General features: G+C 41.3%; 1 protein-coding gene across 10 annotated transcripts; it reads right to left on the bottom strand.

The window, feature by feature from the left end:
- Positions 1-33,529: 33,529 nt before the first annotated feature.
- Positions 33,530-112,701, bottom strand: col5a1 (procollagen, type V, alpha 1). Of its 10 annotated transcripts, XM_034239037.1 has the most exons (68): positions 112,273-112,700; positions 94,215-94,382; positions 88,525-88,738; positions 87,763-87,925; positions 76,340-76,471; positions 75,151-75,255; positions 74,154-74,606; positions 73,301-73,487; positions 73,184-73,243; positions 72,768-73,141; positions 72,090-72,146; positions 70,005-70,046; positions 69,006-69,068; positions 68,842-68,916; positions 66,801-66,893; positions 66,347-66,403; positions 66,169-66,222; positions 65,690-65,743; positions 65,506-65,559; positions 65,349-65,402; positions 65,177-65,230; positions 64,894-64,938; positions 64,179-64,232; positions 63,610-63,654; positions 62,453-62,506; positions 62,322-62,366; positions 61,594-61,647; positions 60,676-60,720; positions 60,439-60,492; positions 59,453-59,497; positions 59,050-59,103; positions 56,792-56,899; positions 55,584-55,637; positions 55,102-55,155; positions 54,333-54,377; positions 53,590-53,643; positions 53,464-53,508; positions 52,890-52,943; positions 52,729-52,782; positions 52,586-52,639; positions 51,706-51,813; positions 51,178-51,267; positions 50,603-50,656; positions 49,993-50,100; positions 49,517-49,624; positions 48,448-48,501; positions 48,255-48,308; positions 47,724-47,831; positions 47,582-47,635; positions 47,380-47,487; positions 45,434-45,487; positions 44,837-44,944; positions 44,646-44,699; positions 44,500-44,553; positions 44,345-44,398; positions 44,202-44,255; positions 43,988-44,095; positions 43,775-43,828; positions 43,630-43,683; positions 43,297-43,404; positions 42,821-42,874; positions 42,686-42,721; positions 42,085-42,138; positions 41,672-41,939; positions 40,769-40,881; positions 39,212-39,280; positions 35,954-36,187; positions 33,530-35,799 (listed from the first exon to the last, which is right to left on the bottom strand). In XM_034239037.1, the coding sequence occupies exons 1-68, from the start codon at positions 112,370-112,372 to the stop codon at positions 35,653-35,655; spliced, it is 6,153 nt and encodes a 2,050-aa protein (XP_034094928.1). In that variant the 5' UTR covers positions 112,373-112,700; the 3' UTR covers positions 33,530-35,652. The 10 variants fall into 10 exon arrangements, with proteins under 10 accessions (XP_034094928.1, XP_034094925.1, XP_034094924.1 ...); XM_034239034.1 differs by having other exon boundaries at positions 72,768-73,063; positions 73,112-73,487; XM_034239033.1 differs by having other exon boundaries at positions 73,184-73,487.
- Between the last annotated feature and the right edge of the window lie 27,063 nt (positions 112,702-139,764).

Here is a 139,764-nt window from a genome sequence, read left to right as displayed (position 1 = left end):
ATCACATTGGCCATCATTAGCAGCCTTTACTGATCTGTGAGTGTCTTTTTCTTCTGATGAGACAAATTCTGCCTTTTCTTTCCAAATCTGCAGGCAGGAAAAGATCCAATAACTTCCAGGACAAATAAGGATGGCTTTTCTCAAGATTGTGTCATTATAGATGTTAAATAGATGAAAGTAGAAATAGACTATGGGGTTCAAGTGGCACCAATTACCTGTATTCACCCGAAGCCCAACCCCTCTTAACTCGTGTTGCTACACTTGTAAAGCTTTCCCCACTAAAATGGCAAGTTTAGTTTACAATAGCAGATTTAACCCTCTTCATATATAGTAATTATTACAAGAATAGTTCCTTAGCTAACTCGCAAGCTAGTGGGTAGCAGGGGCTGTCCTCCAACAGGAAAAGGATATTGAACATTCTGTCTGCTTCTTTTAATTGTCACTAGCTTTAATTATTCAGATTGACACCAAGGATGATCTTATTAGTGTGAGTGTTTGTTGGGCCATGGTTTCTAGTTTATCCCATTACTACGGATAATAACCCTTTACTTGTGCTTGTCTAGCATGCAGAATGATAACCAGATGTATGCATTGATCACTTTCTCTTCAGCCATAGACCTACAACACAATAACTAACAGTTGGGGGAAAAGAGATGTCCGCCACACTTCGTCACTTTCGACATTTTGCTTTGACATTGAGGGATTGGCCTCACCTGCTTGGAAGCCCTCACACCCTGAATGGTAGCTGTCTCCTGTGTATTTCCTCTGGTTTGCCACCACTAAGATGGTAGTGTGAGACTTCATATTATTGTGTTATTCCCACCGTAATGGTTGATTAAAGCCAAAAAAGGCCGGAGCCTCATTTATCTCACTATGCAGCAGGATGTAAACATAAAATCATTGTTTGATTGCATTTTTTGAATGTGGAATTGCAAATAAATTGTCAAGAATGTCAAAGTTGGACACTCCTGCTGAGCCTACTGCAGTTATTTTGAATAAGCTGTGATTGCAAATCACTGTTTATGGAGGGGGTTGCAATCATTTACACACATCATGCATGCAAACAAAGATATGCATATTCAAAACACAAAGAATGTGTCCATGCTTCTCGGTCTTCGCCCTAGCTTACAACACTTCTCCCATCACAGTCCAAACATGTTCTTTAGCCAGACAGCGGGGTGCTGGGTGAGGGGGAGCGAGGGGAGAAGATGAGATTTGCCTGCAGTGAGGGTGAGGCGGCTCCTCTGCCTCGAGGTAACTTGAGCTCTCCCTCTGTTAGAAGCTGCAGCTTCCATCCAAGTCGTCTACGTTTCCCCAGGCTGCCTTCATTAAGCCCAGCATTGTCTGCTAATGCTGCTCTCAGCTGGCTAACACAGGCACATTACACTAAAGAGTTCACAGCATCCTGCCTGGGACTCATATAACTGGGATCTAGAAGGTAATAGAAACATGGAGGGTCTTTCTCTTCTGTCCAATGGGGCTACATTTTTATAATCCTGAGATGTATCAACCCCAAAAACAATATGCATTACATTAATGCACATTATGTGAACAACATATTGTTCTTTTTATAATACTTTGAGCTAGGGCTGTGCAATTAATCGTATTTTAATCGCGATTACGATTATGGTTTGCGACGATTATGAAAACAGCATAATTGACAAAATACGATTATTTAGCTGGGTGCGCTTTCGCCCCTCCCTAAAAGCCCACTCGGCCACGTGGGAGTGACATGTGTTGTGAGTGTTCAGCGCGAGCGAAGATGTCAGAACAAGAGCAGCAACTCGTTAAAAAGAAGGGTACAACTATTTCCACTATTTGGAAGTACTTTGGCTTTCAGGAGTCCGACGTGGAGCAAAACAAAGTACAGTGCAGGATTTGTTACCAGGTTGTGTTGGCACCACACGCTAACACAACCAATCTCTTTAATCATCTGAAATACAACCACAAAGTGCAATACGACCGGGCGATAATACAACAAAAAGCAGACCAAAAAGCAGATGCCGCTCGACTTCATCCACAACATCATCACAGTCATCGATTCAGGACGCATTGTACAGAGCAACGGCCTACGCGACGAGCTCGCAGAGACACAGAGATATTACAGGTGCCATTACATTTCACATCGCTAAAGATATGTGCCCAGTTAGCACTGTTAGCAACGAGGGCTTTAAGCAACTTGTCAACACGTTGGACAAGCGTTACGCGATGCCGTCTCGGTATTATTTCATTCGGTATTATTTGACAAATGCCGTGGGGAAGTTGAGAGAGATGTGGCTTCAGCTGACTACTTTGCTACCACAACGGACCTATGGTCAAGCCCAGAGCCGTATAATAGAAGAGTTATGACATCTCCGTTCACTCCAATGGACCACTTTTTTACAGCAATGGCGGATCGTGGAGCCTCTCATTCGTTCCCCGGAAGTTAGCGCCAAGGCTAGCAGAGCGGTAGAGTTGCAGCATAATAACCGTTCGTGACGGACTTTTAAAGGTAAGAAGAAGTTTAAAGATTTATATTGCGGATATTATCAATACATCTGATTCAAATGAACATGTGTATTAAAGGATGTCAGTGGATTATCCCTAAATCAGTAGATTTAGGGAACGTTTACAGATAACAGATCAAGCTAGGATACCGAAGCAAGTTAGCAACAGACGTTGAACAACCTTTTAATTGTAAATTCCGTTCTCTTAATGTCATTTGGTCCAACGTTGTTGAATTAGAGAAGAGGAGCTTCTAAACGGGATTGTATGCGGGGGTGGAGGGAGTTAAATACTAGATAAATATAACTTTGGTGCGTGTAAGAGTGAGTGTTTTTAGCAGAGCCATATTGTGTCCTTGTGATTATGTTGATTATTACCTGCCTGTATAATGTTGCAGCTCAGCTGATTTTGGATTGATGGCAAAGGGAGAGGGACTTAAGTGAGTGTGAAAACACAAGGTAAGTTTAATACTACTGTTTTATATAAGTAAGCATACTAAACATGTATTATATCACTGTATTATATAAGTAATCTTGTTAGTAACCTACTGTATGGCAGGTGGAGGGGCAGTGATGTTACAGGTGGAGGAGCAAAACTGCAAGACTGCAAACTCACAAGACAGAGAAATCAAAGTTTGTTCTCCAGAGAAGAGGTTGATTTCACTTCAATTTTTTATTTCATATTTTCTAAAGATGTGGAAATGGCAACAAAAAAACACGTGAGAGCTGTAACCAAGACAACTGTAACAACAGGAGTAGAGAGCCACCAAGGTTTTTCAAGTCCCTCTCTTACTCCATTTTGCCAACCCAAACTTCCAGGTACATGACGGGACACCTTGCTTGTTTTTGTTGTTTGCTCTCCTCTGGCTGGGTGCTGGCAGGTGGAGGGCAGTGATGTTGGCAGGTGGAGGGGCAGTGATGTTACGGGTGGAGGGGCAGTGATGTTAGCTGGGTGCTGGCAGGTGGAAGAGAAATGTTTAGTCCAAATATTTCCATTGCAACGGCTAATGGAAAGAATTGCAGCTGTGGATCTGTTTGGGGGTTACTGGATGTGGTAGCTTGGCTGCTGTTGTTCCTTTTCACCTTTTTGGATTGGCTCTTGCTTCCAAAATGGCCATCTTTTAATTTTATTTTTTTCCTGTCATTTCTGATTTGTTTTGCCTCAATTCTCAGCCTCAGCCGTATAAATCTTTTTACGAGTTTTTGTTGTACTCCACAGCATGACGGAAGCCTGCTGGAGAGGGCCTGAGCTTCTTTCTCCAAGACACCCACTGCGTTGGGGAGCTGCATGAGGGAGGAACCAGTCTTGGTCCTAAATAGTTCCTCAATTTGGTGAATGAAGTCAAAGGCTTCTTGGGAGGGACGACAAAGAGCACCTGCCTTGAAGTCTTTCAAGTCCACTCACAAGCTGTTGTCACCAGAAGGACCCTCATCATGGTGCTCTGTTGCAATTTTGCATTTTTCACAGATGCTGGCAAACTTGATGATTTTGTGGACGATGTAGCCTGCAAGATGGAAGAGAATACATTTCTCAGTTTTTGTGAGGTCAGGTGCTGCTGCTCTGTTCACCGCCATCAGCTGTTCCACTCTGACTGATGGAGTGATTTTTGGCTCCCCTGTGTCCAGGAAGTCTGCCAAAAAGCTACTGTGGTCTTCCTGGTAGCTCCCAGAGCTGATGGTGGTGAGGAACTGCCCCACAGATATGATTCTCAGTGCATGATGGAATTCCACTGGAGTTGGGACAGGATTTTTAGACCTCACATAGCTGAATGTATTTTCAAGGCAGTCTTGTGTGAACCTTGACGTTAACACAAACCTGTGTCCTTGTGTAAGCATCTCCTCTTGTATGGCCAAAATTGATGTTGTTGCCATTATCACCCCTGTTTGAACAGGCTTCCAACCTCCCTTTTGACCTATCTTTATCCCACGAAACAGATGGACGATGTTCTGGAGGAAGGTGATGGCCTTTTGGTACTCCTCCATCTTGAGCCTGCTCAGGGCTGTAATTGGATGGCGAGATGACATCAGATCAAACCAACGATCAACCTGCTCCATGAACCACGCTGTCGTCAGGTATGACAGAGGGCGGTTTTCTTGCTGCACCATGTATTTCAGCCCAGCACTTGTAGCCTTACTGAACACATTTAGAGCAAGACCAACCTTCATCTTATCAAAGTGACTTGGCTCGATGGCTGCAGCTGAAAGATGGGGAGCTATTTTTAAGGCCATCCCTTCCTGAAAGGTCAATAAGTCCTTAATGGGGACCACAGAAACCTCGTTAGAGGGGAGGATCTCTCTGTTAACAACATCCTCAGGAATTATGAAGACCTGCCCACGGACAAGGGCACTTTTTAAATTTGTTACCAGATGTGGGACATCGGGCATGAAATAGAGCTGCCTGTCTGGTTTTGCTGGATGTGGCACCGATGTTTTATTTTGGTCCACCCCAAAGGATTTCCACATGGCTCGGTTAGGGCTACCCATGTCGGTGGTGACATCAAGCACATGTAGCCCTATGGATGCTGCCCTCTGTATTATCTCAATAATGATTGGCCTGTACTCTGCTCCATTGGTAGAATTGCCAGTGTAATGATATGCCACTACTTGCTTCCACCGTGTTGTGTTTCCAGCCAACATAAACACACAAGCATGTGTTGCCACCCCTGTGTGACCTGGTAAAGTCACATCACCGTACAGTTTGCCTGTATTCATGTCTAACTCCACACTTGGTGTGATTGCCATTTCATCCAAGTTCAACACACACTCCCTTTCAAGGTCTGTCAATGTATCTGCCTTCAATTTTAGGAAATCAAAGACCTCTGTCAACACACCAGGCTCAAACTTAACACATTGCATCCTTCTTTGCAGTGTCCTTATTCCTGGAAGGGGAATCTTCAATTCCTGCAGAGTTTTGTAACCCGTTGGTCTGCTCGCAAAGCGAATTTTTAAAGCCTTCTTAATTGTCTCATTGCTCCATTTCATCCCCTTTGTGGTGAGTCTGCCTAATGCCTTCAGTTGGTCTTTTGAAAACGTTTTCTTATATTTCTTGTCCCTAATTTTCATTGTTTTCTTGAGAGCTGCATTTTCCTTCCTGATTTTTCTTAGTGCAGCCTTTGCTTTTTTGGTGATAACTTCTTGGCTCTTTAATTTTCTCTTTAATTGTTGTAATAGATCTGTTTGACTGGCTGCTGGTTCCCTCGTATGCTGACTGGCTGCTGGTTCCCTCGTATGCTGACTGGCTGCTGGCTGAGTGGGTGGTGTCCGCCCTCCCTGTCTCTCCTCACTAGCCATGTCCTCTCTTTCTTCACCCTCACTTTCCTTTCTCTCAGTCTCCTCATCCCTTCTTCCCTCAATCTTTGAGACTAATGTAAGTAGAAGACATGGCACTGTAAATGTTTGAACATTTAAAATATTATACCACTTAAAAATAAGAAATATTACTTTTGTTACTAAGAGTTCATACTTATTATACCTGTGTCACCTTTCACACTATAGCTGTGATCATGAGCTATGGGCTTTGTAGATACAGGTCCCGGGGTGAATCGTGGTGCAGGGGCCCTTCTCTTTTTGACCACAGGGCGATTCACGAAGATGGTGGGTATAGCCTCTGCTCTCAGCCTAGTCTTGCCCTTTTTTGTCTTGACAAACTGGTCTGCATCAAAATGTGCCTGCGGAGTGACTTGAGGTTACTTCACACACAGAACAACTGTGTCTGAATCTTGTCTGCCCACATACATATTCCATAGTGGTTGAATACACAGTATTAGGAAACACTTTATACTTACTGGACATGTTATACTCATTACATACTGTATATAAAATATGACCAAGAATGTGAGACAACTTTATAGAAATTCATATCACATCTGTTACTGATGCCATTTGTCATACTTTATTAAATTCACAAATAATAAAGTTCCATAACTTCAGTTGGGAACAAAGACCACACCTTATCTCCCCAAGGCAATTTCCCATCCAATAGGTGTGCTATATAGGTGTGTATAACCCTTTCTCCTGTCTGTTTATCCCTCTTTCAGCACAAGAACCAGAGGGGGATTCAATGGAGCCTGAATACCTGCACTGAGACCCTCACCCTGCACCCTGAGTCTCAACTCTCAGTGTTTTTCAAGCCTTTCCCTGTTTTTTTGTATTAAACAAAACATTAAGCTTTCCCAATGGTGTGGTTTTCGTTTTGTGAAAAAGTGCAAATGCAGTGTTTGTATATAATTACCTCACATATTTTGTTGCTGTTGGTCGTGAAATTGCTCCTGCTGACTTGAGCCAGCCATTTTTTCCTCCGCTCTGTGTCAGTGGGGAAGCCGTACATTCGTACTCCTTTCTCTGAGCGATTGGAGCATCCCCAGGCAGCACAGCAAACCATGGTGGCGACTAGGAGGCAGCACAGCAAACCAGGACAACACGGAGGAAAAGGCACAGACAAACTGCATGATATGCTATTCAATGTTTATTGAATTCCATGTATTTGCAATGGATGTTCCTAAAACAACACATTTATCATCATCATCATGCTGCTGCTGCTAGTCCTTTGATAGTCACCTGTCGGTCTCCTGTCCTTTCTGAAAGCCATAAAGATGACATTAGTCATTTAGATAACTTGTGTCCTCAATTACCATGGGATTACTGAAACTACCATGAATTTAAGAAAATGGTAGACATTAATCTAATCTCAATTTTAAAGCATTACTTTAGATCCCCTCCCTCTAAATATATCAATAAACATTAGAAAGAGATGCTCCTGACTACCATACAAGTTTAAGAAGATAATATTGGTTTTAAAGAATTCAAAGCTATAAATAAACAGCAACAGGCTCTTTAACCAAGGCACTGTTAGCCTACCATGTAAACTAGTTGTTCACACTAATCCTAATATTATCACTTAATATTAGCAAATTCTATTTTATTTTTTAAAACATATTGATGTAAATACATACACATATCGATTTGTTGTATAAATATTGCAAATCAAAACCTTTATTCACTAATAATTACCAAAAATCGTAGTTCTATCTCCTGTTATCAGTGCATTCACATTGCCCGCCATGAACTTCCGGGGAACGATCCTCGTCTACATGAACCACGTGACGATAACCGTTTTTGGACTTCCGTTGTCGTAACTCTTCTATTATACGGCTCTGGTCTAGCCCAGGGGTGCCCAACCAGTCGATCGCGAGATGTGTCTAAAAATAAAACAACAATATTCTGTTTTATCGTTAATGTCCTGTAACATAATCTTCCTGTGCCAGAATAATGCACTTGAACGCATCAAAGCTTTGTGATTGGCCGGCGTCACCGCTGTGTCGGGGCGTGGCTGAGGGTCTTCAGTACAGGTGGCAATATTGTCACCTGCCTGCGCTCATCTCTGAAACCAGACCATGTAAACAGCCTGGTGTTTCTTGCAAAAAATCTTTAAGAGATGACATGAGCAGCCCTACCAGCATTTGCCATGGTGGCCTAAACATTTTTATTTGGTCTTAAATTGTAGTTCAACATTTATTTCCTGTTACTTCTGGACCATGACGGTTGGCCAGCCTTCAACGTTTAACTGAGTGGAATATGTTGAATATGTTTTACCAAAATGTTGGCTATATGTTAAGGAGTTTTCAGTAGGTTGTGACAGTTTGCAACATGTTTGATTTAATTTATTTTGGTCTAATTTATTTTTATTTATCATATTAATAATATATGTTTAGTATGGTTTTGGAAGTGCGCTCCAACATATTTGTTGATCTTGTTTATTGGTAAAATATTATTTGTTTTAAAGTTCAATAAATGGTCAATGAATAATCGTCAAAATAATCGTGATATCAATTATTGACCCAAATAATCGTGATTATGATTTTTGCCATAATCGCACAGCCCTACTTTGAGCCCTTTTCATGTTTACTGTATCTGTCTGAATATATTTAGCACATTTCTGCACAAACCTCCACTTCAAAATATAATACACCGCAGTTTGTCATGTCATATATTACTATACTATGTTTGATAGTTTCTTTCGCATATTTAAATATGGTGTAAATACTTGTCCTTATTCTATTTTAATGCTAAATATAGCCTATGTATATTTTTTATATTTTCGTTTTATAATGGTTGTATTTTTTAACTACTCTTACAACTTAGTTTCTTGTGTTGTTTATGTTTGCACCACCATATGCCAAAACAAAGTCCTTGTATGTGTAAAGGTAACTGGCAATAAAGTGGATTCTGAATCCTCACTTGTTACTTTCGGTCTGACAGCACCACTCTCTGAGCCTCTCTGGCTTTCACGCTGAATCCATCAGCGGGAAAACATAATAAACAAATGGCCAGGATATGGGGGAAGAGATCAACAGTGATGATACGAAAAAACCCATTCTGGTTTATTGGATAAGGTCTTAAGTGCACCTCTTTGCCTGCCAGACTTTTACCTTTTGACATCTCTGATCAGTGTTTCCTGTTACTGTTCATGAGTCATAACAGCAACTGGCAAGGCTTTTACTGCAAAGCATGCTGAGCCAATTAGAGATCAGTCTCTTCATTGCTCAATACAACTTTTATAACTCTTGACACTGGGCATCAGCCAGGGTTTGAGGAAGGATTTTGTCCAGAGGTATACATGCTTCCTTTTTGTCCCGTGGAGAGAATGGACACATCATGCTCAAACAGAGAGAGATGCTAAAGTAACACCAACAAAGGCTGAAGTCGAATAGTCCATTTAGCTTAGGAACCTTCCTAACGGAGTGAAATGACCCGGAAGTCCGTCAGTGGCAGCCATGATAAGTGCCGTTCGAATTCTCTAGATGATAGGAAAGGAGGTTTCAAACTTCCTTTATAACCTCCTTTAGCCTAGGAACCACTGGACCTCCCTTGACGAAAGGAGAGGAGAAAATGCTGCCCCACAATGCCTTGCGGCCGCAGCATTTGCCGTCACACAACAGTCGGCCGTGCACGGAAACAACAGATTATGACCGAGAAATTATATCATGAAAGTTACGGTGCTTATTAAGCATTTTAAACGTATATGGTAAGTTGCCAAAGTGCTTTGTTTTGAACTTTCATCAGTATTATAATATTATTATCAAAGAGAAATATGAACGTTAGTTTTGACTGAATTGATCAAATAAAGTCAACATCTCACAGTCTTTACTGAGCTGTGTGGGGTTTGTTCAACTTTTAAAAGATGTTTGAATGGTGATATACACAGTGATAGATGTTAAGGACTAACGTTTATAATAAATACATTTGTATTTATTTTAAGATATTTTAATAGTTCATACAATCATACGTATTGGGATCATTTGTATTAATGTGGACCGGAGGGAGAGGGTGACGAGCATAAGTTTCACTTAACTTTTTTATTTCAATTCCAACTTTGGTCATGAAGAATATGTTTCTCTGTTGTCCACGTTCATAAAGCATAAAGCAACAGCATCAGAGCACGGTGCAGAGTCTCCAGATGAGTCCCTCGTTCTTATTAAACATCCATGTTGTAGTCCGCTGTATAGAAAACTGTAGTTTCCATAGTTTCCACACATCAGCAGACGCACATTTATGACGTCCGCTGTCGCATCATAAATACGTCGGATAGTGAAAGTGCATTCGGATTCTCTAAAGTACCGCAGTCTCTTCTCCTAAATCCTTTTGAATTCTCCTATCCACTATCCCTTAACCCCGTGACGTTTCACTCAGAGGTCAAGGAATAGACGATAGGGTTAGAATTTAGGAGCTGATTTTTGGATTATCGGAACGCAACCAAAGCCTCTTTGAGACCACTTGCTATCCCCTGTCTATTCACTAAGATCAGCAAAGTACCTTCACAACATTTTGAGAAAGCGAACTTGTGAAAATCTTAAAAAGTAGCTTATTTTATAAATGTAGCTGCCACGCCTTTCCAGGTCACACAAATACAAATGTAGGTTAGTTGATTTATATAGCACATGTCAGACACCAACAAATCAAAGTGCTTTACATATGGCAATAACCAATAACACATAAAACAATTACAAACTAAATAAGCTGAACAAAAAGACCATTCATAAAAGAGATGTTTAAAATAAACATTGTTAATACACATAATGCTGCAAGAAGTGCAATGTTAAAAGACCTCTTGAAAAGCAGCATTAACCCTCCTGTTGTGTTCGGGTCAAATCTTTCATCAATCATAACTTTTTTGTTTTACATTCGATTGCATTGTTTATGATATCCTTCACAGAGTAGACATTTGAACATATGAAATTGCTGATCACCACTTTCATTGAATTTTGGATGATTTAGTCAACTTTGTAACACCATGGTGTTCCCGGTCAAAAATGACCGCCATAAAGAAAAGGAAATAGTAACCATCCGGATCAGATAAAACACACACACACACACACACACACACACACACACACACACACACACACCACACACACACACACACACACACACACACACACACACACACACACACACACACACACACACACACACACACGCACACACACACACACATGCACACACACACACACACACACACACACACACACACCACACACACACACACACACACACACACATACTCTAGATGTGTCCCCCCCCTTATGTGCCCAATCCCCCCATGTGAATCACACCTGACACACACACGCACACACACACACACACACGCGCGCACGCACACATACTCTAGATGTATCCCCCCCCTTATGTGCCCAATCCCCCCATGTGAATCACACCTGACACACACACACACACACACACACACACACACACACACACACACACACACACACACACACAGCACATTTCCTGCTCTTATGTGCCCATCCCCCCACATGGATCACACCTGGCACACGCAATACATGTTCAGTGTCTGTTCTTTGTATATTTACTGCAGTGTTTCATGTGTACCAGTAGTCTGATACAATGTTTACAGTTTGAAAGGGTGTTAAATGAAATGTGGTGCTGATTAATGGTTTTTGTGTTAATGTAATAGCAGTTAAAACAGGACCGCTCAAATTTGACCGCAAACACCAAAGTAAGGGGGGGGGGGAACGAAGACAATAGGAGGGTTAAAGAGTCATTACCATGTTGGTCTCCTGATACATAAACAAACCTTCCTCAGATTGCTTTCCTATCTAAAGGAAGAGGAAAGGAAGACAATGATGGCCAAGCAAACACAAACAAGGGATGAGAAGCAGCAAGAAATCACAAAGAGCAATTAGATATAAACAGGAAGGAAAGAAATATGATTGTTGGTGAATAACACAAATACTAAAGATAGGGAAGGTAAACAAAGGGTCAGAGGGAGGCGGAGAGTACGCAGTGAAAGAGAAGAAGGGCGGATTTAAATTCAGCAGAGCAATACATGTTCAGTGGAAGACAAAATAATGGAGCCAGAGAAAGTGGAGGAGGATGACTGGCACTGTGGGGAGATAATGGGGGAGAGAGGAGAGGTGAGTGACAGGAGGACAGGTGTCACCGAGTTCATCTTCCTACCTTCCTCAGAAAGTGACAGATACACACACACACACACACACACACACACACACACACACACACACACACACACACACACACAGTGATTCAGTCAAGTGGGAAACAGTGAGAGTTAAAACACAAACAGCCTATTTCGCTCACAGACAGATTTATAAACTAATTATAAAGGTGACTCAAAAACGTTTAGTCAACGTCAATTATTTTAATTTGAAGGAAGCTCTGGGATTGAACATCGGAAATGCAGGTATTATAAATAGTTCCCATTGCAAATAAATAAAAGTATCCGTAGATGCAGTTTGTTTGCTTAGCTTTCATAAACCAGAGCTTTTGCAGATAACTGATCACATAACAAAGAAAGTTAAAATCTACATTCACTGTGATAGATGATCTTCTAAGCCTTTTTTAATTAATCTCTAAGTTAATAAGGTTTTCTGAAGGGCTGAAATGAATCCAATATCTTGAAACAAATTGCTGCCTGGAAGGGATGACATCTATCTTTAGACACATTAATTACACATCACACACAACAGCATGTAATTAATGATTTTAAACATACAAATCCGCCGGTATGGACCTTTATTTGAACAGTTTGTACAATAAATACAACTCATTGAGTGTCTGGCACTGTCTCATCCCATTGTTCCTTGTGTTGTTGTTGTTTTTTCTTGGTCTAAATCAGCATCTCTAATTAGAAGGGGGATTAGATGGCGGGGATAATGTGTTATCACCAGCTTCTGTCTGCCCGGGCCTTTATTAGCTCATCATCATGGATCATGGAAGAGTGGGGAGACAGATCTAAGTATGGATGGATTAACACTGCCCCTCAGAAACCGTGGAGATTAAGCCGGGTACAGCTAATTCCGTCACAAAGAATTATTATGAAAGCACTTACGATTCTTAAACAGTAACCATCAGAACATAAAGTTCGACGGCTCAGAGGTCTATGACGTTTGCGTGGAGGAGGATTTGGAACATGGTAGGCTGCGCGTGATCGGCGCTGCATTGGAAATCATTTTCACATCCTTGTGTCATGACAAAATAAGTGGCCTGTGTGGACAGGAAGTGTGACTCACTGCCGGCACCGTGACTTGCCCCTGACAGCTTTTTTGGCATCGCTTTTTATCCAACGTCTCATGTTCAATCACAGGTTTCATACAGGGGTTTAATCATTATGAAACATTCAGTTTCTTGGCCACACGCCTAAGCGAACACTGAGACATGGATGTGTGTGTGAGTGTGTGTGTGTGGTGTTCCGCCTCTTCCTCGGTGCATGTTTGTGCCATCGTGCTGCAATTCTGCCATCTGTCCTAGCTGAGAATCAGGTGCTGAATGCTTTGTGACTTGGCTTCCAGCTAATTCCTTGTTCCTTATCCTCATTCCCTCTCTGAGGCTAGTTTATGCCGCAACGAGCCCAATTGAAATTACAAGGACACTGGCACTAAGCTGCACAGGTCCAATTTGCATCCTGAAACTTCTAATGTTACTACTGAACCAAAACTACAATCTTTTATATTCCATTTTCTTCTCTTTCCTTGAGAAACGAGACAACCAATTAAGGAACACGTAATTAATGTAAGGTGGTGCTAATTGAGGACCCAAACAGCTGTTCTGCTAATGAAGAATGAACACAATAATATCAGTATTAAGCTGAAATCGTAAAAGTGCTTGCTTGATGCCAAATATACAGTATTTTTCCTTTTGTGTCCTATCCAATTCTACACGGGACACTTTCAGTGTTATCGCAGCACAACATCATTAATAATGCACCGACTGGGAGAACCATGTGGGCCGCAGAACAACATCTATGTTCACGTCAAAGCAAATACACTGATTTGTCTTTTATTTACAGCAGAAAATGGCAAACCGAGAAGCCATTATAAGCCTCCGTCGTTTTGTTTGCATACTGCAGCGGCTCTCGCAGGGATATGCGAGATGATAAATAACCCAAACTAAAACCCTCCGCAGATGAAACGCACAGAGAATACAGATATTGACAACAATATGTAGACTGTCTTGTCTTTTTACAAGCATGTATCTTCATTGCAGATCCATGGTTCTCGCAGTGAATCACACCCCCACAGAACGCTGCTCAGTTAGTTACTGCCACCTACATATTAGACCCTGCTGGAGTTTATGGCTCCTGCAGCCGGTTGTCGTGTTGCACAGCAGCTCAGCTGTTCAATGCACTCTGTAATGAGTGATACCCCACCTCTCTGCACTGATCTATCGTTATATATGACATCACCCGGCCCACTCCCATTCCCCCCAGATCCAATTTCCTTCCTATGTAACCCCAGGGTATCTGACAGCCGTGCAAGCAACTCCCATAGTCCTGTGCAAATCATTCCGCCCCCTCAGTTGTGCCATTGACTTTGGCGTTAATGAGTAAATGCCTGCAGATTGCATCAGGTGCTGTGGACATTATCCAGGAGAAATAGTCATTTGGAGAAAATGGAGAAAAGATGGAAAGGGATATGAGGGAGAAATGAAACAACACACCAAAGATAGCTTTTCTACGCACAGGTCACACACACGTGTACAATTGAATATTTCCATGTTTACACACAAAACAGAATATTTTGTAAAACTCACTTGAGCACACAAGAAGTAGCCTTATCAGCCTTTTTGACTATATATTTTTTTAATGAATACAACCACTACGCACATATATCGCCACATATCCAAGGTCTACATTGATTTAGACATTAATGGCAAATATGTTTACATTAAAAAGGATATTCAGCTTATGAATATCTGATCATTTCACTTTTTATCAGAGAACTTCAGTTTTTTTAATCAGGGCTTAAAGCTTTGACACATTAACGAATGGTGACATACAGTAGATTTTTCACGACAATTATACTTACTTTATCTCAGTTTCTCTGAAGGCAGCATATCTCGAATCCTATATTAAAAAGATTGAGGTTTATTAGATTTGCATTGAAGAAGATTGAATCTGCGGCGGAATTGATGAAGCAAAAACTTTTGCATTTGCCATAAATAAAGAAAGCATTATCCAAAAGATGGCAATGCTTGAGGTGTTTTCTGCACATTTTGAAGTTTTCCAAAAACTGGCAAAAACAAGGTTATAGTGAGCTGCACTCTCTCGACTGTTTTTTGTTCACACAAGTAGTTTTTTGCAAGGGTGTTTTTTTAAAGAAATAGTTTGACAATTTGAAAAGTAAAAAAAAGTATGTCTGCGATGCAATACACGTCTTACATTAAAGGTCCCATGTCATGCTTTTCTGGTTGTTACCTGTCCCCTTGTGTGTTATGAAGGTTTTTCTGCATGTAAACGGTCTGCAGAGTCACAACCCTCAAAGTAAACCCTGTAGTGAGTAAAACTCTAACACAGAAAATACCTGTCTATGCTGCCCCAGAACGCCTCGTTGGAGATTTTCTTTTTCCATTGTTTACTTCCTGGGTACTCTGACGTGGGGATACCCAGAGGCCACACCCTCTGCCAGCCTTTCACGAAACAAAGCTTCCCATTACCTTTCAGCGATTCATGCCGGATATGCACAGCGTAGGGCACTGAAGAACGATGCTGTTCCTACTTTGTTTGAACCAGCGGGAGATTCGGGCACACAACCTGTAAGTATTCATTGTTGTTTGTGTATTTATGATGTTTAAAACAAACAAGGTATCTACCACGACTGTTTAAATGGGTAAACGTTTTTCGGGCTGCTAAATTGGGATCGCGGAGAAATGCTCTCCGCAGCAGACCCATTCTCACAGCGTTATAAACCTTTTTCTTACTCAATATCATCCATCCATCCATCTTCTCCCGCTTATCCGTGGTCGGGTCGCGGGGGTAGCAGTTCCAGCAGAGAGCCCCAAACTTTCTTTTCCCTGGCGACATCAACCAGCTCTGACTGGGGGATCCCAAGGCACTCCCAGGCCAGCGAAGAGATATAATCCCTCCACCTGGTCCTAGGTCTACCCCTTGGTCTCTTCCCAGCTGGACGTGCCTGGAACACCTCCCTAGGGAGGCGCCCAGGTGGCATCCTAACTAGGTGCCCGAACCACCTCAACTGGCTCCTTTCGACGCGAAGGAGGAGCGGCTCAACTCCGAGTCCCTCCCTGATGACCGAACTTCTCACCTTATCCCTAAGGGAGACACCAGCCACCCTGCGGAGAAAACCCATCTCGGCCGCTTGTATCCGCAATCTCGTTCTTTCGGTCATGACCCATCCTTCATGACCATAGGTGAGGGTAGGAACGAAAATGGCCCGGTAGACAGAGAGCTTTGCCTTCTGGCTCAGCTCTCTTTTCGTCACAACGGTGCGGTAAAGCGACTGCAGTACCGCTCCCGCTGCTCCGATTCTCCGGCCCATCTCACGCTCCATTGTTCCCTCACTCGAGAACAAGACCCCGAGATACTTGAACTCCTTCACTTGGGGTAAGGACTCATTCCCTACTTGGAGTGGACAGTCCATCGGTTTCCTGCTGAGAACCATGGCCTCAGATTTGGAGGTGCTGATCCTCATCCCAGCCGCTTCACACTCGGTTGCGAACCGATCCAGTGAGTGCTGAAGGTCGCAGACCGATGAAGCCATTATAACCACATCATCTGCAAAAAGCAGTGGTGCAATCCTTAGTCCACCGAACTGCAGACCCCCTCCCCCACGACTACGCCTCAAAATCCGATCCATGTATATTACAAACAGGATTGGTGACAAAGCGCAGCCCTGGCGGAGGCCAACCCTCACCGGAAATGGGTCCGACTTACTGCCGAGGACCCGGACACAGCTCTCGCTTTGGGAGTACAGAGATTGGATGGCCCTGAGTAGAGACCCCCTCACCCCATACTCCCGCAGCACCTCCCACAGTAACTCCCTGGGAACTCGGTCATACGCCTTCTCCAAGTCTACAAAACACATGTAGACCGGATAAGCGTACTCCCAGGCCCCCTCCAGGATCCTTGCGAGAGTAAAAAGCTGATCCGTCGTTCCACGATCAGGACGGAATCCGCATTGTTCCTCCTCAATCTGAGGTTCGACAATCGGCCTGACCCTCCTTTCGAGTACCTTAGAGTAAACTTTCCCGGGGAGGCTGAGTAGTGTGATGTCTCTGTAATTGGCACACACCCTCTGATCCCCCTTTTTAAAAAGGGGAACCACCAACCCGGTCTGCCACTCCTTCGGTACTGTTTCCGACTTCCACGCAACGTTGATGAGACGTGTCAACCATGACAGTCCCTCAACACCCAGAGCCTTCAGCATTTCCGGGCGGATCTCATCCACCCCCGGGGCTTTGCCACTGTGGAGTTGTACTCAATATCAAGCCACACTTATTGTTTTTACTTCGGCTGTGAGTGTTTGTGTGTGCTCAGGATGAGTTTCGCTTGTTCTAGCTGTATCGCCGACATGGAAGCCTGTCTGCTCACGAGCAGCAACGACCTCTCAACGTCGCGACCAATCAGAGCACACAGGGAGGGGGGGGGGGGCAGGAGCTCCAACAAGCCGTTTAGGACAGAGAGTGAATACACATACTATACAGAGATGCTGTATGAGAAACCAATGTGAGTTTGGGCAATTGCACAGTATAAATCTATTCTAGTAGACCTCAACAATGGAATTATGATCAGTAGAAATGGCCATGACATGTGACCTTTAAGCAAAAACAATTCTTTAGAACCCAAAACGTCCTCAAAAGACTGGCTGAGATTGAGGTACTCACCAGTACTGCTTTACATGTACATGCATGCAAAAAGGCAATACATGTTCTCATTTTACTGAGCACATTTCACACATAGATGTTCTGCAATCCTTCCACAAGTCTTGCAACTCTCCTGCTCCTTTGACAGTTGATGCAAAGCTGGACGCTTTGCTGAGTCCGGCGCTCATAATAGACCACTGTGATTTCTGAGAGCCCGGCGTAAAAAAATTCCCACGGTCACGGCCTTCACTTTCGGAGCTCAAACCGGGTTTAATTCCGTCCCGTCTGCTAGCAGCCTCTGCAGGAGACATGGCATCCCATAATGATCCCTCCCGACTGCTGCAGGGTTTCACTCTCCTCATAACTAATACCTCTGCTGAAGATGGACTCAGGATGCAAAGAGGCCTGACAGCTGTGAATAAACATGCCAAGCTATGTGTCCAGACTGTTTGCAAAACCCAGAAACAAGCAATTCTTAGACAGGTGGAATCCCACAAATGGTCCTCAGATGCCCTACATCACATTATATCCTCAATAGAACTGCTTACCCTTAGCTTGCATAATGGCCCTTTAGATATTATCTAGCTTATTTTGCATCTCTATTAAATGCACTGGAATGATGCCTGTGTTTTGAAGTGGTTAGTGAGATATCACAGCCGGCTGTCAGAGCTGTTTCTTCGGTGCAGGCACTGAGCAGCATCTCCATGTCAGACAGGCACGGCTGCACCTTCTCTGAAAAAACACCTGATCTGAACGCTTAGTCACAACAACAAATGGTAAGGAGGAGTTTAGAGGCGTGGAGAAGCGTCTGGATTTTGGTGCAACTTTATGACTAACGAGTCGCCAACTGGATTCCTAATTTAGTTTTGCAAAAGCATATGCTTGTGAGACTTTTATCCTTTTATCTCATAAAGAATTGACACTCCAACAACTCGAAGAAGTGCATGTGTGTGTATTTGCAATAATGCAGAAATCTATCTTCTTGATTTATATTTTAGAATATCTTTTTACCAAGACCTGAAATGATAGATATTCATATCTGTGCGAGCAAGTGAGTCAGAGAGAGAGAAATAAATTGAGAAAGGCAATTATTTGTGAAAAGAAGACATGCCTTAATGAATAAAGCAGGATTCAGAGGGTTGTAGATTCAGGTAGATTTAATAGAACAGAAGGAGATGGAACTGGAAGAAAAATGAACATGGAAAAAGAAAATCAATTTAGCACAAAAAAGAATCTGAAGCTGATTTCTGAGGTGCTTTTATCTTATTTCTCTCTAAACTCAGTAGATTGATATTATCTGGTATCTGACAGCTAATGGAAAAATGTGCCCTACCTCAAAGAGTGTTTCTTATCACCGTTAATACCTGTAAAGAGTTTAACTCAAACACTGTCTGTTGTAGGTGTGCCTTACCTCCTTAAATTCATAAATGAAACAGCTTGTCCCAGCATAATGTTTCCTTTATTAATGTAATGCGTCATGTTGTACAGCATGTGTGCTTCTGCTTTGGGCCATAATGTCTTTTTTTAAAACAGCTGTTGACTGTGTTCTTTGTATACTTGAGCCAATGTTGTTGTTGGACGCCTGATATTTGTTTTTCCCGTCAATTACTGAGTACATTTACATGACATGACACTCCCTGAGCCACAAGGCCAGACTAACCTGCTGGCGGATTACATTTGAGTTAAGATTGTGTAAAGATCTACTAATGCACACAAAACTGAAATATGCACCAAAAGCAAAGTCTACTGTGACACTCTACAATCCTCTTTAAGACCGAGTCTCAATGGACATCATCTGGCGTCACCAACAATCAATGTTTGTGTCTCTAGAATCAGCAGGACTGCAAGTATGTTATCAGTGGGGGGTTTGGTTCTTCAAAGATGGAGGCGGTTGTGATTTGTAGGGACACAGAATCTCAGGGTGCAGGAGGAGGCAGATCATTTCAGGACCTGAGAATTGTATCTCTTTGCAGAAGATGTGTTTCTTCTGGCTCCATCGACCTGTGACCTCCAGGAACAGTTTGTGAGGTGTTTGGGGTTGGAGTCAGCAGCTCTGAGGCAATAATACGACTTTTGATTGGGAGTACGTTTGTTGCCCTTAACAAGGGTGAGATGGGGCATGAGATCGACAGGTTGATTGGTGTATTTCCATTGGAAATGCCTGAATGTTGTGGTGAGGGGTGATCCTGAAGGAAAATCTGAAGGTACCACTTCTTGTTCTACTTGAGTCTCACCCTTGGTCTCCTTTGGGTGGTGCGCCTTAGAGACAGGGTAAAGAGGTCAGACTTCCAAGGGGAACTGGAAGAAGGAACGCTCCTCTTTTTCATTGACATCAATTGTCTACTGGACTACCTTTCTTTAGAGGTGCAGAGGTTTTCCACACATGTCCAACTGCAATGAAGCCCTGGCATCTGGCTTGAGGATATCTTGGTTTCCCTCAGGAGGAGCTGGAGAACGTAGCTAGCTAGTCAGACATCTTCCTGTTTAACCTGCTCCCTCGTTGACCTTGATAAAGTGGATGAATGGACTCAAACATGCAATAAGGACCAGTAGAGACACGATTTATTTGTATATATTGATTGTTGTGTTTTTATTTAGGTTAATGTGTGCACATGTAAAAATGTGTCTTTGACTGTGTATATATATACATATTTGCACACATATTTTTATGTTTTATATACATTGGTTTTCTATTCAGGATTGTGGGAAACAGTATTTCGATCTCTCTGTCTGTACACACAAACTGGAAGATTGACAATAAAGTTGACTTTGACTTATTTTGATGCAGTAGCTACAGAAGACCAGAATATACCCATGCAAGACACATTTCATTTTCGATGCTGATCGTCGGCATTGATAGACACACTAATATGCGTCTACTAATTGGCACGCTTGCTATGTTCTTATGTTCTTTTTCCCACCTTTTGAAAAAGATTATTCTTCTCTAGCGGTTCTCAGAAGCCTCGAGGGGAACAGGAATCACAAACTGAGTAGATTTCCGAGGTGGTTGAGGTAAAGTGGTTGCACCTTTAGAAGCACCCTACAAACACTCATCACAGAGGTGTCACAGATAGATGCTAACTAACACTGTAAGAATACCTGAGGGTGGATTATTCCTTAACAACCTCATTCATCCTGATCCCTGCCTCGGCGCCATTAAAGATGCATCAGCCAAGTGATTTGATCCAGCTCAGATTTGATGATGAAACATCTTTGTTGTACTTCTAGCAGCGTGCGCTTGGCATTTCCTGATCCAGCTGTCATTCTATGTAATGGTTTGTGACACCTTGCACAGACAAAAGTAATGCGGAGTCAGCCCTGAGACAGAATCAATTTGACTTAATCAGGGGGGGTCAGAGACATGCTGCTGGAGAACTACAGGTAGAAAGGAGACCATTGAGTTCCAACATTTTAGACTAAAGAGAGCTTGTATTTTTGTTGAGGACCATTTACAGCTTATTTTAATATTTGTCATATTGTAGGAAATATTTTGAGTTTAATAGATTCACTCTTGGATGGCGACACTGTGAGACAAGTAGTGAAGATGATTGGGAGTAAGAGGGATAACGGTCCGAGATGTAGGGCACTTCACGGGGTGTGTGTGTGTGTGTGTGTGTGTGTGTGTGTGTGTGTGTGTGTGTGTGTGTGTGTGTGTGTGTGTGTGTGTGTGTGTGTGTGTGTGTGTGTGTGTGTGTGTGTGTGTGTGTGTGTGTGTGTGTGTGTGTGTGTGTGTGTGTGTGTGTGTGTGTGTGCCTGCTGGTACCAGGGGAGTCGCCTGGTGACAGCAGTGAGCAGTGTCAACCTAATAGCATTAAATTAGTTATTCTCCACATCTCTGGACAGAGAGAGCAACTTTATTTATACAGCACATCTCAGCACCAAGGCCATTCGCAGAACTTTCCATAAGATATTGACACCATTGAGACAAAGTGCAAGAGAAACACATTATAAAAAGCATTACAACTGTCTTTAAGAATAGAAAATAAAAACAAGCTAACATAAAATAAGACAGGTATAAATTACAAGATTGAAAGTTACAGTGTAGTCCAATCTAATACATGGAGAAAAAGAACAGTGACTTAATGTATTTGAAATATATTTTGGTGTTTTTCACCATGCCCATGAGTGATGGTTTGCCAGTTTCACAAGTTATAGGCCTTTTTCAGGTATTTTTGACATATCGCAGCATGAAAAGCAAAGATACAATTAATAATGGCCAGGTCACACCAGAATTTTAGATAAACATAAATGTATGATATTTGGTCAATTTGAATGTTTTAGGAACAGGCATATGCATGTGGATCACACATGATAAAGCATAATCATACATATATGTTGAGATAGAGGTGTTCATTTAACTGAACTATTTCTATATACTATATTAAGTTAATAATAGACCAATGGATAAAGAAAAAAATAGAAAGGAATGAAGACAAAACTAAATTATTCACAAGGTTGTAGGCTTCTTTTTTTGGAGGGAGAATTCATTCCGAAAAAGGATGTGAAATTGCTGCGAGCGATATAACCTCATTATAATTAAATGTTTCTCATAGGACTGGTTAGAGATCTGTCTTGCTTAGCAGGCTGCAAAAATAGTTCCCTGCAGGCCAGAGACGCCTCCCTGGTTCGACTCTCCTTGGCATCAGAGTCTCCACTTGAAGTTTAATCAGAGGAAGCTTTTTGACCTGATGGGGAGGTGTTGATGTTGAAATGACAGTGATGAATTACCTCCATGTGCTGTGACCTCAGGTGGTACATTCGCACTTCCATAATTTAATATTCCCTTTTTTGAAATTCTATCTTTTTTGGCAGGATGCAGCGAAGGTGGATGATTCCAGGGGACTCTAATCAATACAAAATCAAATTTTGGAGAGCAGGCTCCCTGGTGCTCTCAAAATGTAAACAGCAACAAAAATAAGGTATTAGAAGTCATTACAAGGGCTCAGGGGCAACAAACAAGAACAATATAGAAAGGGCAAACTTCAGACACACACTGCATTATAGAAACAGGATTACAAATCATTTAAAAAGCCATTTGAATGACACAGAGTGAAGTATCTCAGGCAGTGAATGTGGTCAAGGACAGTCCAAGGAGCCAACCAGTGGCTATTTTAGTGGCTATTAAGGTCAGTGTCTCAGTCTGCTGCAGAGAGCTGCAGGGAAGGGCCTTGGACTCCTGTTTGTAGACCATAAAACAAAATACGTCACATTATAATATATAAAGCCAGCGTTTGTAATCAGTATGCAGAGGTATGCATGTACAAGTCTTTCTATGCTAATTCATGCATATGTTTTAGAGGCTGAATTTGCATTGGCAAATGACCGAGCCTGGAATCTATTTTGCCATTTCACAATGATTTAATGGCAAATAAAAGCACAGGAGAGGACGGCGGGACCCTGCTGCCGATAGCTTTTGCCTTGAAATTATGTTATCACCTGATTCTGTTAGGCATAAGCTGAACGAGAGCTGAGAGATGTGGTCTCTCAGAACTGATGACTGAATCAAACTGACATATATTCATAATAATATCTTGTCACATTTTTTAAAAGGGCTAACAATTCAAAAAATACTATTTTGACTTGAATCTATTGCACAATGCATTAGAGTTTGAGCAAACTCATAACTAAGACCATGTGTATAGTTCATTTCTTAAAGTAATGTCTAATTCATATTCTGCTTAAACTAAGTAAATATAACCATTATTCAATACTGATTGGTCTAATACATTGCAGATCATTATGCACAATTAAGATTTAAAATAATAGATCCATAATGAGTCCAACTTGTTTTTATTGTTCCTACAAACTTTGGCTTAATCCTTGAGCTGCATCACAGCACCGTGCACTCATTCCATGAGGAACAATTTTGCAAGGTTGAAGCTGTCCATGTGGGCTTTCCACCTCTAAAATCCATTAAAGTGGCATCAATCAGTGTCCACACCTAACATTACTCAAGTTGTCTATCATTCCAGTTGGGTATATTCCTAAGGACTAATTGGCTTCAGCTATAGTCTAACGTAAGTAAGGCAATCTTTATCTAAAAAAATACAGCAAAAAGAGCCTTTTGAAAACATTAGCATTAGCAGCTGACATGAGTAGCTAATGGATGCTAACAGTGCTTTTTCATTTGAGTAGGAATAAATTACATTTAAATGTGTAAATAATAAGAATATTAATAATAGGTTTGCCAAACTACAATGTTGGGTGCCCACTAGCGAGAGTAGCAATGTCTAATCAACTAAAGAGCGAATTGCGCACAGCCTTAGCTAGCGCAAGTTATTTTGTTGTGTTGCTTCCCAGTGCTCTCCGGTAGGCAGTGATCTGTCTGCCTGGAGCTTTGTGTGACAGTTAAGAACGGATAGCTGTTATTCGCTGCTGTTGACAGTGTGGGAGCAATAACGAGTTTGCAGTCTTGATTCAGACTATTGAGCCTCTGTGTTATTATTTTATCACCTTCATAAGTATGGACAGAACTCGAGGGCTCACCCTCGCCTCCTTTGTGTGCCATAAATGAAGCCTTCATTTTCTAGGGAGGCTTATAGGAACCAATCTAAATCTCAATGTTGTCATTATTCTAAAGCTATTACATTGTGCAATCACCATTTACTTTATAATAAGTTAATGCAAATAACAACTGCCCATGTCATAAACTTATCATCAGCAAAGATGTGTGAGGAGAGGAGAAAATGTGGAAGAACCACAACAACACTCAGAGAAATATCATAACAAATGGTTTGTTGACAGCTAACAGAACTTTCCAACTCTCCAAGAATTCCTCAATTGAACCTGAGAGCAAACAATATTGTTTGTGTGTGTTCATCGACCTAGTAAGACCTCTTCAGTATATTACTTTTTCTTTTTGTCTCCAAATGTCAAACCATAAAATACCTCCATCTCCTCTTTCCACTCCACAAGCAAACCTTGCTCTGTGATCACGGGGATTGCAACTCAATATCATGATCCAAGTTCATGTCCTTCAAGCATTATCAGCAGGCAAGTACTGTCTCTTCTGCCCAGATAAATGAAGACGTGCTGTGCTGGTGTAAAAAGTTATGCGAGTTTGCCTGTTGACTTGTAAATGCTTTGTTCTTATGTGGTTTTATTAGAAAGAGGTAATTTAAAAATCCTGAAAAACAATTTCCTCAATGTTCTTCTTTCTGTCAAAGAGGATTTTTACCTTCGTTTGCCTTTTTTTACCTCGCTGGTTTAAAGAATCAACCATAACAGTGACGTCAACCATCAATCAGCGGAGTTTTGATACCTTAAGTTTGGCGCTGTGGTTGTCATCCTCTTGTTTTTTTCCAACCAGTATTGACAAAAGAGGATCGAGGCAAATACAACCAAACACTAAAAGATACGTTTTCAGACGACCAAATCGTTACAATTAGCTCTAAACTAACACAAGGATCATTTACAAAATGAAGAAAATATTGAAGAAGACTTGAAAATAGCGATTGAGACTAAAATCTAACTTGTAAATTGTTATTTGAATTTAAGTGAGAACCAGGGTCATTTTCTCTCTTTGTTTGCAACCAAAATATGTGCCCCCTGCTGGACATTAGAGATTGTCATTAGTCCACGATAGCTTCCCCTTTTAGACACAGCAGGTCGGACGTAAGGTCATGTCTTTTTGTGCACCAAAACCATTTACAATATTCAATCAAAATGTGATATCCATTGTTGGGTTTTTGCGCATGTTGTCAGGGCGTGCAATCAAGTTTTTCAATGTTAAACCCTTGATAAATAACTAATATTTTTCCCAGACACCGATTGATGCACCTTATCACACATTTAGAAGGCTCAATTTTAGAATTGCAGCATTGCACACACACTTCTAGCGCAGAAGTAAGGATGAACAATAATTTAAATAAACAAACCATTATCAGAAGTGAGCTCAGGGTAAATTAAGTGCATGATTTACCTTTTCCTTGTTTGGGGAAAAAGCTGTGGTCACACTGAGTCTAGTGGAAGTAATTAACGCTGTTAATATGGGCCCGTCCTTGGCTCCTGCACCAGGTCTGTGTGACCCCCCCTCTCTACAGGGGACCACCAAAGTGAAGAGGAGAGGACCGTGGCTTCAAAGCGGATACTCCGGCATCCTGAAAATAGAACAGAGCTACTGTATGCGAGTGAAGGGGGGGAGGAAAGTGCAGGACCATATGCTCTTCCTTCTGGCCATGAAACAAGATGATCTAATTAAATCAAGTGCTAAGTTCTACATGAGCTGGACAAAGCTTCTCCCGCTGAGAGGAGGTTCAAAGTCATATTGTTATATTCCTTCTTGGCACATAATTCATCGATTCAATGCTCAGAGTTATTCCTCAAAGCTATTTTGCAAGTTAAGATCTCATTCACACTGTGTTCTGTATGTTAATATGGTAAACTTGAATCTTTTTAACTTTTTTGTACATTTTGTATTCTGGAGCTATCTGAAAATCTTCTGTGGGACTGCAACAACAATAGTTTGTAACCCTCATGACAATAGCTCGGAGGAATGGCAGCACAACGAGACTAATTCAATCTCTGCATGCTAATAATGTCTGCTGACACTTATTTGAATATTATTCTAAATATGAACCAAACTCATGTGTTATTTACCTGCATTTCTACGGGGAAAACATCACCGGCTGTGAGTGATGTACAGTATTTACACATCAAACATTTCCCTGGCTTCCCCATCACCGCTTTCCCTTTTTCTTCCCCTTCTAGTCTTCCTTTCATTCCTTTCCCTTCTGCTCTTATGTCTCGTATCTACTCCTCCCAAAATAAATTATCTTATGATCTATTCCTTATTAATCTTTTTAATCACATTAAAAAAACAGACATCAGTGTTTAATTAATTACATTTGTTATCCAACGCTTCAAATTGAATGAATGCAAGCTTGTGGAATTACTGAACAGACACAGCTGCGGTTAATAAACGTAATTAATGTTTGAGATGAGATTAAACACTTTACTTTTAATGCATTTCCCCCAAAGAAATCCGAGGACTGTCACTGAGGCCTCGGCACTCCCACACAGGGAGGCCACACATATATGCCAATCAGATGTGTATTTAACAGCTAACTTAAAGGGGACCTATGATGCCAAATGCACATTTGTACGTCTTTTATACATGAATATGTGTCCCCGGTGTGTCAGGGAACTCACCAAGTGTCAGAAAACACAACCCTCTCTCTTTTCCTCCATACCCAAATCTCTAAAAACGGGGCTGCAACGGATCTGATACAGACTGATACAGAATTGAAATATCTCTGACGTCAGAAACGAGGAGCTCCGCCTATATGGGCAACTCTCCACCTATCAGGAGGAGACAGCCACGGCCATTGCCGTTCGAAAGCGTTGGAGACACTGTAGTACCTATGCCAGGCCTGACTTCTCACAGATTCAGACCCTGCAAAATCAGGGCTAAAAAAGAGCAAATAGAGCGAAATGAGGCATGGCTAAAATGCATGATCTGTTTGGTATTTTGAAAAAAAACTTTGCAGACATGTTTTATATAGGTATGGCCCTACAATATATTATTCAAATATAGCATGATAGGTCCACTTTAAAATACCTCTGAGTAATTGTGTATGTAGTGGGCGGGCCCAGGCAGCCCTGATTGACTGCCGGTAATCGGACACCTTTTTAAGATTTTAATGACAGCAAAATGCATTTGGTTTTAAGTGTTTGAGGTTGGTATCTTTACCAAGCATGGGTTCACCATGTAAGAATGAGTTTAATCAGCTTGAAACACTTGTGGAGAGCAGCATGGGGCTTTGGCAAAATGTACTTTTGAAGAAATGCTCATAATAATCAAAGTCTCCTTTTAATCTTGAGATCCAAGAAGCAATTTCCCTACTTGTTTCCTGCAAGTATGCTTTCCATCTCTGAGTGCACTTCTTGGATATTTCCTTGGATTATTCTGTGTTAATCACAGTGTTTGGTTGATTATTTTTCCTCGTCATATTTAAATATGGCTTTCAAATAAACGTTGTCTTTTATTTTAAAGGGTGCTAGTAATTTGATAGCATTGTGTGTTTGCTCATGATGTGGTGTGAGGTTGTGGCAGATTTCTGCCTCTCTTTTTAACTTTGGCATCATCTAATTGGATGAGCTAATGACTGAGGGCCTGCAGCTGTGAGCTGTGGGCGGAGTCCTTCATTACAGCACACTCAACATGGCTTCAGGCTGAAATGTTTCTTTTTTTTAAAAAGGTTTTAAATTAATGTTAATAGTGCAGTCTTGTGTCCAGGGCCGCCCCTCCCTAGAGGCCAATCACGCAGGCTGCATGGGGCCCCGCCTTGCGCAGGGGGCCCCGCCCAGAGGGCCTCAGCTGCTGTGTGCAGTTCTCCGTGCACCCCCTGCGAGAGTGAGAGTGAGAGGTGACAAGGGGAGCACGTCTGTAACCCGACACCGTTGCAATGAATCGACATCTGACCAATCACGGCTTTGATACGGCCACGGAGGTGAAGAGATGTCGGTGAAAAGACAGTTTCAGTCCGGAGCAAGCAAGAGGGAAAAAAAACAAAACATGAAGAAACTAAAGCATCACTCGAAGGTGGGTTATTGTATGAGTCAAATGTACAACTTGTGAATGTTGTACAAGTCAAATTGCCAATTGCCATATTAAAACATCAGCTGCAATTCACGACATGAAGAAGGCAGTCTCTGCATAGCATATAGGCTAATGGTGATGCAGTTATTTCCAGCATTCTTTATTTACCATTCATTCAAGTATGTTATGCCTTTTATCTGCTAATGTACAGGAGGAAGAGTGATACACTGTCTGTCTAGTTGGCTTACATAACAGTTCAAGTTTACAGCCTAAAAAACATGGAGCATTTTTTCCCCTTTTATTCATTTTTATGTCAATTTGCACATTTCATGGTGATGCTCAGCCTCTCCCCTTAACTCCTAACGGCCCGTCCACACAGCGGCGTTGGAAGCTTCTGCCCATTCACTTTTAATGGGGTGACGTCACTTTTCGCCGAACTGCATTGTGGGAAGCAGAGCGGAGCTTTCCTGGCGTTTCAGGCTGCAAAAGTTGAGCAATGTTCAACTTTTGAAGCTTCTGAAGCTTTCGGTGGAAGCGTCAGCCAATCAAATAATATGCCAGTACAAGCTCTAGCCAATCAAACCGCTGCTTGTGTGTCCGGGGCGGGAGATTCATGTGATTGGTTGTTGGTCGAGCTTCAGACACGCCCGCCGGCAAGCTTTTTCCAAAGCCGCTGTGTGGACAGGCCGTAACAGTCATCGTCATGTCAACCACAACACAGAGAAATACTGAGAGAAATGTGTGTGTAGTTGTTGATACATTGCTGACAGAGGGAACTACGTTTGAATACAGATTTAAGAAATATCAGTTTTTGAGCATGTCATAAGCATGTTTTGTCTTATACTATATTACAACTATATTATAATGAAATAATATAGTATTTATATTATTGAATTGATTATGATTATTATTATTAGTAGAAGTAGTTTATTTGCCTTAATTATATTTTAATCTTTTTGAGGCTAGTATTTGGCAGGAAATGCAGACGTATTAACCTGTAAACGCACACTGAACGACATAAATGCACATTTACCATTTACCTCACTGTATACAAAGTAACTGTGTTGATAATAATAATAAACAGGAATTATATTTGCAAAGTAGCCTACTTTGTTTCCAAACAATTTTTTTCACTCCTGTCGGTTGGGGGGGGGGGGGGGGGGGGGGGGGGGGCCTCATCTCACAATGTCGCTTGGGGCCCCAAGTTGGCCAGGGGCGGCCCTGCTTGTGTCTTCAGAGTGTGAGGTTACAGTAGATTCATTTGACTGATTATAGTAGACACAAGGTGGTGGATGGCTGTGATGCTCTACTCTGCATCCATCAGGTGTGTTCAATTACAATCTGCTTCACAAGGTGCGCCTTCACTTCTTGATGGAAATTCAGATGGCAACCTGAGATGATACCTGCTAACAATCTATTTGTTATCTTTTGAGGAATTATAATATAATACAAAACAATAAGATACTTTATTCATATCAAATGTTTCAAACGAGCAGTTTTCAAGTGCTACACAACTAATGATCAAAAGAGTGATAGCACACAGCATGAAAACATTTATAAAAAACACATTATACAGCACAACCCAAACCCCAAGGGACTGCAAGCAACACATCTAAAAATAAAAATGCCAGCCTTGTTAAATGTATGACAATTGCTGTACATAACTAGCTGGCCACAGTGAGGAGATAAAACGTTATCGGTCTGTCCAGCTAACCTCAAATACTATTGGATCCAATAGCCTGATGTATTTTGTTTACATTTGTGATTGTCTAGCCAATGCCCTTATGGTTGCGGTGATTATCAATCTTTTAAAATGCTTTTTTATTGAGTTTTTCATAAGAAATGTACGCCAAATTAGGCTTACTGTGGCAGTAAAAAAACATGATTAAAAAAAACAAGATGGAGTTGACTTAGCATGATACAAAATAAAGTAGAATTGACACAGGAATAAGGCTTAATATATATTTGTTACTTTAATGTTAAATAATGATGATGAAGCTCACACTATCAGCTTAATACAACAGCATGCAAGCCCAGAAGTGTGTAATGCTTGGGTGGCCAGCCCCTAATCACATTAGAGAACCGTACATCTTGAACTACAGCCTCTCTTCAATGTCAGAGTCTATTAGCGAGGAAAAGCCTGGTATTAATATCCAAATATGACAGTCCCTGTGTTATAACACTATCGTGTTCCTCTCAGCTATCTGATTCATATGTAAGTAGGTCAGTGGTGCCGGGCCCGGCTATGAATGGGCTCTGTTAGCTGAAGATCCACGGGCTCAAAGCAATTACACATTAGCACGGGGCTCCGTCCCAAATTTCCATTCTAACGTCTGCAGCTCGACCCTGTAAGCTCTTCCCAGACCACACATTAACAGCACTCCTTAACATTTAATAATTAAACTTGAATGTACTGTATAAACGGTGTCACTGAATACTTAATATATTTTGTAGCTTTAAAAGTAATCAAAGAATGTGAGAACCAAGATTGGTTATTAAATTGAAGTATATAAAAGCAGCTGGGAACAGTTTGCTACCACAATAATGAATCCCACAAAGACATTTTTACTGTCATATTTTTGGATCATCCCATCCTCAAAATGGAATTGACATGACAATAAATCCATGGCACCAATATTCCAAACAATATTCACTTTTATGTTGCAACCAGACGAGCTGCTATTTTAATTTATTTGAGTCCGCTTAAAATATGCTTGATTCATCATTTATTTTAAAAGAACTCTGCTGACTGACTGTGTTACAGAATCTATTAATCGACATTTTCTTTTGTTTAGTCAACGATATCTGATCTTAATTTAACTTCACAAAGCTGTTGTTCTTTGTGAAAGTAATTAACAGTAAAGACTCATTTTGGATGGGCTTTTCAAGTATTTTTTTCTCATTTACCTATATTTGAAAAACATATAAACAATACATAAATGAATGCCCAAAACCAAACTTAAAGAAGGTACACACACGCAACTGTACACACACAAATCTGTACACACACACACAACTGTACACACACACATAACTGTACACACACACACACACACACACACACACACACACACACACACACACACACACACACACACACACACACACACACACACACACACACACACACACCTATATTACCTACAAAGGACCATCACAATATTCCTACCAAGTGGGGACCTCTGTTTTTGGTCATTTAAAAAAACAGAAATAAAATACAAAATGTACTTCAAAGGGGTTTTCAAGCCATTATACTGTAAGCCCACTTTTACATTTATACAAATAAATGGCCAAGAGTTGACTTTATTCCCGTCGTCACACACATATTCAACGCCTTCTGGAAAAGTCTGGAATTTCAGCTTATCCTTAAGTCAAAGACATAAAAGCAAATTGCAACAAATATCATCATATCGAAGCATCGAAAACAGGATTATAAAAGAAAAACGTAATCAATATATAAATACAATTGCAATCAACATTTTTACGAGATTTAGATTTTTCACATTAATGCTAAAATGAAAAGTTAAAAGCTTACAGATCCACCATATAAATAACCATAACAGGCTCATGCAACCAGTTTTTGAATCACAGTGGTGATGGTGTCTTTCAGTCTTTGAGGATGCTTTTCTTGCTAGAACGACGGCCATCAAGCAGCCGGAGAATTGAAGAGTCCTCTGAGCACCCACAGAGAGCCTCGTAGGGTGAAGTCAAAATATAAATTGTTCAATCATTCATTTGCATATCTATAAAACATATTCTAGCACTTAGAGAGAGTGAAGGAAAGTGAAACACGCACCATTGTTTTTATCTAATGCTACTTCATTTAATTTTAGAGAGAAATATTGTGTTAATAGACATAAATGTTCTTAATGTGTTAGTTAAAGAAGGATGTATGATTCTATAATAACACTTTGAAAGGAGCTGTTCTGTAAAACAAGTACTTTTACTTTTGATACTTTGACTAAATGTTGGTGATAATACTTCTGTGCTTTTCCTTAGCTACAGATCTGAGTACCTCCAAGTGTATCCTTGAGGAGCTCAGTTGGAACACTTCAGTGTTCTTTTGATATCTTTCCTCCACTTTATATTTTCCGAAAGCAGTTTTTCTCTTATTACATTTGCATGATGTCCCATGGTGACCTATTCTTCTCACATTTGAATCTGCTCTTGTAACATTTTTTACATACTTATTACACTTGGGTGCTGTTGTAGTCTTTTGACACATCACCTGTTGCCAGGTAGCGAAATCCCCACCATGCTTTTCCTTCTTCCCATCCTCAACCTACTTTGATGCCCCACTTATCACCCCTGCATTGTAAGTAGTTCTGTGCTTAGATAGGGGATTCACTTTTTCGCTTTGGTTTCTCACCCAGGATGCTGCCTCAGTAGAATCCATGCATCAAATCCATCCGGGAAACACGGCATTAAATATTGATCATGGTATCATGTACAACAACTTTTTTTGTTTTGCTGTGCTCGGCTTAATGTGCGCTGTGAGAGGTTGTTCTGCTAATGAGACAGCAGAAGTGCTGCAAGTCATCTTCACCACCAAATAGTTGATCAAAGCCTAAAGATTACAGATTATTGAAATGAGGGGCCAAAAACAGGAATCTCTTTTTAATGATCACCGAGAAAGGTTTGCACAAAATACATAGTGTTACATATATATTTCCTGGATTATTATAATGCAAAGAGTGCAGAAAAATGAGCTTCAAGTGTTAGCTGTCCAAAGACGCAGAGGCAGGGATGTTCTTTGAAGGAGGCATCAGCGGAGAACAATCCTCGATGACAGCGTGTCTGATCATGAGGTGCAGCCTTAGATCTTTTTCCTTTTGGAGCATCTGTGGAGCAAGTTGTTTGACACTTTGGAAACATACATGACAGTGTAATTAATAAGGCCTTACCTGTTATGCATCTTAAAGAGACCAATCATTCATTTAGCATATTCAACTTACATTCTCTCACACCTAAGAGGTTGTTAACATAAATACTATATTTATATATATATATATATATAAATTATGTTTATGTCGCCAAATGCATCCGTAAAGGACCCATTAACATGTTGTGTGTAATAGCATGTAGTATACTTATTTGACAACACTTTAGTTGTCCTGTGTGCATGTAAAAAGCATCTTATGCTATGGTATCATTTAACATTTATTTTAAATAATACAATAAATATACTACAATAGAACATTGGCTTTGGTAGAGTTACAAGTTCATAATTTTCCCTCAACTTCACAATTGTGGACATGACCTTTTATTCATCCGTACCATTAGAAAAGGGATGTTTCATGATGAATCAAATATGGACTAGAGATCATGTCACTACAAAATGATAACAGCAAGAGAAAAAACTTTACAATTTCATGCATACAGAGGTTTTAATGCTTCAAAAGACATACAAGAGTGGATGGCCACAGTAAACTTGAATTTATTGACATAAAAACCAATATAACTTCTATCCTTTTATCCTTACACAGGTTTGACAAAGACTGTGAAAAACAAACAAACAGACAAACGGAAATCTACAAAATGAAAGGAAACAAAAACAATGGCAGCATCACTGCTGGTTCTGGACATTTACAAAAATGTTGTTTCTCCTTTTTCTTTTTGAGAGGAAAGTGTTAAATTTGGGTGTACCGCATCACAATGAAAAATAAAGCCAAAGATCTACAAGCATACTGAGTTATCTTAACAGAAATGGTTCAAGTCACATATTTAAAGATTTTTAAAAAAGAAAACCTATGTATGAAGAGCGGTAACATTCTGTGGTAGATACTAGTGGTCATAAGCATAGAGTGCATAGTTCAAACAAAGAGCATAATTACAATAAGGGCAAAAACAAAAGACCAACAAGCAATCTTTGATGCTGCATGAGCCAACGCTTTCATCTGATGACCTGCTTCTACTGTGAGAAAAAATACTTTTCAAGTTGTTTCCCATTAAAAAAAAAGAATTCAAGCCACCATGGCCCTTAAAGCTATATTAATATACCTGAAAACCTTTGGTGGAAGCGTTTAGGGTTTCATACACCAAACAAAACTCATCCCTTTTTGGATGCTTTGGCCCAATCACAACATGTCCACTTCTCAACTCCATCAGTTTGATGCGGCACAGATGATCCAACACCTAGAGCCATGATGCAGCTTCTTAGAGCAATGATATGCAAAGCCAACAGCACCATCTTTCCTCTCGTAATTCCAACATTTGTACAAGTGTGTGCGGTCCGCTGAAGCAGGAGGCAACACACGCCGGCATGCTGCGCTGATCTGTGAGTGGATGTGTAGAGAAATGGCATGCAAACACCACTGCAGAACATTTGAAGAAAAACAAGTAAATAGATGCAGCAAAGTCGGATGTGGTGGTAAAGAGTCAAGGGGGCTGCTGGCGGGGGGATATTATCACCACACATTTTCTTTCATTCAAACAATACAAATTAGAAAAACACATAGCACCACAGAAGAGAGAAAATAGCACCTAGGATTTGATTTCTTTGTGTTTTCATTTCATGTGACATCACTTCCCATTGCATAGTCAGATAGATGTGTATTTGAAGAAAAGAAAAAATAGAAGCTGTTTATTAAGTTAATAATATTAACCACCAAGCTGTTCAGAGGGCACAAAAGGAGGAATGTATTTTGTGTGGTCGTTCGTTATGCAAATCACATAATATCACAGAGCTTGTTTTCGTCTTTTATTTCCATTCTGTTCTTAAATTACAACAAGCTGTGCTCCACAACCGCAACAAGAGAGGGCTTCCCAATTTGTTTCTTTTGAGGTTTTTTCATTTACAAGTCGAATTTCCTCACTTTTGATATATTGCTACCATTAACCCCTGTATCCATCGTATCCTACCTCACAAGTCAAAGGTCACATGCATGTTTTGAAGCCAGAGGCAATACAAATTACCATGAAAAATATACAGAATGTACTTACAAACATACACATTATTTATATATATTTATATATATATGGTCCATTCCAAGGGAATGGGGAGAGAATTATGCACAAACAAAGCTCCCGTAGAGAATGAGCGAACAAAACAACAAAGTGGAATAAGCCGGGGAGAGGCGGGAAAACATGAGATCACAACTGAAAGGAAAACAAAGAGCCAAATCAGATGGAGTCCGTGGCAAATGCAGCGAGCGTCTGGAACGGTTGGAGCTCTCAGGGTCGCCTTCCATGTCTACATCTAAATGGAGAATGGTGGCATGGGGCTAGGGTTGTTTGTGTAGAAGGCAGGATCTGACATCCAGTTTCAAAACGTGCATGTGATGGAGAAGGCACACTGAGGTTTCAAGGTTAGTTTCCTCTATTCCTATAGAATTTCACTTGATTTCATTTTTACTCATACTTGTTGCTTTATGGAAAAAAAAGTTACTTTTTTACAAATAGAATTGTCCTATTCTTTTTCAATTGTTTTTTTTTTTTTCTCTGAGAAAACAAATATATGCTTTTTTTTCTCCATTTGTTCAGTAAACAGTCTTAGCCGATGAAACAGACGGGGCCCACTTCAAATCCAAACTTCTGCGCGGAGCCGCCAAAGTCGTTGAACATAATGTCCACAAATGGCACCTGTTCCACCTTTGGCGTGTTGATCTCAATAACTGTCTTTTCATAACCCTTTTTCAACTGTGGAAGAGAGAAGAACACAGCAGGAGCCAGAGTTAGTGAGGAGTAATCATTTCTTCAGAATAAAGAAGATCACACACTCTTTTTGACTGAGCCTCATCAAAGACAACAGAAACATAATTATCAAAGGATCCCCCCTCTCTGTTTGACTTACCGCACAGCCGTCGACCACTGCACGGATGTAGGGGTTGTTATCGTAAGACATCTCCTCGTCGTTGGAGCCCAGGAAGCGGATGGCCTTGTCGTAGCCGTCCTGCTCCTGGTCATGCCAGGCCACCGACTGGTAGCAGTTGTACGTCATGTTCTGTCTGGCAGCCGCGCTCAGCAGCCGCATGAAGGTCATCTGGACCACGCTGACGGGGCTACCCTCGGCATCCACGTAGGAGAGCTGCGGAGAGGAAACCAGATGGCGTTGAGCATCGGAAAAGGTAACACCAAGAGAAGGGACCAGTGTGAGGAACTGAGGGGTGTTATAAAGATTCATTGAACACACCATCATGTCTGCGCTGTGCACTGTTTCTGTCCTTTGGGAGCCATTTTGATTACATTTATGACTAGTAATTAGTATTCCTGTTTTACTGCTGTGTTTGGATTTATAGGACGTATTTCTTATTGATAAGTGTTAGAAAAGGACGTGATAGAGTTAATATACTACCATGTTCTGGGAGCGCACAGACAGAACTAACAGAATGAGATTTTTTGTCAGAATAAGAATTAAGTGTATTGCCAGGTACGTTTACACATACTATGAATGTGCTTTGGTGTCTAATCTAAACAATCTAATGTTATCTGATCATAAGAGGATGAGCTTAATATATTAAATTATTATTATTATTGTCAACAAATCCCATACTTTACGACATACCTACCCTGGTTTTACACTCAGCTTTAAGCTCTATTAATCCTTTTTTAAGATTTAAATCTTTAAAAGCAGGTTGCAAATATAAAAAAAGATACATCTTAATTTATTCTCAGTGGGGATATTCAGAAAGACAGAAATAAATACCGCTAAATGAAGAGAGAAAGTCAAATGGTACACTAACTAAACTAAAATAGAAGAACCTACAGTATACGGCAGCATGTAGAGACAAATGACATGGTATAGTCCATACAAAATGTAATGTAAAATATCCCTATCATTTAAAACGGGCTGATTTATTCACTTTAAAGCAAATGTGGAAACAGGTATAAAAGGTGACTTTGTTGGAGAATATTTCCACCTGCAGAATGGCTCTACTGGTGTACAGTATTTAGGATTGATTTTAAATTACCCACAGTGCCCTTGTTCATGTTAATGTCAGCCGGTGCATCTAATGGAGCTCTGTTAGTATAATTACCTCATTAGTGGTTTTGCTCTTTTTATGTGGATTTGTTAACAATAAAAAATATAAAAAATGACCCAACCGTAGGTCATTTTGTAAAAATGGGAAAAAGTCTCTAGGGTAAAGATGATAGTGAAAAACAGTCCTTTTTCTGAAATGCTGATGCTAGAAGCATAACTAAACTCCTCATTTAAATGTTCATTTGTAATTATGAAAAATATGTATCCAATATCAGTAAATGATGGTAAGTGCATTCAAATGTACTTATCTTAATAGGGAATATGTTGCAGTAATGATTTGCTAATTGCCTTGTAATTAACCTACATTTTTACATGATAAAGGAAAGACATATTATCCTCTAATCCGATTATAGCTCTTATCATAGCTTAGCTTGTTATCATAAATGATAAGACGGAGGACTGTGAACCAGTCACGGTTCAGCTAAATGTCCACATGTGACTATCTACATACCAACCATCAGGAATCCATTAGGTCCACAAAGTGGCTTCGCCTTTCAGACAAACAGGACTGACTGAGAGTGGAGGACATGCAGCGTTCACACCATGCAGCCGAGCAGCAAACCGTCTGAGTCTGGACGTCTTTCTTGACTTGTTGTTCACACACACACACACGCACACACACACGCATATACACACACACACACACACACACACATGCATATACAAACCCAGAGTACCGACACTCTTGACATGAACAGAGGGAGATAATCATCCTCTTCATTCAAAGATGCTGTCTTCTTCTTTTGCTGTGCACTGTACATGCTATTGATGAAGTAACACGTACAAAACACTGTGTTTGTATTTATTTTGATTTGTTGCGTTGAACATGTATTTGTTCTTGGCCTCTCTGTGGCCATATAGTGGTTATGTCCAAATATGTGTCTTTAATGTTTATGTTGTGATTGTAGTAGCCTTGTCTTTGTTTATATTTTGACTTGATTAGATTTTGTCATTTTGTTTTCTTTCTTGTTTTTCTTTCCTTTTTATGGTTTTGCTGTTTGAACAATATGTTAGGACATCAATCCTAAATAAATACATTTCAGATCAGAACTGTTGAGCCAAATGTTGATTTAATTAGCTAATGAATCACTAGATATAAACAATGAGGACTTCTTGCAATATGTCTGTGAATGTCGGTATGTGGCTCAACAAAGTGCCGCTGCTCTTCTTCCTCAGAGCGGCCGGGTAGTCTCATGCATTTCTGACCTACCCCGCCACTCACCCCCCCCCCACCAAGGTGCAGCGTGTGGATCCAGCCCAACATCGCCAGGGAAACATTACCTCTTTATCGTCACAGGCGCAAGTCAACAGTGACTGAATACCCAGAAGCCCCTGGGTGGTGACTGAGTGCCTGACCTGTTTGACTCAGAGCTGCTCCGCCAGATATAAGTAGTGTTTAAGAGAGACCCTGAGAATGTGAGTGCAGCTGATTGGCTGCAGCAGGGAGGGAGTGACACTAACCCCCCCCCCCCACGTGGAGTATGGATGATCTGCTAAGGCATCAAAAAAACAAGATGTGTAAAGGAGAGAAGTGTCCCTCTCAGGTGTTTTCAAATCGACTTAGCATGGATATCACTTGTTGAGTCACGGGTCGAGGCACGCAGTCACGAGGAGATGCTCTCTGAATGTAGCAGAGGTGTGCCAGAGTAGTCAATACATTTAAACAGTAGGTTTTACATTTGTTAAACTCCATTAAATGCCAAATATTACCTTTATACTCCACAAACCTCTCCTTCATTTCGTCGTGAGAGCATCACCTACCTCTTATTGTCTGACTGCAGGTGATAGCAACTTGTTTGGAGTCATGCACCACGATGAAGTAACAACCAACAAGCAGGAGAACGTACTTTGTAGAGCAGAACCAGAACCATGCAGAGCCTCAGGAACACAGAGCCCCGGCCGGAACCAGGACTCTGGGGACCGCAGGCAGGGCCACTTACCAGGGAACCTCTCTTGTAGTGACTATACCATGTGCCTGGCGAGTCTTTGGGCCATTTTGCCATTTTGCTCTGTAAAATATAAGAGGCGTTCAGGAAAGGGAAAAGGACTTCTGTCAGGAGTCTGGCTTACCAGTTTACCACGTTTGAATTCACTGAACCAGGAGCCGGGAGTCTCCTTTACCCAGGATGTGAGCCTAGCCTGGGGGCATGAGCGACAGAGAGCAGTGTTAAAGAGAGGAAACACATCTGACAGAAACACATCCCCGCTTTTCTTTTTCTCCTCCCCTCTTCCTCCTTCTGCTTGTCCTTCGAGGAGTCTTCCGGACCTGAAACAGCATTCAGCAGGATCAACCAGACCAAGCGGTCCAGGGAAGAACATAATAGCGAGCCATTATGCCATTTTGTATAGTACAAACTGTAGCTGGCAGCGAGTTGCTGCTGAGAAATTCATGAGTACACAGTGATTAATTAAGAAAGCTCTTATACCTCGGCCTCCATCCCTGCTGTTCAGTGTTAGTGTGTGCAGCCATGATGCACTAACTTTGTTATGCCATTAAAAGCTGTGAATTGGCCAACAGGGCACGGCTCTAATGATCCCAGCCGTGACAATGATGAATTTGTCTATAAATAGATAGCAGGGTTTGATATGGAACTGTCATTGATAGCTTAATGCGTTAACGACTGATGAGCCGGGGATCACTTATCGCTGGGAGATGGCATACATTAGACCCATGCTGCCTTCAAGGTGACATTTAGTTGTTTTCACTTGAGTGGACAAAAGTTGAAATATCTTTTCGTGACTTTATCTGTTTCCAAAATCCATTAGCATGTGTCTGCTTTTCTGTACAGTGCGTGGACATTATGTACTCCTATAATAAAAGTGCCAATCCGAACGCATGTGTTCGTAGGGCTCTGCACGGAGACTGACAGGCTTTATCTTCACCCCTTGACACAAATGAGAGCAGTCCATAACCGCGCTCTATAAAAAGTCTGCTTCATTATTCTGAGCTTAAGCAAACTCCTGCTCCTCTGAGGCTCAGTGAGTGGGATCATTAAAACGGCTGTAGCACTGTACTATTACACAACCTCCACCCGTCAGAAACACTGTTCCCAATGTTTCTCCTCTCCTCCACACACTCTTGCATAATGAACTGACAATCTCCTCCATGTGTCTGTCACCTGCCAAAGGGTCTATGGGTTCTTAATGGCATTCTAAAAATGGCACTGAGACAACAGTATGGGTTGGCATGAGGGAGTTTTCACCCTAAGGTTATCAACCGTCAAAACTAAACTGAGATTTAGCAAAATCACCTGGTCCCTTGTGGGAAATGCAGGAAGAACTGTTGTGTGATCTCCCACATCTTCTTGGTAATCTCATGGAGGCTAATTATATACATGAGTTAGCACAATAGAATCACTGTTGCAAACCAGCACTGTGTTGAGATGTGGGGGATATTTATACTCAGTCCCAGATGTGAGGAAAATCATACACTTATCTGGAGTTTTCAGCTTGTGCTCGTCTGTCAATCAAATCACAAACTGGAGGATTATTATAATGATAAAATGTAGTTCCTTTCTCTTTTTCATTACACATCATGTTGCTAGCATTAATCCAAAAGCTGCCTGTCTGTTTTCTGAGTGTGTGTGCAGGTGTTTGTGTAGTTTGTGTACGCAGAGCCAGACTTACCCCTTCAGACTTCTTATCTGGGAAGATGCAGCTCTCTCCTCCTGCTGTGAAGTTGCAGTAAACCTTGAAGGAGTCCCGAGAGCAGCCCTGGTTTGGATCAATCCAGTACTCACCTTTAGGAATGGAGACAGAGAGAGAACAATTATTGAGAGGTACACGATTTAAAGTCCATACTGAACTCCATCGGCTGGGAAATATAACAATACCCTTCCAAATGTATATTCTATGGTCGTTTGTTTAGTAGCAGTCTATTATAGTGTTTTGTACTCCATATATTAACTGTATTCTTTATATGCATATATTTACTGTTTATGTTTTTATTTTGTACATGCTGCTGTCTCTGTTTCCCAGTTTTGGATTAATAAAGTATATCTAATTTAGTCAAATAAAATCTATTGGTTTAAATATATATATGTTCAAAACGATAGGAAAATGTATATACTAAATGTATTTCTATCGTAATATAGGCTAGACCTATTTATCATGATTTAATCATATTATTATATCTACGTTTTTTGATGCAAAAGGGAAAGCACTAGATCCTTCCAAATGGATGCTGGAACTTTGGAAAGTACAAATAATACATTATTTAAGTTCTGCCTATTGACTTAACCCCCCTTTGTTTCCCCCGACCTTTAAGTGAGGGTCATGCATTTGGAGATGTGTATTCTACTGTATTTGCAGTGTTTCATATAGATCTGGCTTGAAGCTGGACTGAGGCTTTCAGGAATACAACAGAGCTAAAATGTGCATAGCCTTTGGACAGAGCCCATTTCCTTTCATTGCTAGAGAGCTGCTGTTTGATAACGGCCGTTTCATTTCAGATTCATTAAAAACCGTGGCGAGGGAGGGGAGGACGAGACAATGGGACCTCATGCCTCATTTCAGACGTGTAATACAAACCATCGGGGAAGTCGGGGTGGCAGAGCTGCAGGTCTTTACAGGTACGCGCCGGGTTGCTCTGCGTTCCCATCGGATGCTTCATCTGCTCGATCTCCAGCTTCAGGGAGTTGAGCGAGCCAAAGATTTCCTCCATGCCGTCTTCGTAGTCCTTGTAGTTGGTATCTGCAGGCATGTCGTCCATCACCTCGCTGGCATCGATGTTCCTGCGGGTTCTGCCCTTCATGTTGGACATCATGGGGAGGGGGTGGATGACATCGCCGGGGGGGCCCTGTGATGGGGTGAGGAAAGGAGGGGAGACAAATGCCAGTCAGAGATAAGGGCGGAGATTATACAAATGTCTGGAGATAATGACTCACACTGAAGGATACGTTATGAAATGATGATTGAAAACAATTCAGAAGTCCTTGACTTACAGGTTGGCCAGGAGGTCCAGATGTACCGGTCTCTCCCTTCGGTCCAGTTTGACCCTGAACAGGAAAAATGAGATGATTTTGTATGAGTGTTGTGATTAAAGATGCACAATTTTGAACAATAATACTCTCATTTATCTTTAATCAACACTGAAGACTTCTCTTTCTGCCTCTGCCTTTTATTGAATCAAATAATAACTGAAAATTCTCTATTTTAGCTTGTTTTTTCTGGTATTGTCTGGGCTTTTAAGTAAAGTACCTATATTTAAAAAAGTCATTTTCTAATGTGTTGCTTTTGCACCATATTTTAATGCTTTAAATGTTTTCATTTATTTTCTAAATCGATTTCAATTGCCTTGTGTTGATGTGCTATATAAATAAACTTGTCCCGCTTTGCCTGACAAATAAAGTAGTGTCATTATGGCCCACTAGCAAATGCAGGAATAAAATATAATGCTTTTCAAAATGAACTGAATGTAGCAAATGAGACATAGTTTTATGTGAATACATGCTAATTTCTGGCTGCTGCAGATGTTTAATTTGAAAGCTTTCATCTGCTTAGTAATTGTTACTTATTGGATGCACATTTCTGTGAAATACTTACAGATGATCCTTTAGCTCCTTTAGGACCAGATGGACCCTGAAGACAGAAATGGAAGGAGTAATCAATATTAGCTCAGGCATTACAAGCTATGCAGTTACACACACACAGTAGTACAACATGTATGATGAGTCTTACAGGTAGTCCAGGGGGGCCGAGGGGACCGAGAGGACCTGAAGGACCGGCAATACCCTAAAGGACAAAACAGAGAGTGTGAATCCATGCTTTGTGAAAACTTAGGAAGTTGAAACATGATGCAACTGTTTTAACTAGAATGAGGGATCGTCGTGACAACAGTTTGCCTGTGCCCAAGTTAATAAAACACCAAAGAAGAAGAAGAAGATTATTGTTACAAATACAGATCAAAATCAAACAATAAAACATACATCAGTCCTAAACATCATTCAAATGTTTATCCTGCAGAAGTTTACTGTCAGAAAAGATAAATCAACTTTCTTTCTTCCCCTTCCTTCTATCTCTTTTTACTACAAGTTTCAGTTACTCATTCTTTTTTATTTAATGTGGTATCAGAAAGAACACAGTTATTCCCTTCTCTCTGACAGAACATTGTGTGGGCCTTTTAACATGACTGCAGTGTAGTTTAGTTGACTCACATTGTCTCCCTTGGAGCCATGTTGTCCTGGGGGGCCGGGCAGACCACGGTCACCCTTCTCTCCCTGTTCTCCTGGGGGTCCGATAAGACCAATAAGCCCAGGATGGCCCTGAAGGTAGAGAACAACACACACACATATTATCAATACAGCAGTCAATAATACAGCAACACAAACATTAATGACACATCTATCTGGCAGCGGCGCTGATAATTAGGGTAATGATTGGATGGCTGGAGGCGAACAACAGCTCTAATCAATCTGTTAGTAAATGGGTCCATTAGTCTTAGTGTTAAGCTTGTGCTATACAAACATTCAGCTGGGCAGGCGGCTCACCTTTTCTCCTTTAACGCCAGAATCTCCTTTCATACCAGGTAAACCAGGAGGACCCTGTGGACATTGAAAAAGAATACATGTTAAAGTTTCAGCTCAGATTGTACATATTATGTGAGTTCAAAGTCCAGGAGCTGCTTCTACTCACCATGGGTCCCGGAGGTCCATCTGGGCCTGTAGAACCAGGAAGACCTTGCTCTCCCTGCAAAGAAATACCAATTACAGCGTGTTCGTACTCGGCTCATGAGAACACACGTCCCTATAAATAGCCCGGCCCCTTTACAGTATGTTCAGCAGCATATTGAAAAGCATTTATGTGCACCTGCTCTGTAAGCTGTTTTAACAGAATCACTTTACTTACAACTGGCCCAGGGATACCCCGCAGGCCTTCAGAACCGGGCTTGCCAGGTGATCCTTGAGGACCAACGGGGCCTGTCTTTCCTTGGGGACCTTCCAAACCAGTCTCTCCCTTTAACACAAAAATAAACACAAACATTAGATTCTTGCTAATTTCCTGGAGACTAGACATCGTTGGTGGAGGTGAACTGAAAAGAGATTATTGTTGAATGTGTTACCTTAGTTCCCTTCTCTCCTTGTCTTCCCTCAGGTCCTGATATTCCATGGGGGCCCTGGAAAAAAAAGATGAGAACATTTTAGCTTTAGTAAATTGATATTGATAACATGAAGCAACGACAAGAGAGAAGAGGACTTTACTCACTCTCTTTCCTGGGGGTCCAGAGGGACCAGACTCTCCAGTGGGTCCAGGAGAACCCTATGTTTTAAGAAATGAAAATATAATTTATTTTGTGATTTAAAAATGGCAAGTTTCTTAAAAAACGATTATTTTTGGGCACATTGGTGCACAGCACTCACAGCTTGACCAGCCTCTCCGTCATCTCCCTTGTCACCAGCGGGTCCATCTAATCCCTGGATAGGAGATAAAGAGCCTCAGTTCTACTGCCTTGCATCAAAAACACACTGTAAGGAAAATATTGCACTTTTTATGAACTCATACGTACAGCTGCACCGGGCTCTCCAGGGGGACCAGAGTCACCAGGGAAACCACTTGGACCCTGAAAATCAATAAATCTTACTTTTACAATTTTCAGTGAGAAAACAAAGTTTGATCACAGTGTTTTTCCTTTGTGTGAGGTTAAATCTCTTATAAGAGAACAATGGTTTTTCTGAAGTAGGGTAGAAAAAGGCTTACGGGGCTTCCTTTGGGACCGTCATCTCCAGGGGGACCCTTAGGGCCGGGGGGTCCTGATGTACCAGCTGGACCACCCTCTCCCTTCTCTCCTCTCTCTCCTCTTGGACCCTGGAAAAAAACACAGTCATTGAGTTATTCTTATTCATGAAAGATAGTGGAGACCAAATGAAAAATTGCTATGTAACTTCATAACAACATGTTATAACATTATACTTGATGCTCTTTACAGATAAACTGATTTGATCATTTCATTAAATTGGTGGAAACAAAATGATTGGTCCTTTTATTTTTAGGATGGACTTATTACGGCTGCAACTGATTGGTTAGTTAGTTCAATGGATTCATCTGTTGGTCTATTCATTGTCAGAAAATAGTGAAAAATGTCAAATCAATCCAAGGCGACCACTTTCAATTTGTCAGTCCAAAACCCAACAATATTTAATTTATGAAGAGACTGAAATACATTTGACATTTCATTAATGATCAAAAAAGTTGGAAATGTTTTCTTTCGTGTGTGACGAATCGATAAGTTAACCAATCATTGCAGCTCTAGAACTAAATCATGTAAATATGGAGGAAGAAAACCAGGTAACTCACTGGTCCTCCGAGTTCTCCCTGAAGTCCGGGCACTCCTGTTTCTCCAGCAGCTCCCTGATAAGAGAATGAAGGGGAGGATATTAGAGGGAGAGAGAGAGACACATACATTATCAGAAAGTGATTTGTTGATCCAACTCGGTTCCAAAAACCCCATCATTTACAGCAGCCCCCACTATCCCGGTGCCCTTGTCACCCATATGGGTATGGAAAGAGAAGACACAAGAGATTTCAATCCATCAAGTGCAGAAAGATCGGGAGGCTGGAGCCAGGGGGGGCGCTGACCTCGCTCTTCTCCCTGGACCCTGCCCATATATCTTGTCCTCGTCCCCCTGCCTTATTGGATAGTTGCTCTGTTGACTCACCTATACAGCGGGCACTATCGTTATTCACTGTCACATAAACCTAGCGTCCTCCTGCTGGGCTTTACCGCAGAATCAGCCTGAATATGAGCTCATGTCATATCTGGGAGGGGGCCAATCGATAGCAGAGCTCTGCAGGGCCGACGCCAAGCTGAGCAGCGATGCGCTGTGATAAGCATATCCACATTTTCTCAAGCAAGAACAAGAGCTCTGTATTGTCAGCTGACTCTGAATTAGTGTCTGGATGCCTTCCAAAGCAGCTTTTGTTCATGTCAGGAAATCCACTCTAAGCAGTTGCTATGCCTGTTAAAAGCATGACTGATCCTCCTGTATTAGAAGCTTGTCTTTATGCAATGTTGCATCCAAGAAGCTGTGCACAGGCTTCCACAGCATCCTCACAACAACCTGCTGACGGCAGGGAGGCCACAAGCATGAGAGACAGCTGCTCGTCACAGATATTTCACAGGGATGTGTTTACAGAAAGAAGAAGCCTGAGCTCATTTGCTTGCCAGCTCTCTGCGTTGGCCAACAAAATGCCAGATCAGCTAAAGAGCGATTAGCCAGAAGACCGCTGTGTTTGTTTGCAGCGGGAAAGGACAGGCTATCCTCGGGAGATTATAAAGGAGCCAAAGGTGATTCTATTGACTGAACCAGATAAAACAAATCACACTATCACTACAGAGAGAAGGTGGTGAGAACAGAGCTGCAGTCCAGGGCCAACGTAGGCCTTTCATAATGAAAAAAGAGGCAACAAATAAAAAGAGCTAATTTGATTGTGTTGCGTTTAAATAATGCATTTATCTTCCTGCAAGTAAAGTGCCTTTGAGTTATAATTCTTACTCCCTCAACCCAGCAACTGTAAATGGATCATATGGATCTAATGGAGGTCTACCATGAGAGATGGGTACACCACCATGAGCTTTAGTGTTCTCAGATACTAAGCCAACCTGGGGATCTTTGTTGTGTTGTCTGCCTCTCTGAGATAATGGCATAGGCTTTACTTCACATCTAGAGAGACACTCAGTTATTTTGGAACAAGACCAGAGGTGCCATCTGGAACAAAAACGCTGTAGCACAATGGATATGTTGTCAATTGAAACAGTACATTTCAGCGGGCTGAGTGGACCTCCATGATGGATCATCACAGCAGCTGCTCTTATCCACTTTATACAAAATATAGATAGTTTGAGTCGGGCTGGCTTCTCAGAGCACACACTGTTCTTCTCCAGGAGGCGAGGTAGCAGAGTTACAGCACTGACATGTGACTGCTCAGCACTCCAAATATGAACCTGAGTGGGCGATGCTGCTTTTTGAGTTGAAACAATGTTCCAGGAGACAATTCAATTATAACTTATGTGTGTAATTATGTGCACAAAGCAGTTTTGGTAAAGAAACAAGACAACATATTTAATAATTATCACAACACAACTGAAAGGAGGTTATATGAATGTGGAGATGTCTGTGTTTACACCAAGTATAGAAGAAAAATCCTGACAAAAAAGCCATCAAAAACAGCATTATGCTCCAGTACTGTAACTGATCAATCAGAAACTTTTCCATCCAACTATACACAGAATAAGAGTTTACCTTTTCTCCAACAGAGCCAGGGTTTCCAATGCCACCGGGAGGTCCCTGAGGGCCGTCAGCTCCTGGGGGTCCTGAGGGGCCTCTGGGACCAGGTGGACCGGGTGGACCCTACAAACAAAGAGCGGTTAAGGTCTAATGAGTAAAGACTCTTCCCATGCAAACTGTATGTTATGTGATGTGTCTCTGCTTTATATACACTTACCATTTGACCAACGTCTCCAGTTTCACCTTTCTCACCGGGGGGACCAGGCAAGCCCTGCGGAGTGTGGAGAGAGGGTTTAATTATACTGCCTCACTCAATGTTAACAATGAGCATACATTATATGTTGCATTGCAGTCCACACCTGCAGACCAACTGGACCTGGAGGTCCGGGGAATCCTCTGGATCCTTCATCTCCCTTCTGGCCAAACAGACCCTGCTGACCTCTGGGACCGGGCTCTCCATCCGAACCCTGCACAACGAGACGGATTAAAACAGTCAGGAGGTATAAGGGTTGCAGATGCAGTAGTTGAGGCCCTTACTGATCTGAACAACAACTGCAAACTATTGTTGAACAGGAAAGGTAATTATGGTGTATTTTGAAGTTGCATCACTGTCCGTCACAGGGGCAATGTTTCTCTTTGGAGCCCTCTGATTTGACTCACTGCATGCCATATGGGCATATCTTCTCTCTCGCATGGATGATTCAAAGATAAGTGCTCTTGCTGAAAGTGTTCATCTTAATTCAGAGATTAAGAGTGTTTCCAGTTCTCTTAAGTTAAAACAGTAACTAGAGTTGTTTTACATATACTGTCAATAATGTCACTTATTTACAATTCCATTACTTTTCCTGTTTTGTTGTGTTTTTGCCAAGCTATTATATTGAAGTACTTACAGCTGGACCGGGTGCTCCAACAGGTCCTTGAGGGCCGGTGGGACCAGGTGGGCCCTGCAGAGGCGAAGGAACACATTAAACACACACTCTCCACAACTAGACATGAATTCCAAGTAAAAATGGATCAGACGTAAAATCTCAGGAAGTAAATTGAATAATAAACAATGTATTTACAAGTTCTGGAACAACTTACATGCTCTCCTTTGTCACCCTTGCCTCCTTTCTGGCCGGACTCTCCAAGCTCTCCCTGTGAAATGACATGATCACAGTGTGAAACGAAGACGGATAAACTTTACCCAAGGTAATACACAAGTGACAAGAAGATTACAAAAGTGACAATTATGTTGAATTATCATCAAAAAAACAGTAACAGATAAATAAATAATAACCTACACTCATTATACAACACCTGTTCATCTTTTATTTAGAAATCTGTCAGTGGATATTTTAAATACATCTCTGTTTCTCTCACAAATATAGTTCACATCTGAAGGGGTGCTTATCACGATGGCGCCACTAGAAGCCAGAACAGAATAGATAATTAGTCCCATCTAAACCTGGAGTGAAGAACTTTACAGCACTCTTTCAAAGCCTCCACATGCTGTGGGTGTTTGGAGAAGTAATGTTAATATCTGCCAAAGTCAAAGGCATTCACTTTTGGTTTGTGAGTCAGACAATGCTCTCAGTATTGGTCTTAAAACAAAGGCCTTGGAGTTGTCCGTTCCCGGTAGACAGGACTGATAATGAGAAAGTGTGTAAACAGTAGCTCGCAAGATCCTATTTATCTGCATGGCAAACCCCCTCAATCTGTGTCCGTCCACTCCGTGAGGACTGGTGTAAGGCCAGTTAAGAACTGAGGCATTCTTCAAAGGATAAGAGATTATCCTCTGAGTCTCTCCGTGGCTCATTTTCCAGCAAACGTTTTTGGAGGGGATAAGGAGTCGTCCTCACTTCTGAATACTAAAGGGTCACTTTCACAAAGGCAGTCATTGCTACAAAATGCCTCCCCTCCCCTCTGTCTTTGTTTTGTTTGTAGAGAAGTACAAAGCTGCAACAAGGCAGCATCGCCTTTTTAAAGATCCGCTGATCGATGCAAACCCTGTCAGACAAATTCCCATTAGATCGTTTAAGGTCACAGGGATGGAGACAAGAAGATACCTGGCTCAGTTTCTTTGTAAGGTGGTTAGGGCACACACAAATACACACAGCTTTCTGGATGTTATCATCTTTCTCTTGAAGTTGATGGAAAACAAGTAACCCACCTTGTCTCCGTCCTCTCCGGGGGGTCCAGGAGGTCCTCCAGGGCCGGGCAGACCCACAGGGCCCTGAATACCGTCTCTTCCAGCTGGGCCTTGAGGTCCTTTCTCTCCCTAAATATATAAGAGTGTTAAGACATGCTTCATATGTAAAATGTAACTACTTTCGTTTTCGTAATGTCGAGAACTAATTGGAATAAACTATATTTTCTTCATTTCAGGACCTTTTTATGCATCTGATATGATGATAATACAACTGCTTTTCAACTCATTGTTGAAAAAAACTCATGTTCTTGAACTAAAGTTCCTAATTGAATGCCAAATACTCTGTACTGTAGTTAATTTATACACGCATTTATGTAAACAAACATACAGGTAAACACTATCCTATATATAAAGATAAAATAACTAAGTTCATGTCTTAGTATAGTATTTAATGTGGCCTGTATTTTGCAGCAATCTCTTATATGTGAGGTTCTTACGGGTCCTCCTTTCTCTCCGGAAGGCCCCGGGGGTCCCTGGGGTCCGGAACGTCCAGGCAGACCTGTAGGTCCGGCTGGGCCAGCAGGGCCGCGCTCACCAGGAGAACCCTACCAGAAAATATGAAATACATCAGAAAACATCTTAGACAACCAGGAGTCTAAGCATCAGACACGTGTAGCTTGCACATCTTCCGGCGCAAACTGAAAACTCATCTCTTTCGACTCCACTTCGAGCGATAGAACTATTAACAAAGCACTTATATACTAATAAAGGACTGGCTTATCTAAAGCCAGTTGAGTAGCACTTGAAATGTTTGGCTCTATGAAACCTGATGTACTTATGATTCTGTTTTCTTCAAGGTTGTGTCTTCCTGGTCGAATGTACTTATTGTAAGTCGCTTTGGATAAAAGCGTCAGCTAAATGCAATGTAATGTAATGTATAGGTGAGGACTCCATTATGTAAGAAGCTGCATGGTTTGATATTATGTAAGAGCCTGGAACAACTGAGGGTGGGAACTTTGTCATGAAGACAATTCCCAGAGACAGAATGTGGAAGGTGACGGATGAGAGTGACACACGGAGGATGCAGATGCAGTAAATTGTACTCACAGCGGGTCCAGGTGGGCCATGGGGTCCTTCGCTTCCTTTCAGGCCGTGAGCCCCCTGCAGAACAAAATCAAGTGAAGGCTTCAGAAAACAAACACATCTGTTGGGGAAGCACACATCCTGCCTCACACTGGACTCCCTATCTTCAAACAGGCTCAGCGTGAGGTGGAAAACCTCCTATAGTCCCCAAAGTGGAGAAGAGTTGTTTACTACAACTGCTGCGAACATCTTTTATATTTCACAGGAACAGGTGGGACGCATCATTTCTTCATCCTACAAATAAAAGACTGCTCTGGCCATGGATTTCTTTCTAACAGCTGTAGGAAGATTGTGTGAATTGCATAACAACCAGGACTTTGTTGAGTTAGAATAGATATAACAAATTAAAGAAGTAAACAGCCTGGAGCACACTGTTCCTCTTCTGTAGCCCACTCAGGGATGTGATAGCATGTCTGATTCTTCAAGTTAACCACAGTCTCACGGTGACTTAATAGCCCAGAACTATTATGCAATAACCAAGCTGTGAGAGGTATTGGAATCGTGGGACGCTTTTGTGCTGAGCAGAGGAGAATACTCACCACAGGGCCGGGCAGACCTCTCTCTCCGGGGAAACCTCTGAGTCCAGGAGGGCCATCCTTACCGAGTGGGCCAGCAGGACCGGAGTCACCCTGTGGAGGAGAGCACAATGAATGTAATACTGTATTATGCAGTGTTTGAGTATTATATCAGTTTTATTCATTAAAACTCAAGACATAATGCATCTATGCAAAATGAGAATCCCTGATAAGCTATTTTAAACTTGAGAATAGAGGCCCAGATGCTATTGGGTGGTATTTAAATGTTAATTAAAATGTATGTTAACTAACACTCTGTCCTAATAAAGAAAATGCATATATTATACAGTCACATTTACAACCTACAAAACATCTACAGTAAGACTAACACAAGTTACCCTATCCCCCACTAACACATACTAAATACACCCAAACAATGTATTAATTATGTGATTGTCCGTTCAAAATGACATTACAATTAGTGTAGAAAAAACAAACAGATTGGTTTTGGAACCAATGACAGGTATGATTGGGTGCTGTTTCAGGATTTACCTTGGCTCCTTCCTTTCCTGCAGATCCAGGTAGACCCTGCTCACCAGGTGGGCCTGGGGGTCCAGGATGACCGCGATCTCCCATTGGTCCAGTCTCACCTGTTGGTCCCTATAATCAGAGACACTACAGCTTTTAATCCTAGTTAAAGAGGAGGTGTGAAGCAGAGAAACTACAGCTAGAGGAACACTGTGAAATCATCAATTCAGTATAAAAAAGATGTTACAATTTCTCCATTTATTACAAAACACGCTGTGGAGAAGCGGAGCATTTGCTGTGTGGGAGGCCTACTTGTCATTAAGGCCACATACAGCTCAATGTTCTCAGCTGGCATTAGCAGAGAGGCTGGGAGGGAAAGTCTGTTAAAAGCTACTGAATAATGGATGAAGAGCCCGTTGCTAATATAAAAGAGGATAAACAACAATTAAGTTATGTGCAATGAGGACAAATTGTTGTTCTTTTGGTCTGAAAAACTGCTTAAACCTCACTGTTTAAACACTTACATAAACTCAGAATCTTAGGCTTGCAAAGGAAGGCTACTTATCTGTGCAAGTCTAAAGGGTATTCAATTGTGAGGTTTAGCAAAAATGCATGTGTTAGGGAAATGCTAACCATGCGACTAAATACATCTGAGTGGAAAAAGCTGCAAGAAAAGTTTGTAAAATTATGTTTTGATATCGTTTTGTGGCTGCTTTTGCTTTCCGAGTTCACCGTTTCTTAAAGTTTTCTTAAAGGTCATTTTGTGGGTGAAGTATTTATTTCATTATGTTTTATAACGAGTCTCTGAACAGTTGTTTTAACATTAAAACAGATACATATTTGCTATTATACATGCCACCTTACATGTAAGGAAGCAACACAATGGTTAGTGACTGTGACTCACCTGAGGTCCAACCACACCTGGGGGGCCAGGAGGGCCAGTCTTGCCTTGGAATCCCTGTTTATTATAGAAGAGAAACAGAGTTAGATCCCATATGTCTGACTCTGGTTGAATACAGATGAAGAGCTGAGTAATAGATTACTTACAGTCTCTCCTCTCTGTCCAGGATGTCCGGGCAGTCCGTCTTTTCCTGCGGGTCCCTGAGAAATACAAACAAATATATGAATGTAAATCTAAGAGAGACAAAAGGACAAGGTATGATGGGTTTGTATGCATGGTGGTGTGTGGTGTATGAGTTTGGACTTACAGGAGGGCCCTTTGGTCCTGGGAAACCTGTTGGTCCCTGAGGCCCTGGCAGACCCTGAAACAGACGACAAATGACTCCTGGTCAATAATCAATTGACTCTTCATGTTATGAGACTAAAGTTACCCTGGATTACAATGGGAAACAGGAAATGGGAAACAACATTCACAGCACGTCTTTATTGATCTAAATATTCAGCTTTAGTCCATATCTGTTGGCGTTCAGACCTTCAAAAACAACCTTTATTTTGAGGTGAAAAAACGGTTTCATTTCCTGCAGCCACACACAAAGGGAGGCATGCACCTGTAGGCATACTAATACTAGTACTAACTTCATGTTTTCAAGCTCAAAACAGGCTTCAAAACTATAATAAAACTGACATTCAGTACAGCCCTTTCCCACTGACAGAGACAGGGCTGTGTATGAATGTCGGATATATGCTACATTTACAATAGTAAAAGTGTTTGGACTAGAAAAACAGACTCCGTGTTTAAATGTCTTATTGTCTTAATATCGTCACTTGTAACAATGGAATATTATGAAATGTTTTAAAGGAAGTGTAGTGTGATGAACTTACCCTCTCGCCAAGAGGTCCTGGTGGGCCGTCATTTCCTGAGGTACCCTGAAGAGACAAAATAAAGAGTTAGCTGTGAACTTGTACTACAGTGTTTGCAAGAAAGAGTCAGAGAAATATATGACGCACCTTTGGTCCATTCTTTCCTGTTGGTCCCCTTGCTCCTCTCTCTCCTCGAGGTCCCTTGGGAACAAAACAAAGGTGATTAAAATCATAAAAAGGGTCCTACGACTTATTTGTGACATGAAATTGGTTGTTCACATTTAATGGTCCCTTATTATACCCTTTTTCAACAATATATTAAAGGTATATAGATATATACAAAACATGTCTCTGAAGTGTTTGGCTGAAATACCAAACAGATCATTGTAGCATCCCATAATCCCCTCTGTTTCAGCCCTGTTTCAAAAGTGCTTATTCGGTGTCTGTAGCTTTAAATGCTAATGAGCTGCTGCTGGCCACACCCCTCTGAGAAGTGATTGGTTAAAAGAAACACAATGGTGCCCTAGGGAGAGATTCAGGTGATGAGGTTACCTTGGTTGGTTATTGGCTAATGGTTGCCGAACCCAAAATACAGTTGTGACATCACAAAGTGGCCAAATCTGATCAGCTCAATTTCAGATAGGATTTAGATATAAACGGATCAGGACAAAAGAGAGAGAATATTTTTTTCCTGAAACTTTCCGTGTCTCTAAACACACTGGCTACACATATTTATTTATAAAAGACATGAAAAAGTGGATTTTGCGTAATAGGTGACCTTTAAATCTGGGTGGATTTCCCTTAAGCCTGCCCAGGTTGAACTTCCCTTTTCTCTCAGGTGCCAAGCCTGCCATCTGTATACAAGCAGGAGTCTGCTGAGTAAGACTTACCGTTGGTCCCCTCTGTCCGCGTGGGCCAGACTTCCCTGCCAATCCCTGTGGACACGCAGAACACACACAACGATCAAAGGAGTCCCATCATTAGGAGGCTGCATCCTCAAGAAGAATAAATCCAACCCCAACAGACGGTAACATTTGCAAACAGATTTCAACAGATTTGTGCAATTTCAGAAGCTCAGATATTATCATTAAGTTTAAAAATTACCGTAGAAATTCATTTCAACTTCAGAAAATTACATTTTATTCAACACTAATGCACAATATAATCATTGCAATGACAGCAGCTGCATAACACTTTAATGAGAAAAACAATTCTTTAAAGTTTCTATAAAGTGCTGTGAAAACTATGTTAATGGCACTATTATCCCGTTCTGTCCGGGAGCACGGTCTCATAAACTTCACATATGTTTGGTGAAGATGAAAAGCTTTATGTGGCACGCTCCGCTTGTGGGGGCAAACCATTACTCTTGCAGGCAAGCTAATGGCCCATCCCGTAGACAAAGAAAATGAAACATTGCTTAAGCGCCGCAAAGCAATAAACAATGCTTTCTGTGGTTGGAAATGAGTTGTGTAAGTGGTAAAGAAGAAGGAATGCAATTGTCTTTCTGCCCTTGGTAAAAAAAATCTTTATATTAGAGCATTGCAACTTACTCTGGATTGATAGGTCTGGAGCCGGGACAGGAGCCTGTCTCCAGCCCTACGCCAGTATTGATCCTACCCTTGTACGAATGAGAAGAATAATAAAAACTATTTAACATACCCGAGCTCCTTTCTCTCCGTTGGCTCCTGGGAATCCTTGGAAACCTTGAGATCCCTGAGTGAGAGAAAGCAAGTAATTCATCATTTGAGAGACAAACCTTATATATTATATCCCTTGTTTATTCCCTGATATATCCCGGATATATGAACTGCAACAGGAGGTGGGGTGCACCATAAATCACAGCAGTGTTGTATTGATGTCATATCAGGAGCAGAGCGCTGAGACCAAAAGGCATATTCAAATCCCTGTGTGTTTGATCAGAGAGCTTCAAGCCTGTCAGACTGAAGGACGAGCCGTCAACAGTTCAGCGGAGCAGACACACATGAACACGTATGAATCTTTCATTCCCTTTCCGACATTCGGGTATAGTGACACTTTGGCCAATTACATTGTGTCCCTTCTCATTATTGTTTTAAAGTTACAGTTAACTCATAACGGTGAACTAATGACAATATCTTTGAGGAATACATGTGTGTAATTACCTTTGGTCCTTGTCTTCCTGGGTATCCGGGGAGTCCGGGAACTCCGAGTTTACCCTGGGAATGAGAAAGAAAAACATGTGATTTTAGATAACTTGAAAAACATTAAGCATTGCATATTTGATAAGTTGTGGGATTCATTAGAAAGCTCCGTCTCTTTTTCTGTTATTTTATGAAATGGTACAGGGTGCATTATGTCTAATAGTTGATTCTTGTGATGCAAATATGAATGACTATATGTACTATTATATATTTTAATTAAATATAATTAATAATAATATTATAATGTGTTATATTTGAATTGTCTGTTTTTTTGTACATTTATATTTCTGTGGATATTTCTATTTTTCAATATTTATAACACGTTTTTTTTATAATAGTTCTCCTTTTTTACAACTTATTTGTACTTACTGTGATTGTTTATGCAACAGTTTATACCAAAACTATGTTCTTATATGTGTAAAACTACTTGGTAATCAACCTGTTTCTGATTCTGAAAATAGATATATGTATACCTGTATATGACGTTTGATATGAATGTGACCTTTTTCTTGAAATGTCTTTCATTTTTGATGGTTTATCAGTTATGTAAACTGAAACCATCATTAGTAGTATTTATATTCACTGTTGTTCTGATAAGCCAGCATACTACATGCAAAGCAAACAGACCGCAATATATTACAAATGCACAGCTTTGACTGTAAGTACAATAGTAGAGTTATCCTATAAACCACATTAAGATAAGAACACCTGCTAACACAGCAGCCTGTATTAGAGCCTGCTCAGTGTTTGAATGTTGCCTGCTGTGCACACTTCAATCAAATATGCAAATGACTCTGCTGTGGAACTCGTGTTAGATGCAGTGTTAGCCACCATAATGAACATTCTATTCAGATTAGGAACAAGCACTCTAGGCTTGAAGGACAATAAACACATGATTGTAGTAACTGTTGAACCTTAAAACTTCGGCTAATGACTTTCTGAATCAGATTGTGTAGGAGTTTGTTGGCAGAGTCTCGTTGGTGCTCCACTGTTCAAGCTCAATAACTATGTTCCTTGTTTAGCATTGCTGAGAGATCCTTCTTGATCAAACATGACTGATGATACAAATGACTACGTGTTTTTGATCAGGCAGTGAAGCATTAAAGCATCGAGACACGTTCTGAGGGATATCAGAGTCCTGGTTTTGGAAGTCAAACTGAAGACCTTACCTTCTCACCAGATGGGCCGAGAGGACCAGAATCTCCTAAGAGACCTGAGCGACCCTTGGGACCCTCGGGACCGTCCTCTCCTCTGGGTCCTCCTGGGCCGAGCTCTCCCTGGAAAATACAGCAAGCGCAAAGCAAAAATATTACATTTACATGCCTTAAATATTCAATCAGTTTCACCATAATCAGAATAGTGTATTCTTCTTGGGGAAATAACAATATACATAAATAAATAGATAGATAAATGAACACATACATAAATACAAAAATAAGATTAATTAAATGTATTAAATAAAAAATATATATAATATATATTTTAAAAATAAATGTTAAAGTACAATTATGACATTTAAAATATTTAATAATGGCATTTTTTTATTTTAATATTTAAATAATTGCCTTTAATAGAACCTTTTCTCTATCCTGCCTTTTGCTTGTGCACTGTCAATCAATCATGCTCAGTAACCTGTCTTCCAAATATGAATACATATGGAGACATACTTGAGAAACCTTGTTATGTCATTAACAGTATTGTCATTTCATCACATTTGTATTATAAGGGCAACTTTTCATTTTAAAACAAACAAGTCTATCCCAGATATAACCCAGGTCTCATGGGAGAATATAGTTGAGGATTGTTCCTTGCTGCCTGCCTCTAAAAGCATTTAGCCACCCTATTATCCTCACTCTATAAACCTGCTCCCCTTATAGCAGGACACCCGCTAAATAACAAAGCACAAACTGGCTCTGACAACCAGTCGCTGCTGCGGAGACCCAGTGGTGTGTGAAAGGCATCCAGTTAAAGCCTGGTGGGAAGTTGCACACACACTACTGCACTCAAGTACACATAAAACGACATCAAGCAAACTGTACTTGACTCACACTTGTAAGCTCATCAAAGAGAACACTTTGAATTGAACACACACACACACACACACACACACACACTTACACATGCACATACTGTAGGCATGCTTTAAAATAAGCCATTTAGATTCTGGTCCATGTGTATCTCCTCCAGAATAGAGTGCCTTCTCAAATCCTTGCTTTCATCTGGATCTGCTACATCTCCAGATTAAAACAGGCTGGAGCCCCGAGTCCCTTTTGCAGGTTTGAAGATTTAAAGTGCCATTGATTTCTCCTTCCTCTCTATGCTCAGTTATAAAGCCTGGTCAGGGATTGTGGGGGTTGATGTTTGAAGTTTGGTCGGAGCCATTCATGTTTCTCACTGTAAGAGACTGTTTCCCGACTACTTGACATTGTAAATCCCTAATGCAGTTTGGAGGAGGAAACCGTTCCTATGTACACCTTTCAAATGTGTGCTTTTCTCTAAAAGCTGCCGAGGTGAAGACTTATTTGAAAGAGGTGATAGAAGTGGAATTGGAAACTGCTCACGTAAACATAACAGCTGGCAATGGGAGCAACACCTTATGTTTGCTCATTACCCACAATTCCACAGGAGTCACAGAGGCTTAGGCCGTAAGGGGCTAAAAATCCCATGGGGTGTTTTCACTCAGGTAAAGGTGACCCCAAACAAAACTAAAGCCAGGAAACAACGTAGAGTGCTGAAGATACATTAGTGTCATTCATCTGATGTAGCAATACACCATTTTGTACTTGAAGTAAATGTTAAAGGGTCCCTATTTGCTCATTTTCAGGTTGATATTTGTATGTTATGCCTCTAATTTGTCTGCTTTGATTAGTTAGCTTGCCAGCTCTGTTGTGGTTGGTCAACCGCTTAGAGATGTCCCGCCCCTTGGCCTATCATGTACAATGTGTTGCAGCGCTAGCCAATAGAAGCAAGATTTACATAACGATGACACTATATTATGGAAGTAATCAAAGGAGCCCAATGGAGAGAAAACTGGGATTTTAGCCATGGAGCCTATTAATACTGCCATGTGTTTTATGCTACCATTATCATATTACTTAGACATGGGATTTTCATGATTGTTTCTTAATTTGCATGGTCCACAAACGAGTAGATCGATCTACTTGTTTATATAGAAATCAACAGACAGCAAATATGTCATCAACGCCTCTGTTTGTAGTTTGCTTCAGTACTAATGCAGTGTGTTCTGTGTGGTTCGTAGCTAGAGGACAACAGAAAGCAATCTGATTGTCTTTGCAGTAGCGGCAACAACACAAATACCACTTGGTAACACTAGAACTGCCACTTTAATTCATTTGAATGATGCTTCCAACGCTCTAGAAGTGATTGACAGATACTGCTGAGTACATTACAAACAAGGAAGCCTTACCCTGTCGCCCTTGATTCCCAAATCTCCCTTGAAGCCGGGGAATCCATCTTCTCCCTGGGTAAGAGAATGAAAGAGACGAATGGGTTAGGATGTGGGATGTGAAATAATGGGATAATACAGGTGTTTCAACCATTTGTGTGAATATGCAGACACACACTCAAAGACAAGCACACCAACACAGAGTCTTGGCAAGATCCCCTGTTGCCATAGAAACCGTTGATAGCCTTTATTTTCTTCTGTGCCAGCAACAGTTTCACAGGATTTCATTGAGATTACCATTAGTATGAAACACTCCATGCAAGACTCACTACAAATGTATTATTCAAACATTTCTCTGACATCACCGGTTCTTTCACACAGACACTTTCCAAGACGTAAAGCCAATAAGTCTGAGCTCTCTTACCTTTCCACCCTTGTGTCCTTTCAGACCGCGGACACCGTCGGCTCCCTGTGATGCAAGAACAGAAAGATGTTACAGGTGGGAAAGGTGCATGTTAGACAAAATGCAAGGGTTCAATTGATTCAGGCTGCCATTGGGAATGAAAATGAGTTCTTAAGTTCTTGCCTGGTTACAGTAATGTTAAGGAAATACAATGTAGACTAGCATTTAGTCCCACCATGAGCGAGGAAGATATTCACCAATGTGATGGTAACAATTATTTTTTTCTGAATCACAGCTGCTAAGTCATTGAAGTCTGACGCAAAGGATATTTTTTTCTTTTTAATGTGTCAAACAAGGGTGCTATGAAGGGGGATATTATGTAATTGATGCATTGAGATGTGTTTTATGCATTACAAATACTCACTACTTTTCTTGACCCTTCATCTTATCTTCCCAGACACTTCAGACATCAGCCATGTAACTGTGGGACTTTTAGCTAAAAGTCAAGCCACTCTTGTGATCCCCTCTCTCAGCGGAGGAATAAATGACTGGATCAGTCCAAGCCAAGATTTTATTTGATGGGATTTCTTTTGTCTTGGTTTTATCAGGCAGCTACTGATGAAGGGACGAGGGCCTTGAGCCGCCATCAGCCCTGTGACTAACCCTAGCAGCACCTTGTGCAAGCAAAGGGATGCAAGATCTGAAAAGACGACTTTCAAGTCTTATCCTTTGCATTATCACGACCTGGTTGACAAAAGCAGAGGCCATTCTATTCTAGACATTGCCTGGAAGTTAAGCAGTAAACTAGGGCTTTTCATTTTTTAGCAGCTTTCTACAACATCACACTAAATTGTTGGAAAACCTTGGAAGTTATAACGTTCTGTATTTCTCAGAAAGGTTTCTATAAGATAATGGGCAACATTAGACCCATAACAGTTGTTAATTGCCGGGCAGAATGACCTGATGATATTACAAATGATTTTATTAGTGGTTGAAATTCATCTCACCTTCACACCTCGGGGCCCGGGATAACCAAGGGGTCCTTGAGGGCCAGCAGGGCCCTGCAGAGAGAGGGGGTTAGAAAGAGCTTGTAGCAAACATGCGCATGCAGTACACACATTAAGTTATCAACATTAATGCTGAATGTTTTATGTAAATTATTCTACAATAGGAAATAGAAGGGGAAATAAAGTAAAAAACATTAACAAAATAACCAATGCAAGCTACTAAAGAAAATCACTTACCAAGTGTCCTTTCTCTCCGTTAGGCCCTTCCTTTCCAGGGTGACCCTGTGAATTATTTACAAAGCACATTATTGCATCTCATAATCGGATAATTACCACCATAAATACTACAACACATTAGTTATCACTATAAAAGAAGGGTAACGTTGTAAAACTTTGCAGGATGTATGAAACTGAAAAAAGACTTTGTTGGGAAGTGTTATTAGCACTACCGGTTATTACTGGGCACTAAAAGCCAACAATTGCCGTTTTGGGATTTCAAATAATATGAAGCACATACTGTACACTCCTGTGTGGATGTCCGGTAAAAAGAAGAAGAGAAAAAATGGAAGGAAATTGATTTTATTCACACGAGACAGAAAGGCTCTGCAAAGCCTCAGAAGGGTTTTTAGTGACGCTATAGAGGGCGGGGGAAGGGAATAGATACAAGAGAGGACATAAAGAAGGGGCATGGAGGGAGCATTGAAACTGAGTGAGAGAATACTGCGGTTGATTCAAGATGCAACAAATGGAGGAATACAAAAAGCTGAGTGTGTAAATGGCCGAGCTATTTCCACTCCAAAAGACTCCAAAGGGCCAGGGGACATTGTAAAGGGTCTGCAGTCCAACATCGCCTCTTACTCTCCTTCACCAAATCCCTATCTATTTGTCTTTAGTTATTCACATCTCACAGCCTCTCTTTTTGCTGCCACCGAATGCCTTTGAGACACACCTGCCATTAGTGCAGGTGTGTCTGTGCTGCCTGAGCAAAGGTGGGAAGAGAGTGAGTGTGGGCGGGTTGTATCACACACATCTCAGAACAATCCTTATCTCAGTGTGTTTTGAGAGCTTTTTAAACATGTACTGCTTTGAAAGCGTTGATTCTTACAGTAATGGCAAATGTAAATGTTAAAAAAAGGCTGAGATGTTTGGACTCACCGGTGGGCCGTCAGCTCCTGGCATTCCTGGCAAGCCTGGTTTTCCGAAAGGTCCCTAATAAGAAGACAGGAGAAACCTTTAGGGCAGAAAGACACCACAGAGTAACACAACACCAAGAAATCAAAAGGTTAGAGGCATTATAAACGTCTGAAAAGAACCAGACTGAGTTCCACAGTCAAGCAGCTCTGTGAGGCTGTATTAGAGTGTTGGATTGAGCTAAATGCTAATGTCAACATGGCATGCTAACAAAATGATTACTTCATAAACAACCCTTTATTCAATTCTAGTTTTGTCTCATCAAATACTACCGCCTTCCAGTATTTCATTTATAATCAGAAAACACCTACATTATTCATTTACAAAGTCCAACAGCTCAATAATAAACTGAATGCCCTCCAAATAAACAGGCAAATATGATTTAGCTGAAATTGGATTAAAAATATATCAGGATTAAAAATCTGTGTGCGCTGTCAAATCGGCACTATTTGGTCCTACATTGGGGATGGGGGGAGGTGCATTTGCATAATAGTGTGATAAGAATTTTGGAACTGAATAACTTGGCATTCAGCTCCATATAAATGAATGACACCAATTCATGCAATTTTGTAGATTTGGATGCTGTGTTTATTGACATTTTATCCAGCTGGCAGTCAATATTTCCACTGCAGAAATGGCATGTTGCACAAAATGTGATTGTTCTATAGTGATTACGTCATACGGTATCTTACCTTGTCTCCTGGGGGTCCGATGGCTCCTTGGGGCCCTGCAAGACCCTGTGGAGAGGACACAAAGTGCTCAGAACATTTGATGTTATGAATAAGAGAAAACTCAAGTGGCAGACAACCTGTTCGTCACTAACCATGGTTCCTGGGTTTCCTTGCTGTCCAGAAGGTCCTGGTTCTCCTTGAGGTCCCTGAAGAAAACAACGGTCATTTTAGAAATCTCATTACAAACACAAAGATTGATTCATTTATTTTTTCTCCCATGTGACGGTAAGAGTAATTTGTTGCTCCATATGGTTCATTAAAAGGGAAATGCTGCTTTCGGCTGATATAAATCAGAAGCTGTCCAGCAGTGCATCAGAGCATTATTACCCTCTTATACCTAAACAGCAGCTCACACCTGCATTCCCAAATGACAGACGCTGCTGAACACAAGACACATTCCCTCTCAGATAAATGGCAATCAATTATGTTAGGTCTGGGAAAGCTGTGGATGCTCCATCTCCAGCTAGTTGGAACATTCCCAGGACAGACGAGCTGCTCCGCCTGGTGTTCTCTCATTAAGTCTGCCGCTAAAATAAATTGACCCGGGATAATACAAGTGGTCGGGGTGGACTGCTCAAATGGATCCAAACACACCCGGCCTATTCTTCATTATCTGCTGAGTATCCTCTGATTGCACTGGTGTAGGCGGGTGTGTGTGAGTTAGTGAGAACGAAAGAGAAAAACAACTATCATTTCCGAACGTGTTTGTATAGAGGCATGTTGTAATTCGCCTTATTTGTATATGTATGTTAATACGTAAATGTATTTGGAATAAAGAGAGAGAGGGGAACCAATAATGGGGATTTAAGGATCAAAAAAAGGGAAATATGTAAGATGGTAAACGTTTAGACTTTGTGACAGATTTACAAAGTGTATCACAGCTGATCGGGATACCAACATCTTTCCATTAGAGACTTAAAATTAAAATGTCAAGTCGCAAAGAAGTGAGAGCGTTATTTACATTTAAAAAAAGAAGGATAGAACTAAAAAGATGTGTGTAATGATGCATTGAGAATATTTGATATTTGGGGTATGTGTGTAAGGTAAAGTGATCTCAGTATGTTTAATTGCTATTTTAAGAATGTGTTGATGATTATCAGAATGATATCATGAATTACAAATAGTTTCATGACATGAGTTTTTCAAGTCATTTCATGCCTAATCGCGTGTGTGTTGTGTTTTGTGGTTTTACCTGGGAAATAGAGAATGCCTGACATTAAATATTTCTAATCGATTTAATTTCACTTACGATGTTTCCTTTGGGTCCAGGTTGTCCATCCATTCCAGTAACACCCTGCAGCAGAGGAGAGGAAAACGCCATTCAGTCAAATATATGGGAAGGCCAGAACATTTGTTTTATATGGAAAAGGTTTGTATTTCGGGTGCAGCTGATAAAACCTACTTTTAGCCAGAAAAAACCCCCAATGCAAGCTCCAAATATAAAAAAACACAGTAGATTTGCTTTTGCATTCTATGAATTTGAGAGTAAACTTTTAAATGTTAGATTTCTACATCCTGCGCAGGCATATCACTTCCAATCAGCTACTTGATTGATGTGCACTGTCCATGCTAGATTAAATCTGTTGAGACGATATAAACATTAGGTTTGCTCCGCTGTAAACATTTGTCTGATATGCCGGAGTTAAACTCAATAACAGATTCTGCTCTTTGTGTTCGCTGTCTGAAATATATTGAGTTTTGTATTTCCCTGTGGGTGTTTGCAGTGTCTTTTGTTCTATAAGATGGTCAAATAATATATATTCTGCTTTCTCAACACTATTGTAATAGCACGAATGTGAAAAGGGTACGGGGACTCACAGGGGGTCCAGAGGGTCCCTGAGGTCCTTTTGGTCCGAGCAAACCGCGGGGCCCCTAGGAGAAAAACAAGGAAGGAAATGAGATTGAGAATATCACACCTGTGAAGGAAATCATGAATAATTAAGCACGCTGAGCTAAATCAAGTTTCAAAATCATACTTCGGGAAACAACCTGACTTCGCAAATGTCCTTGAGGATATTCTACCTCGTCAGATTGTGAGGGATGCTGAAAGCCCTTTTTTTTTTACTTTACTACACATGTATTCCCCACAGCTCTCCTATCAAACATTGGATTTATGTTCTTTGCCTCCCAGTTACGGTTACCCAACAAGACCTATTTTCCTGTCAGTGTGAATTCAAACAAATGTAGCACACCCTGGTGGACGAAGTAAGTAATAGCAGCAGATATCAGGGGGCTTTCTGGTGTTTTCTCCTTCCCCTCCCTCCATGGGGAATATCCTGAGAGTGTGGGAGGCTAACAAGCTGGATGTGAGCTGCCTGCTTTTCACACCTCCAAAGCCTCATCTACACAGACTTTCCATCCGTATAGAGCTAAAGAAAATCTCCATTGATATCAATATGAACAACGGTTGCAGTCCGCAGATGACAGATGACATCATTACGTCGTTTGATTGTTCGCTAACACAATGACATGATGAGAGCAGGCCCTCTCAGCTCTATCACGCTGTCTCTCAGTAATATGCGCGATCACTCACTGATTCGCCAGGAAGTCCCCGGGGCCCGATCTCTCCATCATCTCCCTGGGAAAGAGAGAGGAGCGGGTCAGAATGTGGAACAGACACTGAATGATAATGGGGATAAAGTGAGGGTGTGTGTGTTACGAGGAGGGAAAGATAATGGGAAGTTACAAGGAGAAAAGGCGGGAAAGAAGGGGATGATGTTGCATCAGCTGGGGATAAGAGAGATACAAATATATATAGGAAAGTCAAAGATTGAGTGATAAAAGATGTGGGAAATTGTCATTTTGTTCTGTCTTACCCTTTCTCCATCCTCTCCAGGACCACCATGAGGTCCAGAGGGTCCAGATTCACCCTACAACAACAAACACTTAGATGTAACAGTGGCACATGTCGAAACAAATACACACACACACACACACGTGCACTTCTTCCAAAAAAACACACTTTAATAGCACCACAAAAGAACTTACTCTGTGTCCTTTTTCACCAGGAAGTCCGGAAAGACCATCAAAGCCTCGGTCTCCCTGAAGAGCAAAGACAAGTCAGGTGCCATACGTCTTGTACAGGCTTCAAAAACACACTTTGAAACTGGCATCAGGAGATACTGAAGTGTTGGCGACACAGTACCTTGGTTCCAGACTGTCCCGGCATGCCCCTGGCACCGTCGGCTCCAAAACGACCCTGTGAAAAGAACAACGGTTACATAACTGCTCTGTTGAAAGAGTATGAGGACTAGAATATGCCTTTTGAATCGGCACGACAAATATGCATTAGATATTCATATGCTGCATGCTTTTCTACTTCAGCTCACCCTTCTGCCAGGCTTTCCAGAGGGTCCAGAGGATCCCAAGGGTCCACGTGGTCCCTGAAACAAACACATGTATTTATAACTCAGAAGTGTTCAAATGTAAGGACTGTCACAATATCAGACTTTGATTGCACAATACTGATGGCAAAACACTTTAAGAAGAAATTCAAATATAGCATTATCTTTAGAAATTGTTTGAAAAAAAGATCCAATTGCTCTTCAATTTGTGTTTTGTCTCCGACATTTTTTAAAAGGTGCAATTACACAATATTATATATGTGTATTATTAAATGGATATTTTAAGTATTAATGCCAATATGTTTCCCAATTTGGGATCAAATCTTATCTTACAAACTCCTGCTTAGAAATATCAAACTTAAAGAATAAAAGTTGCATTTGTATCTGCTTAGAACTAATGCCATACCACAACAGTTTACAAATGTGTTTAGGTTGACATGTTTTTACATTTGTACATCTCATACCTGAGGACCTGAGTCTCCAGACTCTCCCTTCAGGCCTGAGCCCCCGGGAGGACCCTGAGGAGAAAAGCAACAGACGATTTAATTGATATTAAACTCACAAAAGTTTTCAACACTACAAAGCTACCCTGTTGATTACTATTCATGATTTTGAGTCTGAGTTTGTTTCTGAAACACGTACCAGAATGCCGGACCTGCCAGTCAAACCCATGGGACCTGTAGGGCCGCGCATAGCCAGCTGAACACAGAGAGGAAAAACAATGAGATACAAAAAATATATAAAAGGAATAAATAAAGGATAACAGAAGGAAAGTTGAAGTGTTTGTATTTATAACGTGCAGTTACTCATTTGCATGTGTGTGGGTGTGCTGTAGTTATATTTGTGTCTGTCCCTTGTGAGCAATGTTGTATAAATGATGCATGCTTGTAAGCAACCGCAGGGTATCAAATATATCAATGACAAAAATGATAATAATGAAGGGGTAGCAAGGATTTATGCCATAACTATAGAACATATGGCTAGAAAAAAACATTATAAAATTCACAAACAATGTGAAAACAGACATATTTCAACAGGAGAAGCAAGATTGGTGAATATACAATTTAGTATTGATATATTATGTGTAAACAGTTACCCTAGCCTGCTGCATGATGGCTTGCATCTGGGACTCCTGTGCTGACACAGCAGGGCCCTTCTGTCCGGAGTCACCACCAGAACTCATTCTGAACTATGGAGGGAAACAAAGATTTGTTAGAATGTGTTGCATTAAAAATATGAACCAGCACACAGTAGAATATAGCAAAACAAAAGTAAAAGCTGGTGAAAATAAGAAACAATGCAACAATATAACAATTTCATTTGTATTCCCAAAAACAACACTTTTCTTTGTCCCCATCTTAAAACTATGCAACAGATGTGAAAGTGAGCATGAGCCTCCAGCTGTCAAACCAGCACCAATAAAGGCCACAAGCTTCGAATGATACTGGCATCTGGTGGTGAAACGACGCCATTGCACCATAGTTGAATATCCAGGTTTGTGGTCCAAAGATGGTTCGTTTGGGAAAGGCATCTCGTGCTGGGTTACACAGCGGAGTACGGAGGCCGTTAGTTTGCAGACGCACAGCAACACAACAGTGAATCTGTGCAGAAACACGGTAACCAAGAAGCAAGTAGAAACCGTTATTCAAAACAGCGCTGAGTCAGATGTGATGCAGCTCAGCCATCATGAACCAAATGTCTTCAGTTAGTATTGAGCAAAGCCCACGGTTTATTCCTTTCTGTCAACATTTCTGCTAAGTTTGATTAAATATTGGCCCTTTCCTTCGCTATCTCAGTCACAATCAAATATATGCAGCTCTTTTCCTGCCTGTTTTATATTATTTTTCTCTTCAGCTTTTTTTTTGTCATTCCCATACTAATTTGCATTTCTTTCCCCCGACATTCCTTTGCATCTTTGAGCTTTGAACAAAATGATCTGCTTCATCAAATGGTTGACTAGTGCGGCCAGGGATAGAGAAAAACACTCCGATGGGAACCAAGTGATGTTTTTCACACAACACCACCTCATGCTGGAGCGGACTGTCAACAGGAAGATAAGGAGAAGATGAATCACTATATAATGGACTGTTTAAGCAAGAACATATTGTTAGGACTTGCATCTTAAGTGTTGAGTCCATGATTTGAACACGGAGCCAAACAGTTCTCTGGTGAGAAGAGGGTGAAACAACAATGCATGTTTCCCATTAGACTCGGGGCTCAGGGATCAGGATACAAGCTCTCTGCCAGTGGATACACCAGAACGAGTTCCTGTCCAGACAGAACTCCCTCGGCTCTGAAGACCCCTGAAACCACAGCCTCACATCTGTACGACTCATCAGATCCAACAGCAGCAGCAGCATCACACATCTTCCAAATACAAGGAAAACAACGGGGGAAAGGTAGACAGCGCAGGAAGTTGTGAGCAGGATAAGTGTCGCGGTCGAATCATAGCACGCAGCTGAAGCTACAGAGAGAAGCAACAGTGTGACTTTGCTTCCTGTCTGTATCCAACTTATCTTCAATTCTTCAATTCTTCAATTCTTAAATAAGTTCAAACTAAATAAAAAGTCCTTTCATTTTTGCTGTAATTCGGCCCTTGATAGTGTTCATTTCACAGATGTCTATCTGTCAGGTTCAACTTGTATATATTTTACTCTTAAGTTCTGTTATATTTTCTATTTGAGATGTTTCTATTTTATGTTTGTTTATTTTCTACTTGTTTTAACATCTTGCTGTTCCAACAAATGTTCCCAATTTGGGATCAATAAAGTATATCTTATCTCAATATGCAGATTTAAGTTTATTAAGTCAAAACATCTGAACGTGATCACTACAGATGATGGGAGGGGCGACATCTGTTACTCAACCTGCCACTAGGGACTGCTAAAGCACAGATTGCATTACAACATATTTGTAAGGGCCAGGCTAATCAAAGACGGTTTGGAAGGAAACCCCCTTCATTCCTCTGCATTGTGTAAACCACATGTCAGGGTTATTGATAAAACAAAGAATGAAACATCATACTTGGCTTTGAAGAAGGCTGAACGACTCCATAAAGCCACATGGTGAATGCTTTAAAGTGGGGGTAAACATGAAAGCGCACATCACTTCCTCTTCCTCCACGGTTATCTACTTACAGGCAGCATCAGGACAGTACCAGGGGGTCCGGGCAGACCATCAGCACCGGAAAGGCCAGCACGACCAGGAAGACCCTTTGTCGGAAAAATGACACAAACATGAGTTCAAGCACTAAGACAGAAATATGGTTAGTTTCTGTATTGGAGAGCTTAATTTAACACACCCTCTCTCCAGAATCTCCAGAACTGCCTGGTTGGCCAGAAGAACCTGGGGGTCCGGGGAGGCCCTATGTCAAGAAAAAAAAACGAATTTCACACACATAATATACATAATGGAATAGGGACGTTTGCTGCACTAAAAGTCCTCCCCTTTATCTGGCCTTAAGTGGTCACACATGGGGAAAGGAATGCATGAGGCAATATGGGACAGCTTGTGGAGTTGTAAATTCTTCGTGAGGAGCTCTTTATTTGTCTTAAGCTTGGCACTTGAATGGCTGGACTCTGTGGGACTCCATCTGCAGGGTGTCAAGAGCAACTGTGTCTGAAAAAACGGTCCTGGATAAATAATTGAGTTCTTCCACATCTGGGCAAGTCCACTTCTCTTCAGGGGACTTGTGTCGGCCACTCCCTTTGCATTACATCAGACAGCCAGGATCTTCTCAGCAAAGCATGAACACTTGCATTTTAGAAGAATGGATTGTGTAAGAACATATTGGTAAACTGGAGTATTAGAATTGTTTTTGTTATTTGTTGGATTCACAAAAACATTCATTTGATATTATCGTTGCAATGCTGTCTGTTTACATGGTTAATTTACTCAATTATTTGCCTTTGATTCCTTCAAGACATATTTCTCACTCATTTTATTTACATGATTTAGTGCTATAATGTTGGATTTAAGGGGCTCTGATTAATGCAAATGCAATCCCACAGATTTAATAAAAAAATTCTACTTGTTGACTTAGATTGTATGCATATTATGGTGTTTTCTTTATTCTATGATTTTCTTCCTAAAATGACATACAATATATGTCCTTGCTTATAGTTTTGCAATGTATTTAATTGGTTACTTGGTTACCCCTGTATCATGAAATGTACTGTGCCAGATTATTGCCAATACACAACGTCAGATACATTTATAAACAGAGATTACACAGACAAATGACATGATGAGGACAGGAATAGAAGATGAGAGGAAGTAAAGGAGAGACAGGTTGACTTACTGTTGGCCCTTCAGGCCCAGACGGGCCCTCCACTAACATTCCCTGAAACACAAGCAGAGAAATCATTAGTCAAGAGTGCAGCAATCTGCAGGTGCACACACAGGCATAATTCTGACTTCATTAACACAAAGCTGTGCTTAAACTCTACATGAATGCATGTCACAACACCTGCCTATCAACGTTCTACCTCTGGAGTCAACCTTGATGCACATTCCTGCCTGTCATTTCAGTTATGCTTTCCATTAATCCATGGAGTTAGGGAGGGTGAGCGACTGCACAGCATCGGAGGCAAAGACACCCTAAGGTTATGTCCAACGTGTTCAAGCTGAAGGAAGGACTAATGAAGAAGGCTTCATTTGTTTTCATATAATCCGATGAAAGATTTGATCTTACATGCAGATGAAAGCCTGTTTGTACATGTGTCTATGCTTTGAATTTGTGCAATTCATTTATTAAAGTGGGTATTTTGTCATATATCCCCTTAGCTAAACAAGCAAATCCTCATCATCGAGTCAGAGCAGGCGATGAATGGATGGTACGAACACACTACCTGTGACTATAGCAACATTTAATATTGTTGATAAAAAAAGATGAGATGAAAATTAATGAAACAAATTCACCAAAATATCTTTACTTTACTCCTTAGACGCTTTATCCAAAGCGACTTACATACTCAATACTGTGGGCAATCCCCAGCAAATTGGGGTGAAGTGCCTTGCCCAGGGAAACACCTACATGCTGACTGCAGTGGGGTTTGAACCTGTGACCCCCTGATCCGAACACCAGCGCACTAAACCACTGCACCACACGCCTCCCTTTATTCTGATGTAGTAGTTCGGTGATGCATACATATTGTGGCTAGATCAGAATCTGATATCTAAAAAAGACAAAAATGTCAACCATTTTCATTTCATAAAACTAGAATAGAATAGTTACAGCTCTTTTTGACTAAGAGAAGAATTCAATTTGACACAAGCATACATTAAATATAAAAGAATCTGAAAAACGAACATTAGTGTGGACAACCATAGAGCATCTGACTCACAGATGCATTGTTGCGGCTGTGTGGCTGCAGAGAAATTGTTTGTGTGTTTGCTTTTGTGGCAACATTTTGGCTTCCTGTTTATTTTTACAGAAGAGAGAAACCCACACACTATCCAAATGTATTCCACTGTGTGATGTTTTTCATTAACCCCCAGGCTGAACTGTAGAATTGTCATCCCAAAATGACTGCAATTGATCATCGACAATCCTCGGGTTATGGCTATGTTTCACCTGCAGTGTGTGTGTGTGTGTGTGTGTGTGTGTGTGTGTGTGTGTGTGTGTGTGTGTGTGTGTGTGTGTGTGTGTGTGTGTGTGTGTGTGTGTGTGTGTGTGTGTGTGTGTGTGTGTGTGTGTGTGTGTGTGTGTGTGTGTGTTGCTAGAGCTTGGGGGGAAATGTGAATGCATGTTTACAAGAGGAGAGACACACTGGGTGGTGATGTGTACACACTCAGTCACAGAGGGATGTATACTGAGTGCAGCTCAGTGACATTTGTTTAAAGTGAAACAGCTGTAGCTGAATAAGAGACATACATTCCTTCTTATGGACCTCGCTAACAGACCGAAGGATGTGTCTTCACCTGTTTTTACATATAGCATTACTATCTAAATCAGGGTTGGATGTGTTCCACCTGTTTCATTCAAACTAAGCTTATGTTTTTGGCAGAGACGCAGGAAAGGTCTTTCTAACTCCCCTTTGTTCAGCTTGTATTCCTTCCCTCCCTCTCCCGTGTTTACACACTTCCCAGACGCTGTTAGGAGATTATTGACAATCCCTACATGGCCGTTCTGCTGGTCATCTGAACCCCAGCATAAACATTTGGAAGAGCGATGCCTTGCCCGAGGACACTACGAGAAAGGCTTGGCCCTGATTAATGTTTGGCCTCAGGATCCTCCGTCAGAAGTGATGGGAGGGTTCTGTTTGGACGAGGATCATACATACGTACTGGCAAATATAAACATCCACGCATACGCCCATGTGCACACAATCACAGGCAGCCTACATCTGCTGCTCAAGTATGTTGTTCAAATAGTGATACTCACAGGCTCAATAACAGCAGGCTCTCCCTTCTGTCCCTTCTCGCCACGGGCTCCGTGGACCTACACACCAAACACACACACACACACACACACACACACACACACACACACACACACACACACACACACACACACACACACACACATGATCAGCAAAGGCCTCTTCAACACCCTCACCATGATCTCCTGCTCCTCTTCTAGATCAGGGAAACTCAACTTGTGAGGAAATGACTGGAAGCCAGGGCCAGATAATAAACAAACATTCATTATATTTATCAGATTACATTAATTAACATTAAAAAGGTCAGTAACTTGTCATAAAATATCAATTGTTTACAGGACACAGGCGTGTTTATGCAATCTGAAGAACATCTGAGTAAAGACCTCTTACTCAGAAATATTTATTGAGATTTTTGATAAATATTAACTAGTCATTTATATATAATGAGTTGATAAAGGCAGATAATAGAACAGCTAGAATTGTCTGATTTAAGAAAACGCCTTATCACACTTTTTTGATATCCAAAATCTAGAATGTTATATATGTTCATATCACATCACAATACCAATATTTTATCGATTTATTGCCCAGCCCAAAAAACAATTCTTATCGTGAATCTGTTTTTTTTCATTTTGAATTGGAAGATGGCCCTAAATTGAGTACCACTTGGTCTTCTTCACCTGTCCATAATCTGTCCCGGTCTCAGCAGGCAGCACTTTGCCCTCGTCTCCATAGTCGAGCCCATCGTAGGTGCCGTACGAGTCTAAATTGCCGTATTCGCTGAGGTGCTCCTCCTTGAACCCATCCAGGTCTGTGTAGTATCCCTCTCCTTCAACACCCAGGCCTGTTCCCGTGGCGATGGAGCCCCCTGCTCCGGTGCCGGCGCTGGCTGATCCCCCTCCGGTGGTGGAAGATCCCCCCGCAGAGGAAGACCCGCCCCCGATAGTGATGGTAGAACTGCTGCTGCCTCCTCCACCTCCTCCACCTGCACTGACATGGTCTGAACTGCTGCTGCCTCCTCCACCTGCACTGACATGGTCTGAACTGCTGCTGCCTCCTCCACCTCCGCTAACATGGACTGAACTGCTGCTGCTGCCTCCTCCATCTCCTCCACCACCACTGACATGGACTGAACTGCTGCTGCCTCCTCCATCTCCTCCACCACCACTGACATGGACTGAACTGCTGCTGCCTCCTCCATCTCCTCCACCACCACTGACATGGTCTGAACTGCTGCTGCCTCCTCCACCACCACCACTGACATGGACTGAACTGCTGCTGCTGCCTCCACCTCCACTGACATGGACGGTACTGGTGGTGTCACCTTCTGCACCAAGGCTATAAGCGTCGTTGGTGCCATAATCATACTCATCACCATAGTCACCAACGGAAGTTGCAACCTATAAAAACACAGATATTGTTAGTAAAATGTCCCATATTTGAAGTATGGGTAACATCCTGTGTATACAAATGACATAACAAAATCAAAAACATTGATTACATTTCTGACCTATTAAAACATGTAGCGTACTGCGCTAATTATTTCCAGAATCTATAACAGTATTTGTATAATTTGTGCATTAAAATGTCAGAAAATACTGAAAAATGCTGTATCTCAAGTCATGGGTGCTTTCTTTAAATGTGAAGTTTTCCAATAATATATGTCCTAAACTCAGGACATATACAAGTCATGTTTAAGAGATGGAACTAAACATCTAAATAGTATAGTAGTAGTAGCAGCAGTATGTCAGTCCAGTAATTGTTTTATCATTACTGTGTAACGATTGAGATTTCCTTAAAGGCATGTTTTTCTTTTCTTAGTGATGGCAATGCTAGAAACATCCACATTGGCTTTGCTTCCCCCATTTGGGTTGGCTGATGATAACATGAGGGAGGGGGCCCAAAGAAGACCCTGCTTACGTATCAAACTCATAATTTCAGGTAGGACTTGCATATGTAACAAAATAAATAATAGGATTTGAAAGCTTATCAGTACATCTATTGGACCTACAGGTCATACATAAACAACGATAAAGTGAGGATGTCAGTGTAGGTAATCAACGTACTGATGTCTTATTGGCGGTCATGGTGATTGAAGATCCTTCTCCACCGGTGACCCGCCTTTCGATGCTGGAGGTTGAACTCAAGTCAATCTTTCCCTCTGCCTCCAGGTCCACCTCGCCCCCGGTGCCGATGCTGCTGCTGGTGATGGTGACCCGTCGGGAGGAGTCTGTATCTGGGGCTGCCGTGGCCTCGTCATAGTAAGTCTCGTAGTTACCGTAGCCATCGTAACTTTCGTAAGGGCTGGTCTCCTCTCCGTCGGCTTCTCCTCCGGCAGTGGCAGTTCCTGTGGAGCTGGATGAAGAGCTGGATGAAGAGCCAACGGATGAGCCAGCGGATGAGCCAGCGGATGATCCAGCTGATGAGCTGCTGGTGATGGAGGTCACTTTGCCGCCGATGGCACCAGAACCCCTCAGAGCCTCCTCCACTTCAGACACCACGCTGTCTTCATCTGCCATCTGTAAGGCATCAACATGGTTACTTTGGAGCATTTGAAGGAGGACTGTACCCAATACTAGGAGTTCCAAGCTCCACATTTTTTTTTCATCTGACTCTTCATCGTTTTAAAAGATGGTAATTCACAGTTACAGATTAATATAAGGCTAATTCAATTGATTAAGTACTATACTATTAGAATAATTGGATTCTAGCTGTGGCTGCATGGGACTGTTTCAGACTTGTGATACAAAACAATTGACATCAATCCATATGTGTTGCCATTTAGCATTTCAAAAGACAAACAAGCTTTCAAGCTTGCCTCACACAACTGAGTCAAGCAGCTGTATTAACAGGGCACACATTTATTTAACCTTAACATTTAGTCTAACCTAAAACGAAATAAATCCCTTTATTTAGGGTTGTGACAAATCATCACTTTTTAAAACCTCCATATAAGCCTTGAATGTGATAAAAGATAACATGCAGCACACAATGTGAAACAATACGACTGTATTGGCGTTAACACATGAAGTCAATATTGGCAATGATATGATGGTAGCCCACCTTGACTTCTTTTGTCGTCTCAGCATCAGATGTTGATTCAAGAGGCTTTCCCTCGGTGTCCTCATAGTAAGGGTACTCGTAATAGTAGCTGTCCTCCTCTGTGTTCTGAAAGAAAGAAACATCACAAGATAAATAACAATAACTATTCATATTAAACACTTGATTATTAGTATCTATGAGATACTTCATAGACTTCATCCACTCTCTAAGGCAACATACATTTTAAAGATGTTTTTAAGATATGGAGTCCTTTAATTAGCTTATAAAAATGTATGGATAACCCCAACCTTCTTACCTCTTTAAACTCTAGAAAATCATAAGCACATACTGTGTGTCTATGTATAGTTATTTTATAACTGCAATTCATGCATTTGGTTAGTATCATATTTTTGATTTGTAAAGTCTGTAATGAATAATATGATATCACTGAGATGATTTTCAAACATGATGCAGTGCTCTGCTGCTGGGCGTGGCTGATAGATGTGTGATGGACTGGCCATCGATCACAATCAGGAATGCTTTCTACTCGTGGAAAACTCACATCGCACCTCCCTGTTGCAACTTGTTACGACTGAATGACAAATTACTCCTCCACTGCTTTCTTAATTAATCAGTCAGACATCTTTAGAGAGAAAGCAGGTCAAGTTCTTGTGTACCTCGCATGCATACTGACAGGCCCCTGGGGCGAGGAAAAGGTCAAGAGGAAGGACTTCCTGTCTATCTTTTAACACTCCTCTGACACACCTTTAATAAGCAAGCAGTGTATTGGTATTCAGATCAGGAAGCGGCGTGGTGCAGGGATGCAGGCTTAGGCAGGCACCACATCATTCCTGAACATTATTAACTAACTGCATAGCCTGATAAGCCCGATCTCTCCAGTCAGCACTTTCCTTTGGCAGAGTGCAGCTCTCCTGTATTAGCCAAGAGGCTCTTATCAGCACAGGATCCTATACTGATCTGATTTTAGTATCACAGACAATTATGGATTAAGGGAAATGTACTTCCTGGAGAAAGGTCAGCCATTGGGACACTTGGTGATTCTCTGGCTGGTTTCTACAATGTCCTGTATGCAAAAATCCACCAAAATGTCCTCTAGTAATGGCCTTCTGTTAACAAATCTGCACTGTAAACCCTAGAGTTAAAACCAACATTAGATGATATAAACGTAAAGAACGGCCTGGTTACTCACATATTCATCGGTGTTGGGGTCCTGGTTCTGAGGCTGGTCGGGCATGGGCACTTCACAATCAGGACTGTAGTGCTCACAGTAGTCATAGGCAGCACGATGGTCTCCTACAATCAATAGCTGCTGGATGTCTCCCTGGAAACCACAAGAAACAGGAAGTCGTGACTCACTGAACGAAGCTACAAGTCATGCATTTAAACAAACAAGCAAACAAATGGAAAAGGGACGGCAGTCTGACACTGGCGGACCCCCGGGGAGAAATGAAAGCGAAATAAACAAATAATGAGGAGGGAGAACATCTGTGAGCAGCATTATCACATGCAGAACAGGCAGGGCTAGAAACTAGGTCAAGCCGGTAGGGGCTACAGGCAGACTAAACGCTGGAGAACTTCGTCCGGGGTCTAAGAGTGTTGTTTTACATCAGAGATGAGCACCAGAGTTTTAAGACAAAAAGCTCACGGACAACAGAGTTGAGTTACAAGAGAACATGGAACAAAGGACTTTATGTAGCTGCAGACGATCACACAAACAAACACACAACCACAGGCTCACACTAACACACACACAAGGTCAGTCTTCAACAGAGGAGGCCAAGATACTAAGATATAGTAGTAATAGTTTAGTTCAAAAATATGTTATTCCAACCAAAAGACATGCATTAAAAATGTGACTTAAGTAAAAGTAAAGTGTTAACTTCAATAAACTTAAAGTACAAAAGGTTAAATTACACATTCTCCACAATGGCCCATTTGAGAATATTGAATAGTATATACTTGTTTAATAATTGTTAATGCAACACTGTTGTCCTAATCCCTCGGATAGCTTGTAGATTTCACCAAGGAACCAATTAAGTTTTATCTTACTCTGTAATAATACATAATACATGTTTTAATAATTTAATTTTTGATAAGCTGTATTATAAATCTGAATCTTCAAACTAAAGCTTTCAAGTCAATGTAGTAAAAAGTGAAATATCTGCCTTTAAGATGTAGAAGTATAAGGTAGAAGGAAATGAAAGCACTTAAGCAAAGTAACTCAAATAAGCACAGTATTTGAGTAAATGTACTTTGTAACTGTCAACTACTGGTCTCAAACTGAATGATGTACAGTATTATGAAAAGTGTATTTAAAAACCACCCCAGATTTGAGGACATGAGTGATTTAGCCTTTAAGCTTATCATGTAAGACGAATGGATGAACTTAGCACATGGGGCACGGAGACATGAGCAGACCTGCAGGTATAGGTAGCTCACCTGATCTGATTTAAAGGGGGTTGTGTGCATAAACTGGGTTGAGGTGAAGGGGGGGAGGAACAGTAGCAGAAGTGAGAGATGTAAAGAAAGAGAGGAAGAGACAAAGATTGATAGAGAAAAGAGCAAGACAGAACAAGAGGGAGAAAAGGAAAGGCTCAGAAGGATCCCCGGGCTACACAGGGAGCCGGGTGTGTGTGTTTGCCAAATGTTTCTCTAGGCCACAGAATGCATATGGCACCAAAACGCTGTACTGTGTCTATCCAAACATGTCCGATCACACACATGATGTCATTCCTCATCAATCAAACCAAACTCAGCTGAAATCAATATATTTTCGAGGGGGTGTGGGAATCATGAAGTGATGCAACCATGAGAGCGGACCACAGCGGAGGAAGTGTTTTCAATTATGACCAAATCTGAAACCTCTCAACATGTCTTTCATACTTAAATTCTCCATGGGTATCTGTCTTGTCTGACAAACTGAAATGGATTGCATTTGTGGTGTAACCAGTGACAGTCCAACATACCACACAGAACTCCCCGTCTCAGATACTTTAATAACGCTAGCAGAACACTCTGATGCTCCATCCTTGGCTCGTAATATTAGAAGGGTGTATGCAGGTTGAAGGCAAACAAATCCCCAAACCTCCTCAGACAGAAAACCTAAAGAAGCCATGACACAAGCCTCTGAGCTATAAGAGCTCCCAGGAAACGTTCGAATGGCTTCCTCTTAGCTAAAGTCGGAAACTGTTAGGAGCCTTTACTCCGTATCAGTCTCCCTTATCCTGGCAGGACTGCGTGTAACAGCTGCACCGAAAGGGGATGATGGGAATTCAGTGTTTGAAATGAGGTCACATTCAATAAGGAATAAGACCTCTGTGCAACAAAACAGCCCTGCAACTGCTTTCCTATTCATATGTCATTCTTCAACTTTATTTTCCTCTAAACTCCTTTTTTACAGCTCCCAGAGCAGCCAGAGGAATGTCAGGATGCTGAAGGACAGATCCTAACTGTACCAAGACGAGATAATTAGTCATACACCTTGGCATTAATGAGAACATCCTCGCAGCACCGAGAGCAGTTTAAAGAAGTGTGACATGTACAAAGTGGAGGAGGCGTGTGCACTGCCTAGAGAAAAGTCCGCTCCTATAAGGATCTTACTGAGGCTTGAACATCTGATGGCTGCTTTTGATTACTAACTCTATAGCCAAAGGCAAAAAGGGAAGAAGGGGTGAGAAGAAGCTGAGTAGGGAATGTGGACCTGGGCTACGTGGATCATTCAGCACCAACAGTTCAAGCCAGCTGCAGTTTTATTTGTGTTAAAAAGGCCTAGACGGCCAGGAGCTGAGAATAAAACCAAATGCAGATGGATAGGCAAAGGAAAGTCAAAAACAACATTTTTCAGCATTCTTGCAACTCAAAATAACACTTTGATTGGAACATTTTGAAATAATGTCCTCACTTCTACTCCTTAGTATGAGTAAAGCTCCAAAGACTCCCATGATGCAACTTCATAGACCCTCCCTGCCTCGTAAAGCTGACACCTTCACACCAGTTTATTTCAATCTGCAGGCTGAAAGCCCAACATGAGCCCCAATAGTACATACATACAAATACTATTATTTGAAAATAGCTTTTGAAAGCATATCAAAAATCATGACAAAATTAATATATTTGATCAACTCCATCACAAAGAGATGAACGCTTATTTTCTTTACACAAAACAGTTTTTTGTGTAAAGTTCATAGAGTACACACGTTCCCATGAAGCTGCACCTTCACAGTAAAACTATTGTCAGAATCCTGATCCACCGTGACCACCACTGAATCTGGTTCTGGTTTCCTTTCTTTGAGCTGCTCTTTCCCCACACATCACTCGATAGATTCTCGTGCCAAACGTTATATAAACTGCTGTTTTACAGATGTAGGGAAGCAGTACATATTCCTAAACTGCGCTCCAGCTGTATGATAGAGCCAAATCTCTCATTTTGTATTCTGGCGCTGATCTGTGAACTCACTCCAGCAGTACATTAAAGCATGAGAAACTTCTCCTTTACTATATATGAGGGGCTACTACTCTATATGTTGATGACAGGAACCCGAACTGCAAGTAATGCGTGTGCAGAGTCAGGGAATGTGATAACACTGATTAGTAAACCCAACACTTAAAAAGAGCTCAATTATAGCTCATTCATCATTTTAGGTCACATCAACGGACCTGATGCGTGAGATGAACTGAAATATATTGTAAAATGATTAAATACAGCGACAGTCGCAAAAACCACTGATCCCACACCCAAACAGAGCACACCCTGGAATTACACAATCACACTCAGACCCCTGGGGGAACCACAAAAGACATGAAATCAGCTTTCATATTTGAGAAGGGACAGCGACATTTTTCTCTCTGGAGCATCATGTGGCGCATCAGAGAGGTGCTTAAGGCAGAGTTTCAGACAATAACAGGGTTGCTGCTGTCAGCGTCTCCCAGGACTCCGCTGAAATACGACTCTTCTCCCGGCCAACGCTCTGCTGGAAAAGTCATTGCCTGTGGCTGTGAGCAACGGCTGAGCTCACTTCACATACTTTTGTGTTAAAGGCACTGTTGAAGACACAGCCCTGAATGAGTTCAGGGCTGCAGATTAGATTACAGAAGCACAACAAAGACTGATCGATAACACTCTTATCTATTCGTTCTTTGTTTCAATAATCAAATGTCACATTAAATGTTTTCCTTTCATTCCCGAACCTCACCCTGCTCGGCCCACACACACACACACACACACACAGATCCTTGCTGGCTGGGTGTTCTGGCTGTGTCCAGGTGGGGGCAGGAGAGTGCTCTAATGTGCATGAAGCCAAACATGTGTCTCAATCTGAACCTGACCCAGGTGATGCAGGGTGGACAGAGTTCATCGTGTGCACTCTTGTGAATACAAATATATGATGGATGGGACGAAAAGCAATATTAATGCAGTTTCAAAATCCCCACAAGATGGATGAATGGTGCGTGTACAAGCTGCTAAAACGTATTAAAATGAACTGCTTGCCTCTTTCTTATACACACACACATAGTTTAAACATGAGGTGAAAGGAACTTAACAAAGGCCTTTTTGATGAGAGGGAAGTTTTTAGGTGATGTCAGGAGACCCCCTGCTGATCCTTTTTGGGGTCACACTTTCTTGGCACAGAGTAGCATAGCATAAACTAAACAGCACAAATCAATGCCCCTAAAAATGCTTCATACCCCCAGAGGGACACCTGATAATGGCTCTGTTGACCTTTTACGCCCCTCACAAGGCGAAGACAACAGCTTAAAAGGAGAAAAACTCAAGTTTAGTTTCTGGATCATATGTCAGCAGAGGAAAGAAGTGGGTAGGAATGCTCCACAAAGCAGGATAAGACTCTGGGAGGTCCGAGCTCTGGCTGCGTTTTAAGGCGAGCTACTTTCACAACATATTTACACAGTCACCCCTGAGCTCTGAGCCAGGCAGCGGTCCCTCTGCCAGCCAGCTCTCGCAGTCCCAGCGCCTGGGCAAACTCCAACTTGACCACAGAAACCAAACAACACATCGAGGAGGTCAGCCCGCCGCTCTGAGGCTATAAATCAGCACGGACACACAGAAACGCACATGGACACATAAACAAAGAAGAAACACCTTTTCTATGTAAGTAAAAACACATATAATATTATGCCTGCAGAGAAATCCCACTCCAACACATTTACAGAATCAAACCTTTACCAGACATCAAGCACATTCTCACCCGCATACACTTTCCCCTCCAGACTGAAGCTAAATCCCAACGCTCAGAGCAGCTGCCAAGAGAAACAGCCCGTCTGCCATCCCTTAACCTTAACCACACCTGCACCTATTCTATGATCTATCCTGTTTTTTTGGAGGCCTCTCCATCATTTAAATCCCAGTGTCCCATCCCCCATCACACTCCCTCCTGTATTACATCTTAAGTCCGCGTCTCCGAGGACTTTGGGCAGCCATATTCACATTTCCCCTTCATTTGGGGTGGTGGTAACCAGAGCGGGCTCGCCTCATCTAACAGACGTAGGTTCGGAGTGTTTGGCTTGGCCATTTGCTGAAATCTACATAAAAAGTGCTGAGGGCACACTTAGGGGCTTGCTGACACAGTAAAGGAACAAGAGGGAATATGGGGCGAAAGACAAACATCTGACATGAGTTAGGGAAATTCTCTTAATTATCCGTGGTGGAAACTTCATCTTCCCTAGGGTGACTGAAGTCTAAGTCCAATTCCTGTCTGAAATGTATAGAGGCAGTGTTTTCTCACAGTCAAGCATGACATATACCCTGGACAAGATAATGCAGACAAATGTAACTGAAGCAATGAACATGAACACTGCATTACAATATGCCATACAGACTGAAATCTGCATTCATCCATTATCATCTAGATCCCAACATCTGGATTACTGTGTGTCTAGACCAGTGTTTCTCAAAGTGGGGGGCACAGGGGCATGACAGGGGGGGCGCAAGAGACCAGGAGGAAAAATCATATAATTTGAAAAATTGATTCGAAAATAATATGACACAGTACAATTACGTCTGGGTCTCTGTTTTTCATTCAAGCTCGGCTCTGTGTGTGTGTGTGTGGAACGAGCCATTTTGTGTGCGTGCACGAGCGTGAGAGAGAGAGAGAGAGCGCACCGGTACCGGAGATCGTTGTTGTTAGCTTCTGGTGCTAGCGAGCTACGCTAACTGATATGAGGAGCTTTTTCAACAACAAAGTGGAGGAGAGTCCTCTCCTGTCAGACTGAGAAGCTCAGGGAACTAAAGGACTCTCTGAGTGTTTAGATAGTTAACTTTAGTCTAAGTTAACTCAGTGGGTCTCAAACTTTTTGGTCACGATTAAAGTAAATAATTATTTCGGAGGCACACATTTATATGATCATTATAGTTATCAAAAAATAAGAGAATAAATGAAAAACAGGTTTGAAATACTATATGACAGTAAGTGATTTGTAAAATATCCATAAAGAAAAAGTAAATCTGTTGTAAACACTTTTTTGCCAAATATCAGCATTTTCTTTCTTTTCATTTTTTTGCACAGATTGCAAAGTGGCAAAGCATTATAACTTATTGTTCTAGCAAAGGGATTGCACAATTGTATTATGTATTTATGTGTTTGAGCACACAGACTTATGGAGCATTGTTTTATTATCACTTTATTTATTTTTTTGAAAGGAATGCTCACGTTCATATTGATGTATTTTTAATAAATGTTAACTTGGCCCATTACGTGACTATTTGTGTTGGGGGGGGCCCGACTTTTTTTTTTCGGGGGGCCTGGTCTAGACCGAGCTTGGAAAGACTGAAGTTCGCAGATTCTCCACTGACTGACTGTGGGGAAACTGCAGTTTGACAGAAAAAACATACACATTTGCACTTAAAACTGCGGCAAAATAAACTTGCAGGTTTATTAGGCATGCCTAAGTAAAACTAACAGTTCTGCAGTAAATACGACCAACATCAAGATTGTAATGTTAACCCTAACCCTAAAAAATGCTTGTCAGGACTGTCTGCTTGGGATCAGATATAATGTACCGAGATAATTGTTAGTGCTTCATGGTAACAGGTCCTAAATACCCCTTTATTTTATAATGAGACCAAAGCATGGCATCAAATATCCAGGTCTCCTCTTAAGGAGCTGTATGAGAGAAACATAACCCATCTTTTAACGATTCAATAGTTACTGTTGCTAACCCTAACCGTATCCCTAACATGAAGGAGGCCAGGCACATTTGTTCACTGATTTTAAAACGTTAGTAAAGCTATTAAGTGTAGCTAAAAAATAAAATAAAACAGATGCCTATTCAAGACCTTGAAACATCAATAAAACCGATTTAACCACGACCTCAGAACTGGGCCAAAATGGGCTCAAATGGGTTTCTGAATTTGTAAAATCTTCTGGAAATATGGAAAGTGCTGTTAACTTCCTTACAAACAGTCAAGATGTGAATCAAGAGAGCATCTCCAGTTGAAAACATGTAAACCTTACACGACTGAAACATGTAAACTGTAAATAAGAGACGCTGAGTGAACGGCAGGAACATAGGAACTAAAGTCCTGAGGTGAAGACGAGGAAACAGGATGTGTAAAACTCATCATGCCATCACAGTATTAAACTCTTAACGAGCATCTAGCGCATGTTTACTACTTTTTCCTGGCTCAGGTTGCATTATGGGAGCCACACAACTCGCTTCATCGCAGCCCTGTTAAAGGCCCCTCAGCCATTACTCTTATCATACAGCCTTGAACACCCCCACTCATTCCATCTTCCATCCATGCTTTCTGAAACGCATCATACTTTCCTAACTATCCTCCCCGAATGACCACGACCAAACCAACATACATGCACCCACCCCCACCCTTACCTCCCCCCCTTGTTCAGACCATCAGCCTATCAGCGGATACCAAGGAAACCTCTAGGTGATGTCATGCGGTACGGTTTCTGTTCCAACACTGACATCAGTGTGGAGAGAGCTCCTCATTCTTTCCAGAGTATGACCCAAAACGTTTGGCTCCCCTTCCGGAACCTGCTGCTCCAGCTTCCCCGCTCCTCCACATTCACCCTGTCCTGAACATCATGTTCTTCTCATCCTCTCTGATCCAAACTCTATCATTTGCCAAATTCTCTGACAAAAACTACACTATATGACCGCACATTAAGGGTTGGGCAATATATTGATAATAAATCAGTATTTGGATATATAGGGTAAAACTACATTAGTGTTTTTTTCAGTTTTTAATGAGGACAAATTCTGCTCATTTTCAGGTTCATATCAGTATGTGGTGTCTCTACTGGGACATGTCTCCAGGCTTTAATGTTCAAAAAGCTCTTTATTTGTCTCGTACTGCCTGTGCTGCAGCACCTCTTTTCACCCTCTGTCTGAAACCAGAGCCCAGTCTGCTCTGATTGGTTAGCTGGCCGGCTCTGTTGTGATTGGTCAACAGCTCAGAGATGTCACGCCCCTTAGCCTATCAAGTACAATGTGTTGGAGCGCTAGCCAATAGAAGCGCAATCTGACTGTTCCAGCTGCCATATTACTGCTGATTATTTATCAAACACTTGTGAAAAGCATCACTGGAAACCATTACAATATCGTATTTGACAGAATTATCGTGATTATTACCATATTTCCCAGCCCTGCCCACATTCATACTGGACTCAGATACTTTAGCTCTGCTCTGGTTGCAACAATGGAGGCCGGACAAGAAGTGCTGTGTTTGCACAGCTCCACCTCGGCAACCTCGATTCACTCCAGGTCCCCTGTGGTCCCCCCCGAGTGAGGCCAAGTGCTCCATCTGCCCCCGTTTGTGTTCCCTCAAACCAGTCACAGTCATTTATTTCACTGAATGCTACTTAGAACCGAGGGATTGGCAGTAAATTATCTCAGATTTCTCTTGGCACACTCGGGGGGAAGCAACACAGATATCATGGGACACATTCTGCAGATGGACTGTGTAATGCACACCATAAACTCTGAACAGCCATGAAAATACACTGGAAATACACACAAGCTTTCAACATCCACCCTACAGTCATCAAGAGCACAAAATACATTAGCTGAACTTTAATAAAGATACCGGTTCTTAATGACTGATTTTAACATGCGCATTACAGTCATTATGAAGATGTAATGACTATTTGATTTGCAACAGATGAGCGTTTTACCAGGTAAAATACCTGTCGTCTTATATAATCATCACCTTAATTATCTTCATAGTCTTTACTGGCACACGCTACAGTACTCTTATTCAAGCTACAGAGAAAAAAATTACATTATGGTACTTATAGCGGGTAGACGCTTTCTCTGTGGCCACAATAACCATGGCAGGAACCAAACCACAAACCACCTCAGCACACAGTAAGTACTACATGCCTCCTGACTGCTGTATGTACAGAGAAGGCCCAGACTCCTGTAAGGAACTTAAGACGGAAAAACACACTATTTACATTTGATATATCAGATTAAGTGTCCCTCCTTCTTTCTTTTCTTTTAAATCCTTTACTTTTTTTTAGGGATATTTCTTTCTTACTTCTTGTGCATGGTTACTTTTATCACTCAAAAAGGGAAACGTGTGAGAAATCATATCAAAATGTACTATCCAAGAGTGTTTTTTCCCCTTTTTCATTATGTGAGATTGTAGTCTCTTGAGTCAGCTAAATTAATTGGCGTCCTGGAGAATTTCTATATGTTTTGTTTAGTGTGTTTTCATGCTCTCCCCTTATTGGTGGTAACTGAGTCTGGCAAAAGTCAACATGGGATCTGACTCAACTACAGAGGGGAGAAGGGAGTAAGAGGAGGAAGGGAGCCTGAGCATAATTTGGAAACTATGTGGCATATTTTCCATTTTCAGCACGCACTGGAGCCTGTCCTGTCTCCCAACTGGCAGACACACAGAAGGAGGGCTTTTAACATCTCACACTAAATATATGTCTGTTCCCACGGTAACTATTGGACTGTTACCACAGTTCTGATGGCTGTCAGAAATGAAATCACGGCAGGATTTCCGGATAAATGCAACACATCTCATTAAAGAGTCAACATCTTCCATAGAATGCCAACATAATCCATGCATTATAAAAGAGTTCCTTGCTTCACTCATGAACCACATCTAACACTGTTCTGAAAGGAAACACATACAGTACAGTATATGCCGTCATTTTGTTCAATCTGGCTTTGTTTGCAGGGCTATGATTAATAGTTTTGAGAGAGAACACAAAGTGAAGTTTTAGTTTTATATCCAGTCATATATCAATCGCCCCTATGGCTTGGCGGACCAACTTTAGGGATTTTGGGGGTGGTGATGTCATATTTCATGCTTTTTGTTCGTTTTCGCAGTGCAGCAGGGAGGTTAAAGGTCAGCTGGCTCAGCATCAGTCACATCAGTCAGCCTCTGTTACTAATTATTATTGAGGGCCTCAGCCTCACAGACTAATCCCCCTTTAAACAAGCACAACACTGACGGGACAAAGACAATACTATTCCTTGTGCCTCTCTGTGTGTGTTGTGGTGTGTGTGTGTGTGTGTGTGTGTGTGTGTGTGTGTGTGTGTGTGTGTGTGTGTGTGTGTGTGTGTGTGTGTGTGTGTGTGTGTGGTGTGTGTGTGTGTGTGTGTGTGTGTGTGTGTGTGTGTGTGTCCTTCATATGGGGTCATGTTAGAAAGCCATAAATATCCAAACGAAAGCTATGCAAACTAACTCTTTCTCGCACTACGTTTTTCATGTTGAGATGCACATAAGTTATCTCTGAGTATTATACTCCCTGAACGCTTCCTGTCAGATTAACATTTTTCTTACTTCTCCAGCCACAAAGCACACATAAAGAGAGGGGAAAAGAAGAAGGAAAGCCCTTATTCTGATAATGAAATCCTGTCATCGCTGGCTTAATCCTCTGTAAACAAAAAATGTTGCAGGGAATTCAGTGGGAAATAAAATCAGACAGAAAACCACAAACAGAAATTAAAATGTTTGACTTAAAGTGCTTTGTTGCCAAAATAACTCAAAACGTCTTCAACAACAGATGCACAGTGCACACAAATGCAGCACAGTTGGAAACAAAACATGATTAAGGGACATTTTGTTTTTGTGTGGAAAATGTGGAATATGTTGCACCTTAAATTAAATATGATTTACGATTGTGTGCATGTGAATGGGTGGGAGGCAGAGTTTGGGGGATGAGGATGTGGACACTACCACAACCCCCTTTCTGTGCGCCATGAGACGCATAACGTGGATTTGGGATGACCATCATTTGCACCACAGCCACATGTGTTGGTACTGGAGTTAGAATAAAGCATCATTTGCTTTATCTCATTCTCTTAACGACTTTAAATCAAATGAAGTTGGCCAGAGAATCGTCGAGAATGGACTTGTTAAGTACAGCCTTTGAAAATAGCCGATAGCGAGGTGAAACATTGCATCACTTCTCATAGTCTTAATTCAATTCAATCATCACACACACACACACACACACACACACGTACCAAATGGACACAGTTGAGTGGTAACTAGTGTGCATCTGGTACGAATAAAACGTACTCATGTTACAAAAAGTTCTTAATGGTGCAATCATAGAATAAGTTATAAAGTTAAACAATGAAAACCATGTAGATTTGGAGTTAAAGTATAATGCCTACCTCGAAGACTTCTTCATCAAGTATTCTAGTTCCAAAAACTACAATTCCCTTGGTATCGATGATGGGGTGGGGGCTTCGGAGTAGCTTCTGGGTGGTCTTCTTTTTACAGTCCAGAATGAGGGTGATGGTCTGCTTGTGCACACTGATGGCCACTCGATGCCATCTGAAAAGGAAAGTGAAGTTCATTCACACACTTACTGGGTTACATACTGCCCACTCACACACTGTCAAGAGTCCCTTTTGTGTTGGGCCTCTTGTTCAAATTCAAATATATCCCTTCTGTTTTCTGAAGTGCAATTGAATCTCATTTCCCTTTGCTAAAGGGAGCTCTGCAGATTTTCTGCTGGCTTTGTATGGTGTATTGTGGGGGGTTTGTTCAAATGAAGGATGCTCGGCTTCTCTCAGGCACCCTGAGCTCCTGAAAATCGTTTTGGGATGGGATTTACAGTTTCCCTTTTTAATCCCGTTTTATAGGCGAAACTAATTCTACACTGGGCCTTCAAGGAGAAGATTTGAAGGCAATGCAATCCATATTAAGTATAGGGTGATAAATGTACTATTTTCCAAGTAAACACTGACAATATTGCATTTTACAAATCCGTATAAAAGGGGAAATAAGGCCAGGTGCTGCTTACAATCCTAACCAAAGTCTAACAAATCCACATGAACTTTGTTTGGAGAAAATACAAAATGCTGGGTTTAATATGAATATAAAAGAGTACTGTGTTTGATGTTCGTCAAGTCGGAGACGAGTGCACCTACTTTCCGTCAGCCAGGTTGACTCCTCTGAAGAGGGGGTAGTCCTCAGGGCTGGGTTTGCCTGTGTGGTCCTCGTACAGGAACACCGGAGAACGGCCCACCTCCAACCCGAGCTGCTGGATGCCCTGCTCATTGTACACAGACAGCAGGAAGGACTGGCTGCCCTTCTTAGGCTTCACTGTGGCCAAGATGGAAAAGTCCTCCGGGAACACATCACCTGGCAGGAGGGACGGCGGGGTGGAAAGAAAGGTTTTGGAGAGTTATAAGTAGCAGTAACTATTCATCATCATAGGTCGAATGGAATACTACGGTTGTGTTCAGGTTGTTGTAACCCTATTGTAATTTTAAGAGACAGATTGTGCTCATCGTTGTCAAAAGGGAGTATGAAATGTATTAGTGTTACTCCCAATTACAAAAAGCAGATGATTTAGATTGGAAAAATCTGGAAGATGTGCTTTGAGCACTGTAAGGGAACACAAGCGATTTGTGGAGCGTCCAAAAAACAGGATTAATCTGAACTGGATGGCTGGCAGGCTACAGGCTGGTCAGAGGATAGAAAAACAAAAGTTAGACGCAGAAGAGAAGGAGTGGAGCCTTTCCAGCACAGGATGAGAAGCATAATGACAAAAGCATGTGATCCTGGGAGACGGTCGAACTATCCTTCAAACCCCTCCTCCCGCCTCGCTCTTCTCCTACAGCTGATCGATCTAACAGATACTGAGGGGCTTCAGCAAAGGTGGGGAGATGAGTAAAAAGTAGTACAAAATGTACAGGAAAAAGCGATTTAGGCACAAATGTATGGGAATGGGAATACCAATGGTAATTTGGTAATGAAACGCATACAAGTTGCAGAAAGACACATGAGAAGGACATGTTTTCGTCCATCTGCATGTCTCCCCTGCACAGCCTCAGCCATTTCCTCCATTTTGCTAATGTGTTGGGCACATCTGCCAGACAGATTCCCTTAGTGGGGTGTTCTCATCGCCCCAGAAAGAGGGCGGTCTTTTCCAACCACTCGAGGAGACTGTTGCTCGCTAGTGTTTAGGACATACATTCACTTGAAGCAAACAGAGCTTTCTGATCTTTAAGTTTGGAAAAAAAACTGAGGCAATCTGGCTTTTAACTCCACTTTTGTTAAGAGAAACCAACTGTCTGGATTATATTGAACAAATCCAAAGAAACCACTGTGATTCCAGTCGCAGATCTTAGCCGTGCAGAGCAGAGATTTCCAGGCGGCCGGAAAAGAGAGGCTGGGTTTTGTGGCTTTGGTGGTTTTGTAGCACCTCATGCAGCCATCAAACCCCCTTACCCTGTCGCCATCTACAGAATAATAGGAGACAGACTGGAAAATGTTGAATTAGAATAACTAGCCAGTCAGAGGATGAGGAGAAAAATACATTTCAGCGAGAATGCAATGGTGGAAATGTGAAGTGTGGAAAAGGAAATTCATTTTGGCTCCATCATCTGCTCACTTTCGTCTTTCAGTTCTCATTGTCTTTGACTCAGTCAGCATCTGTCTGCTTGCCTTCCGGTCTCTAATACCACCATTTCCATTACACTGCCTTGTCTTCCTGCCTTTTTTGTTAGGATTCCTTCGTTAATGTCAGGCATCAAACCACATCATGCACATGCCTTGGTAGTGTACTCCCTTTGGAATTCAGCTTGGCATCATATGAGAAAGATTGCTTTAATTGACAGATGCTTCGACAGGATGCTGTAAAGCAGACATCAAGGGAGGGAGACCACAATAAAAAGAAGATCAGAGACGTATAACCCTTCAAAAACGGTGATGGAGGAGTGTGAAGACGGATGCCCGAAGTCATAAAAAGGCAGAATATTCTTAATTTGAAATGCAGAAAAAGGACAGTGGGGAATAAAGAAACTAGTTTGTCGCTTATTTCCTGTTGCATGAGCAAATGTCTGTCGGAGGCAATGACTCAGCGCTGGCTCAGGACAGGCTGTTTGTGGAGGTCAAGGGTCAGCTGGGGCCGAAAGGGACACCATGGGATAGAGGGAGTCGAGGGAGGAATGACAGAAGAACGACTAATTGGGAGACACGACTTTATTGTATCCGTCAAAGATGACATGTTTCCCACTCAGTTTGTTTATCTCTTGTTTTGTTCTGGTTTGTTTGCCCGTCTGGGCCAAGGAAGAAAACATCAAATGCTGTATCCAATGACCCAGGCGGATACATGGAATTATGTTTCGGCTGTTTTGATTTGTTTTGGTAAACATCATTGTCTGTGAATTGAATTAAAGTTGTATTTACACAGCAGGGTTTCTCATTTGTGGATTGATGTCCTGGCATCCCTGCCATCACAGGAAGACTGACATTCCCTAAAAGAACCTCCACCTGAGAAGAGGAGGCTTAAAGAAGGGGGTTTTTAAAAAAAAAAGAGGTTGAGAAGAGAGAGATAATCCTGTCTAGTGTCTGTGACCCTTCCTCTTTACTCTCTCCTCAGGACCTCATGGAAAAGTGGGCTGGGGGGGGGGTTAGAAAAAGCTCGGGTTTCTCTGGAATGTGTCTCTCAACCAGGCTGCCAGATGAGAGATACTTCATTCCTCATTGAGTGTGTGTATGTGTTAGTGGAGAGGCTGTGGAGCCAGAAGTCCTGAGAGTTTACCCTGGCAGCACCATCATCATCATCATCATCATCATCATCATCATCATCATCATCATCATCATCATCATCATCAGTGTCGGACTAAAAAGGCCTGGGAAAGAACACAAGCCCAGACATCTCGACCCGCCGATCAGGCATGACCCCGCAATTTCCTCCAGATTAAGTAACCAATTAAAGTTGTGTTTTATTTTGATAAAGTGTCTAAATTCTGATACGGCTAGCTTCTATTTCCGTTGGACTTTTTTTGGAGGAAGAACTCAAGCTTAAGCATTGATGGAGAGTTAGATTTGTACAGGTTAAATGAGACAAAGGGAGTGGTTTCCTGATTTCACACTGGAGGCCTCTGACATCTAAATGATTCTTCTTCATTTATCAAACTTGACATCATCTCTAAAAACGCCTGCAACGTCAGGGAGGGGCAGCACTACAGCTGATCCCCTCCCCCATCTGTCAGTGTGCATACAGGCAGGTAAATGGGGTAGAAAGTTGTGTGTCCTGTAATTGGTCATTCAGTCATCGCTGTGTCCAAATCTCTCCTTCTGTATGGAGACGCAGCATTCCAGTGGGATTGCACATTGCTGCAGAGACAACAAGTGGACCTGTTTGCGTGCGAAAAAAGGGAGAAACGAGGACAAAGAGAGAGGAAGATGGATGTGTGGGACCTGCATAACGTGGGTGGTTGAAAGGTAGCGCTCAAGTTTAAGGCCAAAATACCTAAAGGTAAACTCAACATCTTCGTTCTATTGAGGTTATCGAATGAAGCTCAACATGTTTGATGACGTCATTACCTTTTTTTTTTACGAGTGCATAATACTACAGTATTATCCAAAGCAAACTACTGGGATGTGCATTTGCTACAATAACTAAAACATTGATTGGTTATCTCGCTTAGGCAACATTTTCTTTATCATGCATCTTCCCCATCTAAATGTCATTCAGAATCCCATCATTGTAAACATATTCTTATAATTGTGTCTTCTGTAATTAAAAACTGAATTTCTAATTATATGCATGTCATTTTTCTGGGTTTTGTGCAACATCTCTTAAATAGAAAGCCAAATTTAGGCCAGGTTTTCAATGAGTTTCTACGATATCAAATACAGGCACCAATATTGCTTTTACAGCGTGTGCCAAGCCATTTGAACCTCATAGGCGGCAGCAGAGTGCCCTCACTGAGGGTCCGCTGCCATCCAACCACAGCAGTCCAAACCACAAGTCTGAATGCCAAACCCCATTCAGGGAAAATATAAAAACCACTGCATACAACCACTTATCTGTATGTACTAATTATGACATGAATAAAAACGTTCCTGCTTGAATTTTCAAAGCTAGAATAGATTTTGTTTATGGTAAAGTACTTGTGATTTATCATAGATATATATACAGTGGGCTTTTCTAGAAGAGAACCGTCTATTGAGACGTGGGAAGTGAGTGTTATGAAGTTAGTGAGGGCAGACGGCTTCATTTCCTCACTTCTCCTTCACATCGTAAATGTAAGAAAGGACTCCTCTGTGTTCAGTGCCTCAGTAGTTTGAAATGAATCATCCCTTCCACATGCTTGCCTAATGATTGCATGTCTGCACTTGCTCTTTTCCAGCACATCATCACAGACCGTCTGTGGTTACGGGGGTCACGGGCCTGTGTGTTCTCAAATCAGAGCTGCAGTGGCTTTTATTACCGACATTATAGCCATAACGAAACAAGCACGTTTGCATTCCTTTGTTTTCTATATGTGGCATTTGTCTAACCTTTAGGAGGCAGGGTGCTGGGATGATCATTTAGGCGAATTATACCTCCAGGCTCCGGGCCAAAGTCATAACTCAGTGCAAAGTTAAGAGGGAAAAACAGATGGATAAAATGATCTCACAAGTTTTGCTGCCCTCTGGAACATATTAGCCGTGCATTTTCTTAATGTTGAGGCGATGGAGGGATATTACAAGTAGATTGTTTCGCCGTTATTCTGTTTGCACTCAAGACTTTTTGGTGCCTGCTGAACTCCTCATCTTAGCTTTGTTTTCTGCAGACTGTTATTTCAGATGATCCAGAGTAGCATGAGTGTAATTACAGCGTGTGTATCTAAACAGAGACTCAATATGGGCTCTGCTGTTCCACGCTTCAAAGTGAACAGTATGTGTTTGATTGGAGAGCATGATAGGACACGCAGGCCACATGAGCTCCGTGGCTCTATTTTAAGCCATAAAGAAGAGCCATGGCACGGATCAAAGTTCCTCTGAGGCCAACGCAGCATCCCCACAGACTTTGTGGGAGATTAGCTCACAGGAAGGTTATTATTTCCTCCTCTTTTCTGCATCAAGACCACATCACTGCTCCTTTATTTGATTTCTTTATGCTGCTGGACAACCAATCATTTCAGAAGTTGGTTGTCTGGGGTTGGGGAATTATGGTTTTGAATTGAAAGAAAAGCAAACAGAAAATGGAGCCTCATCAGACAAAAGGGAGAAAAACAGTGTGAGGAGAAATGATAGAGGGAAACATGAAGGCGCTGAGGGAAAATAAAGAGAGGAGGGAGAGGAGCAAAAGAGGGAGGAGAGAGAGGAACGTTCTTCTGCTGCTCCATAAAGCAGAAACCCAGAGCCACGTCAGCACAATAGAACGAGGCAAAAGTGGAACCCTAGACTTCCCTCCCCTCTACCACCCCTCTTTTCACTGCTTTTCCATCAGCTCCTCCTACAGCACCGAATATTACAGGGCTGGATTTCTCCTGCATCTAGTGCACATTTTCAAGGGGGGAATTATAGCGCATTATCTTTATCCATCCCTAAATTATGTTCACATTTGAATGTGTGTGACAAAGCAACTGGATTACGTTATTTACCAGAATTGTCCAGATGGTTTCCAGTAAAAGATACAGTTTTGAAAAAAGCATGTTGACAGCGGAGTAAAAAATGTAAAAGCAAACCTAGCCTTTCCATAAAGGAAGGTTCACCAGTGATGATTGGAGAAGTAGTACAACAATGATTTGAGATGGTTGGATTGAAAAATAAATGCTTTTAGAAACAGAACGATATATTAGTCGTATTCATTCTTTGATTTGTGTCGGACACTTACCTGGATACAGCTGTTGGGTGGGGGCGCTCAGCTGGGCGTCTTTGGAGACTCTGTAGGCGACATCGGGTCCTTGTGTTGACCTCCGATGTGAGCAGAGACCCGTTGTTTTTAGAACACCCTCGGGTAAACTGTGAAAATCTAAAATCTTCAAGAGGTCTGCGGGTTCCACTGCAAAGAGGGGAAAGAGACAAAAAGGTTCTTAGATTTGCCATTGGGTTATCATAACACATTCCATAGCACACATTGCTAGATATTCGGTCCATATAGAAAATAATGTTGTACACAAATATAGTTAGACAGCTTTGTTTATCAAACAAGCCTTGATAATGATAATTTCCTCTATTTTTGGACTTTTGCTGACTCATAAGAATGCTCACTCAGCAGGAGAGCTCACTTTTGTGGTCCAGAAAGATTTGAGTTATCCATTTAGACACTAAACAGAGATGTGCCCATTTCTAGGTCGCCATGATCACGGGTTGCAGCGGCAGCAAAACCCATCTTTCATCCATGGCTAAATCCACCGCTGCCTCCCTTTGGCCACAAGCGTGCAATTAGCACACTTTCAGGCCGGGCGTCCCGACTGAGACCGGGCCACCACAGGACTACACTGGGTCAGAACAATGTGAAATGGGGTTTGACCCTAGGACCGCACCCGCGCATGCCAAAACTACCCAGGACAAACAGCTGTTTCTGCAGCCAGACGCGCACACAACAAGCTTCACATAACAGACTGTAGCATCGAGCCTTGTCCCAGAGAGCTGTGCAGAAAAGGACCCTGGGTCGGTTCTATAGGGACGTTGACATAGGGGACTGTCAGGGGTCTATAAAGGAGGGCAAACACTAAAGTGAGGAAGCAGACACAACAGCAGGATTTTATGGCACGTAAGTTTAGAGTAAAAAACAAAGGGAAGTAGGCTGTGGAATTCTGCTGGATGGCCAAAGGCAACCCCGTAGCAAGTCAAAAGGACACACACACAGGTACAGAAGTCCCAGTGTCAGGCTACAAAGACCACACACACCGTTCAGAAGAGAGAAAAAAAACGTTCAATAGCCCCATCCATCTGAGAGTGAAAGGGATGCTGGGAAAAAGTGCAAAGGCGAATAGGCAGAGGGTTTGTACATTCTGCCTTACCCTGCAACAACCTCCAGCTGGATGTCATTACACATCACGTGCAGCGCAGATCAATTAAAAAAAAACTGGACATTCTTTAACAGAGTCTCCATTTAAGAGCTCTCAGGCTGCACGTGTTCCCCCACAGCTGTACAGTGATGCTGGAGAAAAGACTTCCTCCACAGTTGGAGTCTGATTGCATGTTGCTTAGATTATTTAATCATCAACAAGACAAATACCCAAGTAAAAGAAGTCCACTGAGTCCAGACCAAGACCGAGAGTTAGTCAAAATGATCCAAATCATTTCATATACAAAACACAAATCTCTTTAGTTTGCATTGACATTAGCCATGGAGTAAATTGTTTCAACATTACTCAACAAATGGTAATATGGTGTAGTCTATCGCAATTTTCTAAAAGCTTAATGTCAAAATATCATTGTGCATAATGTATGGTATTTCTGCAGAGATGTCCCAGCCTCCAAATCGTATTTTGGGACTAAATAAAAAAGCTTTGTTTGCTAGACATCGTCGCATAGAAAAAATCGAAATGACTCAGTTCTAATACAAACACACTTAACAACAGTTTATATCAGTTTATACACACACTATACACCGTTTGTGTGAGGCGTTTTGAGGAGAAAGTGTTTTTTTTGGTCTGATAAATGATGTGTTGGGTGATTTCCCAATCAGGATGTTCTCATCTCTTCTCACTCTTTCTATCTCTCTGCTCAGCCAGCCCACACTTCCTGTCTTGGAGGGAGTCTATTATCCAATCCACAGCTCTGTAATTCTCTTTCTGCACATGGGAAATATTTCTGGGGACAAATCAGGCAGAGGCTCACTCCTCTGGGTAAAATAATATGAAATCAAGCATCACGCCCATCGGCTTCTAAATCCACCTAGTCCAGCATTAAAGCAAAACCCTACATTTATGTTCCTGGGAGTGCATACCACAGGATGACAGGCAGGTGAGGGTCCAAACAAAAAGACAGCTTTGTCTGTCATCAAGTCCTAATGAAGAGACAGACAGAAACCCCCCCAGACAGAAAATGTCTATCATTCACCAACAGGGTGATGAAGGACGTTCATTTAATGAGCTCGTCTCTGAGCTCAGCAACAGTGTAATAATATGGAGGACTGTCCAAGGGATGGGAAATGTAGTCCTGTTACTAATGCTTGACATGTCAATCAGAAATGTCGTCTACATGAAAATGTGATGCCCATGATGCAAATCTCTGTAGAGTATGCCATATTGGTCGCCCAGCAACTGGGGCGTTCAAGGGCCTGCATGTCTTTAAGCTTGAGTAAAAATAATCCTTTGTAAGGAGTAAACTACATGTCTTAGAAATTATAGTCTTGTATTTTTCATGAATTTAGGGATTTCTTTTCAAATACAAAACTGCAAAATCTCCTCTCTTGACCACAGTCCAGACATTTAGCATGTATCAGACACATGTCATGAAGAGATTTTAACAATCAAATATCGAGCTAAAGCTTCCATACATTTAGAACCAATTTTAATTGAGACAGACAGAGTGGATTATGGTTTCTTAGCCACTAATATATTGTCAGAGAAGTGCCTCGTAAACTGGCACATACAGCGTTTTAATGTTATACCATTTTAACAAGGGCCTTGTTTGCCCTTTTCTCAGACAGCCACAAATGGTCCCTATAAAATCTACAACAGTCTGCTTCAACACATCAGAAGTTCCCTCTGACCTGCCAACATCCTACAGCGCATTATTCCCATAGGAAATTCATTAATTGGTCATTGACGGGTGCACAGACGCAGTCCATATAAGGCATGGAAAAAACGTAATTGTTCAACGAATCAACACAGCGACCATCGTGTAGAAGATGTCACATTAAAACCGAGCTACAGTTTAAAGGTCTGGAGCGGTAAAGACTGAAACATAAGATCAGTCTTTGATTCTCAGACTGTTAGAGCCAACCAAAGCCTCCCGTCTCAGTCTCCTCTTAACTCATGAAGTCTCTTCCTACCAACACAGTCTCCCATCTCCTTAAATGGACACCACAAAGTCCTGCTGCTGGAGACTGCTGGTGACAGCTACAAACACTTATATCTTTACTCATATACTTATATTTCTCATGTAGTTAGTGAGAGTACTACTATATCATCCTGTCCACATGACCCAATAGTTATCATGGGTGATTATAATTCTCTTCTTACTTTTAAGCTTTTTCTGTAAAAAATCTGTATTAACGCTTAAGTGTGTTTAAAAAAAGTCTGAAATTAAAGTAATTTACTTTAAATTAGAAACTTAATTATGTTTTGAAAGTCTATTAACACATTTGGACATTAATACCCCATAAAGAATCGTCTAGAAATCTTCAATTTGAAAAAAGGGATTTATCGCATTAAACAAGTCTTTTGTATTATATCAACTTTAATTATTTGAACTTGTCTATGCGTGTCATGCTTTGAATTTAAATGGCTGAACCCCAACCAAAATGAATTAAAGTAAAATATGTTTTTCTCTTAAACCATGTACATTTCAGCCACCACATAATGACAAATAGTATAATACTAATAATAATATTAGGGAAGCATAACTTTTATCTGCAAATGTGCAGGAATAGCAGGTTTACACAGAATGAAACTACATGAAATAAAACCACTCTGAACAAACCCAGTCCACACACAAATGAACACCAGAAGTAGCTGAAGGCAAACACCGGTTAGATGTTTCGAACAAGCCACAAACATGTTATTCCTTTACAGATCAAACGCACAATCAATGATAAAGGATTCAAATAAGTTCCTTTGGGCAACAGCATCAAACGCTCATGTCATATTAACAATACCGGCATCATAATAAGAGCCAGCTCAGCACCACGGGGAGAGGTGGAAACAGGGGGAGTCTAAGGAGCATCCAGTCGATGCTAACCGTGTCACGACCCCTGCTGAGGAGTGTTGCTTTTGCTAATCCACACTGACACAAACTAATCCCATGAAGATCAGCAGCTTTTGGGAAGGAAACAATTGTCATCGGGATGCCCCTCGTTCCACCCCTTTACCTCCATCAATCAACCTGTTTTATCGTTAACATTTCCATTTCCATTTTCCAATTTCCTTTTCCCTTATGTGGGATCTGTTCAATTCATCTGTTTATTCGAGTTTTCACGTTCCTGATGGATCTAAAAGCGACCACAGGGCCTCTTCTGGGTCACCTGGAGGTGAGCCAGGTGGAGAGGGCCTATTAGCAGCTTACAGGAAGAGAGGAGGAAGGTGAAAGGATAGCATAATATAGCTCTGTCCAGAAGCCAACTGGACCATAATAGAACTATCGAAAACCCATCTGAGAACAGCAAATGTCCTATCCAATAAAACGATGCCTCACCTGATGCAAAGGGCCATTTTCTCAGTGAGAAATTAAGGTAAGGTTAAACTAAAACATCATGAGCTCTATTTCCCGTATCCTTACACACCTTCATTCATGGCTTTCTGTCACCGGCAGTCGACCTGCCAGAGGAAGTTTTCCCGACCACATCCTAAGCCGCAGGTATGGCTCTCAGTCCCACCTTGTTAAGCTGAGATGTTTACCCACTTAGCGAAAGATCCCTCAAGAGACCAACACCTCTGCCGCTATAGATGCTAAAAATACTTTTACCTGTGACCACAGCCCCTCAGGTACACAGAAAGTGTTTATATGACACGGTCTTGTGTACATTTGCTCTTGGCGGTCCCTCTTCTGATGCTTTAAACACTTTCATGCAATGAGGAAAAAAGTAATACTGCAAAATACAGTGCATCCTTTAGGCCTTAGTGGTCATACAAAGTGTTGCATGTGTAAATAATGCATGTCTGTGGGTTAGGGTTAGGGTTACTTGTCTGACTAAGCCACAGGGCCTCTGCTGCATATACAAAATATATCACACATCATAAAGGAGTATTTAAAAAAGGAGAGCTTATCTATTCCTTAAATGTAACTGTGGCTAATAACTCAAAGGAATCACATATGTTTCAAGCATCTACACTTTCAAAATGTTCTTCCTGAAGCTCCACAAAAACTCAAACTTGTTTCCTATAAAGACGCATTCATCTTCAATGTTTCAAAACTTTTCTGAAAAGTAAACTTATGAGTGTAAAATACCCACTTCTAACCCCAAAGAGAGGTTTTCAAAAGCCGTGGTCACACTGGCAACTTGTAAGCAAGGCGCCATTACTTTGATGCAAAGTGCTTAAAGGAGCCGTTAACTTTGTCTTCAGCTTTGTGTGGGTTTGTTGGTCAGACATGGGCTGGGTGATAGCAGCATAGTAAAGGATAATGAATTCATAAAAATGTAACGCTTAAGTTTGGATTATTGTGAATTGTGTGGTGAGTCTTACTACATGACAAGCGACGTTAAGAGAAAGAAAGGGCATGGTGCCGTTTCTACTACCTCACTACACTTTCTTTCTACCTTTTCTACTCTACAAAGTAGCTTCTTAATCCAGCCCTTGGCTCAGAGCCAAGACTGTGGTGGATCCCCTTCCCCAAGCCCATACATCAACCCCGATTTTCCAAAAATGTGCAACAAGTTCGGCAACAACACTTGCAGACGGCACCATTTCATTTGACAGGAGGAGGGGTGCCGGACCTGTGAATTAGGACTTTTTCATGGGGGGGGGGATTAACATTCTTCCCTCTCTCCCTGCCCCCTATCCTCCTGCAGCCCTTCCCGAAGTGAGGCCTGACTCTCCAGGCACATGCTTGACCTGGCGCTGAGGACAAGCAGTAATTAGCAGCCGTAAAGAGGACCCTGCCTCTCTTTGGAGACCGGCACAGCTGAAAACAAGAATGCCCAATCAGAGACTTCCCCCTCCTAGAGCGCATCACAGACAGGAGTGTTTTTTATTTTATTTCACCTGATTCTCTTATAAAACTTTAACTGAAGCCAACTGTTTTGAAGCTGGAGCCTCACTGTGATTACAGCAGGTTACAATTAAGACCCTGACTCTAATTACTTGAAGCAAGACTATGTTACTAAGAAAGTCATTGTTTTACAATTAATAAGTGGAATTCTTATGCAATAAAATGCAGAAATAGCAGCTTACTTTAACACAGTCACCTGGATATCAACACAAGGACTTCATAATATGAACACTCATTAAATATATAGCATTTGCAGTGTGAAATAATAATTCTTCTAACCTTTTTTTATGTTTTATCTCATGAAAGTGTACTAACTTTTAATAAGTTTGCGGAAGTATCTTCGGCTAATAAAACAGCGTGAAACCTTTAAAACACTTTTTTTTCAGGTTTATGAATACTGCTAATGCTTGCTAGATTGAACGCATTACATACTCTGCAGTGCATGGACTTCCTGTGAAAGAACACACACACGGACTGCTGCACACACGCAACACATGAGTAAACTGAAGCCAGCACAAAGTGAATGGGGTGTCAGGGAGCGAGATGGTGAGCAATCACACACACCTCCGCACTTTAGCTTAATGAACCACTGCTGCTCGACACATAAACAGGGGGGATCAAAGTGAGGTTCAAGTTGCACCAAGGAGTAAAACACAGTGTACTTACACTAAGATCACAGCCAACAGAGAACAAATGCTAATTTGACTGGCTTTTTCCAATATATTTCAGAAAGCAGGGCAGTGGTTTGTCAAAAAATGTAATCCCACTTGAAAAAAATAAGAAAAATATAGATTTATGTGAAAAGAAAATGTACGATAATTAAAAAGATCCCTTTCATATGCAATCGGGCTCCTTGACAATAGGCTGTAAAGTGAGATTATGTAACTTTGACACTTTCTTTCTCTTTGAACATTTTCATTTATGACCAATAAAACACTCAATTCAATTAACAGGGGTTTTGCTGCAAAACCCTTGCTCTGGTATGATCAGTAGTTTGTGGTGTCTAATGTAAGCACATGTTAGATACTGCTGTGTAACTCGGGCCCGTCCACACTACAGCTTCGACAGCTTCAAAAACGGTTTCCAACGCGTCTGCTCATTCACTTTGAATGGGGTGACGTCACGTTGCCTCGCTTTTCACCGAACTGAATTGTGGGTAGCATAGCGGTCCGTCTCCGGCGTCAGAAGTTGAGGAGTAGCCAGCGCCAGCCAATCAAATCCCGTTTCTGAAAATCTGACAGCTCAAGCCCTAGCCAATCAAACCGCGTCTAAGCTGGGAGAGATATCCCGCCGTTCATTTCTATATTTCAAAAAAAGATGGAGGAGAAACTAATTATCGCCGTAGCAAATCACCCGGTTTTGTATGACCAGACCCTCTTCACCTACCGGGATACAAACCGGAAGAACCAGTCATGGAGGGAGGTGGCAGAGACAGTGGGTGAAACTGGTAGGTTTTCGCCTGTTTGGGGAGTTTATATATATTGCTCGCATAAAATCCCCGGGGTTTTTTGCTTTGTATGTCGGGGGCGGGAGATTCATGTGATTGGTTGTTGGTCGCGGTGCTCGAATAAAATCCCCAAGCTTCAGACACGCCCAGCTCCAAGCTTTTTTTGAAGCTGTAGTGTGGACGGGCCGTAACCAACTGTTCATTGACTTTACTTTCTACATCTGCTTTCCTTCCACTTGTGGCCACAGTAGGTGCTGTTTAGCAAAAACGATGTCCGCTCACTTTAATTCAACTTTTTCAGCATTATGATTCATCCTCTTTTCCGCTGCTTTGTATTAAATCAAGATGAAAAACAAAAGCCAGCCATGTGGAAGTGTGAGACACCTCTCAAAAGGCATCTGAGGACAGTGTTTACAGCGACACGAGCAGCGAGATTTAGTCTGTAAACGACCTCACATTCCAGCTGTTTCATTTACGTTTCATGTTATCGGACAGCTTTAATCCGGACTTCTCAGGACACTGACCCAGTGACTGGGCCGAGATCTGCGAGAGAAGCAGCAGCAGGGAGGAAGAGGCAGGGGAAGGAAGTGAGAAGAGTGAGATATTTCTGTTTATTTAATTGAGACAGACAGACAGAGTGGATTATGGTTTCTTAGAAACTAATATATTGTCAGAGAAGTGCCTCGTAAACTGGCACATACAGCGTTTTAATGTTATACCATTTTTATTTACACCTAATGCCTTCATTTCGGGAGGGTGTAACACCAGTAAAAATCAGATCATTTCGACTTAATGAGATGAGCTGAAACCTTGGCCACTAATTGTTAAATAGCAGGAATGACGGAGCAGATGAATTTAGAAAAACAAGTCTGACAAAAACAGACAGACAGAGAAATCCACCCAGAGTCTGCAGATATAGTCCAGGGTATTCTTCAGCCTTGGCCCCGACACACGGCGGGTGCGTTGCCGCTTTGCAGTGGGCGTGTCTTGAGCTTGGGGAGTTTACGCGAGCAACACGACCAACAACCAATCACATGAATCTCTCCTGTCAATTGCATAAAAGGTTTTACATGTCACACTTTATATGATGAACATTTATGACATTAATGTCTATGGTGCTATGTTACGCAACATTCCATGCTGGCTAAATACTGTCTATGCCTGCTAGCTGTCCATTCAAACAAAGTACACTGGATATAAACTCCCCAAACAGGCGAAAACCTACCAGTCACCCACTGTCTCTGCCACCTCCGTCCATGCCTGGCTCCTCCGGTTTGTATCCCGGCAGGTGAACAGGGACTGATCATAAAGCACCGGGTGATTCCCTACCGCTACGATTATTTTATCCTCCATTTTTTGACATATGAGGAAATGAACTGCGGTCTGGCTCTCCCAGCATACACAGGGTTTGATTGGCTAGCGCTTGTACTGGCAGATTTGCATAAACGGGATTTGATTGGCTGACGCCTCCGTCGAGGCTTCAAAAGTAGAACATTGCTCTACTTTTGCCGCGAGCACCGCGAGAAAAGTTACTCTTCGCTCCCACAATGCAGTTCGGCGAAACGTGACGTCACCCCATTCAAAGCGACGGCCCGTCCACACAGCGGCGTGCGTTGACGCTTGCCGGCGGGCGTGTCTGACACTCGACCAACAACCAATCACATGAATCTCCCGGCCCTGACACACAAGCAGCGGTTTGATTGGCTAGAGCTTGTACTGGCATATGATTCAATTGGCTGACGCTTCTGCCGAGGCGTCAAAAGTTGAACATTGCTCAACTTTTGCAGCGAGCCACGCCAGCAACGCTCCGCGTCGCTTCCCACGATGCAGTTCGGCTAAAAGTGACGTCACCCCATTCAAAGTGAATGGGCAGAAGCGTTGGAAGCTTCAACGCACGCCGCAGTGTGGACGGGCCATGAATGGGCAGAAGCGTTGAAGAGTCAAAGCACGCCGCCGTATGTGGGGGCCGTACCCACACAGACGTACTGACACACACTAAAGAAGCAACACACACACACCTGGAAGAGGATCCAGAGAAAAGAGAGTTTTTCTGAGCAGAGCTCCTCTTGTGGACTCTGAGGCTCAGAGCTCCAGCCAGACTCTTATTGCTTTAACAGGGGGAATACCAGATGGTTTACTTCACTGTCTCCACGCTGCAGCTCAGAGCAGCGAGGATAAATCACTGTCTGCAGTCCACCGCAGACTAAGATGGAAAAACTGAGTCAAGATTCCACAGTGCACCTCCGAATGATCGTTTTACAGCAAGAAACGGCCCATGTGCGATGGCCTTTATCTCTGTCCTTTTATCTAATTCCACTCTTTTATCTCGTTTTGCACATTCCGTTTTATTTTATATCCTCCATTAGCAACTTTATTTCCTTCTGCCTATTGTATTCCTCCCTTCATTCTGTCTCTCCCAGCTGATATGCTTTTGATGGCTGACTGCTGAGAACTGTATGATAAAAGAGGGCCCTGCAGCACTGACATTACAGAGCCATTTCCTCACACAGATCCATTATTCTTGCACCAAACAAACTGAATCTAATAAATATTACATTTTGCACAGTAATGAAGCTTTTATTCTGTCACAGACGACCAAGCAGTGAAACGCAAGTTAGGACTATTAAATTGAACTTTTTCCAACACTTCACTGCGTTGCTGTAAATCTTAGCTAATGATGGGAATCAATCCAAATATGAAATGTTTTCTCACAAAGAAAGTGTTTCATCATAATTAGTGAAATGTTTTTAACCAAGTCTAAAGTATTGATATATATATATATATATATGGACGCCATTATACAGGAAAAATGTTGATCAAAATACAACATTATTATGATTTATAGGAAATAAAAGCATCAACGAACACATTTGCATATATGGCATCACTGAATACAGAACAAAGGAAGTAAATGTAGGTAATATATCAAAAGCAGCCATGTCCTGATGTAATCATGCAAACAATGACTAAAGGGAAATACTATTATAGAGAAAGGATGGGCTACATTTATTGCAGCGCTTAGGTGTGGAAAGAGTGACACAACACGAACATGGAAAATTAAAGGGGAACATTTAGATTATCAATCACTGTTTTTGTGAAAGTGATAACACACACAGTAATTGCAGCCCGGGGAAAGGAAGGCTTGCCATATTATGTATTGCCTAATGATCTGCCAGCGTTGCCGTAACACCCAAAACAACTGTCAGCTCCTCTCCTGCTGGCATTTTAAACACAATGCAGCTTTCACGCTGTAGGGGAACACAAGGTACTGAGCCAATAAACAGCCTGACTGACAGTAGGCTGAATCACATGAGGAATCTACTGTCAATCAGAGTCCCTGGTGGATTTAAAGGTGTTATTAGCAATACAAAATCACCTTTAAATAATACTACAAACAGTAAAAGTAATGTTTTTGTTCATGTGTGTAGAAGAACCTACCACTGTATGAATGAGATGAAAAGTTCATACAAAAAAACGTATTCATTATTTGTGGTTATACACAAAATACAAATTATTGATTGATCAATGGAATACAATATTTCATTTGTTCTGCTAATAACTATTCACTGGTCCTTTGAGTAATGTTTTTTCCTCATCATTTTGATAAAGGTCTTCTTTAAATGCACTTTTGGGTTGCACATGAATGTAATTCCTATAGACCAGTGGTTCCCAACCTGGGGGGCGCGCCCCCCTGGGGGGGGGGGGCGCCAAAGATTGCAGGGGGGGGGCGCCAGGCCTCAGATGATTTGAGGCCAAATATCATATTTAGAATTTTTTCTTTTTTTTTATATATAATTGTAAAGCAATACATGTTTGGCACTAAAAGCCTTGTCTCTACATTACAATAAAAAAAATTGATTAATTAATTTGAATAACAATTCTTTCTTTAATAGAAATGTTTCTTCTGCCCGTAAAGTGTCCAAACCGGGCTTTTCTGGATAAGCGCATTTTTAAAACATTGTCATTGTCCATGCCGGTTTCAGTTGGATTATTCGTCACAGTTGCTCCGATCAGATCGGTCTCTTTTGAATCCACATAAACACATCGGCAAAATCCGTCTTACTTTGAGCATGTGTTTTAAACAGTTTAATCCCTTTGTGAATTGTTTCCACTTCCGCACTTAACTGACGCCGTTGGGAACCACTGCTATAGACGACAGTGTTGCTCAAACACTTATCTCTGCTCTCTTCATTAGTCTAACTTGTGTCCTGCTTCAGCACAAACTACTGCATACGGTCAAACTGTAGCTTGGTCCCTTGTTAAAACAAAACCAAAAATAATGAAGCCCAACGCTTAATTACTGAATACTGCTGAATAAGCTGAAAACCCTTGATTTAATGTTGCCTTTCTGCTCCAACTCCTACTCGTTTCATCACCTAATAAAGTATGAATAGAAGTCGCCAAAAGACGGTGAAGTTTCAGGAGTGACCAGAAACTATTGTATTTCCCCTAGTAGGAAAGAAATGCTTACCCTCAGTATTCCTACTGCACAGGCTGTGGCTAAGCTCGACTGGGGAAGGGGGGATGAGGTTGGAAAGGATGAGTCATACATTGCTTTCCATGCTCCATGATTATAATACCCCATTACAGAGAAAAGTACTGTTTCCCAGCTGAAGTGAATACTGGGCTTGTGAGCAGGGACCAGACTAACTTTTGTACCCTGCCATGCACTACATGCTGCAACAAAGCATACTGTGAAAATCAAATACAGGAGTGGGAGTTGCATCATGAGGTTGCACATCCAACGTTTACATCACTGCTGTGATCGTGGGGACATATCAAACACCACTGCCTTCATTTTGTTCCCTTTTTCCTGTCAGGGAATAAAGAATAAACGACCCATCTTTGCTGTGTTTTAGTAGATAATAGCTTTGGGCAGGCAACACCTAAAGAGAAAAGCATCTGGCCTAAAATCAAGCAAGCTGTGTCATGAGTACAGAGGTCTATTCAGCAGTACAAAACAATTATTTGACCCTTAATGAGTCTGTAAAGGAATAGACGTTATACTGTCCAGGATATGGCAAATAATGCCCTATGTGTCCTGCACAAAGGATCTCCTTAACTCAGACACAGGGTCAAAAACTTTCCCCGCATATTTTGTTTTATCTCCCGTGTTGTTATCAGGCATTAGAGCTGATTTACAGAGTCCTTTCCACAAAGCCTGCATTTACAGGGGTAAGTGGCACATGCAGTTGCAGGGTCACTGCTCTTCTCCACAGTCCAGCTAACTCAGATTCCTTCCTCAGCGCCATGGCAATAGGCACACACAAGAAGCCACTTTTTCTCACCGCTACCTATCTGATTGAGTAGGACATGACCTCAGGATTGCCACTTTAGGGTGAGTAAGAAACAACCGAGAGAAACCCCGCAGATAAATGACAATTACAAATCTGCCTGAGAGATGATTACTGACAGTGTTTTAAACCTCGTGCCATGTCTGCCTCTCACCTTTAAACTGGATTGTGGTAGAATAAAACCACAACTTTTTGATGTCCTTCCATTCAGTCATACAAATGGAAAATCGAAAATTAAGCATCCTCTCAAAATGTCCAAACAAATAATACCGGAAGTTAAGCAATTTGTTCAATTTTGCATGGATTCACTCACTTCTATGGGCCTCTCTAATTGGCCCCAGAAAGAACTTTGAATAGTGACAAAAAGGACATTTTTACTTATCCATATAAATTCCTTTAAGAATAGCCGTCCATATATAAAGAGATTGTAATGAAAAACAGCTGCGGACCAGCTGTATCCAACCTTTAACCCTGCCATAAAGTTGGCTGCCTTAAACAAAAAGAACCTTTTAATGACCCTGGATGTGTATGTTCAAACCTGGCTGAAAGGGAAGGCACACTGCTATTATTTTTACAAACTCAGCTATAAGGCTGCAGATGTTATTCGATTAGGAATTTTCGGTAAGAACCAGCTCAGAATGGTGTATTTTCTTTTGAAAAATGCAACAGTATAATCTTTTCATGGTCCCCTGTTCCACCAAGAATGGGAAGAAAACATCTGGAAGACATTTTTTCTGGGTTTTGGGAGGGCTTAGCAGACAGCACAATGGAACTTATCGAATCCAGATGTGAAGGCGTTTAGTGAAACAGAAAGGCCTTATTCAATTTAATCCTTTAAAGTATAGTCTACATAAGTATAAAACAAATACCATCTCTTGATATATAACATTATTCTTGAGTCATGCCAATTCTCTGATTGTTTATTTCCACTGCTCCTTTCAAAACTGTCGTCTATTAGCATCAGAAGCTTTGGACAAAATCCATCCTTGATTTCACTTGCACAAGGTATGCAAAGAATGTTATTTCAGTATTTCTGATGACTAAAAGTACTCGGCAGCTCAAGTAAGTTATGGTCTGGTGTGAATGTTTGCAACAGACAAAAAGCTTTTGCTTGATTAATTATAACAAACCACGGTAACAACAGTCAAAACTGATTGTATAAGACTTGTGAAAAGAGTCCATTGATTATGGAAACTAAGTTGAAAAAGGAACTTTGCAGAAACAAAGGAAACCGTTTGAAGAAGGAAGATTTGTTCCACAGCATTTATATGCTGATCATAAAACTACAAAGCAACTGAGGTCAATCACTAGGGGGTAAGCTTGTCTATTACATTTGAATTAGGGATGCACACTTTGGATTATTTCCAGTGACTTTTTAAGTCTCTGTGTCTGTCTGTGGACAGATTTCGTCACTGCAATAGTGTCACACAAATCTACAGATGTTTAAATTAGATCAAATGTAAAAGGTTGAGTTGGAAAATGGCTGTGGTCCCATCACAAAGGGAGCCAAGGGGCCAATGGCTCCCCTACTTTACCCCCCTGGCTAGATTTGGCGTCACAAAACGTTACAGTTGTGCATTGAGATAGTAACGAAGGTTAAGTTCAGAGATGGGTTTGATTCCAGCAAGGATGATATAAATGATATAATAATAATAATTTATCAACTCAATAAATATTGTGCATCCCTAATTTGAATTTATGTTATTTAGTAACACAAACAAAAAACATAACATAACCCTAAACCTAGAAAGAAGGCAGAAATAACCTTTTATAACCTTATTCTGTTTCGATTCTGCATCCAGGACTAAAGATGTCAAAGGATTCTCTAGACCGAAGTCCAACTAAGTGTAACTTGTGCAGATATTCTATTCTTACAAGAGCATCAACCACTGGCCAAAAATATATAATACTACACACACTTCTAATCTTCCTTTCTGACCTCCAAAAGTCAGAGGACAATTTATTGAACAAGCAGCAGTGGAGCTTCAATAGCAAGAATTCCTTTCTTCAGGCAATGAAACTGTAAACCTAACAGCAGTGGCAATCCTAAAGTCCTGACCTCTGAACTCTGACGCCTCTTCTCATTCTTAACCTCCATGTCTTATAAGCCTTCTGTTAGTACCACTTTTAAAGTAAGGTCTGCTTATTAATGCATGGATTAGGCCTTTGTGCCTCTTAGTGTTTGATTGTACATGCAGTGCACCTCAGGTTGCTGTTCACTTTGAACACGTTTGTAGTTTGCAATAAACTCATTTCTTAGTCTTTGAGAATATAATGCAACCGCAGAGGCATATTTTAAAATGTTATCTTTACGGTTTGGTTTTTCAGTAACCATAGTGACTGTCCATGATTGTATTGCTAACAGGCTACCATGCTAAGCTACATTTAGTACACTTTTTCTTTTTCAGGGTACCAGTACAACTTTGAACTAGTCATATACTCAATAAAATGATATTAAAAAAGGACAATGAATAATGTGAAAGGGGGTGTGACAGACCAACTGAAAAAGTATCAACCAACTGTGGAGATTGGCTAAGCTCTTCTGAGCATTTAGCATCTCTTTGCTAACAACCTACTACACCTTTATTGCAGAAAACTAACTGTCACTATTCTACCAACCGTGTGTGCAGCAGCAGCTGATTTCAGCTCAACACACATCAGAACAAAGAAGATAGCAACAAGTAAGCTAATGTGCACTGTGGAACCCTTCGCAAGATAAAGGCTAGTGTATTTTAAGGAGTTACTGGAAACCAAGACTAATCTAAAGAAAAAGGAATATTACACTTACATTCGCCATGGAGACATAAAGGCAACTCTTATTACAGCTATGTGTGTGCTAGATGTGTAATAAGTGAAGTACAATGATTGTTTGCAGCTTGGTCTGCTGCCTCCAGGTGGTGAACCCCCAAAATGAATGCAGTTTTGTGAGCTAAAACTCGAAATGTTACATTTTAAAATTGGGTTTTGTAGAGTTTAGATTACACTTCTAATCCATATAACCACATGTTTCGTTCTTTCTTTCTTTTTTATATGAATGATTTAATAAGGGATTTGTTTTAACAGTCCAAGATTAACTTAATACCTTGTGGAACGAGTCATTGGATTTCAACAATCCACAAATGTTGAAATGAAAGACTTTGAAAAACCTGATGTAACATCACGTCTCTTAACTGTTCCTGCAGTGTTATTATAGCTGCCCAATCACCTTTGATTTCATCTCAGTTGAATGTCAAAGTCCCATATAGAAATATGCCAACTATTTTTAAAAAGTGTATCAATTTAGTATGATAAAGTAGATGATTAAAGAATATGTAATGATTACAAAATAAACAATGAATATTTTTTATTTATTTTTACAGTTCAACCCATATCAATTATTTTAAACCTGCATTTTAATTGGAGTACACTGTGTAGAGTTGAGCCGTGCTGGTGTGTGGGCAGGCCTCTGCAAGCTTTCAGATGAATGTATACCGAGTCCTCCCTGAGGCTAAGAGGTCATGTGGTTAGGGTCAAGATTAACTTTTACTGCTGACAACTGGCTAATCGTCAACGATTACCGTTTGCACCACACGTTGTTGGGAAAGGTGTGTGTATAGATGTTATATTTTATTATATTTCGACATAAAGTGAATATAAAAGCAAAGACTGAGTTTAATCCAATACTATACTGAAAGCTCAACTCATCTGAAATGTTTGAAAACTTTAAGAAAAGTGAAAATCTTCAACTTTAGAATTGGTGATTAGTTGACACAAAACGTGCATGTATTTGGCATGTTGCTTTAGTCATCAAGTATTTCCCATTCGGCATGTGTCAAGTGTCAAGTTTCAGGAATTGTACCAGACCCCTTGAGGGTCCCTTACAAGACTCTGGTTCCTCTCTATCGGAGCTAAAGCGCTGATTAAATCCAGCTTCCAGCACCAACATGGATTCAGTCCCACTGTTTCTGGTCCCAAAAGCTCAAGTCAAACTCCCCCTCTGTCATCAAAAACTCCATAGAGTGACCTAAGATGTGTTCACTTAACCACCAGTGTTTATAGGCAACATAAAAAATCAACAGGCTGCAGTAAAGTCTTTATATGTCTATACCCTATATGAACTTGAAACCACTTCAAATTCATCTGTTTTCCATTAAGCTCATTTCTAATTGTACATAGCTTTGAATCAAGCAGCTGACTCGGTGTGACATCCCATTGGTGACTTTGGCACAATCTTGGAGACTTTCTTACTGTCCCTGAAGCAGACAGCAGAAAGCACCTGTTCACCTTAAAGTCCTGCAGTGTCAGAGCCTTACGGCAGACAGTAGACCACCAACCATGCCACGCAGTCTTAAGCAGCTAATAATACATGTAGGCCGGACCCCAGCCCCACCGCCACAGCACTGCCTGACCTCTGGACCCCCACGGGACAACACACTGCCCCAGTGAAGGGTCTAATGATAAAAAATAACTTCTTCTTTCAAGCCTTTGGAGCCTACAGGCTGGGTTTAACTGATATTTAACTGACATGCCAAACGTTAACACTCCTATTTTCGACACTCTAAATCATTTAACTGTTATGTGGAGTATTTGTAGAATGTAATTAATAAATATATTGGGGTTTAAGCCTAAACACAGCGCCTCGAGCAATAGAATGTGTGTTCGATGTTAGTCTTTAAGGCGGCTCCACCCTACCACTTCAGATGAGCTGCAGCACCTCCCTTTAAAAGTATGCTCATCCCTCATCAGTAAAAAAAAGAAAAAGGAAAAAAGCTTTGGAAAAACTCTCTTCACACTTTCTCTAACTGAAAGACAGAAAAGTCATTACATTGCATTTAGCTGACGCTTTTATCCAAAGCGACTTACAATAAGTTAGAAGTTATAATTAGAAGTTCATAATAAGTTTGGAAAATGCAAAACAGAAAAATGCTTTAAGTAACATCTGAAAAACAGATGTTATTTGTGACCCCGGGATATACTGTACAGTTTATTATTTCACCATCAAATGCATGCAAACCTTTTCAAAACAAGATTATTCAGGGTTATATCTATATTTAAAAACGTTCGCAAGTTTTTCCAGTGGCATTGTACTTCACTGCAAACCAGCTCCTCAGACCCAATAAGTGGCAAAACCTCTCTGAGTTATTCTCAAAAGAAAACCCCTTCTCTCATAAATACACAGTCCATGATGCTTTGACAAGTCCCTTAGTTTAAAAAACCAAGCTGTAAAGGAAGCAATAAGGCACAAATATGAGTTTAGGAGGAGGGGTGGATCCACTTTACCCTGAGAGAAAAACTTTTTTTCAGCGCAGCTTCAAAATGAACCCACACATCTCACAGCTGCATCTTACCTGAACTTGCTTGCGATGTGACAAAAAGCAGAATCACCGCTAAAGTGATTTGGGCGTCCCTTATCGTCCGTTTAACTTTCCATCTTATATGGGTATCCATGACCGCCAGAGAAGTCCACGGCAAGTGGATTCACTTTTCAACTTGGTGAAACTAACTCGACTTGCAACAACTTCTGGTCAGGACAATACTAAAAAGCCAAAAGTCCCAGAGAAAGAGAAAAAAGGGGGAGGGGGGGTGTTTGGTTATTTCTCAAGCAGCCATAAGGGATTGTTAGTGTGCGTTCCTCCAGCTAGTTAACGGATGGGCACCCGTCTCTCCGCACAGCTCCTCTCCTCTCTGCGCGTCTGAAATGTGCTGCACTGCTGCGCTCCGTTCAGAAGTGTTGCCCACTCCTCAGCCGTCACGTAGAGCCCCTTCAAGTCCAACGAGGCTACGGCGCACAGAAAAGCTCTCCCCCCGGGCTGTCAGTCACTCGGCGGACAGCAGGGTCGAGCAAATCAGAGCGGTCCATACATTAGAGCCAGCCCTGTTCCTGGCCGGGGGAGGAGGAGAAGTTGGGGGAAAGTTTCACGCCTACAAGTTAGCGCCCTGAGCTCTTCTGCATGGAGTCCACTTCTTCCACAGAGGCAGGGCGGGAAAAGCAAACTGCGACTGGGAGAAGTCATGGAGAAAGGAGGGCGATTCAATATAGTAGTGATTATTCAAACTGGTTTTAAGAGTAGGGTTGTGTTGCATCAACAGGTGGGCTCCACTAAAAGCACTGACCCAGCCTGTGGAACAATAGCCTATTTATGTTATCTATAGCTGATTTAAATTATGTATTTATTACATGTAGCCAGCCAGGTTGTTCTTTAACACATAGTTATATTTTTGTGTAAATATTGACTTGTTACAATAGTCTTAACATATATTTTTCAAGAGCTTTTATAATAGTTTTTATATATAGGCCTGCATTTTTTCCTATGTATTCTTCTTTCTATGTCTTTGTATGCGCCATATACATTCTTCGTTTGTGGATATAGGCCTACTTGGGAATAAAACCGATTCTGATTCTGAACAATGCAGGCCACTATTTCCAAATGTCCAACTTGTTTTGTTCTTATTCAATAACTAGCAACTTATTATTATTATTATTATTAACTTAAATTGTAAATGTAATTGCATTTATTTATTTAAAAGCACTAGGCCTACAGTATATACATTTTCTAATGCATTTATAAAGCACTTTTCCAGTATTTGCCACCCCTCAAAGTGCTTTTACACATGCAAATCAGAATTCAATCATTCACACACATTCATACGGCTGCCATACAAGCTGACACCCGCTCAAGAAAAATAACACACACACACACACATTGGCTTTGCCATCGGAGCATTTTGGGGTAAAAACTACCAAGGGGACACATCAACTGCAGAGGATGGCGATCAAACCACCAGCCTTCCGATTTGAGACCATCTACCTCCTGATTTATCATTAGATTTTGTATATATAAATCTAAAAATAGAAATACATATGAAAAGTACCATGATGATGGGTAACTAAGTGAAAGGCCCAAGGTTCACAGCATCTCAATTATTATGTGGTGGTTCTTTTACAGGTACACAAGCTGGGGGATGAGTAAGCTTCACTCAAACAATGAAAGTTTGAGTGCTATTTTGGACACGATGGATTCATAAGTGACTCTCTGGCAAGATGGTCCAGCTTTTATCATGGACAGGCCCAATTTTGGACACGAAGAAAAACAGCAGTTATTAATCAGATGGTTGTTTATCAAAACCAGACATTATTCTTTTCATTGTGGAGTGCTTAAATGGACTTGCTAAACTGTGAAATGATTCATACAAAATGTATGTTCAAGAACAACTCAACAATCAGTTCAGATCCAGTTGAAATTGAAGAACTATAACTTGCCTCTAGTAATGTATAAATTCATTTAAATGCAAACTTTGAATCAACCAGTCAAAGCAAACTTTTCATGGAAGCTGTGATGTACGTCAGATATCACTGTAGCGTTTGAATACAGTGAGAAAATACAGAACTGAGAAAAGGCAGCTTAAATGCAATCTAATCACTGGAAACAAATATTGCAAAGTAGTAAATTCACCCTCATTGATGAATAATCATTTGTAAATAACTTTTTGGTGCCACGGTGAGATTCAGACACCAGCTCTTGCTGACGTTGTCTCAACTGTCATATGGCTGCTGCAGTGGGGGGCAGACCTCCGTTAAGTGCCCATAAAAGTTGACACGATAAACAAACAGCACAATGTTGTTGCGACATCTGACACTGTGTCACATTACGAGGTGAAAACCATCTTTACACACACAAGTGACTTGTTACAGTATGTTAGACTGGACACTGAGTGATAGTACAGACTACAATATAAAATGATGAAATATTGTCCAGGCGAGCGTCATTAAAGAAATACCTCACCCATGAAATGAACATTTGTTTATCAAACGTCAATCCAGTTGTTTACTCACTTCCCGACACATGCTTTTTCTTACTACACAGAAACTGCCAAATGATTTAAAATAGTTTTTGTTAATAGACATGTGTTTGCGAAGTAGTGAGCATATTCATTTTTAAATGAGACTTGGATTACATGCGAGATATATGTGAAAATGTGTAAGTAGACCTAGTTGTTTTCATATTGTTTTGCTATTCAAACGCAGTCTCTAATAACTGTATTTCATCATGAACTTTTCAGTTTTTTCCATTCATTGTAAAAGGATCCAGGCAACAACTGTTTTCTTTTGAGAGTTCACGGAAACACGTTATGAGTAATTCATATACAAATGGTTATATAGTGTGTCGTTTAGTTTGGAAAATTGTCTTAAAGCTTTTGGAGAATATAAAATTAAAGAAGCACAACTGCATCATGACTGATTTTTGTCTGCACTCACATGCTCTTTTGTAACACGAACATGTACTGACTGACAAATGCATTTAGAGAAATGAATAATGGGCTACTCACCTTTAATCTCCTGGCAGATGGCATCAGTGAACAGGTTGGAACCATACACTGGATATAGGGTTATTAATCATGTTGAAACATAGCCTTGCCTACTGCCTTCACAGCCTTTTTACCTTAAATGACCCCTATTTCCATATACGTTTCTTTGGTTCTGAAGGCATCACATTTTTAAATAAACTGCATCACTTGAAAAGGAGAGGATATTTACATCCAGAATACACCAGCTTTTCTAAACTGACCACTTAGACATATAATGGTTACGTGGTCAGATATATGGTACAAATTATGGGCAGAGCCCTGTGTTTAGGGTGGCTTTGTACTTACACCACACTAATGTGAAGGCTCTTTAACTGCTCCTGTGCACACACTCCCTTAAACTGTGTTCTAACCAAAAACATGATGTTTTATCTGAGGCTGGACCATTGGTGGTTGTGCCCATCTGAGGACATTCAGAATACTCTCTCAAAATACATCCCTGCAAAATATAGGACACAGTCGGAAAAAGACAAGTGAATTGGGATTTAGTGTAATACTTTTTCAGTTTAGAGCCAATATTTCAATTCTATTTCTACTATTTTTCACATTTACATTCACCAAGAAATGAAATAGAAAAAGCCAGAGGCCTGGTCAGCAGGCGGTGCTTTCACTGAGTTGATCTCTTATCCAGTGGTCTGTACTACGAAGCCGGATTTTCGCTTAGCGAGGTAACTTCAGGATAAACAACTCTGGGTTTCCTACGACGCTGGTTCACTTCTTACGTAGATCTCCATGGTAACTTATGCTGAACAGCAAACCTGCTCCGGAGCAGGTTTGGTTCCCGGGATAAGAGATAAACTCAGTGAAAGCACCGCCTGCTGACCAATCAGAGCTCAGTGTGCGGAGTTTAAAGCTATCAAGTCATATTACAGGATAAAGGAAATATAGAAAAACTGCCGTTGCAGGAAAGACGGCTGGCAAAAATCACCGACTGTGTGAGTGTGAACATTAATAGAATATCACCTCCCATCTTCAGAGCAATCTGACTAATATAACATTAGCGTTAAGAAAGCTTACTTAAATATCTGCCACAACATAAGTAACCGGATCAAAGTAACATTACATACAGTCCGCGGCACTGTGAGTGCAGACGTCAATGTGTCCCATTATCATTCATATCACATCATAATCATATGTTTCCTTATCTGTGTCAGCTGCTTGAGCCGTATCTGGCCGTGCAACACTTACAGTGTCACATAGCTACTGTATGCAGAAGTATTATTTTAAAGTGGACCTATCGTGCTATATTTGAATAATATATTGTAGGGCCATACCTATATAAAACATGTCTGTTTGTTTTTTTTTCAAAATACCAAACAGATCATGCATTTTAGCCATGCCTCATTTCGCTTTATTTGCTGTATTCCAGCCCGATTTTTGCAAGGGCTGATTCTGTGGAAAATGAGCTGCAGCTGACCACGCCCCCCTGCAAAGGAGGGGGGTGAGGCACGAGTGTCATGTTACCATGCTATTACCATGCTGTTACCATGCTGTTACCATGCCACGGCAACCTCTTATTCCCCTGATAGGTGGAGAGTTGCCCATATAGGTGGAGCTCCCCGTTTCTGACGTCAGAACAATTTCAAATCTGTATCAGTCTGTATCAGCTCCGTTGCAGCCCCGTTTTTAGAGATTTGGGTATGGAGGAAAAGAGGGAGGGTTGTGTTTTCTGACACTTGGTGAGTTCCCTGACACACCGGGGACACATATTCATGTATAAAAGACGTACAAAAGTGCATTTTGCATGATAGGTCCCCTTTAAGCAACACATTAAGTTTGACGAAACACTCAAGTCAAATGTAATTAAAGTCAGATCCACTCGTGTCTTAGACGGGGCAGTGATATCATAAACCTGTTAATGTACGCATTCAAACGCTTTTTTTTTTACCAGCTGTATTCACCTTGCAGGTGCAGCTATGTGGCTTTTATCCTGGATAAATTGTTTAAGTCATGGATGTTTAAAGTTTAACTTCTTCATATTTGACTAATATTATAGTTGACTTTTCATTCAGGAAGTATGACGCTGCACTGTCAGTGCGCTTGTCCATGTTTGTGATTGGTCAAATGTTGCTAACCCTTTCATGTGAACGCGCACTCAGCCAGACAGAGAAACCCTGGCTTGAGTTACCGAGTTGATAAACAGCGTTGTAGGACCGCTTAGCGAGATCGCGTTTGTTTTAGGTTAGTTAAGCCACATAACTCAAACATATCCAGGGTATGTTGAACTGGATTCGTAGTACAGGCCTCTGGAACAAAACCTGCTCTGGAGCAGGTTTGCCATTCAGCATAAGTTACCATGGAGATCTACCCCGGTAAGAAGTGAACCAGCGTCATAGGACCGGAAACCCAGAGTTAACCCTGAAGTTACCTCGCTAAGCGAAAATCCGGCTTCGTAGTACAGGCCTCAGCTGTTCCAAGTTGGAACGTTTCCAATACTTAAGTGTTAACTGAATGGAGATTTAGCCATCACTATATTAAAACAGGTTGCAGTTGCACCACACGCACATTTTAGTTCTTCTATTGAGATTAATATTTACACCAAGGCTTTTACATATCAACAGTAGGCTAATTGAAGCAACTGACGAAGCAAAACAACAAAACCAAATCCTAATATCTAATTATAAAAGACATTTAGCTATAATGATGTTTAAAATAAGTAGGGTAATGAGCTAGGGTTGAAAGATGTGACCTGCATGACATTGGACTAAAATGCTGGTTAATAAATATGTCAAGTGGGACGTTTTCAAACTATAGTCTAGACCGGGGGTGTTGGCCCCCACAGCCTGGGGGCCAACTGTGGTCCGTGGTCCATTCTAAAAGTATAATGGAATATGGCCCACACCTGAAACTTGTGATTTTCCTACAGTATATTGTACTTCTTAAATATATATGTAAAAAATATATATTACACAGTAGTATTCATGTGTTAATTAGCTCCATTTTCCAATACATTCAGTCAATTCAAGTTGATAACATTTTCTAACAAATCTTAGTTAAGCATATTCAAGTATCAAGAATAATTGACTTATATTTGATTGATTTTGCTAACATATAACTTAATTGATGAGGCAATATACCTTCGTATATTGTTCTGCATGCGGCCCTCTGTGAGAAAACCCCTGTCTAGACACCCCTGGTCGAGACAGATGACTTAATAACCCCAGCTATGTGGGAGCAGAGATTTCCAAACAAGTGTAGTCAACGTCGACTTTAAAGTCCCTAGCATCTAAAAGTCTCCAATTGCATATACATTTCCATCATACTGTGATTCCTTTCACAAACAAATAGGGACAGAAAGACATAATACACACACTTTTAGATTATGTTTAACTTTAGCACTTCTTATCACCTGTATGTCCAATCAAACGTTACTCAGTTTAGAAGTCAGAAAAAGGCGCCAGAACCTGCCTGAGGATTTCGGCATATTTAGGGTTTCTTTAATATCAGTAGTCATATTCAGCCACTTGTTAACAACCATCGTTTTTCAGAGACGTAACCTCTTCAAAAATCACCAATGGGGTCACTGCTGATGTATTTAATGTCGTAGAACAAAACGTGATCCGTCTCTTAAATTTGTGTGAACCACAGACCTTATTTCCAGCTATTTTCCAAAATCCTATGGAGAAATCCCATTGACTCTGAGACGAGGGAACCGGTAGTGGTAAAATGCTAACTCACTTCTGGGTTTTAGGACTCGTGAAATAGACCAGTTTCTTTTAGCTAATATTTATTTTAATTGACACCAATCAAAGTGTGCCAAATTACCATGGACGGACGGACAGACAACTAACAGAAGTTGTCAAGGACGTTGTACGTTATTGCGCCGAACAATATTTATATTTATGATTATGGGTCTCAGATATATAAAAACATGTCTATGAAGTGTTTTGCTCAAAATACCAAACAGATCATGCATTTTAGACATCCCTCATATCCCTCTATTCCAGCCCTGTTAGAGATACAGCTACATGCTGCCGTGATTAAACGCCATATCATGTTCCAAACCACTTCAAGGATTATTTCTTAAACAGTATGGAGCTCAAATGCTTCTTCTCTTGCGGGTTTACCACAAGGTGAGGTGTGATTTGAGTATGGAGGAAAAGAGAGAGGGTTTTGTTTTCTGACAATTTGTGAGTCTCCTGACACACCGGGGGCCAGAGGTCGCGTTAACTGAATATTTTTTAACAATGACGGAAAAATCTGAAAGCAGTCCGTCATTTTGATAGATTAAAACAAACTCGGAACAGCGCCAAAGTTTCCCCGCAGCGAGGCTCCGGTGTTATGCCGTGTTATGCATACCCACCAAAAAGGAAATGATACAGTTTCCAAACCTACTTTGCCGTACAGATCATTGAAATGTCTGTGAGTTTTGGCTTTACGCTGTGAGCGCTCTCACGAAGTGCAGTGGGCATGCATAACCCGGCACTAACGGCCCGTCCACACAGCGGCATGCGTTGTCGCTTGCCGGCGGGCATGTCTGAAGCTAGACCAACAACCAATCACCTGAATCTCCCGCCCTGGACACAAGAGCAACGGGAGCAACGCGAGCAAAGCTACGCGTCACTCCCACAATGCAGTTCGAAGCTGAAGCGTTGAAGCCTTAACGCACGCCACTGTGTGGACGGGCCGTAACTGTTCACGAGCGTGCGCCCCACCCCCGTTGACAGTTCATGAGCATGCTCTCCCCCCCCCCCCCCCCGGATGACGGGCAGCGAAAAAGTCTAGCGCAACCTCTGACGGGGACACATATTTATGTATAAAAGACATCATAAAGTGCATTTTGCATGATAGGTCCCCTTTAAGTTTTGATGGTGTCACAACACAATATGTCCCAACTAATTTATTCTCAATGTTTTGAAGTCAAACAGCAATCTGTTTTGCCTGCATTTTATAATGTTGCACCAGTTTAAATAAGATTAGAGATAAGATAAGATAAGATGGTTATTGATCCCAATTTGGGAAATTGTTTTTGTTGCAGCTGCATAAAAAAACTAGAAATAAACAAGAATAGAAAGAAAAGAAAAGAAAATAGAAAACTCCTTCACTTGGGGTAAGGACTCATTCCCTACTTGGAGTGGACAGTCCATCGGTTTCCTGCTGAGAACCAAGGCCTCAGATTTGGAGAGGGTCTAGGAATTATCTCACCTGCGGACTGAGATGGGCCAAGACCAGTCTCTCCAGCACCTTCATCACATGAGATGTGAGTACTACTGGGCGATAGTAATTGAGCCCAGAAGGAGTCGTCTTTCTAGGGACAGGAACAACGCAGGACGTCTTCCACAGCACCGGGATGGTCTCCAGGTGCAGGCTCAGGTTGAACAGGTGTTGGAGAACAGGAGACAGCTGGCGGGCACAGATCCTCAGGACAAATAGGTGTATTTGCAATTAGATAAAGGCCTTTAAAGGACTGAAGCATCCTAGAATATATGGAGGATTTTAGAAGGATATCTTTGTGGGTAAAACTGTAAAGAAGAGACTAAACAAACAGGAGCATGCAAAAACTAAAGCATTTCATCTGTCAAGAACTCGTAAACGTTCTACGTGAATGACACATATTTAAACCTGCATCCTAGTCCTTTTCAATCATTTCCCAAACACACAATCCTTTTTCACAGACCCTGCATCAAAACAGTGCTCTGCAGTGTTGTGACGGGGATGAATTACAGAAAGGAGTTGATTCTGTGTTTTCACTTTAATGATAGATTCTGAAGGAGCTTGGAGGACACTCAAATACAGCATACCAAAATACCAGATAAATTGTGGATCCTGGCGCTCTGCTGCTTCTGGCAGCTTAAAAATACAGATTAGACTTCTACGCAATGTCGGATGTTGTGCAAATCAAGACTTTGGGAAACCTTTCTATTTGAAATACCGTTTTTTTTCTGTGTGAGTTTGTGTTTTGGCACAAAGCAAGTCTGGATATAAAGCAGGGGTGGGGAACCTCCGGCCTCCGGGCCGTATACGGCCCGCAAGACAATTTGGTATGGCCCTCGAGGTAATTTATAAACACACGCAAAAAAGAAAAAAATGTAAGAAATCTAGACCGCAAAAAAATTAAACAAGCGAGTGCCTGTTTTTCCGAGAGGGGTCTGCCTGCAGACCTCCACTCTCAGGACAGTTCCGGTGCAGACCTCCACTCTCAGGACACCTCCACTCTCAGGACAGGAAGTGCACGCTAAGAATTCCAAAATAAAATCACCACTATCAGTACAGTGCCACTTTCCAAACAGGAAATGCACGCAAATACAAAATAAAATCGGATCTTGACTGATCGTGACACTTATTATATACATATGTATATATCTATATATATATAGATATATACGGACACCTTGTATTGTTGTTACTATCAGTACAGCTGCAGCGCCACTTTCCGAACAGGAAATGCACGCAAATACAAAATAAAATCGTACTGACACTTATTATCTATATAGATATATATTTATTTATTTATATATATAAATACGACATCTTGTATTTTAGTTACACCCGCTAGACAACAGTGGAAGGTTCGAGAAACAACCGTGTTTGCCGGGTGCACCGCGGCGGAGGTTCCAGCTGGGAACCTTCACCCCGCTGCGGGACCCGTGGGACCCCTGGTCCTGGACTGTGCGTCTTGGTCACGCTTCATATCGGCCGGCCCGGGAAGGAAGAGACACGCAGAGTGGGGGAAGTCCCCCACCCCAACGCAGCACACCCTCCCGGCCATCAGAGTCGAACCCGCAGTTCGGAGGAACCGACCGCCAGAGCACCGGCACTAGGCCGGGCCGGCGCGGAGGCCCTCCGACAGTGGGTCACGTTTGCCATTCGATCAGTGAGAGAAGTGAGGAGAAAATGCAACAAAAATGGAAATCCGTTAATATATGGATGAGTGGGGGGGGCTGGACACAGGCCGTGGGGGGACACCCGAGACCGGGCAATGTCCCCGGTAGAAACCGGGCGAAATAGCCAAAAATAAATAAATAATAAAACCGGGGTAAAGTGAAAAAAAGTGTCCGAAAATAGGCACTCGTGAGGCGGGCAGAGTCCCCTGTCAACTCCCGTTACATTCCTCCATGGTGTCATTTGAGCGAAACACTTTTACGAGAACCAGGCTGGGGGGATCAAAAGGGCTTGACCAAGGCCGACCCAAAGTGCACGGTGGGCGGACTCATCACCTCCGTGATTTGAAAACGTCCATCAAACGAGTCCTTCGGTGGGCGGGAAAAAAAAACGCGTCAGAATCGTCACTTCCTGTACTGACAGTGGAGGTGTCCTGAGATACTATTGCCTGAGAGTGGAGGTCTGCACCGGAACTGTCCTGAGAGTGGAGGTCTGCAGGCAGGCTCCCATGGTTTTTCCTGGCCAAGGTCAGGGTCCTTGAACACAACACGAGCCAAAGGTGTCATCACGTGGTATATGTCTCGACTGACAGGGGTGCAGTTCTGACGGAGAGCACCGGAACGCCGCTCGAGCACTTCAGAAATTGCAGTACCCATAGCTGTACACATGCCGCAGTTTCTGCGTGTCTGTGTCTTTAGTTGAAAGCCCAGTGGCGATCTGTTCATCTGTCATACTGATCATACAGTCAATAACTTTGTTGTTATTAGCATCTGGTTAGCTAGCTATGTTAACGAATATAGGAAGCTTTTTCTACAACCAGTGAGGTAAAGGCACATCTTTATATGATCATTATAGTTATAAAAAAATAAGAGAATAAAGTAAACAGGTATAAAATACTATATGACAGTAAAAAAAAGTTGTTATTAATAAAGAAGAATACAGTTTGAAAGGGGAGTGATTTGTCAAATATTCATAAAGAAAAATAAATCTGCTTCCAGTTCTGTTTCATATGGGTGTTGAGAGATGTATCCATAGATCTCCTAATTTTGCTCTCAAAGTGCACCAGATTGATGCTTTTAACTTCAACATTTAAAAAAAAAAATCTTCCCGGGGGAGCATGCCCCCCGGACCCCCCTAGAGGAGGTTAGGTCCCCCCCCACTTAAATCATGTTCACATGGATAGGAAACTAAATACATTTGCACACATCTTGTGTCCATATCTTTCTGTTTTGTTGGTCACGCCACACCGTGCACGTGCATGTATGCGTGAGTCATGGTGAGATATCTGGATTAAGAGGTTGCTTTTTCTTTGCACAGAATGAAATGAGGGCTGTGATTTTAGTTTTTTTTAAGCAGAGGTCAATAATGTGTACGGCCCTCTGAGGATATTGTAAAAATTGAAATGGCCCTTGAGAGAAAAAAGGTTCCCCACCCCTGATATAAAGGAAGGGGAAACCCAGGAGCACATTTTTACGGAGCCCTAGAGGGTTCATAGAGAGAAAAATAAATCAAACGTGACCACGTTTTACTTTTTCGTTCGCACGAGATACTTTCTCGTGCGAACGCTGAGTAACTAAAGCGTGCGCACGAGTTACTAAAGCGTGCGCACGAGTTAATAAAGCGTGCGCACGAGTTACTAAAGCGTGCGCACGAGTTAATAAAGCATGCGCACGAGTTAATAAAGCGTGGCCTCGTTTGTGTGTGTGTGTGTGTGGGCATTTGTTTATGATAGTATCGTTCGTTCCGGTGCACTCCGGCAGGACTATAGCACATCGAGATTAAGATTAAACAAATGTATTTCACTTGGGAATACACTTAACTATGGGGAACCAGATTTGTGTAAATTACTGTTCGTGGTAATTTGAAAACAAATGCCGGTGGTTTCGGACACACACAAACACACCGAACACGCACACACAGAGCGGAGCTGAGCACAAACACACACACACACACACACACACACACACACACACACACACATCATGCGCCCCGGTGACAGGACATCTCCTTCATAAAGCGAGGGGGAATACTCTGGTAGTTCTATGTGTGTAGAGGTGTGTATGGTTAAACGTAGCAGCCTCGATCTCTATTCAGCGGTTCTAATGAAGGGAAACGCAGTGAAGTAAACAGTAAAAGGCACAGCTCTTTGCAGCTGGTGCTGCTCTTCTCAGATTCTGCTGAGTTACACGTTACTGCCTCCAGTGCCCTGTACGACGAAGCCAGTTCAACAGACCCTGGATATGTTTCGATTTACCCGGGCTTAACTAACCCAAACGCGATGTCGCTAAGCATCACACACACATGGCGACGCGTGCTGATAGCGCAACGTCATACTTCATGAATGAATAGTGTAAATAGCAAATCCTGCTTCGTAGTAGTCCGAGTCACGGACAGGAATCCCTCAATTTAAATAAAACGAGGCCACGCTTTATTAACTCGTGCCCACGCTTTATTAACTCGTGCCCACGCTTTATTAACTCGTGCCCACGCTTTATTAACTCGTGCCCACGCTTTATTAACTCGTGCCCACGCTTTATTAACCCGTGCCCATGCTTTATTAACTCGTGCCCACGCTTTATTAACTCGTGCCCACGCTTTATTAACTCGGTGCCCCACGCTTTATTAACCCGTGCCCACGCTTTATTAACCCGTGCCCACGCTTTATTAACTCGTGCCCACGCTTTATTAACCCGTGCCCACGCTTTATTAACCCGTGCCCACGCTTTATTAACCCGTGCCCACGCTTTATTAACCCGTGCCCACGCTTTATTAACCCGTGCCCACGCTTTATTAACTCGTGCCCACGCTTTTATTAACTCGTGCCCACGCTTTATTAACTCGTGCCCACGCTTTATTAACTCGTGCGAATGAGAAAGTAAAACGTGGCCACGTTTTATTTATTTTCCTCTCAATGAACCCTCCAGGGCTCCGTAGTGGAAAGCCTCTAGGTTGAATTGCAGATGTTTTCTTTATTAGTTTATGATGTTGCATTCTGAGATTGCCAACACTTAGAAGATCAAAGTGTGGCAAAGAAATATTTAAAATGTGTTTAAGAAGTGAAGAAAGCTGTTTAAACTTTTGACAAAAAGAATGTAATGTGTCCTCTGCCAGATCCTCACTGGAGGCGTACTGCATTGTTAGAGCCTGTTTGGCACGCTGCACCATGGCAGAACACCATATTTTCCATTCCACAACACGTGACTCCATCCTGTGCCAGATTTCATTCTGGCACACCTCCTTATAAACACACTAGGGGAAACGTTGTAGTGTTAAAAGACTTGACTGTTAAGTCTAGAAATGAAAAAAACTCATACACAATTGGAATAATGACAACACTGTCTGTCTTCGAAACACACCGCCAGTATAACCTGTCTGCTCATGCTGCTCATCGACACGTTGATTTGGAAAAGATATGCATGCACAGATTCCTCTTGTAAAAATATTGATGCCAGGCAGGAATCAATCAATGATCATTTAACAGAGGAAAAATATGCATGTATGGCCTTGCAGTGTTGCCCTAAAAAAAGGTTGTAGACTATGATTTTCTCAGCAACAATGCGTTTGGTGCTTGCTTAACCCATGTGGTGTATTTTCCATGATTTTTTATTTCAGTGGAGCTGGAACTTTCCTCCTGTTTTAACAATATAGAGCTTGATCCAACCTGTGCTATTCAAGAAATGCACATCTGCCTACTCCTCGAGTGTTATGAGGACTCACCGATGCAATTGTCAGCTAGTTATTTCTCATTGTAAAGGTATACAATCTGTATATATTATATTATACATATATATGCTTCTAAAACTATGTGGCGCAATGATGTTCTTCGTTAAGAACGTAATACTAATTTATCACCACAGGATGTATGAGAATCCCATTGACAGCCATTTGTATTCCCTTCATTGATAATATTACTTACTGTCCAGAATCTTTTAGGGGTTGAATTTGTGGAAAATGCCCAGTATGATTTTGTAGTGCTAATATCTCAGCCAGTGAATGATATAGGAATACAAATCTTAAAGGAACATGGTGTTGCACTTACAACACACCACTTTAAAGGAAAAGGGCATTTTCTAGCACTGCAGAGAGATTCATATTGTTCAGATGATATGTATTTCATGAAATAAACCCCTAACCCAAAAATATGATAACATTTGCTAAGATAATTATTGCATGTTCAAAAACTATTACCACTCCACAACAAATGAAGTGTTTCCAATCATAATCATGTGTCATTTTAACATTAATGAATACATTTTGTGATTTTTAGATAATAATAGGTGTCAAATGCAGCCGCAATCAATATGAAATATTATATACCATTTTCCTGAGAATTATGACATATACCATTTGGTTTTGTTTGGGGTTTATTTAGCAGATAAAGTGAAAATCTAATTCAAAGTGGATAAAGCCTTAGGCGCTGCCACGTAAAGAATGATGAACAAGAAGAAACAGAGATTCTAAATCAGAAGACGCTGAGAAGAAAGAGCGAGACTGTACATGTTTCCTCTGAAGTGTGAGGGGAACACTTGCAACAAATTACACTTTGACTCATTACACTGGCTTTGATGTAGAGTTAATTAGTCAAGGGTTGTGTAGCACTGTGAATGCAATTCTGTGTGTGTATTATTTATTGGCTGACTAAATTACACTTGTTATAGCAATGTAAAGAGAGCTATCTTACATAAAGATGCAAGCGTTTTCCATTTTACGAACATCAGTACAACATTTACATTTTATTGCATTTTGTAGTTTGATTTTCTTCTTGAAAACTATCATATCTTGTCTGTTCAGATGTGGGTTCACACCGGGTTCCCCTTTACAGCAAAGTGAGCTAAAACTTAATCAGCAAGAATAAAAGTGGCAAAGTTGTCGTCTGTTGTCTCAGGAGTTAACTAACCATGTCTCCTTCCCCACCCCTGAGCCCAGCTCCGCCCTGTCGGCTGTTTGTAGTGGTGACTGTAATTATGGCAGGCAGTTCATGCCCATGTGTTTTAACAAGAGCCCTTCGTTATGTTCTTCTCTCGCTGCTGAAGGCGGCTCGTCGCATAATTACAGAGGTCTGAGGAGTGACACCGCGCAAACAAGATGCAGTCTGTGTCCGCTGAGGTTTGGACTGTTCACTTTGTTACAGGTGCAATATGGTATTCATGTCAAAAGAAATTGAAAATGTATTTAGCTGAGCGTCATTAGCCCTAACTAGCTTGCTTGAAATGCTGTATTATTTCAATGTAATACAGAAAAACATTAAAATGCACAATGACTTGGTAGAGAAACTGGTGGTTTTATGTGACTGGAAATAAACATTGTTAGAGAAGGCCATGCTGAAAAACGGGAAAAATGTAGACTGGTTTATTTTACACTCATTTCTCCAGACCATTTTCCACTTTACTCCATCAAAAAGGCTAAGGCCTGGCACGTCACCTTTTTACAATCTGTGACCTCTTGTAATCTTGCACCATAGCTCTCTTATTGCACTGAAACACCCACAATCAAAGTAACAAGTGACTGGCATGATGAATGAGGGCTCTAACAGACCTCATTATTTTCTTTCAGGTCCACTTAAGTTTCCTGTTCCTGCTTGACTGTATTACCCAGAGTCACAGCCAGAAGGAAGGCACTACAGAGGGTCGTTTCGTTTAGTCAGTCCAGCACTTTGGTCCCAAATAACATTTCTCAACAACTTTTGAATTGATTCATTTGGTTTAAACATCTATCTACCCCTTGGGTTTAATAGTAATTAATTTGGGCTTATAGTGCCATTATTATAGTGAAAAAAATGGTGCGTATTACTGTTATCGTTTATCGCCCAATACCTGTAAAGCTAATGACATGACAGCATCACGTGTGCAGTGCTAACTATAAGCTATTTTCATGATAACACACCACCAAAGATGATTACCTAAGTGATTGTGTTTTCTATCACTGGAAAATAGGATGGATAAATAACAACTCTAAGGCTTAACAAATAACATTGGAGATTGTTGTTCCCAATTTTTTTAGAGACACCACAATAAAGCTTATTGTGGTATCCCAGATCAAGCTATTGAACTTGACTAAGGTGGGACAAGAAGAGCCATCTCTATGTTTAAATCAACAATATTTGGACTTCAAAAATATTTGCCTACAATGAAAAATGTTTCCCTGATGTTGAATTACAGTGGTCATTTTGATGGATAACCCTAACCCTAACCCTGCTCACCAAGGCTGTAAAGGAATCGGTCAGATGTATTCAAATGATATGGCAACAATATTACTGCAAATGCATTTCTGCATTACAGTACAGTAGACTGCTAGTCAAAATAAATCATATAACCTTTGCCGGGCCTCTTCCCAGCGGCTCCCTAAAGTGTTCTTCCAACTTGTGAGGCATTACATAACATGGCATCCCAATATGTCATTAGTTCACAAGCCTTCCACTTTTTCTGCTGACAGGATGCAGGAATGGTTCCTGAATTCAAAAGAAACAGCTGAGGGTCAGGGTCATCTTTTATGGGGCCGGTTGCCTCTCCAACCAGCCAGCAGCCATTGTGTGCAGCACACACAGTTTCATCCCCGTGGAAGGACAGATCCACAGTGATGCAACGTATTTGTTGAACGGAAAAGATAACTTGGCCAAACCAACTGACTTAATAATTACAACTTAAGTTTCTGCTGACAGCATTGACAGCATTGACGTTTTAAAAAAACAAAAAAAGAAGCCCTTGTACGATACCCTGTGCCCCCAACAGACTCGTCATGGTTGAGTCCACACAGTCTGCATTTGACCACGTATTCTCAACCGTGATGCAGGCAGCTCTATTGGTGGAGATACGGCTCCTTTACTGGCAAGTCATGCAAAGAAAATAAGAAAAACCTTTGAGCCATATTAAAACATTTCACAGCAATTATTTGGCATTTCCCTACCAGACTTCTTTATTTTGACTTATTTGGTTTGTTAATGATGGAACCTTAAGTTAGCATACTTGATAAGTAAGCTATATGAGTCTGCTTCCTCTCCAAAATGAGGTTTAGAAATAATGACTGTATAGTGTGGTCATTTTAGGTCCCGCCTCTTGTCAATCACACCAACAGACTAACCAAATGTAGATGCCTTTGTCAGCTGGAAAAAAAGTATAATTTTATGTTAGAGTGTTAAAATTGGAAGCTTCTTCTTTATAAGTAGACGTCATTGGGTGTATTTGAAAATATTTACTTTGTATTTAAATAAAAGGAAGGGGGAATAGCAAGTGTCAGTGCAGGACGCTAAAACTGTTATTTTTCTGTTTCCATGCAGACAGACAGTTTTGATGGTTGCTTATGCATTTTACTACAAAGGCACATACACAGACAAAGAATAAACTGACAGAAAACACCCCTTTCTTGAGGTGTTTGTTTTGAAGATGATAATACGAGTGCCTGGGACACAGAGAGTTTCCATTGGCCTTTAGTTGGAACGGAGCACATATACATATTATCATGAGAGCACAATACTTATGCACATGTGAAAGTGTTCAGCAGCTGCTCGCCGGAGAGTAATACATCAGATCAGACCATAAAAGCATGGATACACACCAACGCAATCACGTTAGGGGACACAAACACTCTACACACACACACACACACACACACACACATACACACACACACACACACACACACACACACACACACACACACACACACACACACACACACACACACACCACACACACACACACACTTGACACGTTGTCATGAAGTCAACAGCTGCCATTTATCAATTGAGTGCAAATCTCCAATTGGCAGGGCCTGCATGTTTGCACTCTTGAGTGTAATCCCTCTGAGCATGTTCAACATTTGTTAACAAAATATTAGTACAACATGATGCTTTCTAAATGCTTCACTGTTAGTGTATTACCTTTACTTGCTAGATGAACACAGTGACTGCCATCTGTGTTTTCTGCTTGCCAACCATGTATACTTTTATTTCTGTTGATTGAGTTGTTGTATACAGTTAACAGTAAATGAATTATTCTTGTAAATGCAACTCATAAAATGCTTCCAATCAAAGTGAAGAAAAAAATAGGTAGAAAATGAGCTGGAAAATACTAATAAGTTATTAGAGCAATAATAAGTTGCTATGAGTAGGACATAAGGAAAGGTCTTAACCGTGGAAAACAACCCATTATAAACAGGGTAGTTGCTTTGTCATAAATATTAGTGTACATCCTTATGTGAAGGATAAAACCATACAATCTTAATATGCACTTATATGTTCAGATGTATAATGTTATTAATATGTTCATTGCATGATCATTTAAAAAAAGTTCAGAAAATGTCTTTCATTTCTGACAATTTGTTCTGGTAGTATTCCTGTGACAGAATTGTACAGCTCATGAGAAAAAGCTGCTTTTTGGTTATATATTGTATTTAGGGTATTAGGTTCACAAATTATTTACATTTGGTGTCTTACACTAAGCCCATGTGGGCTAATAGTGTTATATGTTCATGAAAAAAACTGAAAAATAATTTAATTTAGAACAAAACACACTTTATTGAGTGAAATGAAAGAGAAAGAGTTTGTGCCTGTAACTGTGAAGGGTACGTGTTTTGCATCACTTGTATGTCATTTGAATGACCCCAATGTCTCTGTCAGCAGCTGAGAAAACGCTCGGCCTGCTCCTTGCCTATGGGCTGTAAACTCAACCAACCACTCAAACACACCACCTTGGTCTCACATGTGGCCCCCAGCCCTGCTCTTGGCTAACATTGGTCCTGCTGTTCTCTGTCCCAAACTCTATTTTTTTGTTTTACTCTTTGGAGAGTCGGTGTCATAAATTAAACATCCCGTACAGGCTGTAATGATTAAGAGTGAGCAGGATATGCTAATCAGAGACTCCATGATGAAGTGGAGTTGAACAGTGGATTACAGGCCAGCTGGAGTATGGGTGTGTGTGTTCTCAGTTCCGAGCAAAATGCCCACATACATGTGTGAAGTGGTGGGCTTTAAAAAGTACCAGTGTCACTAGGGGTAGGAAGGGGTTGCATCAAAATCTGGATCAAATCTTTTTTACACCATTTTAGCTTATTTTTTGTTAGTTGTAGCTTTGATGATTCCTCTATATTCTCAGAGATCTTGTAACCCGCTGGCCTGCCAGATGAGGCAGTGCAATTAAAATCCCTCATAAATGCTATATTGCTAGGAAATAGCCACATTTTAACCAACATAGAATGCATGGTGGGAGATGTGCTTGAATCAAGGAAACAGTCCATTGGACAGTTGCATGCATAAGTTCATACAGATAACATTTCTAAATTCAAAAACCTTGTAATCGAGTACCAACAAAGAGAGAGAGGTTAGACTTGTACCTAGCTTTATGATCAATAAGTCAATACCAAAAATTACTGTGGCACAATCCTTTGTGACTTTTGTGATCCCTGACTTTCCCCTAGCAACACAAGGAAATTTCACTTCACTTTTTGTAGTGAAATCTACTGAAGGCTAATGGATGCCATCAGATTTGGTAGAGCCATTCATTGTCCCCAGAGGATGAATTATAACTTAATTAAGACTCTGACTTTCTCCTTTCCACAAAAATGTGGAATATACATTCATGGTTTCTTGAGGTTTTATCGTGTTGACTGATTATCCCAGTACTTTTTTATTTGAGACACCATTAGAACAATTGTGATTTTAGGAGTATTTCTAATAAATTGATAATCCCATTACAGCTAAATGCAATGTAATGTTTAATCTAATTACCATCATCAGATACATTTGAATTGTTTCACTACAATTCATATTTATGACCAAATTCCTGCAAATCTAATGACTTTCGGATCAGACTCAACTGTGTTCTCTTTAGTCCTAATAAGCAAAGTTTAGTATTCTAGCTTAACAAACTAAGCTGGAGAGAAATGCCTGGTATAATACCGGTTACATCAACGTGTTAGCATTGTCAGAGTGAATGTGTTACCATGCTTTCTGTAGCATTTAGCTCAAACCACCCCTTTGCCTAGGTACAGCCTTTCAGAACTGCCAGCATGGCTGTAGACATCTGGCTGAGATTGGATCACAATGCGAGCCTGACCATCTCCAAATGTGGTCTGGCTGATGCAATTGTGTTTTGAAACCAATGTGTTCTGCATTCATTTATAACTGGCATCAATGTTCATGTTTCCTCACCCGTACAGATCACATTTCAGTGCAAGGCAAAAAGTATTAGCTTTGATTGTCATTCCAAACTACTCTTGGGCTTCAAACTTTTACCCAGAGTTTCATTAGATGTTTTATGTATGAGGCATTGTGAGCTATTGGGAACAACCTGGAAACATTGAGATGTGCTGAGTCAAGCAGTCTGTGGTCTTCTTTTTTCCCTTAACTGGTCATGCTGCCATTGACTCAGTTACGTTTCTTACTGGTAAAACCAATTTGAGGGTTTGGATTCAATCCCACACAGAAATACAGCAATCCACTCTTTGAAAAGAGACACATTGTCTCTTTCTAAGAAATCCTTAGTCTTTTCCTATATATCATAAGGTTCAACCAGAGAAGCAATTCCTCCCAAAGGTACAAAGGTCAGAGAGGTCAAGTACTGATGGACCTTATCCTTCATCCCGTCTAAAGCCCATCCCCAGATGTTCTGACATACAAAAAGACCGGCCCTATGTAAAACGGTTATGTACTGCTAAAGTTAATGGGACTTTCTGAATTCCAGGAGCACCCGTCTCAGACATTCAAACTATTTCCCTTTGGTGTTTTAAGCCTTAGGAACAAATCCTTCTCCCCTCATTCCTTCTTTCTGCTGGCTAAGAAAATCCCATGTTTATTTTATGCATGGATGGGCATATTAAAAAGAGCTGTTAACAGCCAGGTGGATCAGTCCTGCATACAGGCAGGAGAACCTGAACTATGAAGACTTGATTTCATTCCAAAAATCCTCCCCTCCCCCTGCTTTGCTTCGAGGCTTTACACAAAAAGATTAATGGATTTCTGGGGATAACACATGTTTATACAAGCATCCTGGCCTCTTTGTGAATTGTGGCATCCACGTACACCACCACACACATATACAATGCATACATGCACACAACTGTTCCATTCCACATTATTTTATTGGTAAGCCATGTTTAATACACTTTCCATCAAACGCTATTCATCACAAACATCTCATTGAGGTTTGGCAGGACTCCTGTGGACAATCTTAACACTGCAATCCATGCCAAAGTGCTCATTGGTCTTGATAAACACAATGTCTGGAAAGGGCACTCGCAGAACAGTTGTTATTGTACATTTATTGCTGTAGTAGGTTCGAAAATCTACTTTTTCTGTAGCTAAGCTCAGATGAAAGAAACATAAGGGCACAATTTGCCCATTCAGTGCTTGCCTGTTACAGTAATACCACTCTTTGGATGTCTGTCATTGTATGGCTGCTACTTGCCACTTCTCTCCGTTAGATCATAAAAGCTGGAGCTGTTACCATGTAATGGTCTGCAGTTGAAATCCAGATGTCAGCTGGTGAATGCACAGTTGGAAAAAGATAGAGGAGGTTTGGGGGGTCGTAGTTGAAACATTTGGTGACGATGGAAGATAGGGAAACCCACATGGTTTAAAACTGTTTGCGTCTTTATTTATATACACATGGGCACAGACAATGTAAAACATATGCAGACAGCCACAGGTCATGATGGTCTGAAGGAAGAGAAACCAGGGGGCATGTCAGAGATCCTTGAATGCTAGCTGTTTCATGTGGCTGATGACACATTCACACGCCCAGAAAAAACTCTGAATGAACAAGAAAATGTCTGTAAAGACTTTCCTCTAGTATAAACTCCAGACTACAACAGGCTGGCACAGAAAGTAGTCATTTACTCCATCAACAAGACATAAACAGTGTTTTTGGATACAAATGGATACAAAAAGGAGACAAAAGCATCCTGTCTTCTCAGTGTCGACCTTGATTCAGTCCAGTGTATCCATTCAGACCTCGTCCCTAAGGAACCCCTGGGGAGGGAGGGAGAGAGGGGGAGCAGATGTAGGGAGGAAGGGGGGACTTTCCCACTATTACTGGGAGCTGCTCATCCACTCTGTACTGTACAATGTATTTTCATCCCGCTCTACTAACACCCTCATGTCTTGTTCTGTGTTCTTAATTCATGCTAAGCGTGGCTCTGGGGATGGTGATGCCATGTTGGGTCAGTCCACCACTTTGGCTTGGACATCAGTATCAGTATAACAACTATTGGACAGACCTCAATTTGTACAGACAACCACGGTCCCTGGGGGACGCATCCAATTGACTTTGGTGTCAACATTGAAATAAAATCTTTGTTGTTTATGATAAAATTAGGGCCGGGACTCGATTAAAAAAATTAATCTAATTAATTAGAGGCTTTGTAATTAATTAATCGAAATTAATCGCATTTTTAATCACATATAAATATTTGACCTGAGAACAGTGAGAAGCAATTTTTTTCGCATGGATTTTAGTATACCATTAGGCGCATTCACACCGCAGTACTTTTCCCACAAAGGTTCTTGAGAATTTAGTTCATGAGAACTCTTTGAACCTGGGGGTGGATTAGGAAAATGAAGCCGCTGACGTCACTTCTGCTTCTTCTGCTTCAGTAGAAGCTGCTGGGAGTCCCAGCAGCCTTCCGAGTAAATCGCCAGAACGCCGACACCTCCTCATCTCCACCGCTCCCATGTTTTATTTTGTGTTGCCATAAATTAGTCTCTCTGCGTTTCTGCGCTGGGCTAATGCTAATAATGCTAATGCGAGGATAATAAAATTCACAAAACTTTTTGGGAGTTTTACGGGGCGTGGTTTGCAATCCGCCCAGCCAATCAGAAATATAGCTCTTTTCTCACAAGAGAGCCGTACGAAAGTCCCTGCTCTCTAGCAGCTCTCTGCTCTCTAGCAGGGACTTTCGTGGGGGTAAAAAGGTTCTCATTAACTAATTTTAGTACCGGCTCTTTTTGGTGTGAACGCGATAAAAGAGGCTAACGTCCACGCTAGCTGCTATATGTTTTGCATTGAGGTGATACTTGAGGCTTGATGTGCTGCGGTGATATGCGAATTCCTTTTTGCATAATTTGCACACAACCGTGCTCTTATCAACGCTTCCATCCGTCCGTTTTTTAAAACAACATTTCCCACTGTTGTTCACTGTGGTTTGTTGTTGTCTGAAGTCATGAACGTTAGTTGGTGCTCCAGTATAATCGGTACGCCTGAAACTCATCCAGTGAGAAACGTTCCGCGGTGCAAAAATAAGTGCGATTAAAATGCGTTAATTTTTTTAACGCGTTAATTTTTGTGTAATTAATTAATCTTAATTAACGCGTTAAAGTCCCGGCCCTAGATAAAATATATATGATTGACCCTTGTTTCAAGTTAGGCACATTACCGTTTTTACCTTTAAATATATCCATTGTGCGACAAGCAGGTTAGAGTTTTACTTTTTACTTATCCAGCAAAGCTTTGTACATGAAGATAAATGGTATGATATTTGTATTGCCCCTAGCTACACACAAGGTTAACAATTGTGGCTTTGAGCAAAATATTGATGATCAATTAGACAACAATTGGTTGAAATTCTATGAAACTGAAACACCAAAATACCCAACTATTTCCCAAACTAATTTCATTCCTTTTAGCCTTGACTGTACTTTTTGTGAAAGTACAGTCTAAGATGGGAACATGGTGAAAGTGATGCATGCTTAAAATCAGCATGATAGCATTTAGCTGAAAGCACAGGGGTTTGTAAGGACAATCTCATAGAGCCGCTAGCATGGCTGTACAGTCTTTTCTTTACCAGTTCAGGCATGTGAGCCCTAAGAAAAGTATATGGATATCATTTATATCCTTCCCTGTTGTCAAAAAGCAGTAACTCGGTCCAAAGTGGTATAGATGGGAAAAAATGGAGAGAGTCCAAAAGGAACAGGATGGGAAGAGCGTGTCTAGACTGTTCCTGGCCTGCCTGAGCTCTGCTCTTTGAAGTGTGCGTTACTGATGCGTGCTGCTCTCCCAGGGCATGTGTGCAGGGCTCTGATGAGGCTTATTCCAGATCTTCAGTTTTTAGACCATCATCTTCAGGTTTACAGTCTTTGTGCCCATGGCCCTGCGCTCTCTTTTCCCCCCCCTTTCCATTCATATTTGTTTCACTGATCTCTTTCCCCTTCGTATCCCCCCCTCTCTTCTCCTTCCCTTGCCTTCCCTCACACCATTTTCCGTGGTCTTTGCAGCGCTGGCCCTCACCACATTCCAAGCAGATATTCGATGTGTGTGTGTGTGTGTGTGTGTGTGTGTGTGTGTGTGTGTGTGTGTGTGTGTGTGTGTGTGTGTGTGTGTGTGTGTGTGTGTGTGTGTGTGTGTGTGTGTGTGTGGTGTGTGTGTTGTGTGTGTGTGTGTGTGTGTGTGTGTGTGTGTGTGTGTGTGTGTTGTGTGTGTGTGTTGTGTGTGTGTGGTGTGTGTGTGTGTGTGTGTGTGTGTGTGTGTGTGTGTGTGTGTGTGTGTGTGGAAGAAAGAAACAGATTGTACTTTTCATCAGATACAAAGACGGGACACGTACCTGGATGCTCTAATTGATTTTCTGTCTGACCTCCCTGGGGGCAAGTAACTATAAAGTCAGTCACTTCCTCTCAAAAATAAAACATGGACTCTACCAAAGCGTAAAAAATAAGTTTAGGGTATCGTACTGTAGCTTAACACATGAACGGGGTCTTAAAGAATCTAGTTTTAGCAAGGATGGAAAAAAATTTAGAGAGTCACTTGTAAAGTATTGCAATGTTAAAAGGAGGGTTTATAGAAAGAGTGAGGTAGCGCTTTCCAGAATCTCCAGAACAATTACAAGAAAGCAGGGAGGCCAAATGGAATTGGGGGGGGGGGGGGGGGACCAAGAAGGTTTGTCTTCTCAACTGGGAGCTTCTGGCAGTTATTAAGCTCTACAACCCACTGAGAAAAAGGGGTCTCTGTAATGTGCCCTTTGAGATAGAACGGGAAGAAATAATGAGCTAAGTGAATTAACAAGATGACTTAACACTTTCTGTGGTAAACTTTGTTGTAGTTTGGCGCCTTTCGGCGTTTTATCTCACTGGTGAGGAGGATTGATGTGATGTCAGAACACACTGGTGAACTTTTGAAAAAAGAATAAAGGAATACATGAGCAGTATCATGTATAGCACTGTCAAAATGAGTGGCAGATAATTCATACAGAAGTGAAAAACATATGTTTAGTCAAAGACTAAAGTGATTCACTCAAGCATAACGACAACTAGTTTCATATTAGAAATACAATGGGAGGGCATGTTTTAGATAGATAGACAGACAGTAAGACTATTCATCTTTTCTGGGACAAATCAGTGCCTCAAGTGCTCCTTGACACACCTCAGTGGAATTAGCTGGTAACCCCATGAGCTTCATTACATTGACAGCATGGCATTAAGGAAAGAGGTCATTGAGTCTAATATGGCAAGTAGTTTTGCTGACATCCTTTTCCACACCACTATCTCCAGTGGGTCCAAGCTCAGCCCATTAATATGACATCTTCCTGACCAACGTTTTCATCAGCATGTCAAACTCCTTTATTAGAGTAGGATGAAAAACTGTCTTTGCTTTAGAATGAGCATATTGAAAGGACGACAGAAGAAATTGATCTGTCATTTCATGCATTAATCATCCATATTACAAAGAACAGCATCCAGAGCCAAAATGTACATCCAGTGCTAACATTTAAGCAGAAACACACACAGGAAATAGTCTTCCTTCCACAGTATGCAGAGAGATGGAAAGCACAGCTTTGGGATGTCTGGTTGATGGCTGTACACCTTGGACCAACTGTACTGTAACCATTCCCTACTTGTGCAAAGTAATTTGGAATCATTTTGGCATTAAGGTTGAACATTGATATTAACAGTTAACAACTAACTAGCGGCATCTTCCATAAAGATCAAATGTACAGACATGCCAATGTTGTCATGTGGAGATAGAGAAGGGTGGACACAAATGTGAGATGTACAATAGTTTAACAGAAAACCGGCAGGTAATCAGGAACAAAACTCTCGAACACACAACAAACAAGATCTGACAAAAAAATGGAACTTAAATACATGCATAACTAATCACAAGGACAAGACACAGCTTGGCAGGGCAGGAAAAACACAAATGCAGCAGGTGAAAATAATCTTTAAATCAAGCAGGTGCAAACACGTACAGGAAGTTAAATCAGAGATAGCAAAGGGGGTGAAAAACGTTCAAAATAAAACAGGAAACGGACATAGAAAGTTTCACAGAAGAGTATCTCTAAGAATACATGTGTCACAAACTGCCATCATTATCCAAAGGACGTGAATAAGTAAATGTTCTATTTCATTGGAAAAAAGTGGAGGTAGTGTAACTGTCCACAGCAGGTTCAGTTTATTTTCATGACCACAGCATTGTTCTGAAAAGAATTGCTGCTCCAGTGGGATTTCTTCTAATATATGTGGTCTTGACCTTCAACCCTATTTATGGTCGAGTTCAACACACTGTGCTCGTGAGACTAGATGACCTTGGGGCTGCCCTTTGGATGATAAATATGTTCTAATAACCTTGTCTCATCAGACAATAACCACCAATTGTGGGCTGGATGATATTGACATTTCTGCAGAAATTCTCACCTGTAGCCTGTGATGATGGAAAATGACCATTCAGACCCTGCAAAAAGGTTAACTGTTTGAGTGGCCAATATTGTCGTGTTAAATGAACATCAAGCACTCGCTGGATTACGTCCCCTCTGTTCTTTTGCAAAAATTAGGAGGTTAAGATTCTTCAAAGAAATCTGATCATAGGTGAACAATATAGTTTGAATTCATGATTCAAGTTGGACACTTGTACTTTGGTGCTTCAGTTAGAGATAATTATTGCTCCAATTATTTTTGTTTCACTATTAGACAAGGTTATTGATTCCTGTGGTTTAATGCAATAACTGACCCACAAACAAACTATGAAATTCCACTGTGGCGTGTGCATCTTTCTAAGGAACCATTGGAACAGGTCAATGGTGATGCAATATTGAGCTAAGCTTGAACTCAGTGAACTGTGTTTCTCTCCCATATTGTCTCAAGGCAGCTAGCCATGAAAAAACATGAAGCCACACAATGAAAAGTGTGCTAATAAGACTGTAAGCCACCAGGACTGCCAGAAACCTGCAGCACATGCTGGCATTGACACTGCAACCATATGGACCTCTAGTAGAGGAATACAGCCCAATTCTTTAGAAGGATATGGCAGCATATTTTATGATGGGAACACATACTCCTGGATCAATTGCATTCCAATAGAGCTGATTTGAAGGTGTACAAACACACAGAAATAGCCATCAGTCCTGCAAATCTCAAAGTAAAGCGAAAAACTAGAGCTGAGGCAGATGGAAACAGCAGGAAGTAGATGGTTGAAAATCATAAAGATATCAAGATTGTTCCTTTAAGAGCAGCGAGGAATTACAAAGCAATGGCCAACTGGCTTATACTATTTATCCTTGTCCAAAATGTGTATGCACAAAACCATATGTCTGGCATCACAATCTTACACACAAAATTGGAGACTTTTTTTAAATCGAAACTAGCTTTCAGTAAGCCCCAAGCCTGTTTTTCAGGTCTCAGGCTCGAAAATGACATTCCCTGAACAAATGACTATAACTTCACTTCTAAAAGGGCT

The sequence above is a fragment of the Gymnodraco acuticeps genome, unplaced genomic scaffold (assembly GCF_902827175.1).
Source record: "Gymnodraco acuticeps unplaced genomic scaffold, fGymAcu1.1, whole genome shotgun sequence".
NCBI classification, from domain to species: Eukaryota; Metazoa; Chordata; class Actinopteri; order Perciformes; family Bathydraconidae; genus Gymnodraco; species Gymnodraco acuticeps.
Note: the sequence above shows the minus strand (reverse complement) of the source record. Positions and strands in the feature narration are given on the sequence as shown.

Coding starts and splice junctions, on each gene's coding strand:
- col5a1 (XM_034239032.1), bottom strand. CDS start 112,372: ATGGATACCCATATAAGATGGAAAGTTAAACGGACGATAAGGGACGCC. Junction 61,648..62,321: donor TCGGACCCCCAGGAGACAAG/GTAAGATACCGT, acceptor TCTTCTTATTAG/GGACCTTTCGGAAAACCAGG. Junction 43,405..43,629: donor CTGGCGTTAAAGGAGAAAAG/GTGAGCCGCCTG, acceptor CTCTACCTTCAG/GGCCATCCTGGGCTTATTGG.